At 43.3% G+C, this 144179-nt stretch overlaps 1 protein-coding gene across 5 annotated transcripts; it reads right to left on the bottom strand.

The window, feature by feature from the left end:
* Positions 1 to 14748: 14748 nt before the first annotated feature.
* IL1R1 (interleukin 1 receptor type 1) lies at positions 14749 to 91342 on the bottom strand. 5 transcript variants are annotated; one of them, XM_044285617.1, is made up of 12 exons: positions 91308 to 91342; positions 65627 to 65695; positions 54832 to 54910; positions 44169 to 44412; positions 43424 to 43610; positions 40309 to 40477; positions 34307 to 34369; positions 33008 to 33131; positions 31616 to 31764; positions 27482 to 27625; positions 24108 to 24275; positions 14749 to 17332 (listed from the first exon to the last, which is right to left on the bottom strand). In XM_044285617.1, exons 3-12 carry the CDS (start codon positions 54899 to 54901, stop codon positions 16971 to 16973), a joined length of 1680 nt encoding a protein of 559 aa, XP_044141552.1. In that variant the 5' UTR covers positions 54902 to 54910; positions 65627 to 65695; positions 91308 to 91342; the 3' UTR covers positions 14749 to 16970. The 5 variants fall into 5 exon arrangements, with proteins under 5 accessions (XP_044141552.1, XP_044141554.1, XP_044141553.1 ...); XM_044285619.1 differs by having other exon boundaries at positions 65632 to 65695; positions 91308 to 91322; XM_044285618.1 differs by lacking the exon at positions 91308 to 91342 and adding an exon at positions 91245 to 91289.
* Between the last annotated feature and the right edge of the window lie 52837 nt (positions 91343 to 144179).

Raw genomic sequence — 144179 nt, forward strand, 5'->3', positions numbered from 1 at the left:
CTCCGGTTTCTCAAATTCTGTTTTCCAAGGTTCCTGAAGAGTTGGAGTGGCATCCGCCAAGAAAGAGGAGGGTTTCCTGTGACAGAGACTATATATAGGGGACCATGTGGGAGGGGTTTGTTACCATGGAGATATGCTAATCTCTTACGTTTTTTTCTTTGCTGCTGTGGTTTTGTAGTAAAGGAAGATATAGCAATACTCGCCTCCGTGTCTTTAATAAAATCATGACTTTACGTCATAAATTAGTAAAATCATCCAATTGCTACCAGTTATAGCCAGAAGAAATGGCAACAGTGTTACAGCAATAGTAACAACCAATTCACAACAAACAGGAAGCAGATAATAGTATTGCAGAGCTACAAAGTAGCAGCATATATGCAATACATGTAACCATTAGTGATGAGCGGGAGGTGCCATATTCGATTTCGCGATATTTCGCGAATATTCGAATGAATATTCGTGTTATATTCGTCGAAATCGAATATTCGTAATTATTCCAATTATCGCGAATAATATACGAAATTATTTTTTTTCGCGTATTGCGATTATTTATCTTGATAGTATAAGGCAACGTTCCTATGCTAATTGACTATGGCTAGGCTAATATGTGTATTTTACGAAATTTCGTGATTTGCTCTAACTTCGTCTCTTAGAATATTACGAATATTCTAAAAGACGAAGTTAGAGCAATGTTACGAAATTTCGTAAAATACACATAGATTGTATTTAAGCTAATATACTGCTATAGTAATATTTTTTAATAGTGTACATATTTTACAAAACTTAAGTTCAGAAGAGGCAAAAAAAATTTTGAGGCAAAAAAAGGGATTATAGCACTATATTAGCTAAATTACAATCTATATGTGTATTTTACGAAATTTCGTAATATTGCTCTAACTTCATCTTTTAGAATATTCGTAATATTCTAAAAGACGAAGTTAGAGCAATATTAAGAACATTTGCAAAAGTCAAAATTGCGATGCGAGTAATATAACACGAAATAATCGCATGAAGATTTCAACTTAGCACTGCTATATTCCATATTCTAGCCTAGTATGGAATATAGCAGTGCTAACTTAGCCCAGCTATATTCCATATTAGGCTAGAATATGGAATATAGCAGTGCTAAATTGAAATCTTCATGCGATTATTTCGTGTTATATTATTCGCATCGCAATTTGCGAAATTTCGTAAAATACACATATAGATTAGATTGTAATTTAGCTAATATGGAATATGGCAGTAAGTTGAAAACGCCACTGACTGGAGCAGCCAGGAAGCCAGGAATCCAAAGGACAGGTAAGAACAACTTTAGAGAAGTGGGAAAGAAAAAAATATAATAATAAAAAAAAAAAACGAATATTCGAATTCGCGAATATATAGAACGATATTCTAAATATTCGCGAAATCTCGAAATTGCGATATTCGAGAAAAAAATTTGCAATTCGAATATTCGCGCTCAACACTAGTAACCATATAACTACCGGATATTAAGTGTTGCAAATATATGGCCATAGTCAAAGAAGCCTGACAAGCTGTAATAAGCAGGCAGTTGAATGAGGAATTGAAATTGCCTCAGATTTGTAATATCTGTCCTATAATAAATAAAAGCTTACAGCAATAAGATCACCTACGCAGCACTTATATAACCATTAAAAATAGTTATCCATGGTCAGTTATAAGACAATATCTGCGAGTAATACACTGCTAGTGTCATAGTAATGTGAATAGTTTTACAACTAATAAAAGAATTGCATACACTGGAGCACTGGAGATAGTTTTAATCAAGTAGGTTAGATAGAAATAAAACGTCCACTATTTATTATATAAACAGCAATAAAAGTTAAATTTGAAATAAATAAAAAAAACACCAAATGCACTTGTCAAGAGTAGGCAACTAGTAGTCTATGACTAAATGTAAATACAATAAAAGTGCCTCTACAAGAGCAGGGTATATATGAATGTCGCTACTAGTGACCACCTGATTTTTGCAATACCTTGACTTGGTAGCTTCCTTCTCAGAGTTGCTAATGGTCACAGCGCATATATCGCCTATGTCACTGGTGTCATTATTAACTGTGACCTTTAGGGGCACTGTCGAGTTAATCCCTACCTGGGACATTACTTTATGGTCCATAAAACACTGTGGAGACTGCATGTCCACCTCTGGTACTTGTGATACTCCCTCTAGGACTGCTACCCTTTCTTGCAAATTTACCAGAGTAGGATTGCTCCACTCAGTGCTCACAACATTTATCTGCACTTCTGCATCATTGTTTTCAATAGGCAATATTCTTTCCTTATGGCAGTCAATGTGCAGCTCCCTTAGACCTTCATTTACACAGGCAAGTACAGGTTCTGCAGGAGTTTCGTCACTATCTGCAGAAGTGTCTACCTTGCCCCATAACAATGAAACGTTATCACAACCCAACATCACATCATATAAGAACATATTTGCAACATCAGGTCCATAAGACCCAGTTCTTACTGGAGACTGCCCCTCAGTGAGAACCACCTGCACTTGCTCAGGCTCTCTTTCAGGTGCCTGGTTCACATTACTTATATGTAATTCTTCAAACCTCCTGATCAAGTCATAAAGTTCTTCATGAAAAATAGCAGATGAAGAAAATAAAGATTCATCATCATTTACATTTTTACCACCTGTAGGTGCTTCTCTCCTGATCACATCCTGAAAGGGAAAAGGCATGTCATCATCATCATATACTTCACATCACCTCACATTTTCATTTTTCACTTCAACTACATCACTGTTTTCAATGGTCCTTTCCCTTAAAGGGACAGGTACAAGTTCTGCAGGAGTTTTTGCACTCTCTGCAGAAGTGTCTCCATTACTCCACAACTCCCAGCATAAGGGAAGATTACACCCCAACACTCCCTCATGCATAAGCTTATCTGTAACATCCAGTTCATCAGTCTCTGTTCTCATTGGAGTCTCACGCTCAGTGAAAATCAGTGGATAGTCCTTATCCGCACGACTGTCCAGCACCTTTATTATTTTACCAGTCTCAGGTTTCAACATTGTGCTACCTCTTACCCGGGCTAGCATGGGATCCAGGATCCTTGTCATCCCAAAACTAACTTTGGTCATGGGCAACTGAGGAAACACAGAAACCTTCTCCCCTGCAGGTTTCTGCGAGGGAGCAATCACAGCAGGCTTACCCGCCTGTCCAGACACAGTCTTTTCTCTGTGTGACTTATCACCTACCGGCCCAGCAGATATCCCCTGCCGCCGGCTCACTGTCACTGGCTCTGCCACATAGTTAATAACAGGAACAGTCTTACCCTTTGAAATCAACCATTCTGGTAAAGCAGTGACATTCTCTCCCGCCGACTCATCAAGGTTGTGGTTGCTCCTAGCAACAGCTTTACTGCACCTCCGCTCTTCCTCTCTAGGACTCCGGGCACAGTCGCAGGGAAGATATGCACTCCCGAGAACCGCACCGCTCTCCACCTCCTTTTCTTCCTGACGGTTGCCCTTGGCAACGGCATATCTTTGCTTTTTATCAGGAACTCCGCTCCACAACTGCCCAAACAATGGAAAGTCCTTGCTCAGTACAAACTCCACTTCCAGTGTCTCACATTTTAACAGCTCCCATTGCACAGGGCCATAGTCTGTTATAAAGGTCAGAGACACGGTGACATCTGTCTCTGGCCCTCTCTCCAGAAAGTCCAGCACTTCAGGCCTGATGCGAGACACCTGCTGGCGGGCATCTAGAGTGACCCCCAGCGGGATTCCCCCAATCACTAGCTCGCAGTCCTTCTCCCATGGATGATACCAAGCTGCAGCCATTTTGACCAAAAATGCCACAAGTCAGTCTCTTTTACTCGGCTACTGACCCTTTAAAGGGGTTGTCCCACTTTGCTTTTTCAATCTTACCAGCAGTAGATGTCCTGATAACTTCCTGGTTTGGCTCCTGTATTTGAATGAAGGCTGGCCACGCCTCCTCCTGACTCACCCTGAGAGCTCAGTCCTTGCGTGCTCGTTCATGTGGATGAGTCATCCTTCTGGAGCCGACAATGTATGTGAGGCCCCCCCCCAGTATAATAAACATTGAGTGAGGCCCCCCCCCCCAGTATGATAAACATTGAGTGCGGCCCCCTACCCCAGTATAATAAACATTGGTGGCGCAGTGGGAAGTGCCAATGAGGGTTAAAAAAATAAATAAAAAATTAACTCACCTCCACCAATTGATCGTGCAGCTGCCGGTCTCCTGTTCTTTCTTTAGGACCTGTCAAAGGACCTGTGGTGACATCACTGTGGTCATCACATGGTACATCATATGATCCATCACCATGGTAATGGACCATGTGATTAGCTCAGGGACGTCACCACAGGTCCTGAAGCAAGAACAGGAGACCGGCAGCTGCGCTATCAATTGGTGGAGGTGAGTTAATTTTTTATTTTATTTTTTAACCCTCATTGGCACTTCCCACTGCGCCACCAATGTTTATTATACTGGGGGGGGGGGGCGCACTCAATGTTTATTATACTGGGGGGGGCCGCACTCAATGTATATTATACTGGGGGGGGCCACACTCAATGTTTATTATACTGGGGGGGCCGCACTCAATGTTTATTATACTGGGGTGTTGGTGGGGCGCACTGCGCCACCAATGTTAATACAAATGCAGGAGGTGGGTGCCGGAGTGAAATAGCCGGCACCCGACCTCTATGATAGGGGGCTGCGATCAGCGGCAGTTAACCCCTAAGGTGCCGCTCCCTGTCATAGAGGTCGGGTGCCAGCTATTTGATTCCGGCACCCGCCTCCTGTATTTGTATTACAGGTCAGTTTTCATCATTGGTGGCGCAGTGGCCACAGCCCCTCCCCTCCTCCTCCCATGTCTCTTCTTATTGGCGGGTGTTCGCGCATGCGCAGCGCTATCTCCGACACACAGAATAAACTGCGCATTCCCATGCACCCCTTCCAGCACAAAAAAGGGTATATGGTTCAATCTTCCTTTTCTCATCCTCCTCCTCTATCATATCAACATGCCTATTAGGCTGCCCTCGCTCCTAATGTTTTAGAGGGTCAGCTCAGCAGCAGGCCCTCAACCATAATTTTTTTGATGGTCAGCTCAGCAGCAGGTCCTCAACCATAATTTTTTCGATGGTCAGCTCAGCAGCAGGCACTCGCCCCTAATGTTTTAGATAGTCAGCTTGGCAGCAGGCCCGGTCCATAATGTTGTAGATGGTCAGCTCAGCAGCAGGCCTTTGCCCATAGTTTTTTCCATGGTCAGAACAGCAGCAGACCCTCGCCCCTAATGTTTTAGATGGTCAGCTCAGCAGCAGGCCCACGCCCCTAATGTTTTAGATGGTCAGCTCAGCAGCAGGCCCACGCCCCTAATGTTTTACATGGTCAGCAGCAGACCCTCGCCCATAATGTTTTAGATGGTCAGATCAGCAGCAAGCACTCACCCCTAATGTTTTAGAAAGTCAGCTCAGTAGCAGACCCTCACCCCTAATGTTTTAGATGGTCAGCTTAGCAGCAGGCCCTCGCCCCTAATGTTTTAGAGGGTCAGCTCAGCAGCAGACCCTCACCCCTAATGTTTTAGAAAGTCAGCTCAGTAGCAGACCCTCACCCCTAATGTTTTAGATGGTCAGATCAGCAGCAGGCCCTCACCAATAATGTTTTTGAGGGTCACCAGCAGGCCATCAATCATAATTTTTCAAGGCTGTGTATGATGCCCTCCTTTATGTGCAATAAAGGGTGTATTGGAGTGCCGGTTCCTTGTAATTTATGGAAGCCCTTTCACTTAGTGCATAGGCTTTATGAGTATAGGAGTCCCACTACCTGAACAATTGTACCACAATGTGAATGAGGCCCTCCATTATGTGATATACAGGTTGTATCGGAGTGCCTCTTCCTTGTAATTTTTGGCAGCACCCGCACTTTATATACAGGTAAATATACAGGAAATAATTTTTCCTAACAATTTTTCCTCTAAAATCGATGTTATCTTCGGTTTTGTGTGTATTATTGTCAGTCTGTAAAATTGGCGTACTACTCGGACATCGTTCCCAGCATCGACCTGGGAGTCCAAGATGCATCCAGACATCCTCCCCATGTTGCTCCTGAACCATTTCAGTGGTGTTTCCATCAATTTCTGACCTTTTCCTGTGAACCAGACACCTCCTCTCTACAGAGCAGGGGGTGCCTGGTTTAATGCTCGGGTTCTCCTATTGACTTCCATTGTGCTCGGGTGCTTGGTAGAGCACTCGAGCATCTCGAGGTGTTCGACCCGAGCAACACTAATCACACCCATTAGGTCACAATCTGCCACACTAGTGAACTTTTGTCCACAGCTTGAAACAAATGACAAAGCTGCGGATTTCTGACAGCACGCTATAACACTGTAAAGTCCCTTATTAGTCCCCTACCCGCCTGTTGGAAAACCTGTTTGGCAGAACAGCATATAGTCACGTCATCTTTCTCTCTCTTCCTCTGTTGAAACATGTTTAAGATAAAGGAATATGATTAGATGTACTATTTCACAATGACTTCCATGCTCAACATAATCTAGTATTTGGACTGAGGCTGTGACATCAATTTTATTAAATGGGAACTATATTATTGTTGTAGCCTCATCATGAATTACACACTTTTTTGCTGTCTTTTATTATTGGACATTTTCCTGATTCCCCTACTCCCATGGGCAGCCATTTCTGGATCTAAAGTATTTTCAGATCTCACCTCAAGATTGACAGCAGAATTAATGTGACTGTGGGAAGAAGAAATGAATGGCTAGCATTTAGACAATTAGTGTAGCTCACACAAGCAGACAAGGTGTGTTCACATGTCTTTTAGAGCTTGTCAGTCAAACCACAGCAGCTGCATTTTCCATCTGCACGAGCGTCATATCATATAAAATCCCATTCACGCCCCACAATAATGAGGCATTTAGAAATCAACAACAAGGGACATGAAAAGAAATATAGGCATATAGGGATGAATTTACTTTGAGGATAATATTTGAAGTCCGTGTTTTAGTTTTTTTTTTATACCAAATGTATGTTGCACGTTATTTGCTAAATTTTGAGTATCTAACACTTTTGTCTAGAAATACTACTCCAGTATTTTTTATACCAGCTGCCTACTATAGTGACCTTTTTTGCGACCTTTTAAAAAAAAAGCCCCAGTCATAAATTTGGGGCAAAACTGATTAGCATAACTAGCCACACCCACTAGTCAAAACTGTACTGTGGTACTGCGCCTGGCGAGATTTCCGGCGGCCGAAAGAAAGAACTCAGGGGTGTAGCTTGATTGTATTAGTTGATGTAGCGGAGGGGGCGGCGGGGGCGATATTTCATAATGAGTAGGCGTGCTTGGGCTCGAAATTAAGGCAGGACTGCAGGGGGGCGTTACTGGGCTCAAGAGATGAAGAATAACGCCACTCTGGACACCTTGGAGGTTCATTTGCATAACACAAAAAGCGCTTTTTTATCAAAATGAAACCATAAAAAGAAAAAAGAAGACCACTGCATGTAATAAGGTAGTTTATTGTACATGCCAATGGTGACAGCTGAATATGCTCAAACCAGGTGACAGATTCCCTTTAATGATTGCTGTTTTGTCCCAAGGAAAGTAAACCAGTTCTTTGTTCTCCCACAATCTCTGAGCTCTGTTCATAAAAGCTGAGAACACGGCAACAGTGACAATTACTGAGAACCCCAGCGGTCATACACAGCATAGAACACCTTTTTTTTCCATGAAAGAAGAGTGAAATGTAACAAAACACAAAATGGTGATGAGAAATGGTTGATACATAAAAGTAATATATTGAAATAGGCTGGCATTCTGATTACTCTGCCAGTTTGAGTAACATAAGCTATCTCTCCACATACATTTTATTTTTCTGATTACCCTACCCTTCATCCTCAGCTATCCCTGCTGCTTCATTATTTTGTACTTGCAGTCTCTTTGCTTTGGGCAATGGATTGATTGGTACTATTTTGGGGTACACACAACTTTTTTGATCACTTTTAATGCCATTTTTGGGGAAGTGAGGTGGCCAAAATTTCAAGTCCATCATAGTTTTTCTTTTTTTTTATTGCGTTCACCATGTGGGAAAAGTAACGTGATCCTTTTATAGATCAGGTAGTCACGGACACGGCGCTACAAAACATGTGTAGTGTATTTTTTTTAATTAATTATAAATGGGTGTCTATAAGAAGAATTTTTTTCACTTTTTATAACACTTTTTGGACCTAGCCCCATTTGGTTCTTGAAGATCCAGTGGATCTGATGGCTGTTCAACAGTGATGGTATACAGTATGTACAGAGTGGAGGTAATGGGGCAGTGATGGTATACGGTATGTACAGAGTGAAGGTGATGGCGAACAGTGAAGGTATTCACTATATACAGAGTGGAGGTGATGGGAACAGGGATGGTGTACAGTATGTGCAAAGTGGAGGTGATGGGGCAGTGATGGTATACAGTATGTACAGAGTGGAGGTGATGGGAACAGTCTGTTCCCACCCCCTCCACTCTGTACATACTGTATACCATCACTGCCCCATCACCTCCACTCTGTACATACTGTATACTATCACTGTTCCCATCACCTCCACTTGGTATATGTTTTTTGTATATTGTATACTCTCACTGTTCCCATCACCTCCACTCAGTGTATGTTATATGTTTATCCCCACTATGCCAATCACTTCCACTCTGTATATACTGTATTTAAAAATATAACAATTTATACTTACTTTGCCCATTCCTAGCTGCTTTTCTGATGGTGCCAAAGTGATAGGATGAGCGTCAGTCCCAGATATTTCCTACCATGTGGACACCAAAGCAAAAAGTGGAGCACAATGGGTACTCCGATGTCATCAGAACATCCGTGGTAGGAGAAGGGCCCTCAAAATGTTGTCTACTTTGTTCCTCTTGGTGTGTTTATTTGGAGATGTGTGGTTCCTTACCTTCAATGTCTGGGTTTCTATTTTCCTCCTTGCAAAGTGTCCTCAGCCTCTCCAGGTGAACAAACCCATGCTCCCTTTAAAAAAATAAATCTATCTTTTTATTGTGCACTCATCCTATGCATGTGTGTATTGTTTATTAGATATGCCTTGTTTCATGCATATGTTAATAAAAAAAATTAGCCTGATAATATATTTTCTTAAGGCCTCATGCACACGACCGTTCCGTTTTTTGCAGTCCGCAAACCGCAGATCCGCAAAAAACGGAAGCCGCCTGTGTGCCTTCAACAATTTCCGGAACAGAACGGGGGGCCAATTTTAGAAATGCCTATTCTTGTCCGCAAAACGGACAAGAATAGGACATGCTATATTTTTTTTGCGGGGCCACGGAACGGAGCAATGGATGCGGACAGCACATGGAGTGCTGTCTGCATCTTTTGCGGCCCCATTGAAGTGAATGGGTCTGCACCCGAGCCGCAAAAAATGCGGCTCAGATGCGGACCCCAACAACGGTCGTGTGCATGAGGTCTAACATTGTCACAGCCTTATCAAAATGTAGAGAAAGTAACCAGTGACACTACACCGAACCTATAGTTATTTTGGATGCCGATACCGAGGAGTGATGCCTCACAGTGGTGCTCAGCCTGTAGCAGTAGTGAGTATGCAAAATATCTTCGAACGAAGGAGAAAAACAAAACGAGCGGCACTCACCGATTGTAGAAAGGTACACTTTATTCCATGGCAGGAGGGGGGTGCATTCGGTGCAAACACAGCATTAAGCAACAGCCGTTTCGCGAGCGTGTGCGCTTCTTCTGGCTTTCCCTGCCAGAAGAAGCGCGCGCACACACACGCGCGAAACGGCTCTTGCTTAATGCTGTGTTTGCACCGAATGCACCCCCCTCCTGCCATGGAATAAAGTGTACCTTTCTACAATCGGTGAGTGCCGCTGGTTTTGTTTTTCTCCTTCGTTCGAAGATATATTGTCACAGCCTTATCTTTGGCAGCTTTTCAGGGCCAGAGTTCATGATCTTTGAGGAGTATCCCACCTGCTCATCTCTTGATCAGAGACTCTTGTTAAATTTAGGTAGAAATTTTGTGTGAACCACTGCAGCAGACATATTGGGGGTCATTTATCAAACTTGTGTAAAGTAGAACTGGCTTAGTTGCTCATAGCAGCCAATCAGATTCCACCTTTCATTTTTGACAGGTCCTTTGGGAAATGAAAGGTGGAATCTGATTGGTTGCTATGGGCAACTAAGCCAGTTCTACTCTACACCAGTTTCATAAATGACCCCAAATATGTCTGCTGCGTTTTTTTAATTTTTATTTGTGTTTACCTTAAAAGCTGTCAGCACTTTTAAATGCCACACTGGTTGTACCTGTAGTTTATGGCACAGCTTTGGGTGATCTACCATATTAGGTTTTATACTCATGATGTAATACACCCCTATTGGGGTCACGTAGCTGTTTCTCGTCAGACTATCAGAGGCACACAGTCATAGTGGATTCACATCTGGCATACAGAGGCACAAAACTTGGAACACAAAGAACAATCTCAATGATGGAGGTTATCTCATCACATTCACTAAAGTTGGGCTCTCTCTTTTCTCTCATTAAATTATGTGAGTGTAAGTGAAAAGAAGTGACTGCTAAATGGAAAAAGAGGCAATTATTCTGCGGTAATCTTATTGATTTATGAAATGTTGTCTATAACTGGAAGCATACTTTAAGGACAGAATTAAATTTTTTTTTAATATTGTGTAAGAACCGTGATTTAATTATTTTTGTAATATACTTTATTAATGATCAGCGATGACCGTGCTACACATAGAGATACAGTCCAAAGTTTTTTTTACAGCCTGCTATCTGTGTCCAGGGGCGCAGCTAAGGGCCCCTGGTGCAAGAGTTCAGCTTGGGCCCCCTTGCCTCAGTGCTTTGTGGTCAGGGGCAGGGGAGCACATAGCCTTTGTGCTGCCTGAGGCAAAAATTGAAACGGCATTCCCCCCATGTCAAATTCTAACCCCTTCCCTCCAGCCAGTGGTGTACCTCCACCTGCATGCACTTTTTAGATTACTAGTGTCTTGTTATGTGGCACAAGGGTCTTTGGGCCCTCTCAGTCTCCTGGCTCCTGGTAGCGACAGACACGTCTGCACCCCCTATAGTTACGCCCCTGCCTAGGTCCCTATATGCCTACTGGAAGTGCTGATCACTGGCAGTCTTGTTCTCCTGTCTCTTCCCTGAGCTCATTGAGTGCTTCTAAAGTGACACTTTACATACTGTTTTCCTATATAAAAAAAAAATACACACATTTACCTAATAAAATACAAAAGTTATCAAAATCACTGTCCTACACAACATAAAAAAAAAAAAGTTAAATGTTAGCTATATGGTACAAATAAAAACACACACAATACACAAGAAAACATAAAGTAAAAATAGGAGAGCTACATGTGCAGTAGAGTAAATGGTGAGGGTGGATATTAAAACAGCCTTTCTGCTGCCTGAGGCGAAAAGTGAAACGGCGCCCCCCCACACCATGCCAATTTCTTAATTTAACCCCTTTGCCTTGATGAAAGCGCTCATTGCCCATGGCTCTTCCGCTGCTCTTGCCCCTACCTGGTGTTGCCTGAGGCGATCGCCTCACCTGGCCTCATTGGTGGTGCACCCCTGCTCACCGTTAATAGTAAGCAATTAGTGATTAGCTTGGCAAGCGCCCGACAGTATAGGGAGGGTGCTTAGGGACTGATGGTCCCCCCCCCCCCCCCTTTTCCCCTTAGGGGCGTTTAGGGAGCTGGCCCCGTCTCAGTAATGGTTAAGTAGGTTGCAGATTAGGGTCATTAAGGGTTAATTCACTGAGGATCCCCCTTAGATAGGATGGGGGCGGTGCAGGAAATCCTGAAGGTCACATATACCTCCTCTCTGTTCTGGTAACTTCCTCTTTCAAGTGGAAGCAGATTAGCCCTCCCTCCATCCCTTTGAGGTTATTCTTGGGAGGCGGGTCAAGGTGCACGGTTCTGATCAGTTATGGATACTTGGTTATTCTGTTTTGTTTTTTCTATTCTTAAGAGCCCCCACTGGGAGTCCAGCGGTTTTGGATATTGCTCCGATGATTACGGCTTTTGAGAGCTGTGAATTCTGGTCGAGTTTATGAAGTCACAGCTGGCGGCATTTGAGTTCAGCGGAGATATGGTGGCAGCAGATGGCGTAACTGCCCGCTGGGAGTCCAGTGGTTGGCAGACCGCTCTGATGATTACGGTTTAACTTGCCCGCTGGGAGTCCAGCCTTTGGCATACCGCTCAGATATTATGGTTTATTAAGGTTTGCCGCTTTAATAAAGAAGCTGTGGCCGATCACCACCCAGCAATAAAATGATACAGATGTCATGGGTCAAGGTTGGGTAAAGGAGCCAAGGCTGAGTTAAAGGTAGTACCCCCTTCCCCTGTTTCCCTGGATACCAGCAGTCTTGTTCCTTCACTGACCGTAGCCAGAGGCCTGACAATGGAAGCAGTGGTGCTGTGTCCAGTGAATTATGATTACTTTGGTTTGGAAATTATGCAGCTAATTTGACCTGATGAAGGGACCTGTTTGGCCCAGAAATGCATAGTATTTTACTACTTATTAAACGGTTACAAGTAAAAGTCAAATAATTACAAGTCAAATAAATATGGTGCATCTTGGCAAATTGCAGTTATCAAAAACAGGGGACTCATAAGCTCAGGTAGCAGGTTGTATAACTTTTCAATAAAAGGGACACTGACAGGCCCAACAAGCATATTTAGGTATCTATATGACAGTACAGGTCTTATAAGGGGTATTAAAATAATCTAAGTATCCCCCCTGTCCACATTCTAAATACAGTAAACTGAAGTTTTATAACTTGCTTGAACCATCTTCAATCTGCCCAAGGGGCGGCGTCTCACCTCCACTTGCACCCAGCCAGCCGCTCCCAACTGCCGTTTAGAAGCGCCGCCCAGCTCATCAATATTCACTTTGCTCGGCAGCTTCTGCTGTCCCCACTCTGAAGCGCTGCGCTGAACAGTGCCCGGCGCATGCGCCGGATCTTGTGAAGTCGTGGACAGTAGTAGCTGCCCAGCGAAGTGAATATTGATGAGCTGGGCGGCGCTTACTATACCGGACTTCACAAGATCCGGCGCATGCGCCGGGCACTGTTCAGCGCAGCGCTTCAGAGCGGGGACAGCAGAAGCCGCCCAGCAAAGTGAAAGTATCCCCCCTGTCCACATTCTAAATACAGTTTACTGTATTTGGAATGTGGACAGGGGGGATACTTAGATTATTTTAATCCCCCTTATAAGACCTGTACTGTCATATAGATACCTAAATATGCTTGTTGGGCCTGTCAGAGTCCCTTTAAGCTTTAGACTGGTAACCCCCATTAATGTTACAACTCCCAAATATACTCTGGCTGCGAGCCAAATAGTTCCTAACCTGCATTCATAGAAACAAGCTGCAATGTGTATTATGTTCAACAATCTGTAACTTCTCTCTAAACCAGGCATCCTCAAACTGCGGCCCTCCAGCTGTTGTAAAACTACAACTCCCACAATGCCCTGCTGTAGGCCGATACCTATAGGCTGTTCGGGCATGCTGGGAGTTGTAGTTTTGCAGCTGGAGGGCCGCAGTTTGAGGATACCTGCTCTAAACTATGGACTGTGGTAAACACTCTGCACACAGCAGCAAAGTTTCCAGACACAAATCAATTCTATTAAAAAAAATATTAAGCACCATGGGTGTAGTGCAAACAGTGCAAAGCACAACTCCCCAGAATTCTGACAGTTTTTATTTTTTTACTTCTTGTTACTGTTGATCAATGTGTTTGTGAGATGATTTTATGTCACTTACTAATATAGCTTTTGTTGAAATTCTACACTATTTTCTATATTTTATGAGGTATGCCCCCTTTTTACAAAGTCTTTTGTGCTGTCCACATCGAGGGTCTGTCCATAATATGGATGTTGATGGAGGGTCATGTTACCAGGCAAATCACCTCCATGTGATGTCTCCTCCATTTTAATACACTGCACCTGCACTAACCTCCCAGCAGTGAAGTGCAGACGGCAGGAGCAGTGTGACTGAATGGAGGAAACATCACATGGAGTTGATTTGTCAGGTGACCCTCCATCAGCAGCCATCTTATGGACAGGACCTCTTTGTGGACAGCACAAAAGAATTTGTAAACAAGGGGGCATACCTTAAAATATAGAAAATGGTAGCATTTCAACAAAGGCTATATTAGTAAGTGTCATATAATCATCTCACAAACAATTTGCTCAAAATTAACTAGAAAGTGGCCATCTGCCTTAAGCAAAATAAATTTTAATTAAAAAAAAAGTCATCCTCTACCTCACCCTTTTATCGAACTTCTATGTCAGAAAAAGTGGAATATGTGTTTCATAAATTTGGTGTTCATTAGCAAAAATACATTGCTAAATCTCCTGCTTCATTTCTATTACAAAGCTGTCTACCTGTAGCCACCACTAGGGGGACCTCAGTGAGTACAGGTACCATTTACTGGAAGCTAAAATAACCTCTTTGGTTTGAGCTCCATAGATTTTACTGGAATCAATAGATTTTACTGGAATCATTATCTGTAACTATATTCAAATGTTACAGATTTGTTGGGTAAATTTCTGTGACTGCCCCAAATCATCTAAAAATGGTTTGCAGAAATCCATGCACAAACTGCATAAACCTAATCAGATAAACCCATAATCGGATGTATAAAATAGATTTCTACAACAAATCTTACACAGCCTTATACATTTGACCAATAGAAAAAAACAATGCATTTTTATGTAACCAAAACTATTTAATCTTTTAGTTTTTTTTCTAGAATTAGGATGATATTTACAAGGAAAAGTGACATACAGGCTGTTCTCATTTCTGACATGCTTCACAACATTTTGCCTCTTTCTTTTGTACTGCATTTACATAGAAATTTACTTCTATCTGAGGTAGCTGTTCTGTTTATTTCCGGAACCTAAACGTTTCAATGAGTAGGCACATATTTCTTCCAATGTATTGGATATGAATGGCTCACATTATGTTAATGAACTAAACAGTAAAAAAAAAAAAAAGTAATTTCTACACATATGTCCCATAACATCAGGTGCATTATATGTCTGAAGTGAATGCTACAAATATGTACAAGTAATACCTGATAAAAAGGGTTGTTCCCTCTTTTCTAGGAATAAAGACCTTACAGTTCAGCAGACTAAACATTAAAGCCTATGAAAGCGCAGCTGTAATAATAGGAGGTAGTACGTGAAATGGTGACATAGCAGACAAAGATATCAATGGAATGGTCAAGGTGGTCATGGCATTGGTATGGAGAATATCAGGGGAATGTGCTGACGCTTTTTGTTAACTAAGACTAGGGCGACATGTGACATCTTATCTAATGATTGTAAGAGGGGTTGCGATGCGATATGCTATGACAATCGCAGAAAATCCAACACTGTTGGATTTTTTTGGTCACAGGTCTAACGTGACTCTGTTACTTTTTTGGAATTTGACTGATTTTGTAGCCAAATTGCAGTTGTAAAATAATTGCGTGAAATCAAGTTGCAGAAAAGTCACACAAATGTTTTTGCTTGTGCGACACATGTTGCCGTGTAGCCCCAGCCTTAAAGGGGTTACCCATGAATAGTATTACTATACAATGAATAGAACATTCCAATTGAAGTATTTTTGCAATATATATGAAGTAAAAAATATTGTTTGTTTTTTACGTACATTACATTTTCTTCCCTTTCTTCCCTCCCTCCTTCTAAATTCATGGAAATCTATAGCTATCTACCTCTTTCTCTCAAGTCAGTGTAGAAGGAAATTGAGAGATGCATTACATACCATAGTGCTACATACTGTATTAGTATTGATAGGGCTGTGTGTGATGGTTTTCTATGCTTGGAAGGAAGGCGGGAAAATAGAGCTTTGGAATCTGGACAGGCATGCTTAGCATAACCTGACCACAATGCACTCCTGGAAGATGCAGGTGCTTGGTAGTCATATTTGCTGCTGTCCGCCGACAGAGAGTGAGAAGACCAGAGCTTCAGAGGAGTAAGAATAATTGAGCTAGAAAAGGTGAAAATTACACATAAGTACAAAAGTTTTTTGCATTGATATAGTTAAAGCGACCCTCTGGTTCAAGAAAAAAGGAAATCATTCTATTGGGGAACGAACAGAACACTTACCTAGTATCCTTCTTTTCATTGTTTTAGTTGCAGATCAATTAATTCTCAGGCATCTTTTCTGTCCTCCAAGATGGCTGCACCACTTCTCAGACTGCTTGATGCATACCGGTAGCTCAAGACATTTCCTGCTGCCCTTGGATTGGCCAGCACTGCTCACGTGAACAGTGCTGGTCAACCCAAGAGCAGGTCTAGACAAGTAGGAAGCGTCTTGGGTTACTAATGTACCGTGTGAATCGATGCCTCCCAACTTTTCCGACGGTCAAAGAGGGACACCTTTGTCTCATTGTGATATATTTTTCCTGCATATCTTCCTACATTTCCATAGTTTTCTCTTACTAAACAGCACAAAAATAAAATCCCAATTGCATAAAATAATGAAATAATATACAAGACGGGCTAGAATATACAGAGAGAAACCAGACAAACACTTTCTGGGTCAATAGTGTGAATGTAATAAGGCTACTTTCACACTAGCAGCATGGACCTCTGGCAGGCTGTTCCGTCGGGTCAAAAATAGGGACTGTCCCTCCAAAAGATGGACACTTGGGAGGTCTGTAAATCAGAAGCGGTGCAGCCATCTTGGATGGCAGATGAGAAGCTAGAGAATAAGCAGATCTGGAAATAAAAAAAAGCAGGTCACTAGATAAGTGTTCTGTTCATTACTAAGTTAATGTGACTTTATTTTTTCTTGAACCAGAGGGTTGATTTAAAATAATGGTGTGCAGCTCCATCCAAGGGCCTAGTGTTTTATTACATGTGTATGGTTTGATAAATCACACGAATGTACAGTATCCAAGTCTTTAATACCCGCTTCATTTCAGTCTTCTGAATGGATGTAGTGCAGTTCCTTGTCAGAAGGACGCTGGGCTGGAGGCATCTGATATCGGATGTTTTTCCAGAACCTTGTATTAGGGGAAAGAGCGGCTTCTGTGAATTTTCCTTTCCATCGCACAGCGCCTTGCTTCTGTTTGAGGTATTTTATTGATTCAGGCATGTTGGTGTAGTCTGTTATCTTCTCCATTTCAATCAAAACTACTTTGATTTTATTCTGAATGAGCGCGTCATACATAGCGATTTTCTGTTCAAAGTCATCACCACCGTCTTCACAGAATATGTTTCCCAACATGATAATTACTCTTCTGCTTTGTGCAATGGTCTCATCTACAAGGTCCGCCATGGCTGCAAGAACATGAAAATAGTTTTACATTTTAAAAAGTAAAAATCTGTTAAAGGTATTTCAGTTATTGATTTCTCATGCAAAAAAAAAAAAAAGAGATCTGTCTTTCTCAACAGGAGAAGTAAAAAAAAAATAACACTTCATTGCATCCTGTTTTACATGTAAATTTGACCAAAATACAAAAACATAGGCCGAGATTTACTAATGTGTTTGCACCAAAAAGTATCTCAAAATGGCCCAGTTAGGTGCATCTAGGGTCTCTACTCTTTTTTCGTACATGTTTGGCAAGGTGATGGGGCTTACCTGAAAGTGGTTGGGGCCAAAGATGTGCCATTTTGCACCAGATCTATCATCCAACCTGACTCCCCATGATAAAGCTAGCGGCGGTCTAGACAGCCTGTTTAGGTTCACACTATCTTTAGAATTAAAATTATAGATTATAATTAAATAAGTAAATCTGAGACATAGTGTTAACCTAGCTATTACAGTCATTACAGTATCCCCTGCATTCACAGAACACAGGAAACGCTGATGGCAGTAAGAGAGCAGCTGCACTCCTCAGCTAGGGCTCCAGGGCTGGGGCTCCAGTCGCTCTTACTCTCCTTTCCACCAGGTTTGGCCCCAGGTTTACTCAAATCATGTCCCTCACGTGACGGCACTGGCATCTGATGGACGGACGTTCAAAAATAACACGTGCCAGTGCCGCTAAATAAATGCAGTGTACGTGAGGGGTCCGGGACCATACTGAATCTAATTGATAAATCTGCTTTAGTTAGCCAGTAAGTTTTATATGAGAGCCTTTGGTGGGTCAAACCTGGCTAAACTGACTACATGAGGCAGCTTGGCCTGGCTTGACCCAAAGGCTTCCATATAAAACGGACAGGCTCGAGTTCAGCCTGTTCCTAAACTTCAAGCCAAGGGCAGAGGAGGGGAGTCATTTCCCTACGGCCAACAGCAGAACCACTACTTGGAGAGAAAAGAGTAGTGATGGACGAACATCGGCCGTGACGTTTCGCGTTCGCGATCAAATGTTCGCAGCGGGCCCCATTCACTTTAGGCTACATGCACACTAACGTTTTTTGTTTTCATGTTAGTTCAATTTTTTGGGGGGGATAGGATTCGGACCCATTAAAGTTAATGGGTCCGCAAAAAATGTGCGTGTGCTGTCTGCATAAGTATGTCCGATCTTAAAAAAAAAAAAAACGGATGGCATACGGATGTCATCCTTTTTTTTTGTGGATCCGCAATTTGCGGACCTCAAAACACATACGGTCGTGTGCATGTAGCCTTAATGGCAGGCGAACCTGAAAAACCTTCAGGTCATAATTGCAGCCACCAAATACAAGTGCACAAATGGTCCCACAACATGGACACTGACATACCAGAGGAGGATCAATGGCAAAAATTCCTGCCATTTTTATGCGTCTTAAAGGGAAACCCTCAAAAATGTGCCCTGCTGGAGCCTAGAGATTTTTTATTTTAGGCCACGGGAGTGCAGGCCCCAAAAATTAGGCATTAACCTGACAGAAAAGAACAAGTGAGTATGTGACTGGAGGTACATTAGGAGGTCACTGAATAATAATTTTACTGAGACTGACCAGTTTGGTGATCTCATCAAATGGCCGCAGAAGTCTGCATGTGTCGCGCATGAGCAGCCACTGGCGCTGTGAAAAGAAACCAAGCTCCCCAGAACCTGTCCTGCTGCAGAGTTCGTACAGGTAGTCGTTAACGGCACGTTGCTGCTGGAGCAGCCTATCAAGCATATACAAGGTGGAGTTCCAGCACGTTAGGCTGTCACAAACCAGATGTATTGTGGTTGTAGAAAAAATCAGAGTGGCACTGCATAAAACAAAATAGACCCCTTTCTCGTCACTGGGTTACTTGGCAGGTGCACTTGCGATGTGTGCGCTGCCGGCGGTGCTCTGTCCAACGTGTAACCAGGCATTTACTGCTTCAATAGTTTTGCACAGATAAGAGACAAAAGGACGGCACTCACCGCTATGTGCTTAAACAATTTCTTTTATTCCTGGTAGAGAGCGGACAAGATACATGCGTGCTCCAGCTGAGTTAGGCGACGGCCGTTTCGCACCTCAGTGCTTCGTCTGGCCCATCATTCAAAATCTGGCCCAAATCAGATGTATGACAGGCAGGTGGTGTCGCCGCTGAACGTCAGCAAGGTGAGCCATGGCCGTGTAAGATCTTCTAAAATGGCCAGAGATTTTCCTGGTCTGCCGCAAGACGTCCTGGACCCTGGGGTATTTGGCAACAAATCGCTGCAAGACTAAGTTCAGGACGTGTGCCATGCACTGTACGTGTGTCATTTTACTGTGTTTCAGCATGCTCAGCAGATTGGCACTGTTGTTGCACACCACTTTATTAACTGTCAAATTGAGCAGGGTTTGCCACTGATCGGCCTGTGACCACAGAGCTGAAAGCAGTGCAGGACTGGTGTGGCTTTTGGCTTCCAGGCACAACAGCCGCAGCACAGCATGGCAACGTCTCATCTGGCACATCAAATAGATTCTGGGGAGCTTGAGGGGGTGCAGTGGAAGAGGCGGTAGCAGTGGAAAAGGATGAGTCAGCCGAGGAGGAGACGGAGGATGGAGGAGGAGGAAAAGAAGAGGCAGGCCTGCATGCAATCTCTGGCGGTAACACCAAATCCACACGGGTGCCACGGGTTACATGCTTGACGGCCGTCAGAAGGTTCACCCAGTGGGCAGTAAAAGTTATGTACGTTCCCTGCCCGTGTTTGCTAGACCACTTGTCTGTGGTCAGATGTATCTTGGCACTGACACTGTGTGCCAGAGATATATTCACTTGCCGCTGAACGTGGCCATATAGCTCTGGGATGCCCTTCTGGGAGAAATATTTCCTTCCAGGGACTTTCCATTGCGGTGTGCCAATGGACACAAATTTTCTAAAGGCCTCCAAGTCCACCAGTTTATACGGCAGTAGTTGGCAGGCTAGCAGTTCTGACAAGCCAGTGGTCAGCCGTTGGGCAAGAGGGTTATCTGACGTCATCAACTTTTTACGCTTGAACATTTGGGCCATGGAAGCCTGCCTTCTGCCAGATGAACGCGACGATGGCATGGTGGAAGGTGGAGTGGAGGACAAATGGGAGGAGAAGGAGAAGAGGCAGGACGTGGAACGCCAGGAGTGTGGCTTTGTGGGTTCTGACAGCTTTGCTCCCACTGGGTTCGGTGATGGTTGACCAGTTGCCTTCTTAAGGCGGTCGTCCCTAGGTGAGTTTTGGGCTTACCGTGACTTATGCATTGACAGCACAGGCTACAGATGGCAACACTATTGTCAGCAGATGACACGTTAAAAAAGCCCACACTGCAGAGCCATGTGCCGGCGTCCTGGGAGCGCCAGATGTGACCGTGCATGGTGGATGGCTCGCTCCAGATACATTTGCAGTCTGCTTTTTGCCTCGTGCACTGGGAGTTCTGCCTGCTTCTCCTCCTTATCCTCCCTATCTGCTTCTCCGTATCTCTCTCTGAACTCCCCTCCTCTTCCTCTCTTGTGGGCACCCACGTGACGTCCATCGACATGTCATTATCGTCACATTCACCACCACTGACATTAGAGATCTCGGAGTAGGCAGCAACAGCGGGGACCACCCTCCTTGGGCTGATCTGGGTACTGTCGTCAGACCTATGGGTAGCGGCCGTTGCTACCTCCACTTCCTCATCCGATGCCAAGAATGGCCGTGCATCGGCAAGGTCTGGGAATGGATGGGAAAAGAATACCTCTGACTCGAGTGGAGGGGCTATGGTGGTGGTGGTGGTGTCTTTGGGGATGCACACAGCAGAGAATGAGGAGGGTACAGATACAGAGGATGTGAAGGGTGCAGAAGCGGAAGACTGAGTGAGCCACTCAACCAACTCTGGTGCTTCCTTTGACGTAATCGTACACACCCTCTCCAACTTCCCACTTAGGCTCTGGCCTGGTGCACCTGCGCGACCACCAACCCTGCGGAACGGCCTGCCTTTTCCTCTGCCTGTCATTTTCAAAATGACCCTGTGCCAAAGTCTCTAGAGAAGAGCAGTATTTGTGGAAGCAGATATATTGCAGGCCTCAATCAGTATTTGGTGGAAGCTGGTATATCAAACCCCTTAATCAGTATTTTGTGGAAGCAGGTGTATCGCAGGCTTCAATCAATATTTGGTGTAAGCAGTTATATCAAACCCCTTAATCAGTATTTTGCTGAAGCAGGTATATCAATCCCCTTAATCAGTATTTTGTGGAAGCAGGTATATATTGCAGGCCTCAATCAGTATTTGGTGGAAGCAGGAATATCAAACTTCCTATTCAGTATTTTGTGGAAGCAGGTATATCGCACCCCTCAATCAGTATTTTGTGGAAGCTGGTATATCAAATCCCTTAATCAGTATTTTGTGGAAGCAGGTATATCGCACCCCTCAATCAGTATTTTGTGGAAGCAGGTATATAGAACCCCTTAATCAAAATTTGGTGGAAGCAGGTATACCGCACCCATCAATCCGTATTTTATGTAAGCAGGTATATCAAACCCCTTAATAAGTATTTTGTGGCAGCAGATATATTGCACCCCTCAATCAGTATTTTGCGGAAAAAGGTATATAGAACCCCTTAATCTTTATTTTGTGGAAGCAGCTATATCACACCCCTCAATCAGTATTTTGTGGAAGCAGGTATATAAAAACCCCTTAATCAGTATTTTGTGGAAGCAGGTATATCTCACCCATCAATCAGTATTTTGTGGAAGCAGGTATATAAAAACCCCTTAATCAGTATTTTGTGGAAGCAGGTATATCTCACCCATCAATCAGTATTTTGTGGAAGCAGGTATATCGCAGGCCTCAATCAATATTTGGCGGAAGCAGGTATATCGCACCCCTCAATCAGTATTTTGTGAAAGCAGGTATATCAAACCCCTTAATCAGTATTTTGTGGAAGAAGGTATATCACACCAGTTGCAATTAGTTATTCCAATAGCTTTTGTCCCACTATATAGCTGCGGTATCGCAGCAGAACCGCACACAACTGCTGCACAATACAAAGGCACTATAATATAATTTCTATGTTAGAAAGTATATTATAAATTTATCACACCCCTCAGTATATCACACCTATCTATAGCACGGCTATACCAGTCCTTAAAAGGACTTTTGTGGCCCTATTAGTTAGTGTTTAGTGTCCCTAACAGTCTGTCCCTGCTCCACAAAGCAACCTCTCCCCACACTGGCAAAACACGGAATAAAAAATGGCTGCCAAGTCGGGTTCTGTTATAGGGTGGGGGGCTGTCCATGTGCTGAAACGTCTCAACTGGCTGTACTGTCCCACCTGATGTGTGTGTCATAGGATAAAAGTTCGGAGCAATACAAAATAATATGGCGTCGGCGGACATCGCCATATGTTCGCTCGCACGAATCACAAATGCGCAAAGTTCACAGTGAAACGACCGCCAGGCGAACCGCAAGGCCATCTCTGGATGCAGCAGTGATATGACTGATTTACCCAGTAAGTGATGTTTGTGTCACTTTTGTGTTTTAGGGTATGTTAACATCTGCATTAAAGGCTACTTTTGAAGCTTCCCTTGCAGATTCGCCCAAAAATGCTGGACATGTTAGCACAGCGCTGTCAATGTCTGTAACTAAATGTTAGGGCATTGCAGTCATTTTACAACAATGGAAACGTACAATGCAGATGTGAGCAGAGTGTTAGCACGTCAAGCTGCATTGGCTGTTTTAGTCATCTACTTAATAGGTTTGATTGATACCTGTCAAATTTCACTTTGGGCCTGGTAACTGGATGTCGGTCAAAAGGCAGAACTAGGCAACTGCATCAGCGATGACGTAGGCGGAGGTGGATCCCACCCTTGTCCTGATAGGTTGCCTTAAGGTTTGAGCCCCAAAGAGGGACTGAGCATAAAATTTGAAAGGAGAGGCAGAGCATCGGCAACTTGCCACTGCTTCTTCTAATTCCTGACAAACACATGACGCTACTCATTTTTTTGTTTTTCAGTTTTAGTAAGAATGATAAAAGTTACGTTTCTACTACTCCCTTTCTGAGACAGCCTCCTTTGCTGCACTACATGAGAGCTGTTGTTTCTAAACTAAAACCCAAGCAAGGCTATTTTTCTCTTGCCCTCCCTTAAAGAGCTATAATACTTTTTACCTAATATGCAAATTAGGCTTTTGGTGTAAAAAGGGCATCACCATTGCTCTCGTTGCTCCCAAGCTCCACTCCTTTCTGTAGCCAGCTCATCCCTCGATGCTTGGCCCTGTCAAGCAAAGTAGTCATAGAAGGGCTGGCAGCAGAAATGAGTGAAGCTTAGGTGCAACGAGATCATGGCAATGCCCTCATTGCACCAAAAGCCACATTTACATATTAGAAGAAAGGATCACAACTCAAGAATGGAGTTCTGAATTTTCTGGGCAATATAAATATCACATTGTGCAGGAGTTTGAAAGTATATGTTCCTGGTATAATGTGAATCAATATATGTTAATGTGATTTGTCACATTTAAATTGTTTAATAGATTCTGACTAAATATTCTACCTCCAGTGCTGGCTGGGGCTTTTCCCCTATGTTTATCATTTTAGTATATTGACTTTAAAATACTAATTTTCATTGATTTTGTAGAAATGCAGCTCTATGCATTACATACTACCACTGTATCATTGGACATATATTAAACGTGTATAGTCTTTAGACACATTTTTAGTGGAAAATATTTGTGCTTTTACCTGTTTGTGAACAAGAATGACCAAAAAAACTACAGAAATACTTGCCTTGTCCTGGTAAGTCATCTCGTCCACTTATAAACAATCGGTAACCACACTGCTTCTCTAGAACTTCTGGCAGCACTTTCAGGACAAATATATCAATTTCATAAGAGTAAGAGCTGGTTCCCGTGGATTTTTTTGGGTATATTATGTAAGCATCATACAGTTTCCCATCTGAAATAGTAACATTATTAGAAACAAAACTATTAGATTGGGGCATAGTCAAATAAGAGGTCTGTATAGTACACAAGTAGAATATGAATCTAGTATTTCTATATTTAAATCTATTTTGCGTTATAGTAAAGCTAATTTTATTAAAAACTCTTTACATAAAATAATAAAATAAGGTACAAGGATCTGCACAAATTGTAGATATTTTCATGCACTAATGATTTGGCTTCACTGATTACAGTTCCTAAGTTGTGATGAGCAGCATAGGCAATATTTGCTTTCGTAATATTTCACAATTTTTTTGCATAATATTCGCAATAAATTCGCGAATTCTAGAATTCATGATCTCCAGTTATTATTTTCGCTATTGCACAAATTGGCACTAATGATGCGCATATTTTTTGCACAATACTTTCAACTTCAGGTCTGAGAAGATATTATTGATTGGTGCACTAAGTATTGTTGTGACATGACAGCACTATGTCTGTAGCACAGCAGCACACCAGAACCAGCTACACTATCTAACCTACACTGACTATCTCCCACTAACTATCTGTATTATATATATGAGCTAACTAACCATCTAATGTAATTGGATAAGGAATAGGATCCAGATGAAAGCACAGAGCACAGCAATGTCACTGCTGTCTCTCTCAGAACTGCAAAAAAACAGCAGAAAATGGCTGCCGGGGAGTTTCCTATATAGTAAAGGGGTAGGCAACCTTCCTATTGGTTGCTAGGGATATTTCTAATCTCAGACAAAGATATTGCAGCCTTCTCATTGGCCCACAAGCAAGAAGGGAGGTTACTGATGGAAAAAAAATCTAGAATATTCGCCATTACGAATATATAGCGCTATATTCTACATCTTCGCGAATTCTCGAACTGACGATATTCACGATAAAAATTATCGATTAGAATATTCGCGATCAACACTATTCCTAAGATATTAATTTCATTGGTATCACACTGAATTTAACAACAAGATCCTATCCTACACTTGCCCATTGCATGCTAAACATCACTTTTGGGTATTCTGGAGGATATTTGTCACATATAATTCCAATAACTCAATAGGACCATTAATTTTATTTGCTTTATAGTCAGAATTGTTAGACAAAGGATTAACCAGGATTGGGCCTTATATGATGTCTTTTACATTGATAACATATATCTATGTCCTCAAAGAGTCATGGTAACTGAACTTACAGTAAAACTGATGAGTAGATGAATTTGTAAGTAAATAATTTGATTTGTATCATGAAATTCTACATTCAAAATTTTGTGTTTAGCCATATGAATCATATTTAAGAAAACAGAAGGAACCCCATTAATTTGCTTTGAAGGTATTGTCCAGATTTTTTTCTTTTTTAAATTCCTTCCCACCACTGAAGTCAATCATTGGCTGCAGCAGAGCATGTAACCCTGTCTGGGCGGACCGGAAGTCCAGTGAAAACTTCCACAGAGCTGAAACAGAGCAGCATGGAGATGTTAGCAGGGTCACACTGGCCCAATAGTACCAGGGGAACCTCCAATGAGCTGCTTTGGAGCTAATCACTTGCCACTAGGGTCTATATGTTTCATTCAAAACTTATTAGGCTGTATTGATGATGTATGGGCTGGAACCCATGAATAATTTCCTCTGGTGGGCCCAAGGAACCCTAGTGCCACACGGCAGGTAGGTACAGATTTCTTCAAAGGTACAGGCGAATCTTAAAAAGTCCTAGACAACCCTTTTATCCCGTTCCCTACCTATACATTGGCAGTAGAGAATTTAAACATGGTGCTCACTCCTGAGCCGAACAGACACCATAGCTGTTTCTGCAATAACACCAATTGCAGACATTTAACTCCTCAGATGCTGAGGGGTGACCAAAACATCTGAAAGGTGAAAAACCCGGGAACAGGAGTTGGTTGAAATTGAAAGCCCTGGTCTCGCTGAAGAAACCAGGGCTTTCAGAGTTATAGTTCCTATGGAGCCATGCAGGTGACAGGGCTCCATAAGAAGATAGCAATAGCGCATTTAATTGGTTTATCGATTTAATGCAATCTATTGCAAAAACAATTTAGTTTTGCTTCTTGTAGTTACCTACCGTGACTTAAAAAAGGTTAAAAAAAAAAAAGATTTTTTTTTTAAAATGTTATAGAAAAAAAAGTAAAAATGGCTAATTCACCATTTTTTCGTTGCTTCACCTCCCCGAAAAATTGAGTAAAAGGTCAGCAAAAAGTAAACGAATGGTATCAATAAAAATGACAGATTGCCACACACAAAATGAGCCCTCACATAGACCCAAAGACATAACTTAAAAAAAAAAATATGGGGGTCAGAATATAGCGATAAAAAGAATAAAAAGTTATTTTTCCGCAAAAATTTATTTTTAAAAAGAAAAATATACAATTGTGGTATCACTGTAATTGTACCAACAATGAAAATGAAAGAAACAAGTCAGTTTTACCGCACAGCGAGCATCATAATAACAAAACCCATTGTGCAGAATTGTGTTTTTTTCCAATTCCACTTGGAATTTGTTTTCTGCTTCCCACTATATTATATGCAATATTAAATGGTGGTATTAGAAAGTACAACTTGTCCTGCAAAAAACAAGCCGTATGTGAATGGAAAATAAAAAAAAGTTATGGCTATGGGAAGGCCGGGATAGAGAAACGAAAATGGAAAATGACAAAGATAGGAAAACAATTTTATCCACAATCTATTTATCCAATTATCGATAAACATATACTTATTTCAAATCTGAAATGCACAAATAATTAAGCTCCATATTAGGCTACTTTCACACCAGCATTAAAGAGATCTGGTATTGCCGGACTTAGTCCTCTTTTTAACACTAGTGTGAAACTAGCCCTAAATTAAACGTTATACTGAATTAACCATGCCTGATTTTATGGAGACCATTGTGGTAATTTTGCCAAGACAGCTCCTTTTGTAAAACGCTAATCTAACCTGACGATCGGGGAAAACTTGCATCTGGCTACTTATTTCCACTTTAGCAGAAACGTTCATTAGTATTACATGCTGTTCTTTCAAATGAAAGTTCATCCTTGTGATATAAAGACAGGTTGGTTCCGCCAAGTAGTTAGCCACTTTTTCCAGAGGTTCTTGGGCATAGAGGACAGTCTCAAGTGGCCATCCATTATGTCTGTTTATCTTAATAGGGCATTTGGACTAGGGTTGTCTTTGTGAGGCATACCTTTATGTTCTGTATTAATGAAACAGGAACTTCGATACCAGAGGACAATGTCCACTTTATATATTCTTATGGCAACAATAGATATAACAGTAACCAAGAACACCGACACAAAAAATGCAATTAAAAATCCCTGGAAATTAGGATCTGCAAAGACAACAAGAAATACAGGACAGATTAGAAATTTTTTTATATTTGTGAAAGCAAAATGCCAGAAACCTGATGGACCCAATTATGCTGAATGGGACCTGTAAAGGAGCTGGCAGTGTCTAGCATATGCCAGATATGGCAAGTCCGGTATTCTGTTCCATTGTTGGAACAGAATACTGGAATTTCAAACACTCTGTGGATATAACCTTAGTGGCCAGTGTGAAAACTGCAGGATTTTAGGATTTTTTTTAAATATAGGTAGCGATATAACAACCAGAAATCATTTAACATTTGTTTAACATAAAAACTGGATTTAAACAATAGGGTATGTTCTGATGATACATTCCCTTTAAGAGAACAAAGGAAAAAAGCAAAGAAAAAGTAGCCCATAATTATGGGAAAACCATGGCAAGAGATATTTTTTTAAGTTGGCCACAAACTAGATGGTTGATAATACTAATTTAGACCATTTATTGTCTGGCATTTTCATAGCACGAATCAGAAGTCATTGAGGCCAAACAACATTTGTGCACCCCATTAACAGAAGCTCAGACTAGGCCACAGATTAACTGATTTGTTATTGTAAGGGCCCTTTTACACATATAGATAATCTGACAGATTATCGGGAACAAAGCAGATGTCCTTGATAACTGAATCATCATTCAATCTCCTCCGCTGTATGGTCGACAAGAGAATCATTGTTCCAGTGTTTATACACTGATCTGCTAGACAGAAACAATGACTCTTGGTGTCGGCCAAAAGACACTATCACCTGATGAACAAGCATTTGCTCATGTATTTGGTGGTTGCTAACCCCTTTTGCACTGTCAGATTATTGGGAACAAGTGTTTCTATAAACACTCTTCACCGATAATTGGTCTGTGTGAAAGGACCTTAATTTATGGCATTGTCATCTGGAAGAACAACTTTTGCAGAACAAATGTGAACACGTCCTTTAGATAAAGTGCATCGGAAATTACTTGTGACTGGCTAGCTTAAAGGGGTTTGTAGACAAAGGCACTTAGGGTGGGTTCACATCACGTTTTATGCCTCAATTTGACCTATACCGTACGTTGGAAAAAAAAAGGATACAAAAATGCAGCACACCACGTTCTTGTATCCTGCAGTCTGGTAAAAAAAAGGTATACTTTTCACTGTATGGCATAAGTTTGATACATCTGTTTAATATATGTTTTTGTATACATTAACCCCTTAACGCAAAACACCGTGCATGTACGGTGGGGGATGCATTGCCAGAATGCATTCCGCCGTACATGCGCGGCAGGCTGAATGGGCGGGCACTGGAGCGGTGTGCGCCCGATCACTGCAGGGCCCGGCAGTCCCTGGTAGCTGGGCCCCTGCTGTATCCGCTGGCATCGCTGTAAAAGCCGATGCCGGCGGATTAACCCCTTCTATGCCCCGGTCCGTGCTGACTGTGACATAGAAGTGGTTTGAGGAGGGTGAAGGAGCGCATCGAGTCCCCACTCCTGTGGCGGGGACTCGATGTGTCAGAAGCCAGCCTCAGGCTGGGTCTCCTAGGCAAGCTGTAAGTGTATTACTCTGTGTAATACACTAACAGGCAATGCATTACAATACAGATGTATTGTAATGCATTGCTGACGGGATCAGACCCCCAAAAGTTGAAGTCCCAGAGTGGGACATAAATAAAGTTTAAAAGAAAAAAAAGTGTTTTAAATAAAAAAAAATTAGTTTCAAGTTAAAAAAATAAAAAAAACTCCCTTTTCCCCTGATTTTATAATAAAAAAAATAGAAAACAAACGAAAAAAACACATATTAGGTATTGCCGTGTCCGTAACGACCGGCTATATAAATATATCGCATGATCCACCCGGTCCGATAGACACCATAAAAAATAAAAACTGTGTAAAAAAAAGCCATTTTTGTCACCTTACATCACTAAAAGTGCAACACCAAGCGATCAAAAAGGTGTATGCCCCCAAAAATAGTACCAATCTAACCGTCATCTCATCCCGCAAAAAGATTAGCCCCTATATAGGACAATCGCCTAAAAAATAAACTATGGAGATACTAAAACATAATTTTTTTTGTTTCAAAAATGCTTTTATTGTGTTAAATGTAAAATAAATAAAAAAAAAGTATATCACATGATTTAACCCCTCAGGTGAACACCGTAAAAAATCTAATAAAAATTGTATCAAAAGCCATTTTGTCACTTTACATCACAAAAAGTGTAATAGCAAGCGATCAAACAGTCATATGCACCCCAAAATAGTACCAAACAGTCATCTCATATTTGAAAAAAATGAGCCCTACATAAGACAGTTGCCCAAAAAAAAAAAAAAATAACTATGGCTTTCAAAATATGGAGACATAAAAAAGTATAGATTTTTTTAAAAATGCTTTATTATGTAAAACTGAAACAAACAAGCTTTAAGTATGTGACGGGGAAGACCTAAGCCAGTTATCCATCCACAGACAGCTGTTTCAGGGTGTTGCCCCTCATCAGTATGGAGTAGGATTCTGGCTAACCGGGAGCAATGCCTTGGAGACTACTCAAACAAAACAATAGCTGACCTCAGGGAGACCAGCTACAGAAAACACTGTGGAGCCTCATTTAAGAGCGGGATCTTGACATAGGGGCCACTTAATATGGTGGATTTGGTGATCTCTGTAATGGGGACACCCCTTTGCTTGGTTTGGGATATCTTACTTTCACTGTGTTAAAGACCCATAACTGGGGCTCCACGGTTATTTTGCATATTACTGTTTCCCAGGGAGCTTTGCAATTTGGATTGCTGTGTCGAGACTCTTAAATGAGGCTCCACAGTGTTTTCTGTAGCTAGTCTCCCTAAGGTCAGCTATTGTTTTATCTGTTTTAAAAGCAGAGAATTTGAAATTTGGAAAGTTGCGAATGTTAAAAATTTTGGGGTAAATTTGGTGTTTATTTATAAATAAAAAATGAAATATTTTGATTCACATTTACCATTGTCATGAAGTACAATATGTGACGAGAAAACTATCTCAGAATGGCCTGGATAAGTAAAAAAGACTTTTAAAGTTATCACCACATAAAGTGACATATGTCAGATTTGTAAAAATCAGTCTGGTCCTTAGGTGAAAAATTACCTGGTCCTTAAGGGGTTTAACGGATGGGAAAAATGGGATGTGAACCCACCCTTACTAATGTATTCTGATTGTCCATATTGCCTCCTTTGCCGGCTTGATTCATTTTTCCATCACATTATACGCTGCTTGTTTCCTTGTTTATGACTACCCTGCAATCCAGAAGTGGCTGTGCTTGCAGACTATAGAAAAAGTACCAGACTATGCATACTCCTGCAGTCCCAGCCACCACAGAAACTGGCACTAGGGATGAGCAAACCCGAACTTCACCGGGTTAGGAAAACGGAATATAACGGAATTCGTACACGGAATGCAAAACGGAAGCCTTTAAGAGACATTCCATTTTGATCCGTCATACTAGAAGTCTATGGCCAAGCATAACGGATCTGTCTGGTTTCCGTTATGCAGGATGGAAAACAAAGTCCTGCATAATGGAAACCAGACGGATCCATTATGCTTGGCCATAGACTTCTATTATAACGGATCAAAACAGAATGCCTTTTAAACGCTTCTATTTTGCATTCCATCTACGGATTCCGTTATATTCCGTTTTCTTAACCCACCCGAACACTGAACCCAGTGAAGTTCGGGTTCTCTCATCCCTAGCTGGCACCTTGTCCTATATTGTGCAAGCACGACCACCACTGCTGGATTACAGAGTGGACGTAACCCCTGTATATGAGCAGTGTATAGGAAAAATGAATCCAGCCAGCAAAGGAATCAATATGAAAAATCAGAATATATTAGTAAGTGCCTTCTATTAACTTTCTCTACATGATAATTTACATTTTCTGAAATGAGACAACCCCTTTAAGACTTTAAATCTACCTATGCTGAGATTGCACTCCGTATCCATATACTTGTACCCACTAAAATTCATACCTGGCTTTTTCAGTAAAACATAAGACGTAAAAGCTCTGTTTCTTTGCGTCCACGCATTACAGTAAAATTGTCTGTTGTAGTCCTCTTCAATAACTTTAGTAAAGTTTAGGGTTATGAAGTGTTGCAGTCCATCTTCTGTAACTGTTTGGCTATGTATGATAAGTTATAATAATATATTACATTTCTAGAAATGTAGCAGATTATACATTCATTACATAATAATAATAGTAACAATAAAGTGAATAATAATAAATTAGATGCTCTCTAGCCCTCTGGCATAGACTTCATATATAATTTATGTCAGTTTCCCATTTTCTCACCACTTTAGAAAAGCCAAAAGTGGCAAATTATGCCGTAGATAGGCTATGTGCCATAATTTGTGAAGAGGTGTGCAGTATCATTATAATGGTGAAGCTGTTTGAAGAGGCTTTGTCCTCTTTATTGATACCTGCAAGCTAGCTAGATTGTAGTGGTGGTGCAGTGTAATTACAGCATCCTCTCCCATTCACTTGAATGATTGGTGGAAGTGCTGATTGGAGGGTGGACCGATCTGATATTGATGACCTATCCAGACAATTATGACACTGCACAACCCCATTAAATCTCCCCATTAAAGTACAAATAATGACATAAAGAGGACCTGTCACCATCCCGGACATGCCTGTTTTAATAGCTATATGCATTCCCCATGTAATAACAGTTTTTGAACATCTATTCCTATGGCTCTATGTTGTGCCATTCCTTTATTATGTCTACTAGAAGTTATGAATGAATTGCTAGCAGTCTGCAGTAACGGTACAGAGGGGTGGTAACAAGTGGGGGGGGGGGGCTGTACCTGCACAGTCTCACTCTATCCAATCAGTGCTGCCATTTTCAGACTGTGCAGATACACACCCCCAACTGGTTACCACCCCTCTGTACCCTTACTGCAGACTGCTAGCAATTCATACATAACTTCTAGTAGAAATAATGAAGGAATGGCACAACATAGAGCCATAGGAATAGATGATCTAGAATTGTTATTACACGGGGGATGCATGAAGCTACTAAAACAGGCATGTCAGGAATGGTAAAAGGTTCTCTTTAAAGAATATGTTGATATATTTTTGTACTGAAATCCAACGTACACTACTAACACTAGTTTGTGATATCAAAGTTGCCAAAAGATGCTGGGTGGAGAGCTCCCCTGACATGGAAGTAATAAACAGGTATCGGATTACCCCACTAGAACTCACTATGCATTACACCGTTCTAGGCATCCTACAAGTGCTCTTGTTATAGGCACACTAGATTCAAGATAGGTTCCAGTACCATACAAGTGTCAGCATTTTGCAAATATGTTTTACAGTCTGTAATGGTAGAGCGCATATTTTGAATAAAGTGACTACTTACTCCGTATTTCCCATTACAACTCTGTCATCTTCAGTGTAGAATGCCATAAGTATGCCATTGTAAACCCACAACACAGCAATGGATTCATTAAATAACACCCTACAGGTAAGTGTCAAAGGAGCTCCTGTAAAAATAGTAGACATAAATAATACTGGTTATTCTTTACTTCAAATCCACAAACTGCCTTCTACTAATTTTAATGGGAATCCCACGTCACGCATCACAGATTATTTTCTGTGCAGATTTGAAATCCATGTCACTATATACAGGACACGTATTTAGGCGGTTTCCACATGGAAACAGTGGCCGATTACAACATGAGGATTGGCACCACTGAATAGGGCAAATCCATCTGAAAAGCTGTGGCATATCAACGACAGCGAGGGTCTGCCTTGGATTCCTGCTGTGGGTTATATTTCAAGTCTGCGTTGGAGGTTTTAGCCTTCAATTCTGCCATGTAATGGGAACTAAAGCAGAATTTGTTGAAGAAATTCCAGCAATTATCCCATTTCCCAGAAATAAGATTTGCAGAAATCAGTGCATATGATGCAGATACAATGCAGATACATGTTGACACTTGTGTAATGGATTTTCTGAAGCACAAATTTCTGGTGTAAGTGCATGCATGTGACTGCAATGATGGAGGTGGTGAAGGAGACAAATTAGAAGGGTCCCCATATAGTTCTTTCACAGGGGTCTCTGGTATAAAACCATATCGGGTTTAAATTGGTCTATTGCATGCCAAAAGGACGCTCTTTTGGGACATGGTTAGCCCATAGAAACCTATAGATACATCACATGATACACTTTTATTTTCACTGGCCAGATGTATAGAGCATGTTGCTAATATAGATTATATTTGAATACTATAGATTTGTCCAAGAAATAAAATTAAATGAACATGGAAGAGTAGCCTGAAACAACAGCTCTGTCTACAAACCTCAAATGACCCCATTCCCCACAGATCCTATACAGAAGAGTAAAGAGGTTGGCACCACTCCATGTCCTCCTTCCACTGTGCAGGCTCTGCTGGGTGCTGTATGTAAGGAGAAGATATTCTCCACTCCCCTAGATATATTGCTTCTAGGGGCAATACCTCCATCGATTCAGCTTCCAATGAAGCGTAACACCAGTTTCACTCAGATTTGTGCCATATCTGAGAAAAAGAAACCTTTGAATCCCTCCATATGAAATCCGAGGCTTGTGGAAGTACAATACGTATAGGGTAGCCCTGTCATGTGCATGAGCCCTTATGTGACATGTAAATACATGTTATTTTAAAAGCAGAGCATAACTCACCTAATTCCACATCTATGATGTTATTTTTTGGGAATATTACGACAGGTTCTGGTTCTGTTTGAGCTGAAGAATAAAATATAAAAAGATGGTTAATAATGCTTAACCCTTTATGACCAGGAAATTTTCCATTTTTTTTTATTGTCGTTTTTTACTCCCAGCCTTCTCAAAGCCATAACATTTCTATTTTTCCATTAAAATAGCTGTATTGTTTTTTGCAAAACAATTTGTACTTTCTAATGGCATCATTTACAGTTGCATACAATGTGGTGGGAAGCATGAAAAATTCTAAATGGGGTGGAATAATTAAAAAACAAAATTCAGCCACAGTTTTATGGGTTTTGTTTTTACGGTGGTCCCTATATGGTAAAACTGACCTGTTACTTTCATTCTCCAGGTCAGTAGGATTACAGCGATACCACGCACGTATATTTTTTCATAGCATTTTTATACTGAATTTTTTTTTTATCCCCTAAAAAATGTATTTTTAGTCACCATATTCTGACCCCTATTACTTTTTTGTAGCTATGTGTATGGTGCTGTGTGAGGGTTCATTTTTTTTCAGGGTCGTACACACCCCTTAATAGTATCAATGAAAAGTACAGTTACTTTTCATTGATACTATTAGGGGTGTGTACAACTTTTTTTTTTTACCCCTTCCCGACCGCAATCTGTATATATACGTTATAGCTGCACATACCCCGTGCAGCTACCACGTGTATAGACGTCAAGCCAGCTCTTTAATCCATTCCTGAGCCACCGACATCAGCAGCGAGTGTCAGCTGTATGCTGACACTCTGCTGTAACCCCTTAGGGGCTCCCTCTCTCAACCATCGGGGCTGCTGCGCGGTGATTGCAGCGCCCGATGGTTGCCACGGCAACCGGACGCTTTGCAAAAGCGCCCGGTGTTGCCATCTACAGGACATTTGATAGTATTGTACTTTGCAATGCAAAAGCATTGCAAAGTATAGTACAGCCATCAGACCCACTGGATCTTCAAGATCGAAGTGGGACTTGATAAAAAAAAAAGTGAAAATAATAAAAGTAAGAATAAATAAATAAAAATGTAATTTAAAAAAATAAATTGCCTTTTCCTATAAAAAAAAGAAAAAGAAAAAAAAAAACTAGACATATTAGGTATCACCGCATCCGTAACGACAGTCTTTATAAATATATCACATGATCAACCCCGTACGATAAACACCATAAAAAATAAATATAAAAACTGTCAAAAAAAAAACATTTTTGTCACCTTACACCACAAAAAGTGCAACACCGAGCGATCAAAAAGGCGTATGTCCCAAAAAATGGTACCAATAAAACCATCACCTCATCCTGCAAAAATGAGACCCTACATAAGAAAGTAGCAAGAAAGTCACTCAAAAAATAAAAAAACTATAGCTCTCATTACACGGAGACACTAAAACATCATTTTTTTATTTCAAATATGCCATTATTGTGTTAAAGTGAAATAAAAAAAGTATACATATTAGGTATTGGTGCGTCCGTAAAGCATGCTCGATAAAAATATCACATGACCTAACCCCTCAGGTGAATACCATAAAAAATAAAAACAGTACCAAAAGGCAATTTTTTTCACCTTACATCACAAAAAGTGCAACACCAAGCGATCAAAAAAGCATATGCCCCCAAAAATAGTACCAATAAATATGGCACCTTATCCCCCAGTTTCCAAAATAGGGTCACTTTTTGGGAGTTTCTACTGTAGGGGTGCATCAGGGTGGGCTTTAAATGGGACATGGCATCTAAAAACCAGTCCAGCAAAATCTGCCTTCCAAAAACCATACAGTGTTCCTTTTCTTCTGCGCCCTACCGTGTGCCCGTACAAGCAGTTTACGATCACATGTGGGGTGTTTCTGTAAACCGCAGAATCAGGGTAATAAATATTGAGTTTTGTTTGGACTGTTAACCCTCGATGTGTTAAAGAAAAAAATGTAATAAAATGGAAAATCTGCCAAAAAAGTGAAATTTAGAAATGTATTCTCCATTTTCCTTGAATTCTTGTAGAACACCTAAAGGGTTAACAAAGTTTGTAAAATCAGTTTTGAGTAACTTGAAAGGTGTAGCTTCTACAATGGGGTCGTTTATGGGGGTATCCACTATGTAATCCCCACAAAGTGACTTCAGGCCTGAACTGGTCCTTAAAAAGTGGGTTTTAGAAATTTTCTTAAAAATTGTAAGAATTGCTTCTAAACTTCTAAGCCTTGTAACATCCCCAAAAAATAAAATGACATTTCCAAAATGATGCCAACATAAAGTAGACATATGGGAAATGTTAAGCAATGAATATTTTATGTGGAATTCTGTTTTAAAAGCAGAGAAATAGAAATTTTGAAAATTGCAAATTTTTCAAACTTTTTGGTAAATTTGGGATTTTTTCATAAATAAAGGCGAAATATATTTACTCAAATTTATGACTATCATGAAGTACAATGTGTCACGAGAAAACAGTCTCAGAATGGCTTGGATAAATAAAAGTGTTCCAAAGTTATTACCACATAAAGTGACACATGTCCGTTTTATAAAATTTGACCTGGACACTGGGGCATCAATGACCCTTGGTCATGAAAGGGTTAATCAATTTTTATAAAAAAATTTGTGGGAGGTAAAGCGGTCATAAAACATTTTCATATTTTAATAGTACAGGCGTTTTCACATGCAGTGAAACCCATTATGTTTATTCTTTAAATTGTTTACATACTTGTATTTAATTTTGGGGAAAGGGGATGATTTGAATTTTATTTTTATATTTTTTTATGTTTAAAAAAAATCATTTTTTTTACACTTTTTTATACTTCCCCTAGGGAACTATTACAAGCAATCATTAGATTGCTTCTCACTTAAAGACTCCAATGCATTAGCATTGGCGTCTATGAGAATATTACTGTGTTCCTATGGAGCCCAGCCACAGGCAGGCTCTTCATAGAAACTAATGTGCATCAGCCTCCTGTCACACAGGAGGACAGGAGCTGCTGCACACATACTCCAACTCTCTAATACTCACCAGAGGGAGCCACAGCATGACCAGGAGCATGCGCTCCTGGTTTTCATCATCACAGATGCCGTGGCCACAATTGACCATGGCATCTCAAGGGTTAAATGTCTACAATCGGCATTACTGCCAGTCGCAGACATTAGCCCCAAGTGCCTGCATGTGCAAGCAGACGTCATATTTAAAGTTCCGACTGCTGATGTATATACACGCAAGGTGGTCTGGGAAGGAGTTAAATAGCACCGACATAGAGCCATGGATGGCTCTATCTAATCTGCTCATTGCAAAAAAATAAAAATAACGCACCAAGAAGGAGTTGTTGAATTGAATGACACTTTCTATGTGTGAATGTAATGATGACTTATGCAAGTGATTACAATATTAGAGTGAAAGGATCAGTTTATTGGGGAAAACTGTACAACTGAAAGGAGGTTCTAGTACCCTGTTAGGGCGCCTCTAACCTGGATATAAGATGAGATACAGTTGGGTATGGAGACATACAGGTTCAGCATGGTGTCCTGTGGCATTTCTCCACAGATGTTGCAGCTGGGTCTGTAGATCCTTCACACTCAGAGGTTGCAGAAGATGACATCCCAGCTGGTCTTATAAATGCTTGATTGGAGATAAATCTGGCAGCAAAGCAAGTGTCGGAATCTGGTGGAGAAACCCTTGCTGTGTGTGGGCGAGAATTATCCTGCTGAAAAATGCCAGCTAGAATGCCCAGCCATGAGAGGCAACACACTGGCCGCAGTATGTACTGCACATATCACTGAGCTGTCCCTTATCACTACTAGCGGTGACTGTTGTATGTAATGGATCCCCATATCATCACACCAGCAGTTCGGGCAGTGTGTCGCTTCATAGCAAAGACAGGACTGAAGTGTTTACCACGAGACCTCCAATACTCAAAGCCGACCATAGTATAATCTCGAACAGAACCTGTATTTATCGCTAAAGACTATTCCAGACGATAAGTTTATTTGTCAATGAGTGTATGTACAGGTCCTTCTAAAAAAATTAGCATATTGTGATAAAGTTCATTATTTTCTGTAATGTACTGATAAACATTAGACTTTCATATATTTTAGATTCATTACACACAACTGAAGTAGTTCAAGCCTTTTATTGTTTTAATATTGATGATTTTGGCATACAGCTCATGAAAACCCAAAATTCCTATCTAAAAAAATTAGCATATCATGAAAAGGTTCTCTAAACGAGCTATTAACCTAATCATCTGAATCAACTAATTAACTCTAAACACCTGCAAAAGATTCCTGAGGCTTTTAAAAACTCCCAGCCTGGTTCATTACTCAAAACCGCAATCATGGGTAAGACTGCCGACCTGACTGCTGTCCAGAAGGCCATCATTGACAAGCAAGAGGGTAAGACACAGAAAGAAATTTCTGAACGAATAGGCTGTTCCCAGAGTGCGGTATCAAGGCACCTCAGTGGGAAGTCTGTGGGAAGGAAAAAGTGTGGCAGAAAACGCTGCACAACGAGAAGAGGTGACCGGACCCTGAGGAAGATTGTGGAGAAGGACCGATTCCAGGCCTTGGGGGACCTGCGGAAGCAGTGGACTGAGTCTGGAGTAGAAACATCCACAGGTGCCGCATTCCCCAGGTCAAGCCACTTTTGAACCAGAAACAGCGGCAGAAGTGCCTTACCTGGGCTACAGAGAAGCAGCACTGGACTGTTGCTCAGTAGTCCAAAGTACTTTTTTCGGATGAAAGCAAATTTTGCATGTCATTCGGAAATCAAGGTGCCAGAGTCTGGAGGAAGACTGGGGAGAGGGAAATGCCAAAATGCCTGAAGTCCAGTGTCAAGTACCCACAGTCAGTGATGGTCTGGGGTGCCATGTCAGCTGCTGGTGTTGGTCCACTGTGTTTTATCAAGGGCAGGGTCAATGCAGCTAGCTATCAGGAGATTTTGGAGCACTTCATGCTTCCATCTGCTGAAAAGCTTTATGGAGATGAAGATTTCATTTTTCAGCATGACCTGGCACCTGCTCACAGTGCCAAAACCACTGGTAAATGGTTTACTGACCATGGTATTGCTGTGCTCAATTGGCCTGCCAACTCTCCTGACCTGAACCCCATAGAGAATCTGTGGGATATTGGGAAGAGAAAGTTGAGAGACGCAAGACCCAACACTCTGGATGAGCTTAAGGCCGCATCCTGGGCCTCCATAACACCTCAGCAGTGCCACAGGCTGATTGCCTCCATGCCACGCCGCATTGAAGCAGTCATTTCTGCAAAAGGATTCCCGACCAAGTATTGAGTGCAGAACTGAACACCATTATTTGAAGGTTGACTTTTTTTGTATTAAAAACACTTTTCTTTTATTGGTCGGATGAAATATGCTAATTTTTTGAGATAGGAAATTTGGGTTTTCATGAGCTGTATGCCAAAATCATCAATATTAAAACAATAAAAGGCTTGAACTACTTCAGTTGGTGTGTAATGAATCTAAAATATATGAAAGTCTAATGTTTATCAGTACATTACAGAAAATAATGAACTTTATCACAATATGCTAATTTTTTTTAGAAGGACCTGTATCTATCACTACACACACGTCACTTGAATGGGAGCTGAGCTGCAGCTAGCTGGCACAGCCACTACACAGAGAACTGTGCTTCCAGCTCCACTATCTGTGTTAGGTCCTGCTGAAAACAGATGATCTGATATGAATGACCTATACTAAGAATAGAACAAAGAAACCCCCTTTAACTCTAAATTGAAAAATGCCACGGCTTGAATTATGCATGAAATATCTATAATCCCCCACACATATGTCAGACATCCTAGAATGTTTAATGCAAGTTTTTCACATAAGGTAACATTCACCGATTCCTTGAGGTTCTTTTATATTCTTTCCTTCTATGTAGTCATTTGATGAATACATCCACTTCCCACGTCAATCATGTTTGGTACTATATGTATTCATTTTAAACATACTGTAATAATATAGGTTATAAAATCATAGTTACCTTGAATAGTGAATTCAATGGCACGGGACATGTTATATGTTACACCATTGTACACAAACGACACCTCACACGTGTAATTCCCACTATCTTGACTGGACAAATCTTTAATAATCAAGTTTATAGTTGAAGTTGAGTAGCGCTCACTATCCAGATCCAATGGCTGGCATTCCTGTACATAAAAACAAGTTATTCAAAAGAAAAAACAGAACATCATTAATGATATATTTCCCGAATGCTTTTTCATGATCAATGTCAGCTGTAGCAAGCAAATATGTCTAAAAGTATGAGCTACCTATTTAGGCAGTGGAAGTTCCACTAGCTCCCTCTCAGACCTAGAGAATGACTGCCATTAGTCTTTAGAGACCATGGTCCACTGACCACGGCATCTCATAACTTCAGGGTAGATATAGGTTGTAAACTTTTTCCGCCTCTCGCTTTCATACCCAGCAATTTATGATCATTCGTTTTACTCCCTAATTTCTAAGTTCCCTGAGGATTCTATCAACACCGAGACAGAAATATGGCATGTTTGGCAGGATTAGGGTGCATTAGGGTATAGGTCCAAAAATAGGGTGAGGTTCTGGACGGAGTCGCATTCACATGTTACAAGGAAGGTGCTCTGTGGTTAAGCCTTAGTAGGGACAATTAGCCCCTTCCCTTTATTAATAGGTTCACACTAGGGATCCTCAAGGCCATTCTCCACAAGGGACCCGACTTGGAAAGCCTAGCAGAAACAACTTTTGACTACCATCATCCAATAGACGGCCTGCAGTACCCTAATCTGATGAAAACTGCAAGCAGGTCATGGTCTAGCAACGTGTACACCTTCTAAAGAAGACTAGTACAAACATCCGGACCATCAAGCTACCCTCTCTTGTTTATGACTAAACATGTCCTTCACCAAAATAAAGCCTATTTAGGCTAATTATCATTCTTTGTACTTATTGGTCCTCCAGCCTGCTGCTAAGGTGGAACCAGCCTTTATAAGGTTCCATGGGCAGCGACCTTATTCAATTCTGTCCGTTACCCCTGATGAAGCCAGATTAGCTGGCGAAACATGTTGGGGGACAGCCTTTAGTGTTTCTGATGTCAGTGTCAGTTCTAGCAATTAGTGTAGCACAAAAATAGCGGAATCTGTCCAAGAGTGACCAGTGTTTGTTACATAGAATCATCTATAGCTAAATATATATATAGGACGGTGCTGTACCGACCTGCTAATACAGAGTGTGCGGCTGACATTGCAGTTAAAACAAATATGCTTTAGAACTGACAGGGCATTAGATAGTTTTAACCCTTTCTCTAGCTCACATTTACTTATACCTAGTAATTTTTTAAACAAAGATAGTAAAAGTTAAATTTTAATACCCGGGACAAGTGAGGTGATTAGCCTAAATAGGCTTTATTTTGGTGATTTATATAAACCCTTCCCAGATAGGGTTGTGTCTGTTTATTGTAAGTTAAACATGTCCTTGTTACTAGAATCTAGCGTTGATTGATAGGGCAGCATTATTATTAATTATTGCCCCTGGTCTTGCACATACTAATCATTGCCTCTCTCTCTGGGATGACTTTCTTTACAAACTATGAGTATTTTTTTATATACAGTATATATTTATATAGTCTGAACTGTGATAAGCTTTGGTCAAGTTGTTTATGTCCTGTAGCTTTAAGGCCGGACAGATTCTGTTCTTTCTAGCTTTCATATGATACATTGCTAAAGAATGCCAACCTTGATATAAGATGTTGTACATGCTTTTAACTATTAAGATGCTGTTAGTATGGTGAGTAAGGGTACTTTCACACTAGGGTTTTTCTTTTCCGGCACTGAGTTCCGTCAAAAGGGTTCAATGCCGGAAAAGAACTGATCAGGCATATCTCCATGCATTCTGAATGGAGAGTTATCCGTTCAGGATGCATAAGGATGTCTTCAGTTCAGTCATTTTGACTGATCAGGAAAAAGATAAAACTGGTTTTATCTCCAGCCCAAAAAAACGGAAGACAAAATTCCGGAATGCCGGATCAGTCATGCGCAGACCGAAAAAAAAGGTGAAAAAAATAAATGCCGGATCCGTTTTGCTGTATGACATCGGAAAGACGGATCCGGAGTTTCAATGCATTTTTCTGACTGATCAGGCATTTTTAAGACTGATCAGTCTTACAAACGCCATCAGTTGGCATACGTTTTGCCGGATCCGGCAGGCAGTTCCGGCGACAGAACTGCTTGCCGGATTACTCTGCCGCAAGTGTAAAAGTAGCCTAAGCATTGCCTTATATAAATAAATAATCCTCCTACCGTCAATTGTTTACAAACTGCAGCAGTGATGTGCTGGTATATGGCACATCACTTCTGGAGTCAATCGGTATCCTCATAAGTAGACTACTGAGGACAGGGAACGGCTGCATTGGTCATGTGCCATATACTGGCATGCAACAGCAGAAGGACCGGACTGGTCGGGCAGAGAATGACGCTGGAGATAGAGGTAAATATACCCTCATTTTTAACAATTTCAGACAGCCCCATTAAGTTGCCCAAAAAAAAAAAACATGAGTTTAGTTTGTAAGAGTACACACTCAACAGAGAAGACTTACAAACTTTTACAAATTTTTACAATTCAAGGAAACAGAGTTTGAGAATCTGTCTTGACCCCAGGGCAGGGTGGTCAAACAGAGGTTGGAGACGTCAACCATGTGGATGTCTATCATGGAGTGGTCACGTCTGTTCTCACACACTGGAGCCTGTTGTGCCTTTCCAAGTAAATGGGGAAGCTAACCATGGTTACTTTCCAGCACCACCTGAAAGCATTAGGCAGGGTTTAGACTGCATTTTAGACCCCTATTGGGATATCTGCTATTTCAATGAGGCAAACAAAGGATTCAACTTTGGAAGCTGATTGATCTGCTTGGCTTTCATCTTTCCTAGAGTTGGCCACTGAAGTAAATATATCCATCATGGTATACATTTGAATATCATTTTCGGCTATTCAGATGTATACACCCCTGACAGAAGTGGCCTATGTTTGAGATTTTCAGCTTAGTTATGCATTTGTTTTTAGTTTGTAATTCAAGTAAAATATATTGAATTAAATGAAATTAGAACATATAATAATATTAGTACCTTAAACCATCTGACTTGTATGTTCTTGTGACTGAAATAGATGTCTATGTGTGGACATTCAATTGTAAGTGATGGAGCTATGAATTTTTCTTCGTTACGAAGCATTACTGAATTATTATAGCAGAGACCATCATCATGACGAAACACTTCTACTCGTCTTATCTTCTTGATGCAATTTGTTGAGTTTCTATATGTAAAAGAAGGAAAACATTTGTACTACAAAGATGAGAAAACACCATATATATAACCCTACTCACTAGAACAAACATTTATCACCATGACCTAAATTATTCTTTAAAAGTAGTCTAGTAAAGATATCAGGGGTTCCATCCACTGTACAGGCTCTGTTGGGTGCTGTATGTGTCGAGATATCTTTCCCTAAATGTATTGCTTCTAGGGAGAATACCTTCATAGACAGGGGTGCACCACCAATGAGGCCAGATGAGGTGATCGCCTCAGGCAGCACCAGGTAGGGGCAAGAGAGGGGCAGACAAAGGGCCATGGGCTGAATAGAATGGGTTTGGTTAAAAAAAAAGTCATTGGGGAGGGAGGGGCGCCATTTCAGTTTTCACCTCGGGCAGCAGAAAGGCTAGGTGCACCCCTATCCATAGATACAGCTTCCAATGACACAATTTTAACTCATATTTGTGCTGTACCTTAGAGAAAGGAATCACTGAATCACTCCGTATGAAACCAGAAGCCTGTGGAAGTAGACTAACTCTAGGGTAACCCTGTCATGGCTCACCTGAGAATACATTGGTATACTCCGCTATCTTGTAGCTCCGCAGGGATAAACTTTAGATATTGTTCATCCTGGTGAACTCTTGCTTGTCTGTCTGAGGCGATTTCTGTTTGTGAGTCAATTCTTACCCAGGTTACACTGAAATTATTTCTCCCAACTAAGTCCAGAAGTGGGCAAACAGCATACAAAGGCTCACCAACACTAGCATATTCAAAGTTGAACTCCGCTCCTTCATCTATACAGATCTCTACAAGGAAAAACATATACATTGTATAGACATGTGTCATGAAAAAACACATCGACAGGTATGGTTTTACTAAAAGTAAAGCTCTATTTTCAGTATATTTTGCATAAAATATGAAACATATTAAACAAGTAAAGTTGTTGTGGACTGACTGTATTCCATCCTCAGTATCTTCTATATAGTTCAGGATGCTGAGCCAATTGAAAACTATGACAGACAAGAGAGCCTTTACTTCCTTGCCCTGTTCTCTTGTAAACCATAGGTTGCTTTAAGTCTCAGGCCTATGAGAGGCTGGGAGCATGCTGAAGAAGTCACTATGATGAGGTCACGGCATTGCACCACCATTCCTGCCACATGTAGCAGAGACAGGAAGAGTCCACAACCATTTGTCCTGGGAACGAGGTTAGGTGAGTACCAGGTTTTTTATTTTCATTGGTGCAAGGGTCATGAAATAGGAATACTAATGTTAGAGGGCTACAAAAGTGGACTACACAAAGGTGATCATTACTATTGCACTGAGGACTCAAAGGGGGGCATTACTACTTTGTGTGGGCACAAAGGTCACTGTTAGGTGGTAACATTTACATAAAAAATGGTGGTAACATTTACCAAACAATGTTGGCCAAACATGTTGGCCAAAGAAGCATCTCTCCTGATCCCACTGTACACATACATGCTCAACTAATGAATGAGAGAACGCGACTGTCTGACACCTCTAGTAGAGACTTATCTCCAACATGCACAATTCTCTTCTCCTCTGACATCTACTGTCAGGGGAGAGTTGGGAGGCCTTCATACACAATAAATGGTTAGACAAGCCCACTGAGATCAGAGGATTTGGCCAGCATACATCAAATGAGTATGATCAGCATTTGCCTCAGTACTGTATAGTGGGTTTCAGTAACAGTATAGTGATAGTATTTTTTAACTATGACTATTATTAAAAGTTAGAAAGTATATATAGATTTTAGCTGTCATTCAACACAAAAGGGGGCTGCTTTGAAGAAAATAAAATATAAAACATATTCTGGTTTGCCCCCTTGGCTACCGGAGTTTTTTTTCTTTTCGCGTTTTCATTTTTCCTCCCTATTTCCCATGAGCCATAACTTTTTTAGATTTCCGGTCACATAGCTGTATGAGGGCTTATTTTTTGCGGGACAAGTTGAACTTTCTAATGCCGCCATTAATTATGGCATAAAATGTATGGTTTTTATACCACCATATTCTGACCCCCATAATTTTTTTTATACTTATGTCTACTGAGATGTTTAGGGGCTCATTTTTTGTGAAACAATCTGTACTTTTTATTGATACCATTTTGGAGTGTGTGACTTTTGGATCACATTTTATGAAAAAAATTTGGGTAAGAGAAGCAATGCAAAAATGGCAAATCGGCCACGTTGACCCTTTTTTCCGTTACGCCATTCGCCGTATTGGAATTTTTTTTCTATTTTAATAATATGGGCGTTTTTAGTCATGGTGATACCCGTGATGTTTATATTTATTGTTATTTAGGTTTTTTTTTTTTTATTATACGGAAAGGGGGTGATTTAAAATTTTACATTTTTTTATATTTTATATATTTTTTATTTTTTGTGATAATTTTGTCTGACCTTATTAATTATGTTTTTTTATTTTTTGTTCTTTCAGGGATTTTATATTTGCCATTGAAACTCAATTTAGCAAATTTCTTATCCTGTCCTGCCATCTGGTGGTCAAAATAAAAATTGCAGCCTGAACACTCATTGCATCAGTGAGGCTGAAGGTGTTCAGAGCAAGTACCGATGCCCCATTTGTCCACACGGGGCATCGGCTTTTGCGCATTTAGATGTCGTGACCTCACTTGGTCACGGCATCCAAAGCATTTAATTACTGTGATCGGCATTATTGCTGGTCACGGTAATTAGCTGCAGGTCTCTTCTATATGAAACAGCAGAGATCTGCCGGCCATGGTGCTCGCTGCACGTGCGAGCAGACGCCATGTTCACATCGCTCCAGCACCACACAGTGCGCTGGTAGCTAAAGGGTTAACACTTTTTTATGGTTACTACTTACTTCCATATGCGTTCTTTCATTCTTTTCGTCTCTTTGCTTACTTATATAGCACCAACATATTTTACAGAACTATAGAGATATTATCATTACTCTCTGTCTCCATTGGACCTCACAATCTAAATTCCCTATCAGTATGTCTTTGAAGTGTGGAAGAAAACCCAATCAAACCTAGGAAGAACATGTCATCTCCATTCAGGTTTTGGATCCCAGTCCTGCAAGGGACCACTGCTAACCACTGAGCCACTGTGCCTATGTGTGTGTGTGCGCGCATCTTCCTATTCCTGCTTGGTATTTTTAAATGAGATATCTTTTAAGCGGCACTCTAAGTCCACATATAGAATAGAAGGGAACCAAAGGAACTAAAAATAGTCTTTGCAATAATGTTTCTACTTATCACATTTATCACCCCTATTTTTCTACTCTTCCTAAAATACCCACACACCACTTGACCCAGCAAGGAACTATTTGTCTCTTCCTCCATTCTACACACCCTTTTGACCTTCTGACCAGATCTGTTTTTAACATGAAATCTTTCCTTTTCAAAAACACAGCCACTTAATTTTCTCTCCAACTCTCATCTACTAAAACTTTCTCTGCTTCTCCTTACTGATGGTGATATACATCCCAATTCTGGCCCTCCCCAGCAAATCCCCACAATCATATACAACTCCCATTATGGATCTCCTTCTGCAAATGTATGCAACCCCTTAAACCTGAACAGCATCCACATGGCCCCTGCTCCCCCCCTATCCCTCTTGCAGGAGCATTATGGAATCTTCACTCTGTCTGCAACAAACTCTCCAACATTCACAACCTTTTCATCTCTCATAGACTTTCGTTCCTTGGTTTGGAAGAAACATGGCTGACACCATCCCTTGCAGCACTCTCTTATGGTGGATTTCTTTTTACGCACAGCCCCCACTGTTACGCACATAACTTTTATTATTCAATATTTAATTATCCACCCACTTCAAACAAAAAAGATACAGACAAACAAAAATGTGACCAGATAGATCAGATGGTATCTAAGGGGAGGGGCTAGATAGAAAGAAGAGGATACGCAAGGGAACCACACTTTCCCTACGGGGACCCTCTCTAAAGCCTAAACCCACAGGAACACCCTGATGGTGGGTGGCCTGTGGTCACGTGCCTGCCCTGACTCTCCCTCAAAAAACCCTAAAACCTCCCAACGTGTTTACCCTAGCAAAGGTTCATCAGGGGAGAGGTGATGGGTATACAACACACCACAACATAAAATAACATATAAGTCTTAGATAAAAATCCGATACATAAACCCGCAAATAGGTATAGCTAATTGGACTAAACCAAAATCCAGACAGCCATGTCAATACTGATAATTTTGATAATACCACCAGCTCATTAATCTGTGACTCTATCTTATCCATGTTTTATTCATGCTTAATGTGATCCAATTGTTCATACTGCAGGAATTTACCATTATAATACATGCATATCCACGGTGAGGTTAATAGTGATGAGGATTTGTTCTTCTCCTATCGGATAGCTGCTCATTCAGCCCAACTCCACTGCCACTCTATATTATGCTCTTTTCATTTGAAGTATACTCTGTATAAATGAATCATCTACTGCGCCCAGGCCCAGCATCATCTTTTTTGACCACTTCAACACCTGACTCCTACACTTTCCAATGACATGGGTGACTTCAACATCCCCATCGACTTCAATATCCCCATTGACTAGTGATGAGTGGCAGGGGAAATATTCTAATTCACGATATTTTGCGAATATTTGGGCGAATATTCGCCATATATTCGAGTATTCGCGAATTTGTGATCTGCAGGCATTATTTTCTTGATTGCGAAAATTCGCATAAAAATCGTATAAAAATTCGAATATTTGCGATTACGAATATATTTTGCGATATTCTAAATATTCGCGAATTCTCGAGATGCCGATATTCGCGATTAAAATTCGCAATTCGAATATTCGTGATCAACACTGCCATTGACTCTTTCCACTCAGCTGCCTCTAAACTTCTGGCACTTACTTTCTCCTTTGGCCTCTCACAGTAGTCCTCTGCTGCCACACACAAAGATTCTCACACACTGGATCTTATCTTTAGCCACCTCTGTTCCCTAACGAACCTTTCTAACTCACCCCTTATTTTTGTAATTTATTTTATGCACTTATATCTACCTACTATATTTCACAGCGCTTTACAGACATTAGCATAAGGCTGTACCCAATGGGGCTCACAATCTAAGTTCCCTATCAGTATGTCTTTGGAGTGTGGGAGGAAGCCGGGGTACTCGGTTACAAACACAGGACCCCAGCACTACAAGGCACCAGTGCTAACCACTGAGCCATCGTGCTCCCCTTTAGATCACAGTCTACTTATGTTCTCTTCACTTGTCTCTTCAGTTCCCCCCTCAGTTCACAAATTGGCACACCCTAGACATTCAATTGCTTTCTGACTTTCTTCTGCCCCTATCTCTCCCTCCATGATGCAAATCCTGCCGCCACTGTATAACACCACAATATCTACAGCTCTTGACTCAGTCGCCCTCCCTAATACATAACAAAAAATTAATAGGCAGCCCTGCCACACCAGTCTGACTGAAGAGCTGAAACAAGCTTCTAGAGCGAATTGAAGAAAACCCATTCTAAGGAGCACTTTGTCACATGCAAACAATCACTTGTGAACATCAAGTCCGCACTTGTTGCTGCAACAAAGGCCTACTTCACGTCTCTCATATCTTCCCTATCTCACAATCCTAACAACTATTTAACACTTTCAACTATTTTCTCTGTTCCCCAATGCCCCCTCCGGCACCTTTCAACTCGATAACATTAGAGAAAGCTTCAGCCTGCAGTCCCCACACCCATTCTACATAACTATCCAGTCTCCTTCCCCCCAAAACCAGCTTCTCCACCATTACAAAAGGAAAAACTTTCCACCCTACTCTCCAGATCACATCTCACAGCCTGTGTGCTTAACCATATGTAATCCCACCTCATTCCCAACCTTACTACAGTGTTTATCCCGACCCTAACCCATGTGTTCAACCTATCACTAACCACTGGTGTCTTCCCCTACTGTTTTAAACATGCTGACATCACACCCATCCTCAAAATGCTTTCCCTGGACCCATCTTCTTTGTCTTGCTATCGCCCCATATCACTACTCCCATATGCCTCAAAGTTATTTGAACAAGTCCACCTTGAGCTGTCCTCCCACCTGTCTTCCTGTACCCTATTTGATCGGCTACAATCTTTCGACCCCATTACTCTACTGAAATTGCCTATACCAAATCATGAACGTAACTACCAAAGCCAAAAACTACCAAAGCCAAAAGACTCTGTCTTCCTCCTCCTTGACCTATCTTCTGCCTTTGACACAGTTGACCACTTCCTTCTGCTACAAACTTTCATCTCTTGGTGTCAAAGACTTGGCCCTCTCTCGGATCACATCATACCTCACTGCCAACATTTAGTGTCTCACACACCACCTCCTTGCCTCACCCCCACTATGTTAGTGTCCCTCAAGACTCTGTCTTAGGAACACTGCTCTTCTCAATCTACACCTCTGGCCTGGGACAGCTCATTGATTTCCATGGCTTTCAGTATCATTTCTATGCGGATGACAAGCAAATGTATTCTCTGGTCCAGATATCACCAACCTACTGTCCAGAATCCCACAATGCCTATTGTCTAAAAGCTTCCTTCTCCTCCTCTATCTTTCTAAAACTTAACATGTATAGAAAAGAATTTATAATTTTTCCCCATCCCACTCAGCCCCCCCATCAGACTTAGCTATTAAAGTCAGTGGTTGCACACTCTACCTGGTCAACCAAGTCCGCTGCATCGGTAAACCTTAGATGTTCATGCTTATTGTATTTGTTTTTACTATGTATGTTTACCCCTTTTCATATGTACAGAACCACAGAATGAATGGCACTTTAATAATAAATGATAATAATATTTATACAGTATACATACTTTTGGTTCCATAAGTATACAGTATAGAGAGCTGAAGCACCACACTGCCATACACTGTGTAGTGGCGGTATTGCAGCTTAGCTCTTATTTCTTGCGAACTTTCAGTTACAATTTCAGCTTACAGTATCATACAGTATAATACAGTAGCACAGATGTGCCTCTGTGTTCTGAATCACAATGATGACAGCTTCTCGTGTCAGAATATAGGATGAAAGTTCTAGATATTTCTTTTAAACTATAGGGCTCAATTATTAAGACAGGCTTAATAACCCCTATACCTGGCGGTGGATCCGCTGGAGTTAGGGCCTCTACATAACTTCGGCGGATGCTCCACCACTTCCTAATGTAAGACAGCTTCCTAGTCATTTGGACCATTTTCTACACCTAAAACAAGCATAGAAAATGGTCAATGAGATGAGCCTGCTGGCTCATCCCCTTTCCCGGCCATGACGTGCCCCCTTTTTTAGACCAGGCCTCAGCGGGAAGAAGTTGCAGATTGCAGCACAAAGGACCAGAAATGCACCAGAAATACACCTAATTTAGACATATTTCTGTTTGATAAATGACCCCCTATGTTTTTAGGTATGACTGAAAAAACTGTCTCAGACATGGCAGGAAATGTCCAGTACATCAGGAATTTATGACCTTATGAATAACTAGCTACAACTATAGACAAAATATGTGTACAAAAGACAAATGTGTCAGATGAGATAACACAAGTCTGCGTGAATCACCAGCTTAACTGTAAAGCTACTTTCACGCTGTGTTTAGCACTGTCTGCTTGCCATCTACAGAGGCCAAAACATTGTCCTTTTGGCCTCCATCTGGCTGGTATACTTCGGATATACAATTTTAATGTTGTATGGAATGGCGGACCAGAACAAGCTATTATATATAGAGACAAAGGGACACTATAGGTGATGGATGCCACTATTCGTCTATACAATGGCATCGCAGGTATATACAGTCAGGTCCATAAATATTGGGACATCGACACAAACAAACAAGATGTGCTTTAACTGCAGGCTGTCAGCTTTAATTTGAGGGTATTTACATCCAAATCAGGTGAACGGTGTAGGAATTACAACAGTTTGCATATGTGCCTCCCACTTGTTAAGGGACCAAAAGTAATGGGACATAATAATCATAAATCAAACTTTAACTTTTTAATACTTAGTTGCAAATCCTTTGCAGTCAGTTACAGCCTGAAGTCTGGAACGCATAGAAATCATCAGACGCTGGGTTTCATCCTTGGTGATGCTCTGCCAGGCCTCTACTGGAACTGTCTTCAGTTCCTGCTTGTTCTTGGGCATTTTCCCTTCAGTTTTGTCTTCAGCAAGTGAAATGCATGCTCAATCGGATTCAGGTCAGGTGATTGACTTGGCCATTGCATAACATTCCACTTCTTTCCCCTAAAAAACTCGTTGGTTGCTTTTGCAGTATGCTTTGGGTCATTGTTCATCATCCAATGAGTTCTGAAGCATTAGGCTGAATATGAGCAGATAATATTGCCCGAAACACTTCAGAATTCATCCTGCTGCTTTTGTCAGCAGTCACATCATCAATAAATACAAGAGAACCAGTTCCATTGGCAGCCATACATGCCCACGCCATGACATTACCACCACCATACTTCACTGATGAGGTGGTATGCTTAGATCATGAGCAGTTCCTTTCCTTCTCCATACTCTTCTCTTCCCATCACTCTGGTACAAGTTGATCTTGGTCTCATCTGTCCTTAGGATGTTGTTCCAGAACTGTGAAGGCTTTTTTAGATGTCGTTTGGCAAACTCTAATCTGGCCTTCCTGTTTTTGAGGCTCACCAATGGTTTACATCTTGTAGTAAACCCTCTGTATTCACTCTGGTGAAGTCTTCTCTTGATTGTTGACTTTGAAACACATACACCTACCTCCTGGAGAGTGTTCTTGATCTGTGTAGGGTGTTTTCTTCACCAGGGAAATAATTCTTCAGTCATCCTCCACAGTTGCTTTCCGTGGTCTTCCGGGTCTTTTGGTGTTGCTGAGCTCACCGATGCATTCCTTCTTTTTAAGAATGTTCCAAACAGTTGATTTTGGCCACACCTTATGTTTTTGCTATCTCTCTGATGGGTTTGTTTTGTCAGCCTAATTGTGGCTTGCTTTTCTGATGGTGACAGCTCTTTGGATCTCATCTTGAGAGTTGACAGCAACAGATTCCAAATGCAAATAACACACTTGAAATGAACTCTAGACCTTTTACCTGCTCATTGTAATTGGGATAATGAGGGAATAACACACACCTGGCCATGGAACAGCTGAGAAGACAATTGTCCCATTACTTTTGGTTCCTTAACAAGTGGGAGGCACATATGCAAACTTTTGTAATTCCTACACCATTCACCTGATTTGGATGTAAATACCCTGAAATTAAAGCTGACAGTCTGCAGTTAAAGCACATCTTAAAATTGTGTCGATGTCCCAATATTTATGGACCTGACTGTATCAGAAGATCCTTTGAGGTAGAACTCTGATGGATGCTGCAAAATTCACGGATTCCAAGACAAATTCAGCTGTCAAAAAACGCTGTGTGAACAGCACCTACTCATTCTTCAAGCTGACCATAAATAAAATACATACATATTTGTCACAAGTCAAGTGAACAAACTGTGTGAGCGGCGATGATAAAAATCAACACTAAAGATGGATGTACAGTGGGACCAAGAAGTTATCAGGACTTATTAAGGTACCATTTGTCTAAAATTAACTTTGTTTCACCACATCTAAAAACTGTATTCAACTTGTGGACAACCTCACATGAAAGTTGTGTAACATTTGTGCAGCTTGATGTATTGCAGAATGTGACAAAGAGTTCACACATGACAGGAGATTTCCCTTTTTTTTACATTGGTCCATGGGAGCCTATGGATGTATTTGGTATATTTTCCAGGAGCATTTCTGGTGAATACCCAGATCATAGCCATACAACATGATATGATTAATCTAAGGCTTGTTTTACATCTGCATAAGACATCTCCGGCAGGCCGTTCCGTCAGGGAGCAGCCTCCCGGAGATCTATGGATGCGGCCCTGCCGGACGCTACCTGATACCCACCGGCTTCATTAACTATTATGGGGGCCGTCAGAGATCCAGCTGCAACCCAGCAAGCTTGCCGAAAACAACAGCGCACAGTGCACTACTGCCAGTCCCCAGTATAGTTAATGGGGTAGGATAAAATTCTGGTAGTGCCCGGCAGTGAAGGTTCCTGGCCAGATAAGCCTCCCAGATCTGTCAAATGCAGGTGTGTAACAGGTCTAAGCCAGTAGCACTTGCTTATGAGAACCACAGGGAAGTAGTCATTTTCTAGTTAAACAGGGGCTCAAGGTTTTAAAGATTTAGAAATTTGTTTAGTGATTATATAAAAGTAGCACTTAAAGGGGTTATTCAGGATTACAAGTTGGTTGCTTTCTTCAAGAAACAGCTCCACTCTTGTCCATGCGTTGTCTCTGGTTTTGTAGCTCTTTTCCTTTGAAGTGAATGTGGCTATGCTGCAATACCACACGCAGTCTGTGTGGCATTGTTTTTAGAAAGCAACCATGGGTTTCTCATCAAGGTCAATCCCTTTATAGTGACTTTATCACCAGGGAATTCACTGGTAAACAAGGCTCAATGCCCTCTAGGGCTACCTCAGCACGACCTCAACACAGACAATGGAGCTTTTGTTCTCACAGCTCCATTTCGAGTCAGGAGCTGTAGCGAATAGCTGGTTATGGGGGTATCATAAAACCCCAGAACTTAATTTGTGACTCCATGTTAACTTAGTTGAGATAATAGTAATAATACATGAATAAAATATTGTTCGCAGCATCTCATAAAGTCAGCGTCATGGGTGGACTGGTGTACTTAAAGTGGCCCTGGATAAAAACTAAAAGTGGCCTCGGATAAAAACTAAAAGTGGCCCCATGTTGTAGTCGGGTCCAAACTGACAAAAGGGAGGTGGGGGGGGGGGCAACACAAGTAGGCAGAGACAACACAAGAAGACAGGGCCAACAGAAGTATGTGGGGCCTACAGTACTGTAGGGTAGCACAAAATACTATTCCAGCAGAACCAAATAGCACAGTGCAGCACAAAATACTGCCCCCTTCACCACAGCATTCAACTGTATCACCAGGACAGTAATACAGTTGAGTTCCAGAAGGCACCTTTTGCCTTTAGACAGGTACATAAGTGCTTAAGCATCAAATCGTTATGCACCCGGCCAACAGCCGCGAGGAGGGCTCTGGCGCCCCCCTGGGCATTGACTCACGAGGAAATTTCCCTGTAGGGTCTATGGCCAGTCCACCCCTATCTACTACATCTGTATGTTGAAAAACAAAATACATTTCAACTTGTTATTTTCTTGCACTTACCAGCTTTATCTACAGGCAGACATGTCAGAGTCAGAATGTGAAGTGTGAAAACAAGCAGGTGACCCAACATTTTTTGGATCTGTAAAAAAATACAATATAATTTATGGGATACAATAATCATAATGTAACAGCAGTTAAATCTATATGAAATGACAGTAGTAACATTTTTAAGTATTGTTCAACTCTAGGGGACATTATATGGACCCCTGTAAAAAAAAAAATGATATGTGTTATTATGTATCAGTCTCTGTTCAGTTTAACAGAAAATAAATTACAAAATGTGTTTTGTACAGCAATAATGGGCTTCTCTTTGAATTAAGAAAAAAGGCTTACTTACTTTGTTATACATATATTCCCAAATATATTTCATTAGTTATAATGGCTTATTTTGTCTGGGGAGAAATCATCAGGGAAAATAAAATGGCCGCCGTCCTAGTAGTACACACAAAACCTGTCCTAATCACACAGGAGAACAAGTTACTTCCTAACACTGAGGTAAAGAGCTGCTTCATCCTCCTCTCTGCTCTGCTTATCAGGGATTATGATCCTGAATACAGTTAATTATGATCTTCAGCTGAATCTCTGTAGGAATGGAGTTCATGAGGATACATGAAATGCAGAGAGGAGGTGGGGATGTGACTGATGAGCAGCAGCTCTTGTATGCAGTCTACATTACCACAGTCTGTCCTTTCCGTCCTCTCTGTACTTCATATCTCCTCGTTTACTCCATTCCCATAGATATTCAGCTGAAGATCATATTAACCCCTTAACGACCCAGGACGAGAATGCTCGTCCTCAATCGCCGGCACTTAGCGCTAGAGGACGAGCATTCTGGTCCTGCAGTCATTCCTCCCCCCGCGTGCAGTCCTCACTATCAGCAGCAGAGATCCGGCAGTTACTGACAGCCAGATCCCTGCTGCATCCACCAGCATCGGCAATAACGCAGATGACGGTGGATTAATCCCTCAAATGCCGTGGTCAGCGCTGAACGCGGCATATGGGAGGTTTGCGCTCCCTCACCTCATGCATCGGGTCCCCGCATTGCTGTGGCGGGGACTCGATGGTTGCCATGGCAGCCCCAAGCCATTCCAAGGCTTGGGGCCTGTCATGTACGGAAGCCTAAGAGGCCCAGGCTGGGTCTACTAGACAACTGTTAGCGTCTTACAGTGTAAGACACTAACAGTTCAATACAGATGTATTGTGCTGTATTGAAACAAGGATCAGACCCTGTCCCATAGTGGGCCAAAAAATAAAGAGAAAAAAAAAGTTAATAAAATTAAAGTTTTACAAAAAAATTAAAAGTTTCAAGTAAAAAAAAAAAAAAAGCGTCCTTTTCCAAAAATAAAGTAAAAAAATTGTAAAAAAAAATAGGGAAAAGACATATAGACATATTAGGTATCGTCGCGTCCGTATCGACCAGCTCTATAAATATATCACATGACCTAACCCCTCAGATGAACACCGTAAAAAAAAAAAACTGTGCTAAATAAACAATTTTTTTGTCACCTTACATCACAAAAAGTACAACAGCAAGCGATCAAAAAGGCGTACACCCACCACAATAGTACCAATCTAACCGCCACCTCAAAAAATGAGACCCTACCTAAGATAATCGCCCAAAAACTGAAAATACTATCAGAATATGGAGACACGATTATTTTTTTTGTTTCAAAAATGATATTATTGTGTAAAACTTACATAAATAAAAAAAAGTATACATATTAGGTATCGCCGCATCCATATCGACCAGCTCTATAAAAATCTCATGACCTAACCCCTCAGATGAACACCGTAAAAAATAAAAACTGTGCTAAATAAACAGTTTTTATGTCACCTTACAACACAAAAAGTGTAATAGCAAGCGATCAAAAAGTCATATGAACCCCAAAATAGTGCCAATCAAACCGTCATCTCATCCCGCAAAAATCATACCCTACTCAAGATAATCGCCCAAAAGTTGAAAAAACTATGGCTCTTAGACTATGGAAACACTAAAACATGTTTTTCTTTGTTTCAAAAATGATATTATCGTGTAAAACTTACATAAATAAAAAAAGTATACATATTAGGTATTGCCGCGTCCGTATCGACCAGCTCTATAAAAATATCACATGAACTAACCCCTCAGATGAACACCATAGAAATAAAAAGTCTAAAAAAATTTTTTGGTCATCTTACATCACAAAAAGTGTAATAGCAAGCGATTAAAAAGTAATATCCCAAAATAGTGCCAATCAAACCATAATATCATCCCACAAAAATGAGACCCTACCTAAGATAATCGCTCAAAAACTGAAAAAAACTATGGCTCTCAGACTATGGAGACACTAAAGCATGATTTTTTTTGTTTCAAAAATGAAATCATTGTGTAAAACTTACATAAATAAAAAAAATTGGATACATACAGTATTAGGCATCTCCGCGTCCGTGACAACCTGCTCTATAAAAATACCACATTATCTAACCTGTCAGATGAATGTTGTAAATAACAAAAAAAAAAACGCTGCCAAAAAAGCTATTTCTTGTTACCTTGCCTCACAAAAAGTGTAATATAGAGCAACCAAAAATCATATGTACCCTAAACTAGTACCAACAAAAATTCTACCCTATCCCGTAGTTTCTAAAATGGGGTCACTTTTTTGGAGTTTCTACTCTAGGGGTGCATCAGGGGGGCTTCAAATGGGACATGGTGTCAAAAAAACCAGTCTAGCAAAATCTGCCTGCTAAAAACCGTGTGCCCTGCCGTGTGCCCGTCCAGCAGTTTACGACCACATATGGGGTGTTTCTGTAAACTACAGAATCAGGGCCATAAATAATGAGTTTTGTTTGGCTGTTAACCCTTGCTTTGTAACTGGAAAGAAAATATTGAAATGGAAAATCTGCCAAAAAAGTGAAATTTTTAAATTGTATCTCTATTTTCCATTAATTCTTGTGGAACACCTAAAGGGTTAACAACGTTTGTAAAATCAGTTTTGAATACCTTTAGAGGGTGTCGTTTCTAGAATGGGGTAATTTTGGGGTGGTTTCTATCATGTAAGCTTCACAAAGTGACTTCAGACCTGAACTGGTCCTTAAAAAGTTGTTTTTTGAAAATTTCAGAGAAATTTCAAGATTTACTTCTAAACTTCTAAGCCTTGTAACATCCCCCAAAAATAAAATGTCATTCCCAAAATGATCCTAACATGAATAAGACATATGGGAAATGTAAAGTAATTATTTTTGTAGGTATTAATATGTATTATAGAAGTAGAGAAATTGAAACTTGGAAATTTGCTAATTTGTTTTTTTTTTATAAATAAAAAAAATAATTTTGATTCCATTTTACCAGTGTCATGAAGTACAATATGTGACGAATAAACAATCTCAGGATGGCCTGGATAAGTCAAAGCTTTTTAAAGTTATCACCACATAAAGTGACACTGGTCAGATTTGCAAAAAATGGCCTGGTCCTGAAGGTGAAAATGCAGGTTCCACATCCATGCTGAGACTACACTATGTTATACCTCTTATGGTGTCACAAGGGCCTCCATTATGTTCAGGGAATGCAGGCTATACATGCATGCTGAGCCCACACTATATCATAACTCTTTTGGTGCCACAATATCCTCCATTAAATTCAGTGAAGCAGGTTCCACATGCATGCTAAGCCCACTCTGTATTTTACCTTTCCTGGTGCCAAATGGCCTTCAATAAATGCAGGGAGAGCAGGCTACAGCTTTATACTTGTCAGGGGCGTTGCTAGGGTCTCAAAAGATCCGGGGCCCAAGCCCCAATATATATGGCCCAGTTCTCTAAGTCGACAGCCATTCCAAGGCTTGGGGCCTGTCATGTACGGAAGCCTAAGAGGCCCAGGCTGGGTCTACTAGACAACTGTTAGCGTCTTACAGTGTAAGACACTAACAGTTCAATACATATGTATTGTGCTGTATTGAAACAAGGATCAGACCCTGTCCCATAGTGGGACAAAAAATAAAGAGAAAAAAAAAGTTAATAAAGTTAAAGTTTTACAAAAAAATTTAAAGTTTCAAGTAAAAAAAAAAAAAAGCGTCCTTTTCCAAAAATAAAGTAAAAAAATAGTAAAAAAAAAAATAGGGAAAAGACATATAGACATATTAGGTATCATCGCGTCCGTATCGACCAGCTCTATAAATATATCACATGACCTAACCCCTCAGATGAACACTGAAAAACACCTGTGTGCTGAGCCCACACTATATCATAACTCTTTTGGTGCCACAATATCCTCCATTAAATTCAGTGAAGCAGGTTCCACATGCATGCTAAGCCCACTCTGTATTTTACCTTTCCTGGTGCCAAATGGCCTTCAATAAATGCAGGGAGAGCAGGCTACAGCTTTATACTTGTCAGGGGCGTTGCTAGGGTCTCAAAAGATCCGGGGCCCAAGCCCCAATATATATGGCCCAGTTCTCTAAGTCGACAGCCCCCCCCCCCCCCCGCACACACCACTTTTTGCTGTACTTGCTATACAGCAGAACATACCTATCACATCCAGTGCCTCCCAGATGACGTCTCCTCTGATACAGATCTTCTCTGTCGTCATCTTCTACACTCGGTCCAGACTTCTTTCAGCTGCGCCTCATCTCTGCAGAGAGTGACACACAGACATCCTAAGTTCCTCACATTTCTATCATCATCCCCCAACCTGGAGTCCCCACAATGTTATCCTGCTGCTCACTGTGCTCCCCAATACCACCATATACTATCCTGAAGGAAAATTAGTGCCCCCCATAGTAATAGTGCTCCTAATAGTCCCACCAACATTAATTCCCTTCTAGTATGCCCTCATTAGTAATACTGCTCCCTACTGGACCCAATGCTCCCCAAGAATGCCCCCATTAGTAATACTGCCGCCTACAGTGCCCCCAACCGTGATAACGCTCCCCAAGAGTGCCTCCATTAGTAGAAGTGCCTTTCAGTATTAATAATACCCTCACAGAGCCCCCAGTAGAAATAAGGCCCCGTATTGTTCCCCCAGTGCTAATAAAGCTCTCTACAGGCCCCCCATAGTGTTCTTAGTAGAAATAAGATGGATTTATAAGTCCCTCCTACAGTGACCCCAGTAGTAATAAGAATGCCTATAATGTCCCCTGGATTTATAATACTCCTACAGTGCCCCCAGTATTTAAATCGCCCCCTACTGTTATAATGCTCACCCTGAAGTGCCCCCAGAATTTATAATACCCCCTGCAGTGCCCCCTGTAGTTATATTCCTCCCTCCACCATACAGTCCTATGTAAATAATATCACACCATCTCTCCTGCCCCCTCCAACATACAATCCCATGTAAATAACAATATTTCCCTCCCTCCACCATAGAGTCCCATGTAAATAACATCACACCATCTCTACAGCCCCCTCCAATATACAGTCCCATGTAAATAACATCCTTCTCTATATACAGCCGCCTCCAAAATACAGTCCCATGTAAAGAACATCACCTCCTCCCCAGCCGCCTTCAACATACAGTCCCAAGTAAATAATATTGCCCTCTCCCCAGCCGCCTCCAACATATAATCTCATGTAAACATCACCCCCTCAACATTCAGTCCCATGTAAAAAAACATCATTCCCCCCACCAGCCACCTTCAATATATAGTCCCATGGAAATAACATCACTCCCTCCCACAGCTGCTATCAACATACAGTGCCATGTAAATAACATCACTGCCTCCCCAAGCCCCCTCCGACATACAGTCCCATGTAAATAACATCACTCCCTCCTTCAGCCCCGTGCAACATACAGTCCCATGTAAATAACATAACCCCCTCCCACAGCCGCCTCCAACACACAGTTCCATGTAAATAACATCCCTCCCTTCAGCCCTAACATACAGTCCCAGTTAAATAACTACAACTCCCAGCATTTCTCTGCCTCCCTCTACACTTACCTCTCCTCATGTAGCAGACCTCATCACAGTTTCTTCCCCCAGGACTTCTCTTCACTGCCGTCCTCTCCTGCACTGGTCACATGATGGTGACATCATTGCAGATCCTTCTCAACCACTGCTTGTTTTACTGGTCACATGACCTGTGATGTCACCACAGGTCCTTCAGCTCTTCCAGTGCAATAGATTCAATTGTATTGCCGTCCTGAGGACAGCAATACAGTTGTATCTAGCTGGAAGGCAGGATATTCAGGGCCTGAGACAAAACATCAGGGGCCCAGGCCCTGAATGTTTTAACCTAGCAACGCCCCTGAAACTTGCACTAATTAAAACCAGCCTATGGGATAGACAGGTTAGTCAGGAGTGCACGGCCAATGGAGTCAACCACACCTCCAATGGGGGTTAGTCAGCACATCCCAGTGCACAGATGCACGTCGCCATGGCTGAAAGCACAAAAGCAAAAAAAAAAAAAAAACACAATGCAACAGCACTCTGCAAACACAAATAATAAAGTAAATTCATTCCCTGAATTGAATGGAGGCCACTGTAGCACCAAAAGAGGTATAATATAGTTTGGGCTCAGGATGCATGTGGAACCTTTATTCCCTGAATTTAATGGAGGCCTGTATGGCACCAGAAGCAGTAGTATTTAGTGTAGGTTCCTGTCCTAAAGAGATCGCCTTGTGGTTGTTTGCGAGGCACAAAAATCTCACATTTATAACGTAGCATTAGCATTAGTACGTTTTCAATAGTAAGTACAGCACTATATTTGTGTTTACAGAGTGCTGTTGCATTGTGTTTTTTGCTTTTGTGCTTCCAGCCATGGTGATGTGCATCTGTGCACTGGGATGTGCTGACTAACCCCCATTTTTCTTTGCTATATGGCTTCTGTACATGCACTGTAATATCTGTATATACACAGGCGCTCTGTCCAGGATCTTTGCCTTCCTGTTTTTCTCTGTGTGGCTCGATAAGCTGTGCTTAAAAAAAACACAGGGAAGAAAAAAAAGATGACTGTACCATTTTCCTAGTCCAGTCTCCTTCATGGGAATTGTGAAAAATGTGAAGAATAAAAATCTATGTTATGCTGAGCTTGGCAATGCTGGTTGCCTTCCAAATCAAGACAAATGAAGAACGGCATACATTTTATTGTACAGGGAGGTGAACATCTCAGGAGCAACCAAATGATAAAATCCTATCAATTTCTATACTACCTGCCAGAAATGTACAAGGTGTTTTACAGCACTCTGCACCCCATGTTCCACTGGGTCCAGAATTTCCTTCCAGTCTGGCATGTCTAATAGCAGGACAATATCTATTTCAGGAATTTCCTGATATATACTGTATGTACTGACGTATAGGTTATTGTTATTTAATTTTTTTACATGAAAGGAAGCTTTTAAAAGGTCTTAAAATATAATTTTCGTGGTCTTAAAAAAACTGATATGCTGCATTAATAACTATTCCCAGAAAGGAGGGCAGATCTGTAAGGATGGGAAATGACTGGTGACAGAAGGTTTTCCCCCATGAAAATTAACTGCTTGCTGGGAGCCAGCTTCATTATGAAAGTTGTCTCTGATGAGAAGTCCCCTTGCAACCAATGAGCCTCAATGGCTAAGAGAGCTGACAGCCTCCAGCTTAGGTATTTAAAACTATATGACATATAATAAAATCAGGCATAAAGTGAATCTCTGGGAATGATACCAATTGGAAGGATATGAATAATGTGATAAATGGCTCAACTATGTCAGGAATGAAACTTAAAATCTTTCCAACATCTGAAGAAGAAATGTGAGTTATCTAATGTCAGGCGAAACCTAAAACAGCATCCCTCCTCCCCAATGCCAATTTCTTAACCTAACCCCTTCCCTTCAGCCCATGGCCCTTCGGCTGCCCCTCCTCTTTCCCCTACCTGCTGCTGTCTGAGGCAATCGCCTCACCTGGCCTCATTGGTGGTGCACCCCTGCCTAATGTTCTTTTCTATCAGTCTCTGCCACTGCAGCATCCTATATGTATTTGCTCAGTTCTGGATAATATCTTGAGACACACTTGTCTATAATAATTGACTTCATAGATTCAATAGGTTCTATTAAGAGCAAATGGACCTACATTTTTCCTGAATTTGGCCCATCATAGACTTCAATTATTTATAATTCATAGAATTCAGTTCTACTGCTGCTGCAGAAAATGGCCTTATACTCTGACGCACAATGTCCTGAATTTTCAGAGGATCATACACACCTGCCACAGATTATATGAGGGTGCCCTCCTGTAGGGTACGACCACACAGTCATGTTCCCTGATGCAGTTTTTGAAGCCAAACTCAGGAGTGGATCATAAAAAGAGAGGAAGTATAAAGGACAGATACAACTTCTCCTCTTTGTTGAATTCAGTCCTGGTTTTGGCTGCAGAAACCTGACCATGTGGTCGTACCCTTAAAGAGGTTTTGGAGTATAGTTTTTCATTTCATCTCTTTGGTTTTCACAATTGCTCTACAAGATCCCTGATAGTAAGTATTCTGGGTTATGTGGAGACTCTTCCTCTACCTCAGAGCCCAAAACTAACTGGTTAGAAAACAATTCTGCCCATAAGTTCCTTGTATCTAAGCTGCTGGATGCTAATCTCTAATATATAGGGAGCTGGCAAACCATCTTGTAGAGTTACGGTAATGATCTGATTGGGATGTACAGTATATGGACACTCTTTAGGGAATGACAGTGGGTGGAGAGGATAGTGGATTGTACATTGTCCTGTATGAGTCTTATATGAAAAACTCTAATAACAATTAACTGATTAAAAAAAAGCCTGTGACAATGTTGTGTACAACTGCATCATTATTCTGGCTGTCAAGGTGATTACATCTTATGGGAAAGAACATTTTATAGAAATTTACAGTTTCTGACAGACAAAAGTTTTTGTTCAGTCTATCAAGTAATACCGAAACCAGGATGTGTCAGCCTTACCACAAAGTTGCCCACCAGCAAATTCTGCAAAGACATTTGTGTATCATCAGGTATAAAAAATTCATTCATTAGAAAAAGGTTTTTTTTTTTACAGAAAAGAAAAAGTATCAACTTTCCCAAATATCAGGTTAGTGGTCAGATTAGTAATTAGATAATAAAACTAACACCCCCTGGACTCAGTACTATGGCAGATTTCAGTCCCACTTACATAGACATTATTGAAATGTACAAGTTTCTGTAACTCATATGCATTTCATTTGAGAAAATCATTATAAGCATTATTATCATACCCCTGACTGACCCTATAGTAAAGGGGTTGTCCTTTTTTTACTATTGATGACTTATCCTCAGGATAGGTCATCGATATCAGATTGGCAGGGGTCTGACACCCAGCACCCCCGCTGATCAGCTGCTTGAAGAGATGAGCGCTGCCTTCTCTTCTCTGTTTACATGCTCGTTGCAGCGACGAGCTGTGTAATTACAACTATGGGTCACCATTCACTTCTATAAGGACACTTGAACAGACGAGAGCCATCCCATAGAAGTGAATGAGGATGCCATAGTTGTAATTACACTGCTCGCCACTGCAATTGCTGCGGCAAGCAAGTAAACAGAGAAGAGAAGGCAGCGCTCATATGAATGCTGCCTTCTCTTCAAACAGCTGATTGGTAGGGGTGCCAGGTATTGGCCGCTAGTGTGAGAAGCGGGCACCATAGCCGGCGGGTCTATGCTGTTTCAAACAGCAGATGCCCACAGCTAATGTCTGCAACTGGCAATAATGCTGATCGCAGGCATTTAAACCTTTAGATACTGTGGTCAAGCTTGACCATAAGATCTATATAGCGAAAAACTCCAAAGCTCATGCTTCCGGTTTAAGACCAGCTCACTGTGTGTGGAAACGGTCCTTTGATCTAATACACTGAAGAGACCCCCATATTAGAGCTGCAGTTCCTATTTTATCCTAACACAGGATAATAGCAAATTCACTAGTGAATATTGTAGCCTCCTAGAGGGGCTAAAAAATAATAAAAACCATAAATACCATTATGCCGGTTTTTATTATCTTAAAACACAAAAAAAACTACATATGTGGTATAGTTGTAATCATATAGACCCAGAGAACGAACAGCAGAGGTCAGTTTACCACATAGGGAATGCTGTGGGGACAAAAACTGTAAAACTGTGGTGGAATTGTGTTCTTTTTCCTACTCTACCACATTTGGAATCCCCCCCCCCCCCCCCTGCTTCCCACTACATTGTAGACTATATTAAATGGTGGCATTAGAAAGGACAACTTCTCCCACAATAAACAAGCCCTTATACAACAGAAAAATTAAAAAAAAGTTATGGCTCCGGTAAGACAGGGAAGAAAAATGAAAACGCAAAAATGAAAAAACCTCCGGTATCCAAGGGGTTAACAAGGAATGTGATTCTTATGTGTATTACATCTGGTGGTAAAAAATGTATTTCCTCCTCCACACCCTTCCGTAATTCCATACCAATTCCACAACCTCTTATTTGCTATGAACCTAGTTCTTTTGGAGAGGACGCTACTGCACAAGTTGTGCACAGTGCTGTTCCTCTGTTACTCCCACAACAAATTTAAGAATAAATTGTCCAAGGGGTATATCCCTTCACTGTCTTTCTTAGTACTACTTGGATAGCGTACAGCTTTTTAGGGATGCACTCCCAATGGGAACGACCCAGATGTCGATTCATTTATACATTTACCAGCCGAATAACAGAGGAACCATACAATGCAGCATTCTAAAAAAAAACATGTCCCGATGTTATTATTTCAGAAACAAGTTTTTATTTAAAAGATGTGTCACGTGGAGCTGACAGGTCTTATTGTACTACATTTAACTGAAATCTGAAAATTTTAAAGTGAAGATACTTTCAGCACGATATCAATCACAGACTGACCTCACCAAGGTAAGAAAGTCCTCAGTAGCTCTTCATCTCTAGCTCCAAAGCACTAGCACATATGGATACCTGCAAAAGAATAACTTTCAAGTCATTTTGAAAAGTTAAGAGACTCCCCCACCCAATAGCTAGATCAGCATGATTTATGAAAGTAGTACTAAAACATTAGAATCATCCTCATGTGACTCATTTGAGCAGTAAGGCTGCTAATGTGTTTTTCGGTCCGCAAATTGCGGATCCGTCCCAGAAAAACGGATGGCGTCCGTATGGCATCTGTTTTTTTTTTTGCGGATCCATTGTAATAATGCCCATACTTGTCCGTAAACTAGAAAAAAAATAGGACATGCACTATTTTTTGCGGAGCTACGGAACGGACATACTGATGCGGACAGCACACGGTGTGCCGTCCGCATTTTTTGTGGACCCATTGAAATGAATAGGTCCGCACCCTATCCGCAAAAAAAAAATTGAACGGACACGAAAACAAACAGCGTTCATGTGCATGTAGCCTAACGCAAATACATGGTGTGTAAAATATACAGATTTTAAAAGTGATAAAGTAAGAACAGTTTATGATTTATGACATGTGAGTTCACATAAATCTACGGCTACAGACATAGTGAAAAACAATGCTAAGCAATTCAAGGAGAAAGGGATGCCACGGGAAACTGCAGCAGGTATCTGCTCCTGGATTAGCCTTTTTAATGGTGCTAAAACTGCAAGCGGATCTGCTGCAATCAAACCAAGGCAGAAACCAGAGCCAAATCCGAACACAATGCCTGGGTTTTAACGTGCAGTGTTCCTGATACGTTAATCATACACGTGGATCATACAGGGAGAGTAAGTACAAAGGACAGATACTGGGGTTCATAAACTAATGTTCTACGCCAGTTTTTGGCATAAAATAGTTACAAATTCGCTTTTTCAACACCCTTGCTGCAATAATAACTGAAATGTACTCCAGCTCCTGCCTGCAGTAGATTTCTTTTCTGGGGCATGGACAGCAAAAGTCAGATCTTCCTCCAGCAAGGTCTTTGCTAAGAATGGTGTGGGAAATGCTATCTGACCACTTTTTTTAAATTGACTCATTTAACATAGATGTGGCTGTTCAAAACGCATAAGCATAATTTTATGCCTGTGGTGGTGTTTTTTAGGATGTGACAGGGGCGTAACTGCAATAGCGGCAGACCATGCGACTAGAGGGGCCCAGTCTTAGTTGGGATTATCTCCTCTTCTACTGGAGGTGAAAACTTGGTCAGGACTCTACTGTCTAAAGGAACAATTTTAGCAAGTGAAGCAGCAGAAAAATGGCCTGGTTTGATCTTTGCTATGGAGCCCTTACTTCTCTATGTACGCCACTGGATGTGACCATAAAGAATCATACTTTTTGTAAAGAAGTGCTGGAACTAGCTTTCTATATTTTGGGCCTCCTACCCTGTGGCCGGTCGGGGTTTTCCTCCGTGCACTTAATTAGTGGTGAGCTGATGTTTAATGAAATTGTTTCCTGAATCAGAAATGACATTGTAAAGAAATGTTTACTTTTAGGTTTATGTTAATGAGGCTCTCTAAGTATTGAGGGGATTGCCGAGCACCGCTTCATTCTCTCTCCCCCTCATCCCCACTCCCCTCTCACACTGATTGACAGGGCCACACACTCACTTTTTAGATGCCTGGCACCAAAATCTTGCACAGGCACCATACTGGTGCAGACAGCTGAGATCTGGCTTTAAAAAGTCACAAAATATTGCTTTGGAAACTTTTTAGATTTATGTGCACACAAATTTGCAATTTTTTGTGATTTTACGCCGCTCACTCAAGTTTTGAAAACTGGACATTGTTAGCTATCGTAATGAGGTGTATAAATGTCTGAAAAGTAAGGGTCCCATCTCTGGGACTTGTTCTTATCTCCAGAATGGGGCCAGAGTGAATCGAGAGTCATTAATGCATACACAAGCAAACTTCATTAACTTCTATAGACTTGGCTATTTTTGTAAAGTCCCATAGCAGATGGCAGTGAATGGAGCATACGCCACGCATGCTCAGTGTTCCCCTGTTCACTTTGGGGCCCTGTTCTTGAGATAGGAGAGGGTCCCAGTGGTGAAACCTGCACCTATGGATATGCTGCAAATGTACCAGACGGGGCTCTAATTTCTGAACTCTGGCCTCTACCTCATAAACACAGCTAAGATAACTGGTGGCTCCAAAGGCAAAGCTTTCTTTTCTTTTTTTTTCAAACAGAGCTGATTTGCATACCTTTTTCCCCAGAGGCTCTTTGCTTTGCCTAAAAGACTCCTTACTTCTACTAAGTGGGTACTGGTGCCTTTTGGGGGTTACTAATTGTCCTTTTGGGGGTTACTAACAGGTTCTGGCCCCTAAGGGGGAAAATAATTATTAAATAAAAAGTAAAAAAAAAAAACATCAAAATATTAAGAATAAATCACCCTCTTTCCCAATTTTACATATAAAATATATAAACAGTAAATAAATAAACATATTACATATCACCACGTCTGAAAAGTCTAAACTATTAAAATATTTAAAAAAATGTCCTATGTGGTGAACCTCGTAACAGAAAAAAATAAATAAATGCGCGATTCACCATTTTTTTTGTCACCTTGTTCCCCCCAAAAAATAGGATCAGAATGTTCTATTATGGGCCGGACGTTCCATAAAATGTGGAATGCACGCGGCTTTTTTTCGAGTTGTATCGAGTATCGCAATACTTTTTTATGGTATTGAAACCGAATCAAAATTTTGGTATCGAAACAACCCTATTAACCATAGTCAAAAATAGCACAAAGCACAGCTTTCTGATCTAGGAGATTACACACAACCACTGAAATGAATAGTATCTACTGATTTTAATGTACACAGTGTAATTTCCCCTGCTTCATTGTAGATCTTTCAACCACAGAAACCCACAAGATGAGGTTTAGGGTCCATTCACACGTCAGTATTTTTACCTTTCCAGATAAACGTTCCTGTTTTTTGCGGATCCAAAAATCTGGATGACATGAGGATGCTTTTAGCATGTCTTCCAGATTTTCGACGGATCCATTGACTAGAATGGGATGACGGAACGCAAAATCGGACAAATAGTAGGACAGGGTATATTTTTTTCCAGGATCCGAATAACGGAACGCACGGAACGGAACGGAATCACGGAATCGGAGAGCACCATGAGTGCTGTTCGATTATTTGCGGATTCCATTGAAAATTAATGGATCCGCATAACGTTCCGTTTTTAATCGGAACCGATGCGGAACACCAAAACGGACTTGTGAATGGACCCTTAAGCTCATTCCAACTGCATTATTTTTCACAGAAAAGTGGATTTTAATTTGTGACATTTTGTATATGCAAATCCTTTAAAGAAGCCATTTAAAAATCACTATACCCAGAGGATGCTGCTTTTTGAAAGAAAATAATACAATTGACCCAAAAACACAGAAAAACAGAAGTGACTACAAAAAACCCTATGCATATTAATTAAGACCAGCTTTGTGTGTCCCAGTCTTAATTTGTCCTGCACTGGCATGAGACGTCTCGTAGCTTTTAAGATATACACGTCTCTAAACAATTGTGGAGCATTTTGGGCCACTGACTAGAGTTGAGCGGACACCTGGATGTTCGGGTTCGAGAAGTTCGGCTGAACTTCCCGGAAATGTTCGGGTTCGGGATCCAAACCCGATCCGAACTTCGTCCCGAACCCGAACCCCATTGAAGTCAATGGGGACCCGAACTTTTTGGCACTAAAAAGTCTGTAAAACAGCCCAGGAAAGGGCTAGAGGGCTGCAAAAGGCAGCAACATGTAGGTAAATCCCATGCAAACAAATGTGGATAGGGAAATGAATTAAAATAAAAATAAAATAAATAAATATTAACCAATATCAATTGGAGAGAGGTCCAATAGCAGAGAATCTGGCTTCACGTCACCCACCACTGGAACAGTCCATTCTCAGATATTTAGGCCCCGGCACCCAGGCAGAGGAGAGAGGTCCCGTAACAGAGAATCTGGCTTCATGTCAGCAGAGAATCAGTCTGCATGTCATAGCAGAGAATCAGGCTTCACGTCAGCCACCACTGCAACAGTCCATTGGCATATATTTAAGCCCAGGCAGAGGAGAGAGGTCCCGTAACAGAGAATCTGGCTTCATGTCAGCAGAGAATTAGTCTGCATGTCATAGCAGAGAATCAGGCTTCACATCAGCCACCACTGCAACAGTCCATTGGCATATATTTAGGCCCAGCACCCAGGCAGAGGAGAGAGGTCCCGTAACAGAGAATCTGGCTTCATGTCAGCAGAGAATTAGTCTGCATGTCATAGCAGAGAATCAGGCTTCACATCAGCCACCACTGCAACAGTCCATTGGCATATATTTAGGCCCAGCACCCAGGCAGAGGAGAGAGGTCCCGTAACAGAGGATCTGGCTTCATGTCAGCAGAGAATCAGTCTGCATGTCATAGCTGAGAATCAGGCTTCACGTCAGCCACCACTGCAACAGTCCATTGTCATAAATTTAGGCCCAGCACCCAGGCAGAGGAGAGAGGTCCCGTAACAGAGAATCAGGCTTCACGTCAGCAACAGTCCATTGTCATATATTTAGGCCCAGCACACAGGCAGAGGAGAGAGGTCCCGTAACAGAGAATCTGGCTTCATGTCAGCAGAGAATTAGTCTGCATGTCATAGCAAAGAATCAAGCTTCACGTCACCCAACATTGGAACAGTCCATTGGCATATATTTAGGCCCCGGCACCCAGACAGAGGAGAGGTTCATTCAACTTTGGGTAGCCTCGCAATATAATGGTAAAATGAAAATAAAAATAGGATTGAATGAGGAAGTGCCCTGGAGTACAATAATATATGGTTAAGGGGAGGTAGTTAATGTCTAATCTGCACAAGGGATGGACAGGTCCTGTGGGATCCATGCCTGGTTCATTTTTATGAACGTCAGCTTGTCCACATTGGCTGTAGACAGGTGGCTGCGTTTGTCTGTAATGACGCCCCCTGCCGTGCTGAATACACGTTCAGACAAAACGCTGGCCGCCGGGCAGGCCAGCACCTCCAAGGCATAAAAGGCTAGCTCTGGCCACGTGGACAATTTAGAGACCCAGAAGTTGAATGGGGCACACGTACTGTTCCACCATGTTAGTGAAATGTTGCCTCCTGCTAACACATTGCGTATCAGGTGGTGGTGCAGTTAGCTGTGGCGTGTTGATAAAACTTTTCCACATCTCTGCCATGCTAACCCTGCCCTCAGAGGAGCTGGCCATGACACAGCTGCCTTGGCGACCTCTTGCTCCTCCTCTGCCTTGGCCTTGGGCTTCCACTTGTTCCCCTGTGACATTTGGGAATGCTCTCAGTAGCGCGTCTACCAACGTGCGCTTGTACTCGCGCATCTTCCTATCACGCTCCAGTGCAGGAAGTAAGGTGGGCACATTGTCTTTGTACCGTGGATCCAGCAGGGTGGCAACCCAGTAGTCCGCACACGTTAAAATGTGGGCAACTCTGCTGTCGTTGCGCAGGCACTGCAGCATGTAGTCGCTCATGTGTGCCAGGCTGCCCAGGGGTAAGGACAAGCTGTCCTCTGTGGGAGGCGTATCGTCATCGTCCTGCCTTTCCCCCCAGCCACGCACCAGTGATGGGCCCGAGCTGCGTTGGGTGCCACCCCGCTGTGACCATGCTTCATCCTCATCCTCCTCCACCTCCTCCTCCTCATCCTCGTCCTCCAGTAGTGGGCCCTGGCTGGCCACATTTGTACCTGGCCTCTGCTGTTGCAAAAATCCTCCCTCTGAGTCACTTCGAAGAGACTGGCCTGAAAGTGCTAAAAATGACCTCTCTTCCTCCTCCTCCTCCTCCTCCTCCTGGGCCACCTCATCTTCCATCATCGCCCTAAGTGTTTTCTCAAGGAGACATAGAAGTGGTATTGTAACGCTGATAACGGCGTCATCGCCACTGGCCATGTTGGTGGAGTACTCGAAACAGCGCAACAGGGCACACAGGTCTCGCATGGAGGCCCAGTCATTGGTGGGGAAGTGGTGCTGTTCTGTAGTGCGACTGACCCGTGCGTGCTGCAGCTGAAACTCCACTATGGCCTGCTGCTGCTCGCACAGTCTGTCCAGCATGTGCAAGGTGGAGTTCCACCTGGTGGGCATGTCGCATATGAGGCGGTGAGCGGGAAGGCCGAAGTTACGCTGTAGCGCAGACAGGCGAGCAGCAGCAGGATGTGAACGCCGGAAGCGCGAACAGACGGCCCGCACTTTATGCAGCAGCTCTGACATGTCGGGTTAGTTGTGAATGAACTTCTGCACCACCAAATTCAGCACATGCGCCAAGCAAGGGATGTGCGTCAAACCGGCTAGTCCCAGAGCTGCAACGAGATTTCACCCATTATCGCACACCACCAGGCCGGGCTTGAGGCTCACCGGCAGCAACCACTCGTCAGTCTGTTGTTCTATACCCCGCCACAACTCCTGTGCGGTGTGGGGCCTGTCCCCCAAACATATGAGTTTCAGAATGGCCTGCTGACGTTTACCCCGGGCTGTGCTGAAGTTGGTGGTGAAGGTGTGTGGCTGACTGGATGAGCAGGTGGAAGAAGAGGAGGAGGAAGCTGAGTAGGAGGAGGTGGCAACAGGAGGCAAAGAATGTTGCCCTGCGATCCTTGGCGGCGGAAGGACGTGCGCCAAACAGCTCTCCACCTGGGGCCCAGCTGCCACTACATTTACCCAGTGTGCAGTTAGGGAGATATAGCGTCCCTGGCCGTGCTTACTGGTCCACGTATCTGTGGTTAGGTGGACCTTGCCACAGATTGCGTTGCGCAGTGCACACTTGATTTTATCGGATACTTGGTTGTGCAGGGAAGGCACGGCTCTCTTGGAGAAGTAGTGCCGGCTAGGAACAACATACTGTGGGACAGCAAGCGACATCAGCTGTTTGAAGCTGTCTGTGTCCACCAGCCTAAATGACAGCATTTCATAGGCCAGTAGTTTAGAAATGCTGGCATTCAGGGCCAGGGATCGAGGGTGGCTAGGTAGGAATTTACGCTTTCTCTCAAATGTTTGTGAGATGGAGACCTGAACGCTGCCGTGTGACATGGTTGAGATGCTTGGTGACGGAGGTGGTGGTGTTGGTGGTACATCCCCTGTTTGCTGGGCGGCAGGTGCCAACGTTCCTCCAGAGGCGGAGGAAGAGGCCGAGGCGGCAGCAGCAGAAGAGGCCGAGGCGGCAGCAGCAGAAGAGGGGGGGAGCCTGAGTGACTTCCTTGTTTTTAAGGTGTTTACTCCACTGCTTTTCATGCTTTGCATGCAGGTGCCTGGTCATGCAGGTTGTGCTAAGGTTCAGAACGTTAATGCCTCGCTTCAGGCTCTGATGGCACAGCGTGCAAACCACTCGGGTCTTGTCGTCAGCACATTGTTTGAAGAAGTGCCATGCCAGGGAACTCCTTGAAACTGCCTTTGGGGTGCTCGGTCCCAGATGGCGGCGGTCAGTAGCAGGCGGAGTCTCTTGGCGGCGGGTGTTCTGCTTTTGCCCACTGCTCCCTCTTTTGCTACGCTGTTGGCTCGGTCTCACCACTGCCTCTTCCTCCGAACTGTGAAAGTCAGTGGCACGACCTTCATTCCATGTGGGGTCTAGGACCTCATCGTCCCCTGCATCATCTTCCACCCAGTCTTGATCCCTGACCTCGTGTTCAGTCTGCACACTGCAGAAAGACGCAGCAGTTGGCACCTGTGTTTCATCATCATCAGAGACTTGCTGAGGTGGTATTTCCATGTCCTCATCAACAGGAAACATAAGTGGTTGTGCGTCAGTGCATTCTATGTCTTCCACCGCTGGGGAAGGGCTAGGTGGATGCCCTTGGGAAACCCTGCCAGCAGAGTCTTCAAACAGCATAAGAGACTGCTGCATAACTTGAGGCTCAGACAGTTTCCGTGATATGCATGGGGGTGATGTGACAGACTGATGGGGTTGGTTTTCAGGCGCCATCTGTGCGCTTTCTGCAGAAGACTGGGTGGGAGATAATGTGAACGTGCTGGATCCACTGTCGGCCACCCAATTGACTAATGCCTGTACCTGCTCAGGCCTTACCATCCTTAGAACGGCATTGGGCCCCACCATATATCGCTGTAAATTCTGGCGGCTACTGGGACCTGAGGTAGTTGGTACAATAGGACGTGTGGATGTGGCAGAACGGCCACGTCCTCTCCCAGCACCAGAGGGTCCACTAACACCACCACGACCATGTCCACGTCCGCGTCCCTTACTAGACGTTTTCCTCATTGTTATAGTTCACCACAACAACAAAAATATTATTTGGCCCAATGTATTGAATTCAAATTCAGGCCTTTTTTTACAGACACCTAACACTATCTGGCTATCTATTTAGGTACCGTATTACACTAATACAGGCACAGCAGTAACCACAGATTTAGCTGACTATGAATTTGAGGCCTAGTATTTAGGCGCTGGGTGACAGGTATACGTTTTACGGACAGAATTAGACTGGGATATGCACAGTAGCGTGTGTGTGAAGTTATTGAGAATGACCCTATCAACACCTTGATTCTGATATACCCTTTTAGGGATGTATTTAAAGTAGGCCTGATACAGCAGAAACCACTAAATTAGGAAATTGCTAAATTGGGAATTGTATTTCAACCCAGAACAAAAAATGTGCTTTGATGGACACTAAATAACTTGCCCAGCCACAACAGTACAGCAGTAACGACAGATTTAGCTGAATATAAATTTGAGGCCTAGTATTTAGGCACTGGGTGACAGGTATAGATTTACTGACAGAATTAGACTTGGAAATGCACAGTAGCGTGTGTGTGAAGTTATTCAGAATGACCCTATGTGCACCTTGAACATTATATACCCTTTTAGGGATAGATTTCAAATAGCTCTGTTATAGCAGAAACCACTAAATTAGGAAATTGCTAAATTGGGAATTGTATTTCACCTGGGTGACAGGTATAGATTTACTGACAGAATTAGACTGGGATATGGCCAAAAAGTAACCACACTATTGATGGTTAAATGCACTTGGTGTGACAGCTTGACCAACCACACTACTGAGGGTTAAATGCACTTGGTGACAGGCGCAGCTTGCCCCTGATGTAGTATATGGCCAAAAAATAAACAGACTATTGCTGGTTAAATGCACTTGGTGTGACAGCTTGACCAACCACACTACTGAGGGTTAAATGCACTTGGTGACAGGCGCAGCTTGCCCCTGATGTAGTATATGGCCACAAAATTAACAGACTATTGCTGGTTAAATGCACTTGGTGTGACAGCTTCACCCTGATGTAGGATTTAGCCAAAAAACAACCACACCATTGAGGGTTAAATGCACTTGGTGACAGCTTGCCCCTGATGTAGTATATGGCCAAAAAATAAACAGACTATTGCTGGTTAAATGCACTTGGTGTGACAGCTTCACCCTGATGTAGGATTTAGCCAAAAAACAACCACACCATTGAGGGTTAAATGCACTTGGTGACAGCTTGCCCCTGATGTAGTATATGGCCAAAAAATAAACAGACTATTGCTGGTTAAATGCACTAGGTGTGACAGCTTGACCCTGATGTAGGCTTTAGCCAAAAAACAACCACACCATTGAGGGTTAAATGCACTTGGTGGCAGCTTGTGCTGGCGCAACACAAGACACAAAATGGCCGCCGATCACCCCAGAAAAAAGTGACAGAAAAACGCTCTGGGCAGCCTAAAAACAGTGAGCAATTCAATAGCAGCAGTTCAATCATCCACAGCTGCAGATCGATCACTGGATGGAGTCTTTTGGAGGAGTTAATCAGCCTAATCTCGCCCTACTGTCGCAGCTGCAACCTCTCCCTACGCTAATCAGAGCAGAGTGACGGGCGGCACTATGTGACTCCAGCTTAAATAGAGGCTGGGTCACATGGTGCTCTGGCCAATCACAGCCATGCCAATAGTAGGCATGGCTGTGACGGCCTCTTGGGGCAAGTAGTATGACGCTTGTTGATTGGCTGCTTTGCAGCCTTTCAAAAAGCGCCAAGAAAGCGACGAACACCGAACCCGAACCCAGACTTTTACGAAAATGTCTGGGTTCGGGTCCGTGTCACGGACACCCCAAAATTCGGTACGAACCCGAACTATACAGTTCGGGTTCGCTCATCCCTACCACTGACACATGCCAGAACTGAAATCTACAGTCCGGTCCATAAATATTGGGACATTGACACAATTCTAACATTTTTGGGCTCTATACACCACCACAATGGATTTGAAATGAAACAAACAAGATGTGCTTTAACTGCAGACTGTCAGCTTTAAATTTGAGGGTATTTACATCCAAATCAGGTGAACGGTGTAAGAATTACAACAGTTTGCATATGTGCCTCCCACTTGTTAAGGGGCCAAAAGTAATGGGACAATTAGCTTCTCAGCTGTCCCATTATCAGGTGTGTGTTATTCCCTCATTATCCCAATTACAATGAGCAGATAAAAGGTCCAGAGTTCATTTCAAGTGTGCCATTTGCATTTGGAATCTGTTGCTGTCAACTCTCAAGATAAGATCCAAAGAGCTGTCACTATCAGTGAAGCAAGCCATCGTTAGGCTGAAAGAACACAACAAACTCAGACAGATATCAAAAACATTAGGCATGGCCAAAACAACTGTTTGGAACAACTGTCAGGAACGCACTGGTGAGCTCAGCAACACCAAAAGACCCGGAAGACCACAGAAAACAACTGTGGTGGATGACCGAAGAATTCTTTCCCTGGTGAAGAAAACACCTTTCACAACAGTTGGCCAGATGAAGAACACTCTCCAGGAGGTAGGTGTATGTGTGTCAAAGTCAACAATCAAGAGAAGACTTCACCAGAGTGAATACAGAGGGTTCACCACAAGATGTAAACCATTGGTGAGCCTCAAAAACAGGAAGGCCAGATTAGAGTTTGCCAAACGACATCTAAAAAAGCCTTCACAGTTCTGGAACAACATCCTATGGACAGATGAGACCAAGATCAACTTGTACCAGAGTGATGGGAAGAGAAGAGTATGGAGAAGGAAAGGAACTGCTCATGATCCTAAGCATACCACCTCATGAGTGAAGCATGGTGGAGGTAGTGTCATGGCGTGGGCATGTATGGCTGCCAATAGAACTGGTTCTCTTGTATTTATTGATGATGTGACTGCTGACAAAAGCAGCAGGATGAATTCTGAAGTGTTTCGGGCAATATAATCTGCTCATATTCAGCCAAATGCTTCAGAACTCATTGGACGGCGCTTCACAGTGTAGATGGACAATGACCCAAAGCATACTGCAAAAGCAGCCAAAGAGTTTTTTAAGGGAAAGAAGTGGAATGTTATGTAATGGCCAAGTCAATCACCTGACCTGAATCCGATTGAGCATGCATTTCACTTGCTGAAGACAATACTGAAGGAAAAATGCCCCAAGAACAAGCAGGAACTAAAGACAGTTGCAGTAGAGGCCTGGCAGAGCATCACCAGGGATGAAACCTACCGTCTGGTGATGTCTATGCATTCCAGACTTCAGGCTGTAATTGACTGCAAAGGATTTACAACCAAGTATTAAAAAGTGAAAGTTTGATTTATGATTATTATGTCTAATTACTTTTGCTCCCTTAACAAGTGGGAGGCACATATGCAAACTGTTGTGATTCCTACACCGTTCACCTGATTTGGATGTTAATACCCTCAAATTAAAGCTGACAGTCTGCAGTTAAAGCACATCTTGTTCATTTCATTTCAAATCCATTGTGGTGGTGTATAGAGCCAAAGATGGTAGAATTGTGTCGATGTCCCAATATTTATGGACCTGACTGTACTTCAATGAGGAGCTGGAGTAGATTTCCGGTGTAATGTGTTCCAGTTTTCTGGACCACATATTGTTAAATATGTCGGGCTGTGGAGGTCATGCTGCTTTTTAGTAAAGTGGCAAGGGCTTTGTAAAGCCAGCAAAAAGTCGCAAATTTCGGTTCAAACTGAACTTTCACCAAACTTTGTGACTTTTCTATGCCAGTATGGCTAGAATCTTGATGAATTGCCGCCCTAGACTTTTCCATATTTCAGTATAGACTATAATGTAACATCTGGCTGTAGAGTTTACAAAAAAACGCAATTGGAAAGGCTAATGAAAACACCATGAAAATTACTTCAAAATGCTGCGTTTGAATTGAGCGCTACTCTGGTGGACTCACCAAAATGGTTATCTAAACCAGAGTAGCCCATTTGGAGAGTGTTGGACTTTACTATATTTGTATTGCTATTATTTTCTGTTTTATAGGCATGTTAAATCTGACAGCTTACCTTTCCTATAGGTCATCAATATTATATTGCAGAGGGTCGACCCCAACCGAATTGGCCCAAATGGAGGCCCTTCACTTTTTACCAGGCAAGCCCTGTACATTATTTAGTGCAGCAAAGTCTCTCTGAAAGTGACAAAACAGTATTGAATGGTAATACCCGTCACTGCTACTACTAAAAGTGCTGAGGTACGCCTGGTAAACAATAAAGGGGATGCAACACCCACTGGAACACTGCAGCCCGGTTAAAATACTGATCGTCAGGGATGCCAAGAGTTGGACCACCACAGATCTAATATTGATAGCCTATTCCAAGCATAGGAGCAACATTGCTCCTCCATCATTTTTTTTTTTTTTTTTTTTTTTTTTTTTTTTTTCCAATTTAAGTATCTTTATTATTTTTTTCCAACTACAAGCAGTATAAAAAAGGACATCAGATCACAGGGAATGAGCACATATAACAATTACATGTAGAATGTATCGCTTACATACCATAAAGCAAACATATATAGCGAGATGTCTATAATCAGGATAGCCCAGCCTTGATATCGATTCTCTGGCATAGATATCAAACCCCAAGCAAAACCCATCCCCCCCCCCCCTCATCACCCCCCCACCCATCCCACCTGGCTTGGTGCGGCCGCCACAAGGGGCGGCGGAGTGCTCATGCCCCCCTCATAGATATTTTCTTCAATCCTTTTCAATATCAAACCTGCTTAATGTGGACTGTGTTGATAGAGTTTATCTTGTAGGGATGTATAATGATTTGTTAGGTTGTAATTTTGCCATAGTCTCCACCGATAAGTAGTCATCAGTTCTAATCCAGATATTGCTACTAGCTGTTTCCCCTCTCTATACGCCCATTCCTATGACATCGCTCAATCCGCGTCGTTTCATGCCCTCAAAATGTGTTATTCTCGTCATTAGGCTTTGCCATTCATTTATTGTTGGCGATCTATCTTTCACCCACTGTCTCATGATTATCACCTTAGCCAATAAGAATCCCTTCAACCAGTACGCCTGTTCATTTTTGGTGGTTTTGTTTTTGTACTCAGGGGGGAAAAGTCCAAGCACAGCTACTTGGATAGTCAAGGGGGGGCTATTCCTACTGTTTACCGCCATTGTCTGAAATAGGCAGCCCCAAAAGGTCCTAATAGCGGGGCAGTCCCACAGCATGTGTACAAGCCCTGCGGCTACGAGGGAGCATTTCAGACAACTAAATTCCTGACCGTTATTGATGTACATTTTGGATAATAGACTTGGGGTAACATATAGACGATGTATTATTTTAAATTGTATGAATCGGTGTTGTCGTGAAAGGGAGGCCTTCTTAATGTTTTGGTATATTTCCCGCCATTGTGAGGGGTTACATTCCCCAATGTCCATCTTCCATTTATCTACACTTTTGAATTTAGTGATAGTGCTTAATTCCTCAATGAATCTCCTATATATTAGTGAAATCTTAACTTTATTCCCTACTATATTATAACAAAATAGTAAAAACCCCTGGGTAGCTCTTGTCAGAGGTGTTTTTTTGAGCGTGTATGCTGATGCGTGTTGTAATTGACAATATCTATAGTGCTCTAGTGCAGTTATTGGTGCTTGTTGTATCAGTTCCCTTATTGGTTTGATTTTCCCTTTCGTGTATATATGTGAAACTAATGTGATGCCTTTTCGAGTCCAGTATTCATTTTCGTTAAGTGTCAGAAATTCTGTTAGCGCGGGATTATCCCATAGCGGGGAGAAGTCCAAAATTTGAGGAGCATGAATCAGTACCTTGATTTTATTCCAGGCTTTCTGTAGCGCGGCCCCAATGGGGCAGGAGTAATCTGCGCGCTGAAGCAGCCCGGATTCCAATATACTAAAAATGTTATTTACGTGCTGTTGGCGTTGACCTAGGATATGGGATAGTAATACTCCGTCCCCGGTGTTAACACACCATTGTAGTTGTGCACACAGATAGTAGATTTGGAAATGGGGCAGGCCTAGGCCCCCATTACTTGCGGCCATTTGCAAATATTGTAATTTAATGCGGACCCTTTTTCTGCCCCATATCAAATCATTTATCAAGCGATCAATCAGATTGAAGACACTGTCCTCAATCCAAGCAGGGCAGGAGCTGACCGTGTACAATATCCAAGGCAACAAAACCATTTTAATGAGCGCAATCCTATTAATCTGCGAAAGCGGAAGTTTCTGCCAAATTCTTATTTTGTCTTTTATTTTCCCAACTAGAGGGGTAATATTTAGCTGATTAAACTCCCTAATATTATTGCTAATTTTTATCCCAAGATAATCTAAGTGGTCTGTTGGGGCAATAATTCTAATCCTGAGGTCGTTCGGGGGGGGCATCCGGTTCAGGGGGAAGAGTACAGACTTTACCCAGTTTATCTCATATCCGGCAATTCTGCCGAATTCCTCTGTTATCCGCATAGCATCGGGGACGCTTCTCCATCCATCATTCAGGTAGAGTAAAACGTCGTCTGCATATAAACAAATCTTATCATCCGTCCCTCTCCCCCCAAAACCCACTATACCAGGTTCAGCCCGTATCCTGCAGGCAAGGGGTTCCATAAAGATTGAAAAGAGGAGTGGAGAAAGGGGGCATCCCTGACGTGTTCCCCGCTTTAGGGAGACAGCCGGGCTGAGCACCCCGTTAACCTTAATTCTGGCAGTTGCTTCACTATATAGCAATTTAACCCATCCAATAAATTCCTGGCCCAGATTCATCCTATACATAACACGCCAGAGGAAGGGCCACTCGACCCGATCAAACGCCTTAGCGGCGTCCAATGATAGGATCGAGCGGTCCTCCCCCCCTCCAATCTGAGTATTAAGGATGGTCCGGCGTATATTGGTCTGTATCTGTCGCCCAGGAATAAACCCTGTCTGGTCTACATGGATCAGGCGGGTTATTACTTTTTTTAGCCTGTTAGAAAGAACTTTTGCGATTATTTTATAATCTGCATTAAGCAGTGATATTGGGCGATAGTCCTCCACTCTGTTGCCCTTTTTCCCTTTTTTGAGGATCAGTGTAACCGTTGCTTCGGTCAACGACGGGGGCAGCTTTCCACATTTGCTAGACTCATTTAGGACCTGCAGCAATCCAGGCAAAAGTACCTCCGCATGGCGCTTATATATGCCAAATGGGAGTCCATCCGATCCAGGCACCGAAGAACCCCGGGTCTCATGCAGAGCCGCCTGTAGTTCCCCCAAAGAAATGGGGGCGCTCAAGGGGGCAGAGTCGGAGTCCGACAGCGCCGGGATCTTGACTTGTTCTAGGAAATCATCTATTTTAGTCACTGTATCTACCACGCCGGATCGATATAGATTATCAAAGTGATTAAAGAACTCTGCCACCATCTCCATTCCTCTTTCCAATGTACGCCCATCACCTGTCAGTATTTGTCTAATTCTTTGGGGGGGTTTTTGATTCGCTATAATAGAAACCAATAGTTTACTCGGGGTGCCCCCCTCGCAGAAATCTTTATAGCCCATAAAGAATAATTGATTCTGTGCTTTTTCCTTCATGAAGGTAGTATAATGATCTTTGGCAGATTTTAACTTGGTGCGCGTATTCGCATCATTCCGTACTCGAATACAGCCCTCCAAGTATGCAATATTTGTCTCCAACTTTTTTTGTTCCGCAAAGAATTCATTTTTTTTCTTTTTTATTCTAGAAAAATAAAGCCCGCGCATAAATGCCTTCATAGCATCCCAAACAAAGTGGACGTGTGCTGTACCGCTGTTCTCTTGCCAAAATTGTAAAAGTTCTTTATCTATCCCAACAGAGTCGTTTAGTATGGTTAGCCAGTGTTCATTCAATCTGAACGATCTGCTAATCCCGGTTTGTTGTCCGGTCTTCATCACCAGTAAGATCGGTGAGTGATCGGAAATGCCGTGTATCTCATATGTCATTTTTAAGATAGATTCAAGCATCTGCTCATTGGCCAGGGCCATATCAATCCTGGACATAGCGCTGTACGCTTTACTAAAGCAAGAGAACACCTGTTTATTGCCATAAAGCCATCGCCAAACATCTGTTAAACCTATCTCCTCACAGAACCCACGAAGTAAGGCATGTTTTCCCTGCGCACTTTTCCGGGCAACTGAAATTCTATCCAGCGCCGGGTCAAGCACGCAGTTAAAATCACCGCATATTAATATCGGAGAACGCTCTATATTGTGCATAAAAAGCGCCAGCTGCTTTAAGACTGTCATTGTAAACGGTGGCGGAATATACAGAAAAGCAAGGACGCACTTTCTGCCATTCCATTGGGCAAAGAGGAAGATATATCTCCCATCTCTATCGATCAACTGGTCAAGCAGGGTAAAATCAATGCTATGATGTATATACACGCTGATCCCTCGGGAGTATGCCGAGAAACCAGAGTGGAATTGATGCCCTGCCCATCTCTTTATTAAGTATTCAGGGATATTAGGTGTAGCATGCGTTTCTAGTAAAGCAACTATTGCAGGGAGATGTCGAGTAATCAAATCGAAAACCACTACCCTTTTCGTTCTATCAGCCAGTCCACGCACATTCCATATCATGACTCTATTATTAGTCATATCATGAATTGTGAAGGAGGCGTCCGTCGCCCCCCAAAGGCAACCGCCACCAAGCCAGGGTCCCCCCCCACCCTCTATCCGCCCACCCCCTTTGACCCCCACCCCCCGGCAACCCCCTTACTGGTTCACTGATGCAAAGCATCGTTGTCAACCTCTTACATTTCGCCCATCCGTCCATGGGTCGCCCCCGCTGTTCCCCCACCCCTTGATTGAGTGGCATTCCTGCCACATCAACCAAGACCCGGCGTACAAACCCTGACAGAATCTAGCCATTCTAGAGTTTCTCTAGGGGAGTGAAAAAACATTACGGTATCTCTATACACCACTCTTAACTTAGCGGGATATAACATGGAATATTTAATATTTCCCTCGCGTAATCTTTTCTTAATATCAAAATATTCCCTACGCTTACTTTGGGTATCCCTAGAGAAGTCGGGGTATATCTGTATGGGGTGTCCATCAAGTATAGTGTCAGCTAGATCCCTCTTGCGTCGAAGCACCCAATCTCTATCACTGGAAGAAAGTATCCTAATTAGGATAGCTCGGGGGGGGCCACCCGGCGGGGTCTTTTTTGCTGGAATTCTATGCGCTCTCTCCACACATAGTGCAGGAGTATCACCGCCGGATCCTAGCGTTTCAATCAGCCATTTTTGCATAAACGCCACGGGGTTCCCCCCCTCTACCCCCTCAGGAAAGCCCACTATTCTGAGATTGTTACGGCGTGCCCTATCCTCCATATCAGTTAGTCTTGCATTAATCCGTTTATTTTCTTTGTCCAATTCTTCTATTTTTTTTGACATCTGTAACTGTTCTGTTTGAACCTTGGATAACCCAGTTTCTACAAGTGAGATGCCGGCCCTAATTTGGTTCATATCTTCTCTAATGAGAGTAAGTTCAGTCTGTAGTGTCTGTACGGTGGTGGAGACGTCTAAGACTGATTGGTTGGTGGTCTGCACTACCAATAATATGTCCGTTAATTTGTTCTCAATAATGTCAAATCTCATGCACTGTTCAGTCTGTATAAGTGGGTCTATCTGTATTTCCGCCAGTTCGGGTATTTTTTTCCCCCCCCTCTGTTTCGGTGGAGGCGATTTCAGGTATTTATCCATTCTCGCCTGTGGACTGCTACCACCGCCCGCCCTAGGGGATCCCGTACCCCCGGATCTCCGGTTGTATTTAGGAGGCATATTGTCAAGTTTTTCAAGCAAGGGTACACCATATACTATTCCAAAAGCAGACGCTCTCTCAGTGCCGCCCCCCTGGCGAGGATATCCCAGCGCTGTTTCAGCGTCCGGTTTTGTAATCGTATCAATCAAATGGCAAAATGAAATTTCTATGCAACCTGACGTTAATTTATACAGACCCGTCTAGGAGGGGGGTATAGCTATATAGGCATATACATATATAGTAGACCCAACGCTTGTTTACATGGCATAAAGAAACAATAGATATCAAAAAACTTAAGCAGTAGCAACTGTGATCGCAGGTGTCGGGCGTGAGCCAGACACCCATTTAAATCAATGGTACAAACAAAGTCAGTAGTGGTGGATAAGGGTCACGGACACCGTCACCACGCATCACATGTACCCAGGTGATGCCTGGTGACCATTAGGGCCCCTGATTGACGTCAGCGAATAATGTCCATCGCGGAAGCTCCAGAATAGTGGAGGGTAATCCCTCATTTAAATTGCCGCAGAGGAAGTCCAATCGATCCGGCCAAGCTCGGCACAATAACGTAGAGGTGGCCTCTATTAGCTTTTTTTTTTTTTTTTTTTAAAGGAAAGTGTCAGCAATAGGCCCCCATAGACCCTAATATGTTCCTTATAGTTTTAGATTCTTCGGCACGTATTCAATGTTCATTCGTCGTGAGGGAGTATGTGAAGGCTGCTGCCGTTAAAGGGTTAAATTGACATCGACTGGGGCTTGAGGAAAATCCATATAACGGCTAGCCACATAATTGGCATATGCCCACGTATCAAAAAGGAGTGTCGGGGTTCCAGCCCTCCGTCACCAACCATCAATTTCATAGGGGGTTATCACGGGGGCTATCCCACACAGCCATTCCAGCAGTATATGCGGGAGTCCTGCTCCTAACCAACCCAATAGCCGATAATCAACAGATAGGCAAAAACTGTACCGTGCAGGCGGCGGCTATCCGTGCACACAGGATTAGAATAAGCGACATGGGTTAGTAGGGAAGGGTGACAATGGGCGACTTGACACACTTGACACAGAGGCGAGGGGCGACACAGAGGCGATCTCACCAATCTTCAGTAGCAGCCCGCCATCAAATACATCCGGCACTTCACTGCACACATGACAGGTATCCCTCAGTCATCCATAGCCGGCGATCCCAACGTGCAACAGACGGCACCCAGCGAAACCTCTAGGTCCACCACCGGCAGGTGAGCGCCGTATCATAAGCCTCAGTCCGCATTCTTCCTCCAGGACAAGACTGCAGGGCGGCCGTCCGGCCGTTCAACACCTCCACCTATTCCCTGCTTCGGTCAGGTTTTCAAAAGACCGCGCTCGAGGCTGCAGAGCAGGGGAGAGGGCCAGGACGCCGAGACGCCGAGTCGAGCGGGTGGGCGGTACCCATGCGGACGTGCAGTACGCCTACGCAGCTACTCCGCTACGTCATACTGCTCTGCTCCTCCATCATTTGATATGCCTGGGTTAAGAACTTATCTCCCACAAGTTGGGCCACCAGAGTATTTTATCTAATAGGAGCTATCTCACAAAAACATTTTTTTACTTTTATAATCTGGCATAACATGAAAATAGGTTGGAGTATTCAGTCCCTATTCTCAGCTGGAGAGCAGGATGACCATGCTTTGTCCCTCTACAGTGACTTGAATGAAGGTGTTGGAAATAGCCATACACACTCACTTGTCTGTTTTTGATAGCATCATTCATTGTAAAAAAAAATAAAAAATAAAAAATAACTCTTTAAGGAGAGTGTAACCAATGTACAATTTGTCCACTACTTTACCTCTGGGCTGGTGAGTAGCAAGTGAAGTTAATACAGCCAAAAGCATTTATTACTTATTATTACTTTTTATTCTAAAGCACCATTAATTCCAGGGCACTGCCACCAATCTTTATCCAGGATGGTGACAGCTTCAGAATTTTGAAGGATGCAGCATACAGCAGGAAAAGAAGCTTGAATGCTGTATTCCAATGAATGTAAATAGGTATAGAGGTGGAAAATCTCCAAAGAGTCATCCTGGCCTTTCCTTAATTGTTACAGTTGGGAACAGTGTACCCCCCCGACCAACCACTGTCCCTAGCTACTTGGATGATCCGTCCTAGATGACGGCCTCCAACTGGATGACGTTCCCTGCGCTACTAAGTGTTGGGCCTATAGAGAAAAAAAACTATTAGGGAGAAAATAATAAATAGAAGGACAAACGGTCCTAGCCAGTATCTGTATTATCTCTATTATTTCTGTAATATTGTCTAACAGCACCACAGCCTGTACTATCCATGTCACACAGAGAGTTAATCTGCTGTAGTTAAGATGAATTTCTGTGTAAATACATGAAAACATAACATGGTGCACAGCATATTAACAGGAAAGGACCAAATGTTTCCAAGAATTGTCTGAGTGGAGGCGATAGCTGCATTGTATCTGTTTACATAGGACAATCTGCTGCTTAAATACAATGAGTGACATTTACAGTACTAAGCAAGTTGCACCAGAGTTATGGCATAAAAAGGCACCAAAAAGAATGGCGTTTTGATTTGCACCAAATATATCAACTGTTTTCTCCACAATTTTTCCCATAAAGAAGGCATCACGCCAGAAATAAGCTATAAATGTCAAAGTGGACGAGACTAATAAATTGGCGCACATTACGCCTCATTTATCTTCCTTGTAACAGCAGAAATGGCTTAAATTATTGCAGACAATTAAGCCAGCTTATGTGGTGGTGTTTTGTGTAAAAAGTTGCATTTTTGTCAAAAAGTCGCATTTATGAAAAGAAAAAAAAACTCCTCATGGGAACAAGTGATAGGTTAGTATTAAATCAGGATGATAGCAATGAGGTAAACAGCAGGGTTTTGTCAGTCACAATTTACAGCTGGAACTGTGGCAAATATGCTTCAAAAAGTCGCAAATATGTTTCAAAACTCGCAAGTGTGGTCTGGACAGGGGTGGCTGAAATGGCGCATTTCAGTTTTAAAAAGTCTAATTTTAGTGCTGTTGGTGTTAAAATGTCGCAAATCAAGAGAAATAGGTGGATAATCAAGTTGATATTTTATAAAGTCACATTTTACAAGCGGGGTGTGCCTTTTAATATATGAGGTGAAACAAATCGCCACTTTTGATTTGTAACGTTAGTATGTTTTTTGCGCAAATTATTCCATTATTGATAAATAATTGCCAATGACTTTGGCTTCCACATACATACAGTACTTAGGCTACATGCACACGAATGTTGTTTGTTTCCGTTCCAGTTTTTTTGCGGATAGGATGGATCTGCAAAAAATGCGGACAGCTTACCATGTGCTGTCCGCATCAGTATGTCCGTTCCGTAGCCCCGCAAAAAAAAATAGAATATGTCCTATTCTTGTCCGATTTAGGCATTGTTAGAATGGATCCGCATAAAAAACCCACTATCGTGTGCATGTAGCCTTACCACTTTCTGCAGGGTAGGCCGACAATCTGATGTCACCCATGACCTCCCTAGCCAATTGTTGGCATTGACACATAGCTGTAGCTTAACCGATAAAGCACTGTTTTTGTCTTGTTGCTCACAGGTCCCATTCCCAAGTTATTATAGCTGTTCCTAATTAGTGTTGAGTGGCATGTCCCATATTCGAATTCGCGAAATTTCGCGAATATTCGAAAGAATATTCGTAAAATATTCGCGAATATTCGAATTCGTTATTATTTCGCATATGCGATAATTCGAATTTTCGCATCGCATAATACATATTATGAGATGCAAAATTCGCATGTGCGCTAATGAAATCGCCTTACGAAGATTCGCAACTCAATTCAATCACTAATGTAAGAATGCAAAGCCCTTTGCCTCTGTTCTGGGACAAGTGCTGATATTTGCCTGTGCGCTAATAAAATCGCCTTACAAAGATTCGCGCCTCAATCACTTTCTAGGTGGAAACTAAAATAAAAAATACGAATATTCGTAAATCGAATTTTACGAAGTTCGAAGTATTTGCGAATATGGTGCTATACTATATACATGCACAGGCCTTTGCCTCTCTGTTCTGGGGACAAGTGTAGATATTCGCATGTGCGCTAATAAAATCGCCTTACGAAGATTCGCAACTCAATTCAATCACTAATGTATGAATCATACATTAGTGATTGAATTGAGTTGCGAATCTTCGTAAGGCGATTTTATTAGCGCACATGCGAATATCTACACTTGTCCCCAGAACAGAGAGGCAAAGGACTGTGCATGTGCATTCATATAGTATAGCACCATATTCGCGAATACTTCGAACTTCGTAAAATTCGATTTACGAATATTCGTATTTTTTATTTTAGTTTCCACCTTACAGATTACATTGATTTGTACTCTGTCAACTACTGTCATCACCCCCCACTGTTTCTCGATTGATTCCCAAAAGTCCAAAAGCTCAGATCTTACTCACATTGCCTAGAAAGTGATTGAGGCGCGAATATTTGTAAGGCGATTTTATTAGCGCACAGGCGAATATCTACACTTGTCCCCAGAACAGAGAGGCAAAGGCCTGTGCATTCATATAGTATAGCACCATATTCACGAATACTTCGAACTTCGTAAAATTCGATTTACGAATATTCGTATTTTTTATTTTAGTTTCCACCTTACAGATTACATTGATCTGTACTCTGTCAACTACTGTCATCACCCCCCACTGTATCTCGATTGATTCCCAAAAGTCCAAAAGCTCAGATCTTACTCACATTGCCTAGAAAGTGATTGAGGCGCGAATCTTTGTAAGGCGATTTTATTAGCGCACAGGCGAATATCGGCACTTGTCCCAGAACAGAGGCAAAGGGCTTTGCATTCATACAGTATGAATGCAAAGCCCTTTGCCTCTGTTCTGGGACAAGTGCCGATATTCGCCTGTGCGCTAATAAAATCGCCTTACAAAGATTCGCGCCTCAATCACTTTCTAGGCAATGTGAGTAAGATCTGAGCTTTTGGACTTTTGGGAATCAATCGAGAAACAGTGGGGGGTGATGACAGTAGTTGACAGAGTACAAAGCAATGTAATCTGTAAGGTGGAAACTAAAATAAAAAATACGAATATTCGTAAATCGAATTTTACGAAGTTCGAAGTATTCGCGAATATGGTGCTATACTATATGAATGCACATGCACAGGCCTTTGCCTCTGTTCTGGGGACAAGTGTAGATATTCGCATGTGCGCTAATAAAATCGCCTTACGAAGATTCGCAACTCAATTCACTAATGTATGAATGCAAAGCACTTTGCCTCTGTTCTGGGACAAGTGCCGATATTCGCATTTGCGCTAATAAAATCGCCTTACGAAGATTCGCGCCTCAATCACTTTCTAGGCAATGTGAGTAAGATCTGAGCTTTTGGACCTTTGGGAAACAATCAATTATATGTGTACTGTAATTTTGTGAAAAAAAAAAAAAGAAACGAATATTCGTTTTTACGAATATATAGCACTATATTCGAAATATTCGCGAAATCGCGAATCTTTCTGTCATAATAGAAGTCTATAAGCTGCAAAACGAATCCGTCGCATTTCCGTTATGCAGGGGAGTTCTCCTCTGCATAACGGAAATGGGACGGATCTGTTATGCAGGTCATAGAATTCTATTATGACGGAATGAATAAAGGAATGCCTCTAAAGACATTCTGTTATGCATTCAGTCATAGAATTGCGTTATGGTCCGTGGTAACGAATCCATAACGCGACTGAAAAATACCACCATACTGTGACTGGATAATACCACCATATCATAACTGAATAAAACTTCACCATGAATGATTAACACCATCCTATTGTGAGCGGATAAAATACTTCCCCATGACTGAATAATACCACCATACTGGGATTGGATAACACCACCATACTGTGACCGGATACCACCACCATACCATGACTAAACAATACCACCATACAATGACTGGATAACACCACCATAAGGTGACTGGATAACAACACTGTGCTATGACTGAAAAATACCACTATACTGTGACTGGATAACACCACCATATCATAACTGAATAAAACACCACCATAAGGTGACAAAATACCACCATACTGTGACTGGATAACACCATACCATGACTAAACAATACCACGATACAATTACTGGATAACACCACCATAAGGTGACAAAATATCACCACCATACTGTGACTGGATAACACCATACCATGACTAAACAATACCACCATTAGGTGACTGGATAACAACACTGTGCTATGACTGAAAAATACCACTATACTGTGACTGGATAACACCACCATATCATAACTGAATAAAACTTTACCATGAATGATTAACACTATCATATTGTGACTGGATAAAATACTTCCCCATGACTGAATAATACCACCAAACTGTGACTGGATAACACCACAATATCATGACTGGATAACACCAGCATACTGTGACTGGATGGAACCACCATAACACCAGAGTATATCAATCATAAGGGTATATATACAGTGTAGTAAGGGTACTTTCACACTAGCGTTATTCTTTTCCGGCATAGAGTTCCGTCAAAAGGGCTCTATGCCGGAGAAGAACTGATCAGGTATATCCCCATGCATTCTGAATGGATAGAAATCCGTTCAGTTTGCATCAGTATGCCTTCCGTTGAGTCCCCGTCAGGTGTTTCGGCCGGACATAATACCGCAGCATGCTGCGGTATTATGTCCATCCAAAATGCCTGATCAGTCGCTGGAATGTCGGCATTAATTCCTATTGACTTGCATTAGTGCCGCATTGCAAAACAACTGAAGGACGGATCCATCCTTCCGGTCTGCGCATGCGCAGACCGGGAAAACGGTGAAAAAGACTGCAAGACGGATCCGTCCATCCGCATGACAATCGGAGAGATGGATCCGTTCTTGCAATGCATTTGTATAGCCTTGTATTTGTATAGCCTTCAGTGTAGCCTTGAAGCAGGTAATGGCCAGCAAAGAATAAACTGAAGTAGACGTCTTGAATAATAAGTGACGGACAGCATGCGTACGATTGAAGGATCTGGTGTTGTCACTACAAGGTTGTTATTGTCCCATTTCTCCCACCTCTTCACTGGTGTGACACTCGCATATTACATTGCTAACCCCTTCCTGTGTGTTGGTTACTGCACTGAACACATCTCCACGGTAACAGATAATCTTTGCCTCAGCAGTCACATCTTAGAACTATCCTGCAGGTAGGTAGACATAAAGTGCCAGGCGTGCAGTATATGGCCCTCACTAAGCCTCGTTCACACATCAGTGTTTTGGTCAGTGATTTCCATCAGTGATTTTGAGCCAAAACCAGGATTGGAGCCTCCACAGACATAAGGTATAAGGGAAAGATCTTCTCCTGTTCTATGTTTAGAGCCGCACCTGGTTTTGGCTCAAAATCACTGATGGAAATCACTGACCAAACACTGACGTGTGAATGAGGCATAAGAGTCTAGAAAGAAGAGTTCTATGTCCCCAGTCCTGTACCTTTAATAGTGACTTACTAAGAGGGCGACAGCATTGTACAACCACACAGCCCTGAGAAGGAGTAGAAGAGTACCTGTATAAGTGGGTGAGGTGTGCCCTGTGGGGGCAGGCAGCCTCCGAGCTCCTCAGTACTCACCTTCTATGCTGCATGCTGGCCGACATCACTGCTGGAAGTACTTCCTTTCCTGCAGAGGAGGAGGAGGAGACGTTGAAGATTTCGACATCACAGAACATGTTTGCTCAGATTAATTTCCCAGCATTTCCAGCTCTTGTACTGTGTCCTGCTGCCAATACTTCTCTGGACTCATTAACTCTTTCCATGTCTTTTTGATTTCCAAAGCTTACATGAAGGGAGTCTGATTAATGAGTACAATAAAATGAATTTAAGGGAATCACATTTTTTATATATATATATATATATAATATTTATTACTGTGGGTAACTGAAGTTCTACGAGCCCTAGAGAAAACTTTAGACCAGCCACCTACTTGTATTTTACCTAAAAATATTACTGCCTCCACATACATACCCCCATCGCACTCATAGCATAAATATGTTATTGGTAACACAGAAGAGAGGAGTAAAAGGTTTCAGAATCGGGCACAAATTGCCCTGAAAAACTGTCTGTGACCCAATTATATTAGGTATTTTAAATGAGTGCCTAAGGGGGGACATTTACTTTGCAATATTTAAAAATTGAATAATGCGTAGTGTAAATGCTGCCCCTGGTCAGGGCACCATCTGGGGAAAATACCGCCCCTTGTCAGTCCACTTCTAGTGTGAATACTGCCCAAGATCAGCCGTTATGGATGCAGTGATACCATTTGTGTATTTTATGGCATAAATGGTTTTTATATTTCAAATATTTTAGTCCTACTGGGGGTCTTGGAAAGGATTTTGTTAATACACTGAAGTACAGTACTCCTGTATTAGGGCTCGTTCACACGACCGTTGGTGTCCCGCAAATTGTGGTCCACAATGCACGGCACCTTCTGTGGAGCAGGCGCAATGGGTCCGCGATCCCTCCGTTTCTCAAAAAGATGGGCGTTCTATCTTTTTGCGTTGCGGAGGCACGGAACAGTACCCCAGAAAGTACTCCATAGTGTTCTGTTCTGTGCTTCCGTTCCGCACCGTTCCCCATCTCCGTATTTGCGGACCCATTGAAATGAATGGGTCCGCATCTGTGAAGAGGAATGACAATGGAACGAGCCCGTGAATTGCGGATCCACAAATGCGATCTGCAATACGGGAACGGGACACACACGTTTGCGTGAACGAGCCCTTACAGTGTATTATTTCTGTTTGTTATATACTGACACGTAGCCTAATAGACCCTGCCGCTGAGCCTAAAGGCATATGTCCAGTATCTATTTGAGAAGGGCATGGGATCCAGATATCCAAACAGTCAGAGCCAGTGCACGTGGTTTATTATGTTTTGGGTGCCATCTACCATGGGGCTCACATTTGTCTGATTTGGTTAACTATTTATGGCAGAGGCATAGCTAGTGCGGGGAACACTGAGGAGGGGGGCCCCACCACCAAGGGCAGAGATCTGACTTGAGTCCCAGTCCTCCATCTGGCACAAGGCCTGGATGGATACCTGGGAGACCTCCTTTCCTGTGTCTGGCACACTCAGAAAGCAGCACCGTGTGAATGTAGCCTGAGGGTGGACAGCCAGCAAGGTGAAGGCTATGTATAAGCAAGATATTGCTGCATTTGTGGTAGGGGAGGCTGATTACAAGGCTATTTATACGTACCTGTGGGCCCAGGCTGGCTGATTACTAGGCTATTTATAGGCACCTGTGGGCCCAGGCTGACGCTGATTCAGCTGATTTCACCCACCCACACCTTCTTACAGTCACTTCACATTAGGGTGGCCCCCTTTAGGCTGCCCTACCACAGCAGTTATGGCATAACTCTACTGCTTGTTGTAGATAGGGTTAGATAGGTTAGGTTCACCTTTCTGATAGCCGATCCGACCACAAATGATTATGTCTCCATCTTAGGCCTCATGCACACGACAGTTGTTCTGTTGTTCCGTGATCGTGTCCGTTTTTGTTTCCGTATGTCTTCCTTTATTTTTGGAGGATCTCCAAACATGAAGGAAAGTAAAAAAAAAATCTAGTTTGGTTTGCCATGCAAATGATAGGAAAAAAAACGACGCGGACGCGGATGACAATCTTGTGTGCATCTGTGTTTTTTCACGGACTGGAAACACGGATCACGGACGCGGGTGACAAACGGTGCATTAGCCGAGTAAAGTCAATGGGTCCGCAGAAAATCACGGAAAACAGAACAATGGACACGGGACACAACAATGGTCGTGTGCATGAGGCCTTATAACCAGTGCAGTGGAGGGGAGAAGTGGTATGAAGCACCTGTGAATACGTGATGTGACATGAGGAGGCAGTGGAGAAGCATGGATTCAGTGTATGCCAGGGAAATGGAGGGAGTTGTAGTTCTCTGTTCTTATACCCCTTCCCTGCAATGTCCTCTGACATCACACAATGAGATTGATTTATTTAGTAGTAATTGTTAATTATTTTGCTCCATTACATCCATTACTTGTTATTACTAAATTATTCACTGCCAGAAGAGGATACTAAAACATCCATGATGTCTTCATCCTACGAGCAACAATTCCACACTTTTGTGGAAGCTTTGAACATCAATGACCTTGGGCTATACTTTACATCGGATATCCAGAATCATCACATCACTTTCCTGGACCTGGTGATCCAGAAAGAAAGTGACGGTCAGATTACAACAAATAAATTTAGAAAACCCACATCGACAAACACCCAGTGCTCACTTCATGGATACCCCACTGCTCCCATATTGACGCTTCCTAGTCCCCCACCGCTCTCTGCTTCCTGGCAAAGCTGCGATGTTCTGCCACAGGGGCATAAGACCGCTGCAATGAATCCCCAGCTGTAGTAGGTAACCGCAGCAGCTAGGGATTGGCTGCCATGGACATATGCCCCTGTGTCGGAACATCGTCCCTGGATCAGGAAGCAGAGAGCAACAGGGAACTGGGCCGCTTTGGTATGGGAACGACTGGTTATCTGTGAGGTCAGTACTGCTTTTCTTTTAGTTTTTAAGCACCCTCAGCACTATAGAACATATTTTTTCAAATGGAAAACCCCTTTAAGGCAAGTATCTACCCTGTCCTTTCTGTTCTGTGCCTTTTTGTGACTGTTCTTTCCATCTCAGTCTCTGCTTGGGTCTCCATCTAACTGACTCATAACCACATTCAGTTCTAAATGTGCGGCTTGTCGACCGGCTGCTCAGGCATGCACACTACAGTTTGACAACTGGTGATTTGTATATGCTTTAGGCTATATTCACACAAACGTATTTTGTTTCCGTGTCTGTTCTGTTTTTTTTTGCGGATAGGATGCAGACATATTCATTTGAATGGGTCCGCAAAAAAAAACGTGTGCTGTCCGCATCCGTATGTCCGTTCCGTAGCCCTGTAAAAAAAATAGAACATGTCCTATTCTTGTCCGTTTTGCGGACAAGGATAGGCATTGTTACAATGAATCCGCAAAAAAATGGATGCCATACGGATGTCATCCATTTTTTTGCGGACTACAAAACACATACGGTCGTGTGAATGTAGCCTTAAGAGTAATTTTCTTGAGGTGCACAACCCACATTAAATGTATCTGAAACAATGTAGAACGAATGATATTAAAAGTGAACTTGTGGTTCAGAAGATGTATCCATAGTAAAAAGACATTACAGACCATTAACTTCTCCGGATCAATGGTCTATAAACACTTTTTGATGTTAACACAGAAAATGTATCTGCCTATTAACAAGACACAACATGATTCACTATCCTAAGAGCAAGAAAAGACAGCTAATGTGGGAGACAAGTTTTATTTCTCTTGCTTATATAACACCAACGTATTCTATCAAAGTTACTCAATCACCAAGAAGCTCACAATCTATTTTTATCCCATAGTGAATGTCATAAAAATAAAATATAAATCAAGTTGGCGCTGCTAATGTGGCTATGTAAAGCGCTGACTTTGTAAGGCTACTTTCACACTAGCGTTCGGGCGGATCCGTTCTGAACGGATCCGCTCATAATAATGCAGACGGAGGCTCCGTTCAGAACGGATCCGTCTGCATTATTTTTAGCATAGAAAAGCTAAGTGTGAAAATAGCCTAGTACGGATCCGTCCAGACTTTCAATGTAAAGTCAATGGGGGACGGATCCGCTTGAAGATTGAGCCACATTGTGGCATCTTCAAACGGATCCGTCCCCATTGACTTACATTGAAAGTCTGGACGGATCCGCACGGATCCGCACGCCTCCGCACGGCCAGGCGGACACCCGAACGCTGCAAGCAGCGCTCAGCTGTCCGCCTGTCCGTGCGGAGGCGAGCGGAGCGGAGGCTGAACGCCGCCAGACTGATGCAGTCTGAGCGGATCCGCCTCCATTCAGACTGCATCAGGGCTGGACGGCTGCGTTCGGGTCCGCTCGTGAGCTCCTTCAAACGGAGCTCACGAGCGGAAACCCGAACGCTAGTGTGAAAGTAGCCTAACTGTTCATTGATGATCATTCGTATGTCTAAAAGTCAATAAAAACATATTGATTAAAAAAATATATATAAAAAATGCCAGAATCGTTGTTTCTTCTTTTAGCCCACCTCCTAAAAATGCAATAAAAAGTGATCAAAAAGTGAAATGCACCCTAAAATGGTACGAATAAAGTCTGCCTGCAAAAAAAGTACTACATTTGTGTGGACAGGTGTTATGGGTTTGCAGAAAAATGGCATGTTTTCTTTTTTGTGCAAAAATAATAGAATGTAAAAAATGTATATAAATGTAATATCGTCTAAATTGTACTGACCCTAATTCTAAACTTAATGTATTAAGCATGCTGTAGGCCATAAAAACAAACCCCAAAACAACGGCAGAAGCTCTTTCACCCCTACAAAAAAGTAAGAGTTAGGCCTCATGCACAGGGCCATTGGGCGGCCATGGCCATATTGCGGCCCGCAAACGTCGGGTTGGCAATTCACGGTCCGCGGCCGTGTGCACCCCGCATCACGGATGCGGACCCATTCACTCGAATGGGTCCGCAATTACGGAGATGCGGAAAGGAGTCACGGAACGGGACACCGAAAGCACTACGGAGTGCTTCCGTGGTGTTTTTTTCCGTGGTTCCGCACTGCAAAAAAATATGACATGTCATATTTTTTCGCAGTGCGGACATATCACAGACCCATTCAAGTTGAATCGGTCCGGCCCGCTGCACGGATGTTGCCCGTGCATTGGGGACCGCAATTGTGGTCCCCAATGCACGGAACAGCCGCACAACGGCCGTGTGCATGAGACCTTATACAACACATAATACAGGTATGAAATGGGTCCATAAAAAAATCCAGATCGCCATATTACACTCAAGACCTTATAAGGCTATGTAAAAAAAAAAAAAATGAAGAAAAAGCTATGCCTTTTTTATGGCTGTGTGTCCTTAGGGAATGTTCAGTTTCTGATAGTAATGGTATCCTGAGGATAGTTCACCAATACCAGATCGGCTGGGGTCTGACTCCCAGCACCCCTGCTGATCAGCTGGTTGACGAGACTGAGCACTGCGTTCTCTTCACTGTTTAGCTGCCCGCCTCAATATTGCAGCAGCTAGCAGTGTAATCACAGCTCCCCCGTCCCATTCACTTGAATTGGACATAGTGTAACTACAACGGCTTCTTCCCATTCAAGTGAATGGGATGGAGGAGCTGTAATTACACTGCTCGCTGGCGCAATGTCGACAGCGAACAAGTAAATAGTGAAGAGAACACAGTGCTCATACGAGCAGTGCGATCTCTTCAAAGAGCTGATCGGTGGGGTTGCAGTGAGTCGGACCCCTGCTGATCTGAGATTGATGACCTATCCTGAGGATAGGTCAACAGTATTGGAAGCCGGACAACCAAAGCATGCCCAAAATTGCTGCATACTTAACAGGTTATGGGGGATTTCTCCCCTGGGGTATGTAAAAAGGAGGGGTCGGGTCTTGTGAATGTGTAAAGAAGGAGTCTGGTCTGCAGTGTGTAGAAAGGTGAGGACTATTCTGAGGTCTGTATTAGTCTACTTTCACACTGGCGTTTTGCTTTCCGTTTGTGAGATCCGTTCAGGGCTCTCACAAGCGGTCAAAATCGGATCAGTTTGCATGTTTGCACAGTAATGCATTCTGAATGGAAAAGGATCCGCTCAGAATGTATCAGTTTGCCTCCGTTCCATCTCCATTCCACTTTGGAGGCGAACACCAAACACTGCTTGCAGCGTTTTTGTGTCCGTCTGATGAAACTGAGCCAAACGGATCCGTCCTGACACACATCCATTTTCTATGACACAATCTGGCACTATAGAAGACGGTTTATTTAGGGTGTCTGTAGGAAATTGTATGTACATAGGGCTCTATACTGGTATTTATTTATCGGATCTCAGGGCCGCTGTATTTGTTAAGGTTGGGGGGTCTACATTTATTTTGGTGGTCTATATTTATTCAGGGGGTCTGGTGTGTGATCTGTATTTAAGTGTTCTGTATATATTTTGGGGATCTGGTTTGGGGTCTATGTCCCTTTGTGGGGGTGTGCTCTTTGGTCTATATTAGTTTAGGCAGTCTGGTCTATTAAATGTATACATTTAGTGGTGTGATAAATAGGTTACTCTATATAAATTGTTATGCTGGAGGTTAAAGGGGTTATCCAATATCAATAACTGCCCCCCCCCCCCTCCCATGTGCCGGGCCCCTCACAGTGAATATACTTACCTGGGTCCCCGCATCGCAGTTGCTGCTTCTCCACGTGCACGGATGAAAACATGGGGGGGGGGGGGGGGAACCCAACAGCAGGCAGGGATGGGGACGAGCCTTCCTGGCATCACGGGAGACGCTAGCGAGGCTCGTCCCTGCCTGGCATTGGATGCACTCCCCCCTGTGCTCATGGGGGCAGTTATTGATATTGGATAGCCCCTTTAAGAGTGTTTCCTATGCCTGATTGGAGTCGGGAAGGAATTTTTTATTCCCCCTAAAGTGGGGAAAAATGGCTTCTATCTCACATTTTTTTTTTTTTTTTGCCTTCCCTCTGGATTAACTTGCAGGATGACAGGCCGAACTGGATGGACAAATGTCTTTTTTTGGCCTTATGTACTATGTAACTATGCTACTATGTAACTATGTAAATTTAAGGCTTTGTACACACATTTTCAAAATTTACCTCGTGTTCCTTCTCAAAAGTTGGCAAGTGTGATGTAAAATCCAGCCAACATGAAGCTGTTATTTAATAGCAGTGGAAAGAATGTTTTATAACCTATTTTATGGTAATGTCACTGTCCGCATCAGACATCGTCTACGGAAAAAGTACACTGTATGTCACAGATATTTTTTGGATGCGCACACTTTACACAGTAGATTTGGCGCAGCTAATGTTACTGTCCGCATCAGACATCGTCTACGGAAAAAGTACACTGGATGTCACAGATATTTTAGGGATGGGCACACTTCACACTGGAGATGTGGTGCGGATAATTTAACTGTCCGCAGCGGCCTATTAGACGCTATTTAGCGCAGGATGCGCTAAAAATATATATTGCTGCTGTCACACACAATAGTCCTTAAAAAGTTTTTTGTATAAAAATCTTCCTATTACACTCTCTACATTGTCTGTCCCTTCCTATGCACAGCTCTCCCTAAGACTGAGCAATTTAGCGCAGGTTACGCTACAAACATATATTGCTGCTGTCACACACAATAGTCCTTAAAATGACTTTTGGGTCTATGAAATGTTTTTGTAATAAAAATCTTCCAATAACACTCCCTACACTGTCTTTCCCAGTCTGCACCCGATGACGCATTCCAGACAGCCAATCACCGTAATGCCAGTAACCAACATGGCTATGACATTACAGTGCATGCCTGTACCTCCCTGCACGTTTATTGGATGCGTAACAGCCAAGAAACGTGCAGGGAAGAGACTCGAGCACTGCGCTCGAGCACATGCGGTACTCGGCCGAGTACCGCCATGTGCCGAGCATCGAGATGCTCGAGCCGAACAGGTGTTTGGACAAGCATGCTCGATCATCACTAGCAGCCAGCATCGATGAATATAGTAATAAGAGACCCCAGGAGGCAAGGTAAGTGCGTCTCTATTCCTAACTACAGTCTCCTACACCGTTCCTGTCTATGTTGGAATCGAGGACTCCATGTAACAACCCGCTCCCTCCCTCACAGATCAGTGCAGATATGTGAATATATATATATATATATACAGACGTGGACAAAATTGTTGGTACCCTTTGGTCAATGAAAGAAAAAGTCACAATGGTCACAGAAATAACTTTAATCTGACAAAAGTAATAATAAATTAAAATTCTATAAATGTTAACCAATGAAAGTCAGACATTGTTTTTCAACCATGCTTCAACAGAATTATGTAAAAAAATAAACTCATGAAACAGGCATGGACAAAAATGATGGTACCCCTAACTTAATATTTTGTTGCGCAACCTTTTGAGGCAATCACTGCAATCAAACGCTTCCTGTAACTGTCAATGAGACATCTGCACCTCTCAGCAGGTATTTTGGCCCACTCCTCATGAGCAAACTGCTCCAGTTGTGTCCGGTTTGAAGGGTGCCTTTTCCAGACTGCATGTTTCAGCTCCTTCCAAAGATGCTCAATAGGATTGAGGTCAGGGCTCATAGAAGGCCACTTTAGAATAGTCCAATTTTTTCCTCTTAGCCATTCTTGGGTGTTTTTAGCGGTGTGTTTTGGGTCATTGTCCTGTTGCAAGACCCATGACCTGCGACTGAGACCAAGCTTTCTGACACTGGCTAGTACATTTCTCTCTAGAATTCCTTGATAGTCTTGAGATTTCATTGTACCCTGCACAGATTCAAGACACCCTGTGCCAGACGCAGCAAAGCAGCCCCAGAACATAACAGAGCCTCCTCCATGTTTCACAGTAGGGACAGTGTTCTTTTCTTGATATGCTTCATTTTTTCGTCTGTGAACATACAGCTGATGTGCCTTGGCAAAAACTTCGATTTTTGTCTCATCTGTCCACAGGACATTCTCCCAGAAGCTTTGTGGCTTGTCAACATGTAGTTTGGCATATTCCAGTCTTGCTTTTTTATGATTCGTTTTCAACAATGGTGTCCTCCTTGGTCGTCTCCCATGTAGTCCACTTTGGCTCAAACAACGACGGATGGTGCGATCTGACACTGATGTTCCTTGAGCATGAAGTTCACCTTGAATCTCTTTAGAAGTCTTTCTAGGCTCTTTTGTTACCATTCGGATTATCCGTCTCTTAGATTTGTCATCAATTTTCCTCCTGCGGCCACGTCCAGGGAGGTTGGCTACAGTCCCATGGATCTTAAACTTATGAATAATATGTGCAACTGTACTCACAGGAACATCTAGTTGCTTGGAGATGGTCTTATAGCCTTTACCTTTAACATGCTTGTCTATAATTTTCTTTCTGATCTCTTGAGACAGCTCTTTCCTTTGCTTCCTCTGGTCCATGTCGAGTGTGGTACACACCATATCACCAAACAACACAGTGATTACCTGGAGCCATATATATAGGCCCAATGGCTGATTACAAGGTTGTAGACACCTGTGATGCTAATTAGTGGACACACCTTGAATTAACATGTCCCTTTGGTCACATTATGTTCTGTGTTTTCTAGGGGTACCATCATTTTTGTCCATGCCTGTTTCATGAGTTTATTTTTTTACATAATTCTGTTGAAGCATGGTTGAAAAACAATGTCTGACTTTCATTGGTTAACATTTATAGAATTTTAATTTATTATTACTTTTGTCAGATTAAAGTTATTTCTGTGACCATTGTGACTTTTTCTTTCATTGACCAAAGGGTACCAACAATTTTGTCCACGTCTGTATATATATACAGTATATGCATGGACTTTTTGAAATATCTGGAACTTATGGAAATTTGGAGATCTATTCCAGGCCGGGTTTTCTTGTAAGCCGTGGTCCCTATAAAGGAGGGGCACTAAAAGGGGGGACGCTAACCACTGATGAAGGGGTCATTCTTCTAAACCCCGAAACGCCTATGGTACCATCCCCCTACATTGGAACACATACACACGAATATCATACACACTGAAGTCCTCCCGGTAAGATCGTGTCAGTTTTATGTGGAATATTTAAAGAGAGTCAGCGATCGCATTTGATACAGCGGGACGCCGCTGTCTCAGACAAGTGAGTGGGACGCCGCTCTGAATACCGTCAGCGCTTGATTGCGCTATAGACCGGAGCGTACCTGGTACATTGACTTGGATTTTTAGAGGACATCTGGCTGTGTTTTAATCCCATTGATACATCTTTTAACATTGTGGACGATTTAACATTACTGTGGGTCTGGATGACGAGCATCCCATCCAAGTTATTAGGAATTATTGGACGTTATTTATTTTAGGAACACTGCGTTTTGAGATCTATTGTACGTCTAATCATTCTGCATATTATTGCTGTTTCTGATTTTGCTACATCATTGTACTATAGATCAATTGGATATCTATCAATTTTTTTATATATACATTTTATTAATAAACCCTACTGTTCTCAATACTATAGAGAGTGCCCCACTATTACTTATTTCCATTTAGATTTTTGCCAGATTGGGTGTTATCTGCCCGTGGGTGCACCTCAAATTGATTACTTGTCCCCCCTGTGCGACATATCTCCAGCTTTATTTTGCATGTAACAACTGCCGCTCGACACTAATAACGAATTGCTTTCATTGCGCTCTGACCACTCCATCTTGAGAATACAGGCGTCATACCCAGCACCTTTTAATTTTATGAAGTAAGAGGATGTGGTTCGGCATATACACATCATGTTTAGAAACGGTACAGCTTTTGATTTTATATTTTGTTTTCACCACAAGTAGAGCAGATTGGAAACCACAAATTGTGCAGTTAAACAAAAAGCATGAACTACAAACCATAATATAAGAAGACAGGCATCAGCCTTTTTAAGATGACATAAACTAGACATTTGTACTGTACCCTCAATGTAGAACAAAGCTTCCTAAACTACAGTACTTCAATGTCCTAAACCTACCTTATATGCAGCAATGGAGTAGACAATGGGGACTCTTGCAGAGTCTTTAACTCCATTTTTGCATTTTTAATTTTTTCTCCGAACGTTCCAATAGCCATAGAAGGGTTTATTTTTTGTGGGAAAAGACGCATTTTTTAATGGCACAATTTAATTTACCATGTTTTGTATTGGAAAACGCGAAAAATATTATTTGTGGGGTAAAATTGAAAATGAAACCCTAAAAACAATTCTTCCTAGATTTTTTTCACTGTGTGCAAAAAATGACATGACGTCCTCGTTTTTCAACATGAGTATGATTATGGCGATACCAAATATGCATATTTTTTATTTTGTTTTATTACTGTACTGTATGTATATATAAATATATAAAAATATATATATATATAGATTTTTTTTTTTTTTTTTTTTTTAAAGCATTGAAAAGCATTTTATCAATGAAAAAGGTGTTTTTTTTAATCTAATAAAACTTTTAACTTTTTAACCATTTAATAGTCCAGCAAGGGGACTTTAATAGGTGATCTTTTGATCACTTCTATAATTCTCTGCACTGCATATGCTATGCAGAGAATTATACTGACAGTCACAATCAGGCTGCACCAGAGAGGTCCAGCCTGCTAGGATACACTGCAGACAGGCCTGGGACTTTTATTAGCCTCCAGCCTGCTGTGCACAGACACCGGCACCCTGTGATCTTATTCGTGGGGTGCAGTTGGGAGACAGAAGGAGTCCGCTCCTTCTGTGACTGCTTAGATGCCGCAGTCACTATTAACAGTGTTAAACAGGCCTGTTTGGGGCTTCTGCTGATTGGGGCCATTACAGAAGGAGCCCAGCCCAGAAGGAGCCCACCACTCGCTGTCCGCTGCACGGTAGACCGTCAGTCTAGGAATAAAGACCCTTAATGACCTCAGTAGAAACCCGTATCAGCAGTCATTAAGAGGTTAACAGTCCCCATTAGTCAAAATGAGTTCACCATAACTTGCCTGGAACTTACATCTGACCATCTAACATAATAGCTATAACATATAAAAATATGCCCAAATGTATTTTACTTATATCATATCACTGTAACCCTCACATATTTTAAATGTTAATCTGTAAACTAGGAGCCCAGGATAAAGTAAAGCCCCACAAATCATATTCTAGCATTCATAACAGGAAAAACTCCCACCAGAAGAAATGTTTTCTTATCAACGAAAACCAGCATAACAGGAAATATTTTACTGGGATTATTCATTAATTATGCAGATATTTTATATGATAGGCCTGTTAATGATAATGCCATGTTGTACTGGATCTTGGGTTCCTTTCAAGATTATGGATGTATGTATGGAAAGAAGTTCATGGATGCAGGACTGCTGTGACATCTGTCATATTAATAGTTGCATCCATGCATTTGGAAATGTTATCAGAAAGATTTGGCAATTCTTCTTATTTCTCCTCATAATTAGGCAGTCGAACATTTTTATTAGGTTTTACAATAGGAAAAACAGTATATATGCAGCAAGCCCCTGAGTACCTGGTGCAGAGAATGGAAGTGGCCCAAGATGATGATATGTCATGCTGCGTACTTCTTGCCCTATAAGACGCACCGGCCCAGGTTTTAGAGGAGAACAATAAGAAAAAAATATTTTCCATTACACCTCAGGTCAGACCAGCAATCGGACCCCCAAAGTTAATCAGACCTCAGCTTACAGCCCCAATCAGATCCCCAATGTCAATCAGACCTCAGATCAGACCCCCAATGTCACTCAGACCTCAGATCAGACCCCCAATGTCACTCAGACCTCAGATCAGACCCCCAATGTCAATCAGACCTCAGATCAGACCCCCAATGTCTTCATATCAACCCCCAAACCTTCATCCATCTATCAGCCCCCATATGTCAGCCATCTATCAGCCACCAAATGTCAGCCAGCAACCCCCATATGTCAGCCAGCAGCCCCCATATGTCAGCCATCAGCCCCATATATTCAGCCATCAGCCCCATATATTCAGCCATCAGCCCCATATATTCAGCCATCAGCCCCATATATTCAGCCATCAGCCTCATATATTCAGCCATCAGCCCCATATATTCAGCCATCAGCCCCATATACTCAGCCATCAGCCCCATATATAAACCCCTGTATGTCAGCCATCAGCCCCCATATGTCAGCCAGCAGCCCCTATATGTCAGCCATCAGCCCCATATAACAACCCCTATATGTCAGCCATCAGCCCCCAGAGCAAATAAAATTAAAAAAATCACTTACCTCTCCTGCTCCTGGACGCCACTGCTCCTCACCATTGCGATCCTCTTCATCCTGCTGTCGGCTGTGTATCGCGGCGCACAGTGTGAGGTCGCAGAGTGCCCTCATGCTGTGCGCAGCCCTGCACAGCTGATAGCAAGCCGAGGACCAGGAAGCGGTGAGTACAGAGCCTCCACCGCTTCCCGGTCCTCCGGTACTAATGAAGCGCTTCCATATTGGGGGGAAAAAGTGCGCCTTATGGGGTGAAAAATACGGTACTTCCTTAGGCCCTCACTCCCTAGGGGTCATAATAAAATGTCTTATAATTCAGTAAATACAACCTCAGATGAAAAACAACAACAAACGAATTGCACTGTTATTATTTATTTAACAAAAACAATGCCAAAATGAAGAAGCTGTGTGTGAAAAATGAAGTACTGCCTTACTGCTTCCATAGGAATTAAGAGGTTAAGTAACAGCTAGGTGCTATTAATCAAATGCCCTCAATTAACTGATCATAAGCAAGTTTGACCACCTCTATAAAAGCACATCAATCAGGGAACAATTATAAGGCAATTTCTAAACAATATTTAAAAAAAATTAAAACGTGATTTAAACAATAGGTCATTTTTTGATGACACATTTTCTTTAAGTGAAAAACATTCAAGAGAGTTGATAATATTCACAAGATTGGATGCCCCAGCAAATTCATCTCAAGGTTAGACTATGCAATACTCAGAGAAATTGCAAAAAAAAAAACAAGAGCTACATCTAAGGCTCTATAGGCCTCAGTTAGCATGTTAAATGTTCAAGCACATGACAGGGCAATTAGAAAAAGATTGAACAAGTATGGCTTGTGTGGAAGCCTTGTCAGGAAACAGCTTCTTCTTTCTCAACCGAACACCACAGCACCACATGCACAGTTGCATCTGGGAAAACCACAAGACTTCTGCAACAATGTTCTTTGACAAAAGAGACCAAAGTGCAGATGTCTGGCCATAATGCACAGCATATCAGCACAGATGCTGTACTCCAGAACAGGGTAACTGAAAAAGGGTAGTCTGATGTAATCCGATGATATGTTTTAGGGTACTTTCACACTAGCGGTTTTGCTGGATCCGGCAGCGTTCAGCAAAAACGCTTCCGTTACTGATAATACAACCATCTGCAGCCATTATGAACAGATATGGTTGTATTATCTTTAACATTGCCAAGACGGATCCATCATGAACTCCATTGAAAGTCAATGGAGGATGGATCTGTTTTCTATTGTATCAGATTGTGTCAGAGAAAATGGATCCGTCCCCATTTACTTGCATTGGGGGTCATGACGTCTTGCTCCAGGATGGAAAGCAAACTACAACATACAATGGTTTGCTTTCTGGTCTGGGAACGCAACTAAACGGAACGTATTGCATTTTGGAGCATTCTGTTCAGTTGACAATGAATGGGGACAAAACTGAAGTGTTTTTTTCCAGTATTGAGCCCCTATGATGGAACTCCATACCGGAAAACTTAAACGCTAGTGTGAAAGTAGCCTTGTATTGCAAATTAAAATGTTCTAATTTACTGTACCTCTATATCAAACAGCATTGTATGGATAATTAAGAGTTAACATCTTGACTCAACCCCTTTAGGATACCAGAAGATGGACTAAAGTCCACCTCCTGGTTAGACAGTCAGTTCTGTGCTTAGCTGAGGGGACCTATGTTGTACGAACTCCTCAGAGCTAGTTTCAGAGAACCCCATCTCTGAGACTACAACTACCCAAGCAAGCTGTTCTACTACAAAAGTACTCCAGAGAGAAAGGAAACTAGAAGGTCAAAAATCCAAAGGCTGTTTATTGGAGTCAACCGGTAAGTTATTGTGCTTATTTATGGCAGAAAGAGACGTTGCTGCTGTTAGAGGTAACATTGTTAATACACCCTCACATGCTTTGAGACGGTTTGGTCAACCTTAACTTAAAAGGTTTTTCTGAGACTTTAATACTGATGACCTATCCTTTGGATTAGTCATTAGTATCTCATCGGTAGAGATCTGACACCTGGGACCCCCGCCGATCAGCTGTTTGATAAGGCACTGTTGCTCCTGTGAGTGCCACAGCCTTCTCTCTGCTCACCTAGCAAAACACCATACATTGTATAGTGGCTGTGATTGGTATCGCAGCTCAACCCCATTCTCTTCAATGGGCTGAGCTGCTCCTGGGCCATGTGACCGATGAACGTGTCATCACACAGGCTAGGACAAGCTGGAGAAGGTTGCAGACTTCTCAAACACCTGATCTGCGGGGTCCCGGGTGTTGGTGATCGGAAATACACAGGGCGTACAGGTACGCCCTGTGTCCTTAAGTACCAGGACATTAGGGCGTACCTGTACGCCCTGTGTCCGGAAGAGGTTAAGAGGCTCAATTGCATGCCTAAGGTACTGCAGAAAAACATTAGATAGAAAGTGAGAAGGAGTACCACAACCTCTATCATTGCAGAGGAATTGCACTGTGATTTACTTGGAATTGTGCCTTGATACTGTTAGATGTACTACTACTTATATCCTGCACTATAGTAAAGAGAGACTTTTTTATTTACTACAACTGGCCTGGTTACTGACTCATTTACCATAAACCAACCACAGGCTCCACAAATCATTTAAAGGGAACCTGTCACCGGGATTTTGGGTATAGAACTAAGGACATGGGTTGCTAGATGGCCGCTAGCACATCTGCAATACCCAGTCGCCTATAGCTCTGTGTGTTTTTATTGTGTAATATAACAAATTTGATACATATGCAAATTAACCTGAGATGAGTCCTGTACGTGAGATGAGTCAGGGACAGGACTCATCTCAAGTTAATTAGCATACGTATCAAATAGTTTGTTTTACACAATAAAAGCACACAGAGCTATGGGGACTGGGTATTGCAGATGTGCTAGTGGCCATCTAGCAACCCATGTCCTGAGCTCTATACTCAAAATCCCGGTGACAGGTTCGCTTTAACACCTCATACCAACTATCAAGCACGGTGGTGGAGGAGTGATGATTTGGGCTCGTTTTGCAGCCACAGGACCTAGGCACCTTGCAGTCATTGAGTCAACTATGAACTCTTCTGTTTACCAAAGTATTCTAGAGTCAAAGTTGAGACCATCTATCGAACAGCTAAAGCTTTGCTGAAACTGGGTCATGCAACAATAATCTTAAGCAGATCAGCAAATCTATAACAGAATGGATGAAAAAGAATCAAGGAGTTGCAGTAGCCCAGTCAAAGTCTAGACCTCAGTCCAATTGAAATGCTGTGGCGGGACCCTAAGAAGATGCGTTGTGCATAAGCGAAAGCCTCCAAACCTCACTGAACTGAAGCAACATCGTAAAGAGTGGGCCACAATTCCTCCAGAACGATGTGAGTGACTGATAAAGTCATACAGAAAATAATTATTTTAAGGTATTGGTGCTAACAATGGTTCTACAAGGTATTGATTTATGGGATGTTAGTTTTTCACATATGGCTGAAATGGTGGATCCTGTATTTACCTAATTTTAAAACCTTTTAAGGGCCACCAGATGTTTTCTTTTTATTATGTGCTGATACGTAAAACTATAGAATTCAAAGAGGAAGTACTTAGTTTTTTTTTTTCATGTACAAAATGGTTTGTGTGATGGATCTCAAAAGTGCAGTCTTAATGGGAGTCTGTCTCTAGGACCAGGCTCGGACTGGCCCTCAGGGGTACAGGGGAATCCCCCGGTGGGCCCCTGAGCAAAGTGGGCCCCTAGTCTCCCACCCCCTGCACAAGTGGCACATAACACATTAGACTTACTGCACTACATACATACATACAGTACATGTACAGCACCTCAACCAGCCTATGTTCATATAAAAAACTTGTTATATTTATTATATTTGAATGTATCCATACGGTGGGCCCCCAAAAAGAATTTTACTGGTGGGCCCTAGGTACCCCAGTCCGACACTATCTAGGACACACTCCTATGACTAAAGGCTGTATTACACCTGCCGATTTTTCAGGCGAACGCTTGTTAGCAATCATCTTGCCGTGTAATACTGCCGCCGATTGCCCATTGAATGAGCAAACACTTGTTCATCGGGCAATTGTGATTTTTGAAGCATGGGCAAGCCACTAGAAAGCATGGGGATGAACAATGGCATAGCGATCTCTCCTCCCCATGCTGCAGAGGAGATCCCTGAATATATGAGCAGTCTCCTCCGCTAGCTAACAGGCGATTGCCGGGAGGGAACTCTTCCCTCCCGACAATCACTTGTTCAATCGGCCTGCGTAATACAGGCTAAAGGGTATCTAAAAGAAAGCAGACCCTCTATAGATCCAGTATACTTCAGTATTTAACACTGATTGCAAAAAAATCTTTTTGTTAGGCATTTGTTAGATAAGTAAAATAGGTTTGTCCCAACTCATAAGACAACTTAATAAAAACATCAGCATACAGGATACAGTTGCAATCTTACAGTCTCTATATGTTATCAAGGTATTAAGGAGTTATCCCATGACTAACATGGGATGAAAATCATGGATCTATAGATCTCCCCATTCATTGCTCTGCTAGATTTATATCAAGCTGGCAGCTCAAGGGGAGTCTTTTCTGCTGCAGCTCAGGGGGCGTGTGTCAGCTCTACCTATCACAGCTCAAGGGGAGTGTCTTTTCTGCTGCAGCTCAGGGGGCGAGTCCAAGCTCTCCCTATTACAGCTCAGGAGGCAGTTGAAGGATGAAACTGAGCATGTGCGGCCTTCTCAGTGAGCAGTGCAAAGAATTAAGAAAAAAACAAACAACAGGTGGCGCTATACAGATACATTTTATTGATTAACTCAGTGGCTATGCAATATTTTTAATTACATGCAGTTAAGGCTACTTTTACAATGGAGTTTCTGGGTCCGCTTGTGAGATCCGTTTCAGGGCTCTAACAAGCGGCCTAAAACAGATCAGTTAGGCCCCAATGCATTCTAAATGGATAAGGATCCGTTCAGAATGCATCACTTTGGCTGTGCTTGGTCTTCGTTAAATTTTTTTGACGGTCACTAAAACGCAGCTTGCAGCGTTTTGGTGACTGTCTGACTATGCAGAGCCTAACGGACTTATAATGTAAGTCAATGGGGACGGATCCGTTTTTCATTGACACAATATGGTGCAATTGAAAACGGATCCGTCCCCCATTGACTTTCAATGTAAGTCAAGACGGATCCGTTTTGACTTAGACTTTTTTTTTTATGAATAATGCAAACGGATCCGTTATTAACAGATACAAGCGTTTGCATTATTGGTCTGTGCAGATACAAGACGGATCCGCACAAAACGCGAGTGTGAAAGTAGCCTAAAAAAGTATTCAGATCCAGGTGCTGGTTTGAAAACTATAAAATATTATTCGTGGGGCAACCCCTTTAACATCCACTGAGAAAAAACAATAATTATTTTTTATTGTTGAAATGCATCTAAAAGTAAAAACTAAAATAATTTTTGTATACAGCAGTGATGCTTAGATCTCCATGGTTACAGAATGCAAACAAAGTTGTGTGCAGTCACATCCTGCAGCCTGTTGCCTTCTTCCACCTGATATTCTACTTGGAAACCTACAGGAAGAATATATATAACTGTAGGAACAGAGTACACATATGGCCTGGTTGTATTCTGTAATCACGGGGACACATACCGTAGGTCCACACATGAGCTGTAGGCAAAAAACTGTGAGATATTTTTCAACAAGTCAATTTGCTAAATTCCATCATTTTTATATTTTAGATACACTGTAACAACAAAAAAGGTCACAAAAATGTACATATTAGTGATTGCTGATCTATTCGCCCCTTGGTGAACACAAACGTTTGGCATGAGATTCTGTATGCCAGTCTTTTTGATATTAGGACTTGCTTGACTGAAATGGGAAGCCTTTTCCAAACCAGACATTACATTACCTAAAAATTATCTGTACTTTTTAGATATCCTTTCTAGTAGAAAACATAGTTATCTCATGATTTTCCACTAGTTTGTCCAACATTGAGAATAAGGATGACTGTGTGTCCTCACATTTCTTTCCAGTAGACAGTTGCCAGTTTTGTTTCTTGACCAATAAAAACTGTTTAAGAGACATTAAAATGTAAAAATAAATGTGTTATAATTGATGCATGCCTTCACGAGTGCTCATTTGGACAGACATTTGAAGGACTTTACTACTGTATTAGAAGTGGGAGAACAGTTTTATATAATCTCAAGTGCCAACTTCAACTTGACCAATATTTACTCACATTCATCATTATGGGTGGAATTTTATTTTAAGTATCTGAATGTTATTTTATTAATATTCTAGTATATTTCCTTTTTTGTTTCCAGAAAGCGTGCTGTGCCAAAATGTTATAATAATGTTTAATATTATAAGGCCAAGAGATTGGGAGAGTTCAAACCATGACTTCAAGCCATTTTATGCACAAATAAGATATACCCAGATATCCCATTGGCTGGCAGGGAAGCTGTCTTTAGCACGTGTTCTTATACATAGAATTTGCAAACACTGTAGTTGTGGTGCATTATCAGAGTAGCTGGGCAGCACTTTCTTGTCTGCCATCTTCAGGGAGGAACACTGGAGAAACCTGTGCATTGTGCAATTATAGCACCGCACCACAATGCTAGTAGGAGGTAGTAGTAGTAGTAGTAAGGCTGTACTGAGACAGTGCTTGGACCTAAATGTGGACTGTGTTTGGTGGGACCGCATGAAGTGCCTGCTGTGAGAGCAGTAGGGCTGAGTTTGTCCATCGATGAGCATGCTGATGTGCTGAACGCTGGAGCAAATGATGACATTTCTGAGTGAAAGCTATGTAGTAGATCTTCTGAAGTCGAGACACAGATTCAGAGGTCCAAGTTCTGCCACTGGCGGTGCCCGGCAGCAAGCCCAGAGCATTTTCATGGAGAAAAGGTCCGTGAGCTGGCTGGTAATTTTGTCTCTCAGACTGTGTGGGCTATGTGAGACTTCAACCTATGAAGAGTCAACTCTGAGAACTGTGTGGGTTGTGTGAAAACAAAACTATAACAAACATATAAAGTCCATGTAAATGTCCCACATTAAAGATAGGTGTGCAGCAGGGAGGATGCAAAGAAGTAGGTCATCTTCTTAAGTTACACAGTAAAATATAATTCACCTGCTCCTACAGCAAAAGAATAAGGGTACATTCACATATCCGTATGTGTTTTGTGGTCCGCAAATTGCTTATCCGCAAAACACGGATACGGGCCGTGTGCATTCCGCATTTTGTGGTATGGAAGAGCTGGCCTCTAACAGAACTGTTCTATCCTTGCCAGTAATGTGGATAATAATAGGACATGTTCTATTTTGTTTTGCGGAACGAGCCTACAGACACGGAATGCACACAAACTAATTTCCATTTTTTTGTGCCGCCCCATTGAAGTGAATGGGCCGCAAAAAAGAAAAGGAACGGACACAGGGAAAAAATACATTAGTGCAGTGATGGCTAACCTTGGCACTCCAGCTGTGGTAAAACTTCCAAGATGCCCCCCTTGCTTGGCTGCTCTCAGAACTCTATAGAAATAAATGGAGCATGCTGGGAGTCGTAGTTTCACCACAGCTGGAGTGCCAAGGTTAGCCATCACTGCATTAGTGCATGAGCCCTAAGAATCTGAAATAGGATGAGCAAGTTCTTCTATAGCAGCAGAATAATACTGGTAGTTGCAGGCTAGATGGTTATATAGTCCGCCTTTCGCAGAGTAAGGCTAGGGCTACACAGCGACACTCTCGTGACTCCTTGTCGCAGAAAAGTCAAGCAACATATTTTGTAATGACAGTCAACGGAGTCGCACTGTGACATGCTGTGACTACAATGCAACAGTCGCACAAAAATCCAACTTGGATGGGTTTTTTGCCACTGTTGCATTGCAGTCGCAGCATGTTGTGTGTTGCAATGCGACAGACACCATTGACAATCATTACCAAAAATTAGGGGTAACTTTTTTGTGACAAGAAGTTGCGGGACACATGACACCGCATAAGCCTAGCCTAACTGTTGATCATACAACCTGGTCGCTAATGGTGATCTCCAGGTTGTATGAATGGTGATTCCTGATTACACATAGAAAACACAGGATAACGCTAGTACGATAGGTTTTATTGGATGCTCACAAAATCACAAGTAGTAAAAGCATTAAAATATACACTAGACACAAGATTTCACCTTGTGGCATTGCTGGACCCAACTCCAATTTTGAACAATGCTGCAAGGCAACGTCTGAAATCTTTATATTTTACTACAACACATGGGGAGTCTACTTTACATTTTTCTAAAGGAGAAAAGCTCCAAACACATGCACCTTACAGAGCCTATACAGTCGCACAAATAGGCCTTACAATCAGGGCCGTCTTTAACAAGGGGCAACTGCCCCGGGCCCATTTGCTCCTGGGGGGCCCAAGGCAGCTGCCTCTTGAGCCCTGCTGGCCACTGCCCCGAGTATCAGGCTACACAGGGGGGTGCTGCCATGCCATGCCTACCTGCCATCACTCCAGGCAGCGAACTGTGAGAGCTGTGATTTTCTAGGACCTTAGATGACATCATCACCATGTGACCAGTAAGCTAGCAATATTACTGGTCACATGGCTATGAGGTCATCACAGGTCCTGTCTACCAGGAGTGTTGCTGCAGGAGAAGTTTCTCATAATTGTGGAGCTTTTTTGAGAAGATTACATAAGGAAAAGGTGACAGGGGCTGTAATGCTAATATACTGTAAACTACTGTATAGTGGGGTGCTATACTGCTCTACTGTATACGATGGGGGTGCTGTATACTGTATATTGTGGGGTGCTTTATACTGTGGTGGGCTGTATATATTGGGGTGCTGTATACTGTGGGGTACTGTATACTGTGAGGTGCGGTATTCTGTATAGTTAGGGGTGCTGTATACTGTGAGGTGCTGTATACTGTGGGTGCTGTATATTGTGGAGTGCTATACTGCTGTACTGTATAGTGTTGGGGGCTGTATAGTGTGGGGTGCTGTCTACTGTGAGGTGCTGTATATTGTAGGGTGCTATACTGCTCTACTGTATACTGTGAGGTGTTGTATACTGTATAGTGTGGGGTGCTATACTGCATAGTGTGGGGTGCTGTATACTATAGGGTGCTATACTGCATATAGGGTGCACTGTAACGCTAGGGTGAACCGAGCCCCGGTCTCCTTCCTGCAGAGCGGTGCCCACTTCCAGCCTGAGCCCAGCTGCCCAGAGCACTGATCCTGAGCCGCTGGAGTCTTCAGAACTGGAAGTATTTATATCACTGTACTCTACCAGGTGTGTGGATTTTGTGTGTGTGTGTGTGTTGTGGTGGAGGCCGTGATTGCCTGCTAGGGTGTAGGAAGGCGGGATCCAGGGGGCCCAAGTAAATTTTTGCCCAGGGTCCAATCAATATTAAAGATGGCCCTGCTTACAATGTAACATCTGGCCAAACATCGATAACAGAAGGTGGTAGTGAATGTCCCCTGAATGTGCACAAAAGTTTGTAATATACTTAAAATGTTATTGTGCCATCTTTAAATAGTACATCCTGTCCTGATATACATACAGGTCATATAGTTCAACTTCCAACAATGGACTATCCAATATGACTATGATACTTTCAATACATATCTATTACCAGCAGGGAGTACTCCTCCATGCCCCCCTAAAAGTGCCAAGGCTATAGGTCCTGAGGCAGCATAGACAGTGCTTCCAGCATGGCATAGGCAAAGCTAACAATGGGGGCAGGACAATCCATCAGTCATATGTGTGGGTGTGCTCGGGAAAATAAAGCATGTTTATTTAAATAGAAATTGATGTTAAAGAGGACCTTTCACTCGTATACAAACTAAAAACTAACTCTCAAATCAGTGGGCAGAGCGGCGCCCAGGGGTCCCCCTGCACTTACTAGTATGCCTGGGCGCCGCTCCGTTCGCCCAGTATAGGCTCCGGTGTCTTAGCTCAGTCTGTTGTACTGGACTGAATTTTTGTAGGAGGCGTGTCCCTTGCTGCAGTGCTGGCCAATCGCAGCACACAGCTCATAGACTGGCTATGAGCTGTGCGCTGCGATTGGCCAGTGCTGCAGCAAGGGACACGCCTCCTACAAAAAAATCAGTCCAATACAACAGAAGGAGCTGAGACACCGGAGCCTATACCGGGCGAACGGAGCGGCGCCCAGGCATACTAGTAAGTGCAGGGGGACCCCTGGGCGCCGCTCTGCCCACTGATAGAGTTAGTTTTTAGTTTGTATACGAGTGAAAGGTCCTCTTTAAGTATTGCATGACAACACTATGCAAGGCTGACAGGTGAGGCTATCTTTCCTTTTCTTCTCCATTTCGCTATGATGTCTTCACCTGACGACTGCAGAGTTTAGAAACCTAGTTATACCTTTATTTCTGCAGCTATTTCCAGCCTTAATAGCAGCACAAATACATTTACACCCTGGGGTGGACTGCTAACCTGAAGTGGCCCTGAAAAAGTTATAAAAGTGGCCCCATGTTGTAGGGGTTCCAAATTGACAGAAAGTGTGCCAACACAAGTAGGCAGGTGAGCAATACCATAATGCAAAGTACCATACCATCAGAACCATATACCACAATGATTAAGATATGGAGCAGGAGGAGGCGACAGGTGGGCCACAGCAGTAGAATTCAGGAGGGCCTAGGCGGCCCCCTAGGCGTCAGCCCACCGGGAGATTTCCCTGTAAGGTCTATGGGCAATCCGCCCCTGTTTAGACCACAGATAGATGCATTGTAACTTTTAGTGCTCTGTAAAGTTCCTAATGTTTAGGAACCCTGTGAGTGTTACTTTCACGCTAGCTACTAGGCTAGGCTACTTTAACACTAGCGGCAGCCTTCTCCGGCAGGCTGTTCCGGCGAGTGAACAGCCTGCCGGATCCGTGCTGCCGTTAGTCAATGAGCCAGAGCGGCCCTTCGGCGGCACAGGTGCACTATTATGGGGATGGACCAGAGTCATAGTTTTATTCTGGCCGCCTCTCGGCATGTTTGCCGTGCTGCCACCAGAACTCCGGCTCACCCCTATGTAGGCTGCTTCTGTCCCTGTGGATCAATTAACCCATTAAACAGTTCATCGGATTTAGTCATGAGATTGCGACAGTAACTGGTGGTGTAAGGGATAGCAATCTCGGATTGTCACGCATACCAACCTTAAAGGGGAAGTCCCCATGTCAACTAGACAGATGAAATACCTATGTTGTGTAACTGGTGTTACTATTTACTTTTCAGTTGAAGTGTTCTAACGCCAAGAAAGTCCTGCGTCATCCCCTTGCCTGCTCCCCTGTCCCACCCTTTCTAGTACACATTGCCTACATTCCCCTATTTCTTACACAGACTGCTCTCCATGTTCCCCTTTTCCCACACAGGGTGCTCCCCCATGCCACCCTTCTCTCATAGACTGGCTCCCATTCCTCTCCCGAAGAGCTAGCCCTGTCCCGCCTATATTAATTAAGTTAACTAATGTACGCAGCACCAGCATGTTCTCCATTCCCCATTATCATCACTCACATCAGTACATGTTCCCATTGGCGCTCACAGTCTAAATTCCAAATTAAGCAACCAGTATGTTTGTTGTGGCTCATGCACACAAACATATTTTTTGTCCGTGTCCGTTCCGTTTTTTTGTGTCCCATAGGTGGAAGCATTTATTTCAATGGGGCCACAAAAAAACGGAAATGACTCCGTGTGCATTCCATATCCGTACGTCCGCAAGTCCGTTCCGGAAAATGTCCTATTTTTGTAGTTTTGCGGACAAGGACAAGCATTGCTACAATGGATCTGCAAAAAAAAAAATGGATGTCACACGGTGGTCATCTGTTTTTTTTTGCGGATCTGTGTTTTGCAGACTGCAAAATACATACGGTCGTGTGCGTGAGCCCTTATTGGAGTGTGGAAGGAAACCCACCCATACACAGGAAGAACATAGAAACTCCATGTAGATGTTGCCCCTGGTTGGATTTGAACCCAGAACCCAGAATCCAGTGCTGCAAGGCAACAATTCTAACCTCAAAGGGTGGGTTCACATCACATTTTTGCCATCCGTTTAATGTATACAAAAAATGTATATATTAACGAATGCCTCAGACTGCTGCTATACAGTGGCATCTATCACCATGGAGTTCCGTTGTAAAAAAAAAAAAAAAGTATACATTTTTTTACCGTACTCTGCAGGATAGAAAAGTGTGGTGTGCTGCGCTTTTGTATATATATTTTTTATTTTTGGAATAACATATCTGTTCAACATATAGCAAAATTGTGATGTGAACCCACCCTTAGTCACCATGCTTTGTCACAAACACTGATCCCCATGGTCCTCCCTCACACAGACTTCTCCCATTTACCCTTTCTTTCCCATAGACTTTTTGCCATGCCTCCCGCTCAAAGGCTGCCCTGCTCATTCACATGCACGAGCGCCCAGGGATCCCTCTCTCAATCCTACAGACTAGTCATCTTGTTCACCTCCTCCTCTTACATACTGCTCCTTACGGCTCCCCCCTCTCTTTAATACATTCTACTGCCTCTCATTCCCAGTGCCCTCATTATGTCCCACCACAGTGTTATCCCTCAGCCTCAACCTCTTCCTACATCTTTTCCCTACACAGAGCTGCACTAAGTGTAGTTCCCATCCCTTCCCCTTCCTATCCAATCACATGACCTCTCCACGCTAACTTCATACGCTGGCGGCCAAAAAAAGTGCCGTCCCACTGAAACACCCTGGCACCACTACATTCATCATTTCCAGAATTTCTTAAAAATTATGGACAAAGATCTACTGTAAGATACCGTATATAGACATAGTGTATGTCTCAGAGCTATACGTTTAACCCTGTGCAGTACAAGACACGAAAACAACATTCCTAAACTTAAGACCGCACTCGAGGATGGCACATTGAACCAATCAATTTCTAACAAATGTATTCTATACAGGGCACATGTCTTGATTGTTACAGTGACAATAAGTAAGATTCAGCAGTTACAGCGTCTATAATAGGCATAGAGCTTGATGGTTACAGAATGTATTAAAGGGACACTGCTTGATGGGTACTAATGGCAACAGTGCAGTCACTCATAGAGGTCATACAGTGTGTTATTTTACAGTCTATCTTTGAGGGCACAGACTGTGTATTGGTTACAGTCTCTCAATAAGGGCACACAACATATTGGTTGCAGTCAACACATGCTCTTAGAGCAAGTCACATTAATTAAACGTGGCAGGCACCTTGAGATGGCACACAGCATACTCTCTACTGCCTTACATACAAAGCTTAGCACATGGGGCACAAGGCTACCCCATATATATCACACTCTGTCCTGAACAGAGCCCATGCGGCGCCACGCTCTAGTATCTGTACCTGTAACCATAATCAGTGCAGCTTACATGCCCGCCTGCAAAAGCCATATAACAAAAGTGAACTGTTAAAGACACAGCACCCACAAGGGAATTATGATTATAATAAACATTGGTACAGAAGGTAGTAACGTATGTACACTGCATATTTAAGGATGTGTAATCTCAAACATTGGTGGCATATCGCTAGAATAGGCCACCAACTTTAGATAGGTCAGTGCATCACGAACCCATGTTCAGGAAATGTTTTTTTACAGTAGAAATTAATAGTTTCATCCGAAGTCGATTCGCTCATCCCTAGTAAGTAGCTACTATAGAAATGTATGGGGCTATGTAGTTCCGGCGCTGACCTCTGCCACCAGAGCTCCTGCACCTACCGCAGAGCACCTGATCAGCAGGAGTGCTTCAAGATAATAGCGTCACGCCATGAATTAAAAAAGATTTTTACCCTTCACAAATAAAGTGCATCATGTAGAAAAGCTGAAGAATGAATTGCTGACCATGGCAACTGGGAGTGATACAATTTAGTAGTAAAAAAATAGTTTAGTTGGTGTTTGTCACCTGGGCTTTTACATAGAGCTATTTATTTGTAACAGTTATCACATTGTACAAAATGCTGCCAAAATATTATGACCGTGTTCCACGGTCGAGAGCGGTCCGTGGTATCCCGGCCTGGCATCTTGCTGAGAGCGCCCCAATGACGCAGTGCGCTCCTGCTGTCAGCAGGAATTCAGGCCGTGTGCATTCGGCCTAAGGCATTTGGGCATAAAAAGGGTTTTCCAGAATTTTATAATAGGTGACCTAGCCTCAGTATCTGATCGTGGGGGTCCGACAGCCACCAATCAGCTGTTTTAGAAGGCAGCAGCACTTACTAATCACATTGTATAGTGGCTGTGGTTGGCATCATGCTCAGCCCCATTCACCGATGAACGTGTTGTCACTGGCCTACAGAAGCTATGAGAATGCCACGGCAATACTGTGTGCACCGCTGCCTCAAACAGCTGATCGGCGGGGTCTTGGTCCCCCACACCGATCAGATACTGGTGACTGATTACAGAATCAGTGAACAGTATTACTAATGTATAGACTATAGTGCAGAGTCCGCCACAGTAATCTGTATTCTGACCAATAAACTATAGGCATCTTAATAATATGTACAGCAGCAGATTTCTAACTGTATTCTACAACATTGTAAACTCCAGAATTAGTCACCTGCCTGCAACGCAGTACATATTACTGTATTATTGCAAAACCTACAGAACTACATTATTGCTGTCACAATAACATTGTGTTAGCCACGTAATGCTATTTTTTTTTATATTTTTTTTGCTGTCTTCTATTATTGAAATTTTTCTTCATTTCCACGGCTCCCACCCAGTCATTTATACTGTAAACCCATGCCACACTCTCATCTAAAGTATTTTCATATTATCTCCCCTTAGAGGGGTTGTCCTATTACAACAGCTTATACTAAATCAACATATTCCTCCATTTCAATGGAGTCGGGGATGCTCCATTCAGCTCTGTGGGATTGCAAAAGATAGCCAATTGCAAGTGCAGTCTGATCAGACCCAAGAAGATCAGACACTTATCCCCTACCCTGTTGATGGGGGATATGTTGTCGGAATCGGACAAACCTCTTAAAAAGCTTGACAGCAGAGCTAATGGGAAAAAGAAAGAGGAAAAAAAGACAATGCAGCAGCACCCTGTAAATCAGATAAAGTACAATAATGCCAAAAATTATAATGCTAATGCTACGCTTATTTATAAAGCGAGATGCTTGGCCAATGGATTTTGTACAAAACCATCTGAGCCCGTCTGCCGTACGTCAAGGGGATCTCTGTTAGGGTACTTTCACACTAGCGTTTTTCTTTTCCGGCATAGAGTTCCGTCACAGGGGCTGTATACTGGAAAAGAACTGATCAGTTTTATCCCCATGCATTCTGAATGGAGAGTAATCGGTTCAGGATGCATCAGGATGTCTTCAGTTCAGTCGTTTAGACTGATCAGGCAAAAGATAAAACCATAGCATGCTACGGTTTTATCTCCGGCAAAAAAAACGGAAGACTTGCCTGAATGCCGGATCTGGCATTTTTCCCCATGGGACTGTATTAGTGCCGGATCCGGCATTCAAAATACCGGAATGCCGGATCCGTCCTTCAGGCCAGCGCAATTGATCGCGTAGCTGCCGGTCTCCTGTTCTTTCTTCAGGACCTGTCAAACAATCTGTGGTGACGTCACTGAGCTCATCACATGGTCCATCACCACTGTGATGGACCATGTGATTGGACCATGCGATGTGACGTCACCACAGGTCCTTTAGCCAGCAGCTCATGATTAAAGAAGTAAGAAGAGATCGGCAGCTACGCGATCAAGAGGAGGTGAGTACATTTTTTTTTAACCCTCAATTGACCTTCTACTAAGCATTTTGTATTTAAAGAATGCTATTATTTCCCCTTATAACCATGTTATAAGGGAAAATAATACAGTGAATAGACTGTCATCTTAGCAACCATGCGTGAAAATCGCACCGCATCCACACTTGCTTGCGGATGCTTGCGATTTTCACGCAGCCCCATTCACTTCTATGGGGCCTGCGATGCGTGGTAAACGCACAATATAGAGCATGCTGCGATTTTCACGCAACGCACAGTGGCGTACCGCCCATAGAGGCAGACCACGCCACTGCTATGGGGCCCGCGGCACTGGGGGGCCCGTAGCGCAGATAAGGCCCCGCCCACTCATGACCTGCAGCCGGCTATGCGGCTGCTTTTCTCCCCAGGGCCCCCCCCATGTTTAGCTGAATCACCTCCCAGAGGCGCGGCTAAGGCCCTAGACACCCGCCCCCCTCCTCAGCGCCGCGCTCTGACTGCAAATACCCGATCTTCCTCTCGTCGGCGTCCCAAATCCCGCGCAGGCGCAGTGCCGGCGATTGCCTGCGCCTGCGCTCTGATAATACGGCTGAGGGCAACAGCTTCAACATCGTCACTGGGCATGCGCCGAGCCCAGTGACGATGTTGAAGCTGTTGCCCTCAGCCGTATTATCAGAGCGCAGGCGCAGGCAATCGCCGGCACTGCGCCTGCGCGGGATTTGGGACGCCGACGAGAGGAGGATCGGGTGTTTGCAGAGCGCAGCGCTGAGGAGGGGGGCGGGTGTTGAGGACTTAGCCGCGCCTCTGGGAGGCGATTCAGCTAAACATGGAGATGTTAGAGTTTTCATATTTAGGCGGGCACGGCACTTCAGAGGGGCACCGTTCCTGCATTTGCATATCCTAAGAATCGATTTTTAGAAGAAAGGACAAGACTGACATGGAAAAGAAGAACACAGATGGAAAAAAGGTACTTTATTAAACATGGATCCATGAGTACCTTTTTTCCATCTGTCTTGTTCTTTTGATTGTGAGTCTTGTCATTTCTTCAAAAAATCGATTGTTATGATATGTAAATGACGCTGTAAGGAGCGTTATTCTTTCTCCACGGTGCCCAGGAACGCCCCTCTGAAGTGCCGTGCCCGGCTAAATTTGAAAACTAATAACGCCTCCAAGTTCATCTAAATCGCCTCCCAAATCCGATCCTCCTCTCGCTGGCATCCCAAATCCCGCGCAGGCGCAGTGCCGGCGATTGCCTGCGCTATGATAAGATGACTGACGGCACTGCGCCTGCGTGGGATTTGGGATGCCGGCGAGAGGCGATTTAGATGAACTTGGAGGCGTTATTAGTTTTCAAATTTAGCCGGGCACGGCACTTCAGAGGGGCGTTCCTGGGCACCGTGGAGAAAGAATAACGCCCCTCTGGGCTCCTTACAGCTTCATTTACATATCATAAGAATCGATTTTTTGAAGAAATGACAAGACTCACAATCAAAAGAACAAGACAGATGGAAAACAGGTTCTCTGTTAAACATGGATTCATGAAAAAAAAATTGGGGGTAAATTGCTAGTGACAGATTCCCTTTAAGGCAACTTTCACACTTGCGTTCAGAACGGATCCGTTTGCATTAACATGAACAAAAAAAACTAACATTTTTTTTTTTTGTTCATGATAGTGCAAACGGATCCGTTTTGACTTTACATTGAAAGTCAATGGGGGACGGATCCGTTTGAAAATTGAGCCTTACTGTGTCAACTTCAAACTGATCCGCCCCCATTGACGTCCATTGTAACTCTGGACGGATCCGTTTGCCTCCGCACGGCCAGGCGGACACCCGAACGCTGCAAGCAGCGTTCAAGTGTCCGCCTGCTGAGCGGAGGACAGACGGAGCCATACTGATGCATTCTGAGCGGATCCGCATCCACTCAGAATGCATTAGGGCTGGACGGATCCGTTCGGTGCCGCTTGTGAGAGCCTTCAAACGGAACTCACAAGCGGAGACCCGAACGCAAGTGTGAAGGTAGCCTAACATGGCACCCCAAATAAGGAGACCTGCAGGCTGCAGCAGATATCCCATGTGACAGGTCACCCCCAGGAAACCCCTAACAGTTTCTGTAGGTCATGTATAAATTTATTTAATGGGGGTGTGGCATGGGAGGAGCAAAGTCAGGAAGTGGGAGGGGCCATGGTGGGTAGTGGGCGGGGTTAAGGGGCCCAATTCAGATTTTTGCTATGGGGCCCAGTGATTCCTATGTACACCTCTGGCAACGCACAAGTGATGCGTGAAAATCACCGCTCATGTGCACAACACCATAGAAATGAATGGGTCCAGATTCAGTGCGGGTGCAATTCGTTCACCTCACGTATTGCACCCGCATGGAAATCTCGCCTATGTGAACTCAACCTTACTCCCTGGACTGATCACGACACAGTTGGTGGCGGTTCCCCCCACCTAACTATGCAGACAGTCCTGCTGCTGCCTCTTCAGGATTCACACATGTCTCTTTGGAAACATTGGGGGTCATTTATCAAAGACCGGCTTTTTACGCCAGTCCTTGATATTCACCACACTGATGGAGGACTTGCTTAATCTATGATGAAACACAGGCCTCATCATAAATGAGGCGCATGCTCCAGTACTCCACGCAACTAGACTGTAATCTACACTAGCTCCTGGCTGGACCACATTTCAGTAGTCATTGACACCAGAAAAGTGGCGAGAGTGGCGTACAAATGCCATGTCTGCCTACATTTACACAAGATGGTGTTGAAAAAGTCACAAACTGAGAGCTTGCAATTTTTTTTACGCAAGTTTCTGGAATAGGAAGTCATAATAAATGACCCACCTTGTCTGGCCTCTTCCTCTCCAGGCTGAAGCAACTTCCACTGCAGTCTCCTAAACTTTGGTTCTTTCTGATTGACACTGCAGGTACACAGCATTTACAGTAAATACTGTGACAGGCCCTTCATGTATAGTGAATGCAGCAGCATCTCTGGGCGTTACACTACTGAAGAAGACAGGGCAGAGAGGGGGCTGAGCTCCTAGAACACACAGAGAAGCCCATGTGTTAAAAGGGACGTGCTGCCCGCAAACAATAAACGGACGTGAAAAATGGACGCACCACGGATGCCATCCGTGTTGTCTTAGTGATTTTCACTGACCCATAGACTTCAATGGACGTGTGCAGTCCAGGGCACGTATGAAAGTAGCACATGCATCTGTGGATTTTTAGCGGACACACGGACAGCAGAAAATCACGGAAATTAGGACAAGCATATTAAAATAAATAGATCAGTATGATGTCCGTAAAAAGAAAAAACGGACAGCATGCATCTGTGAAAAACAGAAGTGTGGACGAGACATAACTGATAAAATAACTGAAGTGTGAACTCAGCCTTAGGCCTCATGCACACGACCGTGCTGTTTTTTGCGGTCCACAAACCCCGGATCTGCAAAAAAACAGAAGCCGCCCGTGTGTCTTCCGCAATTTGCGGAATGGAACCGGCGGACGTCAATATAAATGCCTATTCTTGTCCGCAAAGTGGAACGGAGCAACGGATGCGGACAGCACACGGAGTGCTGTCCGCATCTTTTGCGGCCCCATTGAAGTGAACGGGTCCGTATCCGAGCCGCCAAAACGGCGGCTTGGATGCGGACCCAAACAACGGCCGTGTGCATGATGCCTTACATGTATGATGTTGTTAGTTGACCATCGCCGTTTGATTCTTGCAGTGTACAGCAAGCACATTAAAGGGATTCTGTCACCTCCCCTCAGCCAAAAAACGATTTAAAAGCAGCCATGCAGCACAGCTTACCTGGATTAGGCTGTGCTCTTTTATCTTGAAATCCGTCCAGCAGTTACTGCAAAAAACGACTTTGATCGATATGTAAATGTGTCCTGAAGGTGCCCAGAGGGGCGTTTTTTTCTTCTTAGAGATCCCAGTACCGCCCCTCTTTCAGTGCCCAGCCTGCCTTCCTTGTACTGTCTAACCGCCGCCCCCAGCCTGCCACAGCCTCCCCTCCCTCTCCTCCCCCTCCCTCACGCCGAACGAAGTCTCGCACAGGCGCAGTACCCACTGAGGGCTGCGCCTGTGCGATCATCAGAAGACTGAGGGCGGCAGCTTCATCTTCGTCACTGGGCATGCGCCGAGCCCAGTGACGTCCGATGTTAGCTCTTTCCCTCAGTCAGTCTTGTAGGAAGCGCAGAGGATTGCCGATCGCTGCTGCACCCTGCGCTTTCTCCAGTCTGCCTGCCACAGTGAAGACGGCCAGCGATTTCTTTCCCCACCCTCCCTTCAGGAAAGAAATAAGTATTTGTTGGGGCGAATTAGGTATTATTATATTAAGTAAAGCTTTACTGAATTTATACATTTTCACTGAGCAAAAACAAATACTTATTTCTTTCCTGAAGGGAGGGTGGGGAAAGAAATCGCTGGCCGTCTTCACTGTGGCAGGCAGACTGGAGAAAGCGCAGGGTGCAGCAGCGATCGGCAATCCTCTGCGCTTCCTACAAGACTGACTGAGGGAAAGAGCTAACATCGGACGTCACTGGGCTCGGCGCATGCCCAGTGACGAAGATGAAGCTGCCGCCCTCAGTCTTCTGATGATCGCACAGGCGCAGCCCTCAGTGGGTACTGCGCCTGTGCGAGACTTCGTTCGGCGTGAGGGAGGGGGAGGAGAGGCAGGAGAGGCTGTGGCAGGCTGGGGGCGGCGGTTAGACAGTACAGGGAAGGCGGGCTGGGCACTGAAAGAGGGGCGGTACTGGGATCTCTAAGAAGAAAAAAACGCCCCTCTGGGCACCTTCAGGACACATTTACATATCGATCAAAGTCGTTTTTTGCAGTAACTGCTGGACGGATTTCAAGATAAAAGAGCACAGCCTAATCCAGGTAAGCTGTGCTGCATGGCTGCTTTTAAATCGTTTTTTGGCTGAGGGGAGGTGACAGAATCCCTTTAAAGGAATAGCCTAATATATTCATGTTACTGTGCATAGGGAGAAAGCAGTCAATCAGCCGGCAGGGGAGCCTGCATATCATGAATACATTGGACCCTTCTTTCACAGTACTGGCCGTGCACTGCAAGTATTGAACTGGGAATGTGACCAAACAATATTACCGTGATATACATAACAAGCCCTGTTAAAAAATAACATGTCAGGCAAAGGGGGCAGCAAGAATAGACGACAGGTTCCCTGTCATGAGGGACCACTGTTTATAAAATCCCATTCATACACCACAGTAATGAACAATGCGTTGTTTTTTCAAACAGTAGAATATTTTCATGTGACATAAAAAAACTGATATATAGGGTGACAATGCAAGACTGGTTCTTCCAGGGATGGAGACAAACAGCAGAGGACCACTGTGCAAGAATAATACATGGCCCCATGTGCACTTGTCATAATGCACCCAACTCTTTCACTCTAGGCATAACAACCCACCTGTTCTTGTGATCCATGAAATAAATTAGCTCAGTCTCGTATATGCAATCTAAAGACAGTAGAAAGCAGCTTTTAAAGTTGTAGTTGGTGACAATAGGACAATACGGCTAGTACTGCCCATCAGAGGCCAAGTCACAAAAACAGGAACCCAACTGCCGCCACACATATAATGTAATTTGAGACCCTATGAGCAGGGCCCCAGCAATAGTTATTTTGGAGAAAGGAAACGGCCCTGCAATGTAACTTCCACAGGGGTCTTGTCAAGTATAGAACAAATAGGCGGTGTAAAAGCACCACTGGAATGGCTGGGGAAGAGGGATCTGCAGCATTTAGCCTTCAGCCACAGTGCATAGAAGATGGAGGCTTCCCTTAAGGCCCCTTTCACATGGGCGAGTTTTCCGTGCGGATGCGATGCGTGAGGTGAACGCATTGCACCCGCACTGAATCCTGACTTCATTTCTATGGGGCTGTGCACATGAGTGGTGATTTTCACGCATCACTTGTGCGTTGAGTGAAAATCGCAGCATTCTCTATATTGTGCGATTTCCACGCGACGCAGGCCCCATAGAAGTGAATGGGGTGCGTGAAAATCGCATAGCATCCGCAAGCAAGTGCGGATGCGGTGCGATTTTCACGCATGGGTTCTAGGTGACAGTCTATTCACTGAATTATTTTCCCTTATAACATGTTTATAAGGGAAAATAATAGCATTCTGAATACAGAATGCATAGTATAATAGGGCTGGAGGGGTTAAAAATAAAATAAAAAAAGTTAACTCACCTTCTCCTCTTGATCGCGTAGTTCCCTGTCTCTTTACTTCTTGAATGATTAGCTGTGGGCTAAAGGACTTGTGGTGACGTCAGATCACATGCTCCATCACCACGGTGATGGACCATGTGATTGGAGCATGTGATCTGATATCACCACAGGTCATTTAGCCCACAGCTCATCATTCAAGAAGTAAAGAGACCGGGAACTACGCGATCAAGCGGAGAAGGTGAGTTAACTTTTTTTATTTTTTTAACCCCCCAGCGCTATTTTACTATGCATTCTGTATTCAGAATGCTATTATTTTCCCTTATAACCATGTTGTAAGGGAAAATAATGCAATCTTCAGAACATCAATCTCAAGCGAGTGCAAAACGCATTACAATGTTTTGCACTCGCATGGAAAAATCGCGCATTTTCCCGCAACGCACCCGCCTCTTATCCGGGCCAAAAATAAGACGCCCGTGTGAAAGAGGCCTAAGACTTCTCGGAGCAGAAGAATGCCAAGGCGGGATAATATCTACCCTCCAGTATCTGAAACAGGAAGAAGGAGGCAGTGGGAGAAGAGAGGAAGAACAGAAGAAATCAGACGAGATAGAGGGGTAGAAAGCACAGAAAAAACAGAGCGACAATGAGTACAGAAAAAGTGTTGTCTGTGCTAAACTGCTCATACTGTAACTTGGGAGGCTTATATCTTATTTTCCTGTAGCTCTACATGTATTCAGTAGCTCTTAGAAGCTTGTATGTCCCAGTACATTTTTATATTATGTATATTGCATTCATATTCAATAAAAATATGTATTAAATAAACAAGCAGCCAAGCATAGTGGAGAGGACTGATGGGTTGTTCTCATCATCACTTCCTGTAACCTCCATTAACCTGACATTCAGATAATAACTAGGAGTGTTTCATTACAATAATAAAGATCAACGCTGCTGATATATTTGGAATTTTGTGTTGAGTAATACCTTGTGAGCAGGAAGTAATAATACGGATTTAGACACATAACAATGCTCTGTGTACACAGACATCAAGCCCTCCATCCATCTCTGAGGCCTCTTTCACACGAGTGTGATGGATTTTCTCAGAATGCGTCCCGGGTGCATTGCCGCATACCCGCGCAAGTAGGTACGCAATTTCAGTTAGTTTTGACTGTGATTGTGTTCCGTTGTTATCGCACGGGTGCAATGCGTTTTGCACGCACGTGATAAAAAACTGAATGTGGTACTAGGGTTGCCACCTTTTCTTCAAGCCAAACCCGAACACGGGTGGAACGCATCGGGACCGGAAGTTGCGTTCCACAGGCCGGAAGTGGGTCCAGCTGTGGCGCGCAAGCTGTAACTGAGGAACAGACCAAGCAGACAGGATATCAGAGAGGGCAGTAGGATAAAAGGAAACACAAGGAGAAACAATAGCAAAAGAAAACATTTAAAGGATGGAGGGAGGGTGTGTCTGAAGACAGCGCCGTCCTGCGCTAGCATCACAGCTGATCGCCGGCAGTGACAGCTGATCGTCACCGCTGCTGACACCTCATCGGCCGCCGCCGCTGACTGACATCCGACACCGCTGCTCACCGCCAGTTGTCAGGTGTGCAAGTCTGCAGTTTGAATCCCATGCCTGGGTCTGAGAAAGGCTTTTACCCGGGCACAGGATTACAAACCCGGACTGTCCAGGTCATTCCCGTACTGGTGGCAACCCTATGTGGTACCCAGACCTGAACCCAGACTTCTTCACTGAAGTTCAGGTTTGGGTTCAAGGTTGTGTAGATGTAATTACAGAATGCTTAGTAGAAGGTCAATTGAGGGTTAAAAAATAAAAATTAAAATTAACTCACGTCCTCCAATTGATCGCGTAGCTGCCGGTCTCCTGTTCTTTCTTCAGGACCTGTCAAAGGACCTGTGGTGACGTCACTGAGCTCATCACATGGTCCATCACCATCATGATGGATCATGTGATGTATCATGTGATGAGCACAGTGATGTCACCACAGGTCCTGAAGAAAGAACAAGAGACCGGCAGCTACGCGATCAATTGTAGGAAGTTATTTTTTTTTTTTAAATTTAACCCTTAATTGACCTTCTACTAAGCATTCTGTATTAAAGGATGCTATTATTTTCACTTATAACCATGTTATAAGGGAAAATAATACAGTGAATAGACTTTCCTCTTAGCAACCATGCGTGAAAATCGCGCCGCATCCGCACTTGCTTGCGGATGCTTGCGATTTTCATGCAGCCCCATTCACTTCTATGGGGCCTGTGTTTCGTGAAAAACGCACAATATAGAGCATGCTGCGATTTTCACGCAACGCACCAGTGATGCGTGAAAATCACCGCTCATGTGCACAGCCCTATTGGAGTGAATGGGTCAGGATTCAGTGCGGGTGCAATGCGTTCACCTCACGCATTGCACCCGGGCAGAAATGTCACCCGTGTGAACCCAGTCTAAGGCCTCTTTCACACAAGCGTGACGGATTGGCTCTGGATGCGTTCAGGGTGCGTTCAGTGAAACTCGCACCATTTTGCAAGCAAGTTCAGTCAGTTTTGTCTGCAATTGCGGTCAGTTGTTCAGTTTCTTCCATGCAGGTGCAATGCGCTTTGATGCGTTTTTCGCGTGCGTGATAAAAAACTGAAGGTTTACAAACAACAACTCGTAGCAACCATCAGTGAAAAACGCATTGCATCCGCACTTGTTTGCGGATGCAGTGCCTTTTTCACTGAAGCCCTATTCACTTCTATGGGGCCAGGGCTGCGTGAAAAATGCAGAATATAGAACATTCTGCGTTTTTCACACAACGCAGAACTGGTGCGTGAAAAAAAAACATACACAGACCCATTGAAATGAATGGGTCAGGATTCAGTGCGGGTGCTCTGCGCTCATGTCACACATTGCACGCGAGCGGAAAACTCGCTTTAGTGAAAGGGGCCTAACTGATACATGATACATCCATTTTTAATGGACTAAAAGGAAATGTAATATATCCTACTGCAACCCAATTTTTAGAAATTTGCTTAGGACATCAAGGTTCAAAATACACCTTTGCTCATGAAAGGGTTAAAAAAAAAGCATTGTGAAAATGTTTTATTCCATTTGTGCTGGAGAACCGGTGTCAAAAAGTCTCAGTTTTTGGCACATGCTGTTTGTGCTAAAATGTTGCAAGTTTTTTTTCAATTTTATGCAGCTCCTGCCACTTTTGGAGAGTGAGTGGTTAGCTATGTTAGGGTACTTTCACACTCGCATTTTTCTTTTCAGGCGCTGACTTCCGTCCTAGGGGCTCAAATCCGGAAAAGAACTGACCAGTTTTATCCTAATGCATTCTGAATGGAGAGCAATCTGTTCAGGATGCATCAGGATGTCTTAATTTCAGTCTTTTTGACTGATCAGGCTTTTCAGAAAATCGTAGCATGCAATATTTTTACCTCCGGCCAAAAATCCTGAACACTTTGACTGAACGCCGGATCAGGCCTTTTTCCCATTCACTTGCATTAACGCCGTGTGTTCAGTCAAACAATGCTTTTGCATGTTAAACCCGAAAAATTTGAAAAAAATGTTAAAGTCCATAAATGGCGGATCCGTTTTTTCCAATGCATTTTTTTCATTGTGATCAAAATCCTGATCAGGATTCAAATGTAATCCGTTTTCACACGTTTTTCCGGATCCGGTGGGCAGTTCCGGTGTCGGAATTGAATGCCGGATTTAAACAACGCTAGTGTGAAAGTAGCCTTACTAGGTTACAGTCCAGATTTATACACTGCACAATCTCACTCCAGTACAGGGGAGCATACAAATACTTTAGACATCTCAATCTAACAAAAGCGCTATGTTTATCTGTAAAGGGGGAATATTAATCACCAATATTATGCGAATATCGATAATTAATATTCCTAAATAGGAGGAGCCGTCTAGTGATGACTCCGCCTATTTATGCCTTTATATAATAAATACACAATACTTTCGCTATGCTTTACACTAATCACTAATACTAGCTGCATGCGCCTTACTAACTCGCTACCGCTAACAAGTACACGCTACACAAAGGGGTACAAATATAACGGTATTTATTTAACACACTAAGCACGCAATACACTAACAATACACAGCACTACACATATACAATACTCAAACTACGCTACACGTTCCCAATTCCACCCATAAACTAACTAGACAATTCACACATACAAGTATAACAACCCACCCGCCTAGCTCTATACTGTCCCTACGGGGTTACAAGAGGGTATAGATTCAGCACTGCAAGGGTTATTTGCCAGTGAGTGCTGAGGTTAATACCAGCAGGAGAGCTGGGGTTCTGGCAGGGAAGGGGTTAATGGGTTAGGGACATCAGGGGCACAGAATATGGTTGGCACTGCAAGGGAGGTACAATGCCATGCCAGCGTATACTCAGCCATCTCCAGGGCCAAATGGGCCTCTCTTCCTTCAGGCAGCAGTCCTCATGTGTCTCTGAATCCAGTCTCGTTGCAAGGAGCCCCCGTTCCTTTGTCCTGGACTGATATATAAGTCACTCTCACCCCCCCCCCCCCCCCCTTCCAGGTGTGTGACATCATCGTGTGTGTGTGACGGAATGCATGCACTCAGATTGCAGCAGACAACTGGCTGGCCCCCTGAGGCTCACAGCACCACACGCCCAGCCATGTCACAAACACAAGGTTGGGGCCGCATAGTAAATAGGCTGATAACCCTTAGCCTTTGAAAAGTCACCAGCCATCTGGAGACATATCCACCCCCCTGCAGACGCCTGGGAAACTTAAGTATATATATATATATATATATATATAGATATATATATAGATACTTGGGGCGCATCTATATACATATATATACTCATCATAAACCTGGGGGCATACATGGGCAGTTATAGGCCTATATATATATATATATATATATATATATATATATACACACACACACACCTGGGGGAGAGCCATGGCAGATACACATATATGTCCTCCTGACAACATATATACACATATATTATAGATATATAGATATATATATATATATATATATATATATATAATACAGCAGATGATGCAGCAGCACAGTCAGACGTTGTGCACTGGGTGCAATGTTCCTCAGAGAGGTTGGCTTGTCCTCCAACATATAAATTCACCGAATGAAGAGGCAGCACTTCCAGTTATGGGTGATAGGGTGACGACCCCAAACTTTATTCCCAGCAACGTTTCGGCCTTCTCACTGAGGCCTTTGTCAAGCTAGACAAAGGCCTCAGTGAGAAGGCCGAAACGTTGCTGGGAATAAAGTTTGGGGTCGTCACCCTATCACCCATAACTGGAAGTGCTGCCTCTTCATTCGGTGAATTTATATATATATATATATATATATATATATATATATATATATACCGTATTTTTCGCCGTATAAGACGCACCGGCCTATAAGACGCACCTAGGTTTTTGAGGAGGAAAATAAGAAAAAAAAAATTTAGAACCAAAAGGTGCACTTTTGGTGGGTTTTGAACTAATTGTGGTCTGTGGGTGACGCACTGTTATGGGGGATCTGTGGGTGACACTTATGGGGGATCTGTGGGTGACTGTTATGGGGGATCTGTGGGTGACACTTATGGGGGATCTGTGGGTGACACTTATGGGGGATCTGTGGGTGACACTTATGGGGGATCTGTGGGTGACACTTATGGGGGATCTGTGGGTGACACTTATGGGGGATCTGTGGGTGACACTTATGGGGGATCTGTGGGTGACACTTATGGGGGATCTGTGGGTGACACTTATGGGGGATCCTCTCTGGATGGCACTGTTATGAGGATGAGGATCTGTGAATGACAGTTATGGGGGGGATCTGTGGATGACACATATATAGCATCTTATGCTGTCATCCACAGATCCCCTCCATAAGTGTCCCTGTAGTGAATGACCCTCAATACAGGGGGTGGGGGTCGCATCTGCTTTAATAATGACAGCGGGGCCCGTGCAGTGACTATTCTACTACACGGGCCCCGCTTACTGTATAATCATATCTCTCTAATAGTTAATTGTTGTATGCATGTAATCGCATAATGAGCGCTAATGAGCGCTGTGTATTACCGTACTTAAAACTAGCAGCGCTCGCCGTTCGGAGCAGAGAGGAGGCAGGAGGCAGGCCGGGAGGACGGGCGCTTGCAACGTGAGTCATACGTCACGCGCCTGCGCCGCCTGCTTCATTCATAAGTGGGCGGTGCAGGCGCGTGACGTATGACTCACGTTGCAAGCGCCCGTCCTCCCTGGCCTGCCTCCTGCCTCCTCTCTGCTCCGAACGGCGAGCGCTGCTAGTTTTAAGTACGGTAATACACAGCGCTCATTAGCGCTCATTATGCGATTACATGCATACAACAATTAACTATTAGAGACATATGATTATACAGTGAGCGGGGCCCGTGTAGTAGAATAGTCACTGCACGGGCCCCGCTGTCATTATTAATGCAGATGCCGCCCCCAGCCCCTCCTCCCTCACAGCTGATACACCCGCCACGCGGCATCGCGGCGGGTGTATCATTGAAAACTAGGCAAAATCAGCTACATTCGCCGTATAAGACGCACTGCTATTTTCCCCCCACTTTTGGGGGGAAAAAAGTGCGTCTTATACGGCGAAAAATACGGTATATATATATATGCTATAGGGGGCCACAGCTATATATATTATAAGGGGCACAGTCTAAAGGAGGCACATATTTCCCACAGGGGCCACCATGAGCCCCTGGGGATCACCATGGGCAGACGTGCGCAGATGCTGGGCACATCTGCGCACATCGTCCCATGATGCTGTGGTTAATGTATGCACATATATACCATACATGCCCGCACGTGTTTGCAGGCATGCATGGATATATATGCATACGTCTCAACCCTTCCTCAACATTATCAAACACATGACGTTTCATAAACTTAGCGCAACCTGACTTCACTCATGATAAATTCTTCCCATTGAAGTCTATGGGCCATAAAAGTGCCTGAGCAAGCTGCTTTTAAAATGCCTTTCAAAAATGCAAAAAAAGAAATACGCACTAAGCAAAATGTGTTATATAATACAAGAGTGATCATGTCAGCTTGACTTTTAGCATATATTAAGACATTAATGTACTTCCCTATGCCTGCACGCACTGCTGTATGACAACTGACAGCTGATAAACTGTCTGCCAAAATGTCTTGTATAATTGTGTACTAGAATTGAGCGAATTCATATTTTGAAATTCAATCACAATTTGTTTGGTGTTAAAAGGTGAACTGCATTATGGATTCCGTTACCACGGACAACAACACAATTCTATGACGGAATGCATAACGGAATGCCTTTAGAGGCATTCCGTTATTTATTCCATCATAATAGAAGTCTATGGGCTGCATAACGGATCCGTCCCGTTTCCGTTATGCAGGGTAGTCCTCTCCTGCATAACGGAAACGGGACGGATCCTTTTGCCCATAGACTTCTTATTATGACAGAATAAATAACGGAATGCCTCTAAAGGCATTCCGTTATGCATTCCGTCATAGAATTGCGTTATGGTCCGTGGTAACGGAATCCATAACGCAATTCACCTTTTACCAGTAAACGAAGCGTGAACGAATTTCATAACCTGAAATTCGCTCATCTCTATTGTGTACCTCTGTAAAGCACAGCAAATGCATCTGAGGTATCAGAGTCATTTACATGCTAGAAATCATACGGTCTTTTCACAGCAGTCCTGGTGCCAGCACTTTCAGTCCTTTTGTCCCACTTCTTGTTTTAGTGTACACTGTACCTCATAAAGTGCCCAGCAGTGCTCCTTATCTGCACTTCTACTTCGCCAACTCAGCTCCCTGGCTGCTGACTGGGCTACTTACCTACACATACTTGTCCCTTGTAACTTACTATTGACCCCATGTTAGACCTTGGACATAGTAGCCGTGACTCTAAGCAAGCAGCAGTGCCGGCATTGAGTTAGCTACCAGGCCGGAGCTCTGAGTTCAGGAGAGCTGGCCAATCAGATGCAGATGACGTCATGCAGGTCACATGACTCATGGTGCATCATGTGGCCTGCAGGTTGAGGTATTTAAACATGCAACTGCTGGCCACAATTGCCTGTGATTTAGTCTATTAAGCCTCACTAGCCTGTTTGCCTGTCACTTGAGGTTGTCTGCAGCAACGTGTTCTTGGTGTACATGTGGTGGCGGTGTCTCGGCCTTCTGGCTGGCTCCCAGGACATAGTTGCCACGCATGTCGTTGCCGGCGGTAACAGCTGTTGTGTGATAGGTGTTTGTTCACTTCCCCTTTATGTGGCTGTTTTCCCTCTCTTGGTGTAGGAAGGGTTAACTCCCTTCTGTGTGTGTGAACACTGGGTGTGTCTGTGTGGGTGTGGCTACATGGGCTATTTAGACTCTGCTGAGAGCAGTAGTCAGAGGGGTACTTCAGCCATGGTCTGCTGGAGTCGGCCTCCTACTTTATACCATCTGCCAGTGAGGGCCACCCTTGTGGTCATAGATGTTTATATGTTCAGTTGATGTATTCCTTTTGTTATTTAATGCAGCTATGGATCTGGGTTCCTGTGTGTGTATGTGTGTTGGCTGTGTCCATTTAAGTATGGTGTGGACATCAGCGTGTCAGCACAGGGATCCAGTCAGCAAGGCTGTGGCAGGTAGGTGGAACTAGTGCAGTTCACCTGCCATAGACATAGGTCTGTTTTTGTACCCCCTTCTCCTTGCAGCTTGGCCAGTGAGACTCCTGTTCCTCCGTGCCTAGGAGGAACAGGTCGTCTTACTCTGCTCCTTGTTCCAGGCCAATCCTGAGGGCTAGCAGGGAATATTAGGTTCCGGTATATGAGCCCTCCCACCATCAGGGTTGGCTCATATGGTTAGGAGTCAGGGTCAGGTTAGGGACACGATAGGAGGTGACCTGCTCCCTAATCCTGTCGTCCTGGCCGAGCAGCCAATAACATCTTCTGGCAGCGCACGGGTGAGGGTCTTCCCCATCCTCAGCCATGACATTGCCTGAGGATTATTCTCTAGTTTTGGATTTGGGACTGTGTTTCTGGACCTTTCACTGACTGCTGATTTTACCATTGGGAATCCTGTTGCCTCTATGTTTGACACAGTTTGGTATCGTTACTCCTTTTTTTCTATTGGTTTTGACCAGGTTCGTCTGTTTATTCTTCCTGGCTTTCTATGCTCACCTGTTATTTTAGGTGGCTGTCTACCATTACATTTTGTTTCCTACACCTAGTCAGGAAGGGACAGCCATCCAGTTGTGGGGTAGGGACAGTGGTATTGGCGACATTGCCATTAGTAGTAGAGGCTTTGCCCTATGCACTTTAATTGACTTTAGAAGTCAGGGCCAGGCGTGATGATGTTTACTCTGACGGGCCCTGTCAATCAAGGTGCAGAGGTCACAGCAATTGCAGAGAGCATATCTTCTATGAGTAAGGGCAACACCTCAATTGCTCATAGAGGCTCATTTGCATACAATAAAACTTCATTTTTCTCAGCAATGCCAACACATATGAACACGGGACCAACATAGATGCCTTCAATTGTCGAGTGCACATGCAACAGGTTATCTAGTTTAATAGGTACAAATCTGCTGACAGATACCCTTTAACTTGCTACCCCCCAGTCTCCGCCCAGATGAGTCATAAATAGAGTTGAGCGAACACCTGGATGTTCGGGTTCGAGAAGTTCGGCCGAACATCCCGGAAATGTTCGGGTTCGGGATCCGAACCCGATCCGAACTTCGTCCCGAACCCGAACCCCATTGGAGTCAATGGGGACCCGAACTTTTCGGCACTAAAAAGGCTGTAAAACAGCCCAGGAAAGAGCTAGAGGGCTGCAAAAGGCAGCAACATGTAGGTAAATCCCCTGCAAACAAATGTGGATAGGGAAATGAATTAAAATAAAAATTAAATAAATAAAAATTAACCAAAATCAATTGGAGAGAGGTTCCATAGCAGAGAATCTGGCTTCCCGTCACCCACCACTGGAACAGTCCATTCTCAGATATTTAGGCCCCGGCACCCAGGCAGAGGAGAGAGGTCCCGTAACAGAGAATCTGTCTTCATGTCAGCAGAGAATTAGTCTGCATGTCATAGCAGAGAATGAGGCTTCACGTCAGCCACCACTGCAACAGTCCATTGGCATATATTTAGGCCCAGCACCCAGGCAGAGGAGGGAGGTCCCGTAACAGAGAATCTGTCTTCATGTCAGCAGAGAATTAGTCTGCATGTCATAGCAGAGAATGAGGCTTCACGTCAGCCACCACTGCAACAGTCCATTGGCATATATTTAGGCCCAGCACACACACAGGCAGAGGAGAGAGGTCCCGTAACAGAGAATCTGGCTTCATGTCAGCAGAGAATCAGTCTGCATGTCATAGCAGAGAATGAGGCTTCACGTCAGCCACCACTGCAACAGTCCATTGGCATATATTTAGGCCCAGCACACACACAGGCAGAGGAGAGAGGTCCCGTAACAGAGAATCTGGCTTCATGTCAGCAGAGAATCAGTCTGCATGTCATAGCAGAGAATGAGGCTTCACGTCAGCCACCACTGCAACAGTCCATTGGCATATATTTAGGCCCAGCACACACACAGGCAGAGGAGAGAGGTCCCGTAACAGAGAATCTGTCTTCATGTCAGCAGAGAATTAGTCTGCATGTCATAGCAGAGAATGAGGCTTCACGTCAGCCACCACTGCAACAGTCCATTGGCATATATTTAGGCCCAGCACACACACACAGGCAGAGGAGAGAGGTCCCGTAACAGAGAATCTGGCTTCATGTCAGCAGAGAATCAGTCTGCATGTCATAGCAGAGAATGAGGCTTCACGTCAGCCACCACTGCAACAGTCCATTGGCATATATTTAGGCCCAGCACACACACAGGCAGAGGAGAGAGGTCCCGTAACAGAGAATCTGTCTTCATGTCAGCAGAGAATCAGTCTGCATGTCATAGCAGAGAATGAGGCTTCACGTCAGCCACCACTGCAACAGTCCATTGGCATATATTTAGGCCCAGCACCCAGGCAGAGGAGGGAGGTCCCGTAACAGAGAATCTGTCTTCATGTCAGCAGAGAATTAGTCTGCATGTCATAGCAGAGAATGAGGCTTCACGTCAGCCACCACTGCAACAGTCCATTGGCATATATTTAGGCCCAGCACACACACAGGCAGAGGAGAGAGGTCCCGTAACAGACAATCTGGCTTCATGTCAGCAGAGAATCAGTCTGCATGTCATAGCAGAGAATGAGGCTTCACGTCACCCACCACTGCAACAGTCCATTGGCATATATTTAGGCCTAGCACACAGGCAGAGCAGAGAGGTCCCGTAACAGACAATCTGGCTTCATGACAGCAGAGAATCAGTCTGCATGTCATAGCAGAGAATCAGGCTTCACGTCAGCCACCACTGCAACAGTCCATTGTCATAAATTTAGGCCCAGCACCCAGGCAGAGGAGAGAGGTCCCGTAACAGAGGATCTGGCTTCATGTCAGCAGAGAATCAGTCTGCATGTCATAGCAGAGAATCAGGCTTCACGTCAGCCACCACTGCAACAGTCCATTGTCATAAATTTAGGCCCAGCACCCAGGCAGAGGAGAGAGGTCCCGTAACAGACAATCTGGCTTCATGTCAGCAGAGAATTAGTCTGCATGTCATAGCAGAGAATGAGGCTTCACGTCAGCCACCACTGCAACAGTCCATTGGCATATATTTAGGCCTAGCACACAGGCAGAGGAGAGAGGTCCCGTAACAGACAATCTGGCTTCATGTCAGCAGAGAATCAGTCTGCATGTCATAGCAGAGAATGAGGCTTCACGTCACCCACCACTGCAACAGTCCATTGGCATATATTTAGGCCTAGCACACAGGCAGAGCAGAGAGGTCCCGTAACAGACAATCTGGCTTCATGACAGCAGAGAATCAGTCTGCATGTCATAGCAGAGAATGAGGCTTCACGTCACCCACCACTGCAACAGTCCATTGGCATATATTTAGGCCTAGCACACAGGCAGAGCAGAGAGGTCCCGTAACAGACGATCTGGCTTCATGTCAGCAGAGAATCAGTCTGCATGTCATAGCAGAGAATGAGGCTTCACGTCAGCCACCACTGCAACAGTCCATTGGCATATATTTAGGCCTAGCACACAGGCAGAGGAGAGAGGTCCCGTAACAGACAATCTGGCTTCATGTCAGCAGAGAATCAGTCTGCATGTCATAGCAGAGAATCAGGCTTCACGTCAGCCACCACTGCAACAGTCCATTGTCATAAATTTAGGCCCAGCACCCAGGCAGAGGAGAGAGTCCCGTAACAGACAATCTGGCTTCATGTCAGCAGAGAATTAGTCTGCATGTCATAGCAGAGAATCAGGCTTCATGTCAGCCACCACTGCAACAGTCCATTGGCATATATTTAGGCCTAGCACACAGGCAGAGGAGAGGTTCATTCAACTTTGGGTAGCCTCGCAATATAATGGTAAAATGAAAATAAAAATAGGATTGAATGAGGAAGTGCCCTGGAGTCCAATAATATATGGTTATGGGGAGGTAGTTAATGTCTAATCTGGACAAGGGACGGACAGGTCCTGTGGGATCCATGCCTGGTTCATTTTTATGAACGTCAGCTTGTCCACATTGGCTGTAGACAGGCGGCTGCGTTTGTCTGTAATGACGCCCCCTGCCGTGCTGAATACACGTTCAGACAAAACGCTGGCTGCCGGGCAGGCCAGCACCTCCAAGGCATAAAAGGCTAGCTCTGGCCACGTGGACAATTTAGAGACCCAGAAGTTGAATGGGGCCGAACCATCAGTCAGTACGTGGAGGGGTGTGCACACGTACTGTTCCACCATGTTAGTGAAATGTTGCCTCCTGCTAACACGTTGCGTATCAGGTGGTGGTGCAGTTAGCTGTGGCGTGTTGACAAAAGTTTTCCACATCTCTGCCATGCTAACCCTGCCCTCAGAGGAGCTGGCCGTGACACAGCTGCCTTGGCGACCTCTTGCTCCTCCTCTGCCTTGGCCTTGGGCTTCCACTTGTTCCCCTGTGACATTTGGGAATGCTCTCAGTAGCGCGTCTACCAACGTGCGCTTGTACTCGCGCATCTTCCTATCACGCTCCAGTGCAGGAAGTAAGGTGGGCACATTGTCTTTGTAGCGTGGATCCAGCAGGGTGGCAACCCAGTAGTCCGCACAGGTTAAAATGTGGGCAACTCTGCTGTCGTTGCGCAGGCACTGCAGCATGTAGTCGCTCATGTGTGCCAGGCTGCCCAGGGGTAAGGACAAGCTGTCCTCTGTGGGAGGCGTATCGTCATCGTCCTGCCTTTCCCCCCAGCCACGCACCAGTGATGGACCCGAGCTGCGTTGGGTGCCACCCCGCTGTGACCATGCTTCATCCTCATCCTCCTCCACCTCCTCCTCATCCTCGTCCTCCTCGTCCTCCAGTAGTGGGCCCTGGCTGGCCACATTTGTACCTGGCCTCTGCTGTTGCCAAAAACCTCCCTCTGAGTCACTTCGAAGAGACTGGCCTGAAAGTGCTAAAAATGACCCCTCTTCCTCCTCCTCCTCCTCCTCCTCCTGGGCCACCTCCTCTTCCATCATCGCCCTAAGTGTTTTCTCAAGGAGACATAGAAGTGGTATTGTAACGCTGATAACGGTGTCATCGCCACTGGCCATGTTGGTGGAGTACTCGAAACAGCGCAACAGGGCACACAGGTCTCGCATGGAGGCCCAGTCATTGGTGGTGAAGTGGTGCTGTTCTGTAGTGCGACTGACCCGTGCGTGCTGCAGCTGAAACTCCACTATGGCCTGCTGCTGCTCGCACAGTCTGTCCAGCATGTGCAAGGTGGAGTTCCACCTGGTGGGCACGTCGCATATGAGGCGGTGAGCGGGAAGGCCGAAGTTACGCTGTAGCGCAGACAGGCGAGCAGCAGCAGGATGTGAACGCCGGAAGCGCGAACAGACGGCCCGCACTTTATGCAGCAGCTCTGACATGTCGGGGTAGTTGTGAATGAACTTCTGCACCACCAAATTCAGCACATGCGCCAAGCAAGGGATGTGCGTCAAATTGGCTAGTCCCAGAGCTGCAACGAGATTTCGCCCATTATCACACACCACCAGGCCGGGCTTGAGGCTCACCGGCAGCAACCACTCGTCGGTCTGTTGTTCAATACCCCGCCACAACTCCTGTGCGGTGTGGGGCCTGTCCCCCAAACATATGAGTTTCAGAATGGCCTGCTGACGTTTACCCCGGGCTGTGCTGAAGTTGGTGGTGAAGGTGTGTGGCTGACTGGATGAGCAGGTGGAAGAAGAGGAGGAGGAAGCCGAGAAGGAGGAGGTGGCAACAGGAGGCAAAGAATGTTGCCCTGCGATCCTTGGCGGCGGAAGGACGTGCGCCAAACAGCTCTCCGCCTGGGGCCCAGCTGCCACTACATTTACCCAGTGTGCAGTTAGGGAGATATAGCGTCCCTGGCCGTGCTTACTGGTCCACGTATCTGTGGTTAGGTGGACCTTGCTACAGATGGCGTTGCGCAGTGCACACTTGATTTTATCGGATACTTGGTTGTGCAGGGAAGGCACGGCTCTCTTGGAGAAGTAGTGTCGGCTGGGAACAACATACTGTGGGACAGCAAGCGACATGAGCTGTTTGAAGCTGTCTGTGTCCACCAGCCTAAATGACAGCATTTCATAGGCCAGTAGTTTAGAAATGCTGGCATTCAGGGCCAGGGATCGAGGGTGGCTAGGTGGGAATTTACGCTTTCTATCAAATGTTTGTGAGATGGAGAGCTGAACGCTGGCGTGTGACATGGTTGAGACGCTTGGTGACGGAGGTGGTGGTGGTGGTGTTGGTGGTACATCCCCTGTTTGCTGGGCGGCAGGTGCCAACGTTCCTCCAGAGGCGGAGGAAGAGGCCGAGGCGGCAGCAGCAGAATAGGCCGAGGCGGCAGCAGCAGAAGAGGTAGCAGGGGGAGCCTGAGTGACTTCCTTGGTTTTAAGGTGTTTACTCCACTGCAGTTCATGCTTTGCATGCAGGTGCCTGGTCATGCAGGTTGTGCTCAGGTTCAGAACGTTAATGCCTCGCTTCAGGCTCTGATGGCACAGCGTGCAAACCACTCGGGTCTTGTCGTCAGCACATTGTTTGAAGAAGTGCCATGCCAGGGAACTCCTTGAAGCTGCCTTTGGGGTGCTCGGTCCCAGATGGCGGCGGTCAGTAGCAGGCGGAGTCTCTTGGCGGCGGGTGTTCTGCTTTTGCCCACTGCTCCCTCTTTTGCTACGCTGTTGGCTCGGTCTCACCACTGCCTCTTCCTCCGAACTGTGAAAGTCAGTGGCACGACCTTCATTCCATGTGGGGTCTAGGACCTCATCGTCCCCTGCATCGTCTTCCACCCAGTCTTGATCCCTGACCTCCTGTTCAGTCTGCACACTGCAGAAAGACGCAGCAGTTGGCACCTGTGTTTCGTCATCATCAGAGACATGCTGAGGTGGTATTCCCATGTCCTCATCATCAGGAAACATAAGTGGTTGTGCGTCAGTGCATTCTATGTCTTTCACCGCTGGCGAAGGGCTATGTGGATGCCCTTGGGAAACCCTGCCAGCGGAGTCTTCAAACAGCATAAGAGACTGCTGCATAACTTGAGGCTGAGACAGTTTCCCTGGTATGCATGGGGGTGATGTGACAGACTGATGGGGTTGGTTTTCAGGCGCCATCTGTGCGCTTTCTGCAGAAGACTGGGTGGGAGATAATGTGAACGTGCTGGATCCACTGTCGGCCACCCAATTGACTAATGCCTGTACCTGCTCAGGCCTTACCATCCTTAGAACGGCATTGGGCCCCACCATATATCGCTGTAAATTCTGGCGGCTACTGGGACCTGAGGTAGTTGGTACACTAGGACGTGTGGATGTGGCAGAACGGCCACGTCCTCTCCCAGCACCAGAGGGTCCACTAACACCACCACGACCATGTCCACGTCCGCGTCCCTTACTAGATGTTTTTCTCATTGTTATGGTTCACCACAACAACAAATATATTATTTGGCCCAATGTATTGTATTCAAATTCAGCGGGATATAAATTTGAGGCCTAGTATTTAGGCGCTGGGTGACCGGTATGGATTTAGTGACAGAATTAGACTTGGAAATGCACAGAAGCGTGTGTGTGTGAAGTTATTCTGAATGACCCAATGTGCACCTTGAATATTATATACCCTTTTAGGGATAGATTTCAAATAGCTCTGATATAGCAGAAACCACTAAATTATGAAATTGCTAAATTGGGAATTGTATTTCAACCCAGAACAAAAAATGTGCTTTGACGGACACTAAATAACTTTCCCAGCCACAACAGGACAGCGTTAACGAGAGATTTAGCAGGATATAAATTTGAGGCCTAGTATTTAGGCGCTGGGTGACAGGTATGGGTTTAGTGACAGAATTAGACTTAGAAATACACAGTAGCGGGTGTGTGTGAAGTTATTCTGAATGACCCAATGTGCACCTTGAATATTATATACCCTTTTAGGGATAGATTTCAAATAGCTCTGATATAGCAGAAACCACTAAATTATGAAATTGCTAAATTGGGAATTGTATTTCAACCCAGAACAAAAAATGTGCTTTGACGGACACTAAATAACTTTCCCAGCCACAACAGGACAGCGTTAACGAGAGATTTAGCAGGATATAAATTTGAGGCCTAGTATTTAGGCGCTGGGTGACAGGTATGGGTTTAGTGACAGAATTAGACTTGGAAATACACAGTAGCGGGTGTGTGTGAAGTTATTCTGAATGACCCAATGTGCACCTTGAATATTATATACCCTTTTAGGGATAGATTTCAAATAGCTCTGATATAGCAGAAACCACTAAATTATGAAATTGCTAAATTGGGAATTGTATTTCAACCCAGAACAAGAAATGTGCTTGAACGGACACTAAATAACTCGCCCAGCTACAGCACTAAGGACAGATTTAGCTGGATATAAATTTGAGGCCTAGTATTTAGGCGCTGGGTGACAGGTATGGGTTTAGTGACAGAATTAGACTTGGAAATGCACAGTAGCGGGTGTGTGAAGTTATTCTGAATGTCCCTATGTGCACCTTCAATATGATCTACCCTTTTAGGGATAGATTTCAAATAGCTCTGATATAGCAGAAACCACTAAATTATGAAATTGCTAAATTGGGAATTGTATTTCAACCCAGAACAAGAAATGTGCTTGAACGGACACTAAATAACTCGCCCAGCTACAGCACTAACGACAGATTTAGCTGGATATGAATTTGAGGCCTAGTATTTAGGCGCTGGGTGACAGGTATGGGTTTAGTGACAGAATTAGACTTGGAAATACACAGTAGCGGGTGTGTGTGAAGTTATTCTGAATGACCCAATGTGCACCTTGAATATTATATACCCTTTTAGGGATAGATTTCAAATAGCTCTGATATAGCAGAAACCACTAAATTATGAAATTGCTAAATTGGGAATTGTATTTCAACCCAGAACAAGAAATGTGCTTGAACGGACACTAAATAACTCGCCCAGCTACAGCACTAACGACAGATTTAGCTGGATATGAATTTGAGGCCTAGTATTTAGGCGCTGGGTGACAGGTATGGGTTTAGTGACAGAATTAGACTTGGAAATGCACAGTAGCGGGTGTGTGAAGTTATTCTGAATGACCCTATGTGCACCTTCAATATGATCTACCCTTTTAGGGATAGATTTCAAATAGCTCTGA

The sequence above is a fragment of the Bufo gargarizans genome, chromosome 3 (assembly GCF_014858855.1).
Source record: "Bufo gargarizans isolate SCDJY-AF-19 chromosome 3, ASM1485885v1, whole genome shotgun sequence".
Lineage (NCBI taxonomy): Eukaryota > Metazoa > Chordata > Amphibia > Anura > Bufonidae > Bufo > Bufo gargarizans.

Excerpts from the sequence above, each read along its gene's own strand:
- IL1R1 (XM_044285617.1), bottom strand. The coding sequence starts at position 54,901 with ATGTTGGGTCACCTGCTTGTTTTCACACTTCACATTCTGACTCTGACA. Across the intron at positions 44,413-54,831 it reads TCTGCCTGTAGATAAAGCTG|AGATCTGTATAGATGAAGGA; the intron begins GTAAGTGCAAGA and ends TTTTCCTTGTAG. Across the intron at positions 40,478-43,423 it reads TACAAGTCAGATGGTTTAAG|GAATGCCAGCCATTGGATCT; the intron begins GTACTAATATTA and ends TTTTATGTACAG.